The following is a 135942-nucleotide window of genomic DNA, read 5'->3' as shown; positions in this document are numbered from 1 at the left end:
CTTGAGTCGTATAGGATTTCACCCCTGTCGGTACAAAGAAGGGCTAATACACTGAACCCGAAGCTGGCAAGCAGAAGAGGGAATTCGATAGCATCAAGCAGGCCCAGTCATGTTATGAGAAGAAAACACGGCAGTCAGATAAATCTGAGTTTGGTTTCAGGCTCTGCCATCTCCGGTAATTGACTTAATCTCCATGAGCCTCGGTTTCCTAGATCATAAAAGGATAAGCAGGGCTGTGTTAAAATGAACTAATAAAGCTAATAATGGCACACATGTTCCTGGCACGAAGAGCTTCACGCACAATAATTAACTTAACCCTCATAGTAACCCAGTGGTGTAGGTCTGGTTGCCAGTGTTACCAAAGGAAAATGAGGCAAAGCGTCCAGTGATGTGCCCAAGACCACACAGCTAGTGTGGCCCACACCCAGGCAGCGATCGAAAACCACTCACTCTCCTTTGCAGAATGTATACAAACAAAGTGCCCAGCACAGCGTGGGATACAGTGAGTTAAGTGCCAGTTGACTTCCTACCTCTTCCTCTTCCTGAAGAGCCACCCAAACTACAAGGTTAAGACTGGGTTATAGGGGCACCTGGGTGGCTCAGTGGGTTGGATGTCCGACTTTGGCTCCGGTCATGATCTCACATTCGGTGAGTTCGAGCCCCGCATCGGGCTCTGTGCTGACAGCTCAGAGCCTGGAGCCTGCTTTGGATTCTGTGTCTCCCTCTCTCTTTGCCACCCCCCACCCCCGCACCGCTCATACTCTGTCTCTCTCTCAAAAATAAACATTTTTTTAAAAAACTGAAAAAAAGACTGAGTTGTACTGTGTCCCACCATTACCTTCCTAACACAGTCAAGACACTTAGAACAGGGAGCCGAGCAAGCCAGTGCCATGGAGCTCAGCGCTTTGAGTGACAACAGCTTCTCTGCTCAGGGCCGGGTGTGTGTGTCCCCATTCAGCTACATTCAGGCGCCAGTCCAGCCGTGGACCATTTCCTGTGTCAGTGGTGCTCAACTTTGTTCTAGCTGCCAAATCCTCATATGCTGGGGCTTTAAAAGACAAAAAGGGAAGCGGGCAGTGGAGAGTTGAGCCCGGGGAGAGGTCACTGAGACAGCTGTTCTGAAAAACCAAACAGCATCCGCGGGTTCCAAATGGTGCAAATGCTCTTTCAGTGCCTCCGCGCCGCTGTGAGAGTAACAACTTGTAAATTGCATTTCGGAAGTGACACTTGTTCCGCTGTAGTTTCTGTGTGGCTGTCCCTTCTCCAGAGGCCTTCTGCCCTTGATTCCAAGGTCTGCCAGCCTTGCCTTTGGCCCGTGTCCCTGAAAAACTCAAAATCAGTTTCTAGGGCAGTGAAGGTATAGGTGAATTTTTCTCTTTTTTTATTTTTATTTTTGTTTTTAATTTTTCTTCATCTTTATTTATTTTTGAGAGAGAGAGAGAGAGACATTGTGCGAGCAGGGGAGGAACAGAGAGAGGGGGAGACACAGAATCCAAAGCAGGCTCCAGGCTCCGAGCCGTCAGCACAGTGCCCGACGCGGGGCTTGAACTCACGAACCGTGAGATCGTGACCTGAGCCGAAGTCGGATGCTCCACCGACTGAGCAAACCAGGTGCCCCTTTGTTTTTTTATTTTAGTGAGAGACAGAGAGAGACAGAGAGAGAGCACACATGAGGGGAGAGGGGCAGAGGAAGAGAATCTTAAGCAGGCTCCACACTCAATGCAGAGCCCAATGCAGGGCTCAATCCCACAACCCTGGGGTCATGACCCGAACTGCCATCAAGAATTAGATGCTCAACCAACTGAGCCACCCAGGCACCTAGAATTTTTCTCTTAAAAAAAAAAAATCCCTTAATTGCTATTACAGTGTTTCTGAAATGATAGCAAACGACTTAAAAGCAAAATAAATAACAGTGGGCAGGGGCGCCTGGGTGGCTCAGTTGGTTAAGCGTCTGACTTTGGCTCAGGTCATGATCTCACGGTTCGTGAGTCTGAGCCCCAGGTTGGGCTCTGTGCTGGCAGCTCGGAGCCTGGGGCCTGCTTTAGATTCTGTGTCTCCCTCTCTCTCTGCCCCTCCCCACTGCTCACCCTCTGTCTCTCTCTCTCTCTCAAAAATAAATAAAACATAAAAAAAAAAAAAATAACAGTAGTGCATTTACTAAGCAGAAGTAGGATAAAGAGAGCCCATACATGAAAGGAAGAAATGTTTTGGTGGCCCATTTCTTCCTGTTTCTTATGCTTACATAAGCGTAAGGGTGTGTGTGTCCCCATTCAGTTTCCCTTGGCTAAGGATGGATCCACATAGTCCAGATTTCCAAGAACTTTCCAGACTATCACCACCCATTTGTAGGGCACAAGAGTGCTGAGTATTTATGCTTCCTGTGGAACCCCAGGTTGTGATTTCAAACATAACCCAGATCCACCAAGCATTCAAATGCTAAAACCCTTCCTACTTTTCTCACCAGCAAATGCTTATCTAAACCGAGAAGGGGTGTTTATCTTGAGCGTTAATTGAAAATATTAACCACAAAACCAGAAATCCTGGGTCTAATCCTCAAGAGCTTTCCAAGTGAAAACTTCTTCATCAAAAACATGTCTTCATCCAAAAGAGTATATTTCAACCCACAACGTTCGACAGGAGAGATGGAGAATTGTCTCAGGTATAGACAGAGATTTATGTTAAGGATTTGGCACAGGTAATTGTGGGGGACTGGCAAATCCAATGTGTCCAGGGTATGCCAGCAGGATAGAAACCCAGGGAAAGGTTGATGTTTCAGCCTTGAGCGGGAAGGCAGCCTGGAGGCTGAACTCCTTCCTCAGGGACCTCAATCTTTTCATGTAATGCCTTCAACTGAAGGTATTATAGAAGGTAATCTGATTTCCTCAAAGTCTGCTGATTTAAAGGTTAATCACATCTAAAAATGACCTCCTCCACAGAATCCAGACTTGCATGTGACCAAAAGCTGGGTACTGGGGACTAACCAAGTTAACATGCAAAATTAATCATCATAAGCATGAATCAAATCAAGAGCAGATATCTGTATGAATCTTTTCTAAATATTCCTCCTCTGGACATCGATCTCCTATGCCTATGCTATTTTTTTTTTAACCAATGCTAACTTTATATCAATAGGTCATGGACATGAGGCTTTAAAAAAATAGCAGTGATGGGGCGCCTGCGTGGCTCAGTCGGTTGAGCGCCCGACTTCGGCTCAGGTCATGACCTCACAGCTCGTGAGTTCGAGCCCCGCATCGGGCTCTGTGCTGACAGCTCAGAGCCTGCAGCCTGCTCAGATTCTGTGTCTCCCTCTCTCTGCCCCTAACCCACTTGCATTCTGTCTCTGTCTCTCTCAAAAATAAACATTAAAAAAAAAAATTTTTTTAAATAGCAGTGATGGGGCACTTCATGGCTCAGTCAGTTGAACGTCCAATTCCTGGTTTTGGCTCAGGTCATGATCTCATGGCTCAAGAGATCGAGCCCACTATGGCCTCTGTGCAGACAGTGCAGCCCCTGCTTGGGATTCTCTCTCTCCCTCTTTCCCTGCCTCTCTCTCACTTTCTCTCTCAAAATAAATAAAGAAGCTTAAAAACAAAAACAATACTGCAGTAGGCCTGTCACCCACAAAGACCTTTTGACTGTGTTAAGAAAAATCAGGAAACTTCTTTGACTCTGTCCAACTAACAAAGTCAACAAATCTTGTTAATGTATCCCTACTGGTATTTTACTGACCATGTATCTATGCCTCTTCCAGGAAATCTTTTTTTTCTTAAGCTTACTTATTTATTTTGAGAGAGAGAGAGAGAGGGAGGGAGAGACAGAATCTCAAGCAGGCTCCTTGCTGTCAGCACAGACCCCGATGCAGGGCTTGAACCTACAAACTGTGAGATCAAGACCTGAGCCAAAATCAAGAGTTGGACATTCAACTAACTGAGCCACCTAGGCTCCCTGTGGAAATCCTAATTTTTCTAATTAAAAAAAAAAAAATTGTTTTTGGTCATGGCCCCTTTTGAGAAGCTTATGAAGGCAATGGACTTTCCGCCCAGAAAATATGCCTAAACAGGCACGCAGATGACCTTTACCATCTGATTTCACAGATTCTGAAGCCCAGACATGCATGATTGCCAAGTTCAGAATTCTTTAAAAATGTTCCCTGGGCATCCACAGAGCAGGCACTGGGCGGCAGGGATGCTGAGAAGAATGAGCCACGACCCCACCCTCCAAAACTCAGTCTCAGGGGATCAGTAAGAACATGACGCTCTACATAGAAAGGCTGAACTGTGGGAAAGAGGGGGTAAGGAGTACCAAAGGAACCCCTAATTTAGGCTTGCGAGGTCCGAAAAGGCTGCCTCCCAAAGAGGTGCTGGGACACGTGGAATTCTGCCTGAGTCCTGCCTGGTGTTTCTGGCAGAGGGAAATGACGGGCAAGAGAGAGTGTGGATTGTTAGAGAAAATACTTTTCCGGATTGCTGATGGACAAGATGGGAGGTAGCAGAGTGAGGCTAGGGATTAAAAAACAGGTGGTGTCCTGATGCAGAAGGGCGTAAACCAGGGGTCGGCACGTTCTTTCCTGGTTAGGGTGCGATAATAACTGTTTTAGGCTTTTCCGGTCCTCTGGTCACCACGGTAACTTCTCACCGAGGCCTTTGTAGCACAAAGACAGCCATAGATAGATAACATGCAAATGAATGGTGTGAATGTGTTCCAATGAAACTTGAGACACGCTGAAATTGATTTAATTTTTAAATCCGCGGTCTTCATTTATTTGTTTTTCGCAGTTTTAGGTCCACACAAAAATTGAGCAGAAAATCCAGAGAATTCCCAGACACCGCCTCACCCCCACCCACCGGACGGTTTCCCCTATTCACATTTTGCATTAATGTGGGACGTGGGCTACAACCGATGAGTCACTGTTGATGCCCTGTTGTTACTGCAGGCCACGGTTTACATCAAGGTTCACTCTTGGTGTTGTATATTCTATGGGTTTTGACAAATGTATAATGCGAGGTACCTGCTATTACAGTATCCTATAGAATATTTTCATATAGAATAGTCTCACTGTCCTAAAAGCCCACGTATTCTATTTATCCCTCCCTTCCTTCCCTGAGCTGCTGGCAAGCCCTGATTTTTTACCATCTCCAAAGCTTTGCCTTTTCCACAATGTCATACGGTTGGAACCCTACAGCAGGTGTCCTTTTCAGACGGGCTTCTTTCACTTGATGTTATGCATTTAAGGTTCCTCAAGATCTTTTCACGACTTCCTAACTCACTTATTTTCAGCACCGAATAATATCCCATTGTCCGAATGGACCACAGTTTACTTATCCGTTCACCTATCGAGGGACCTCTTGGTTGCTTCTAAGTTTTGGCAATGAGGACTAAAGCCGCCATAAACATTCACGGGCAGCTTTTTAGGCGGACATGTTTCAACTCATCTGGGGAGACACCAAGGAGCACGACTGCTGAATCAGATGGGAAGAGTACGTTTAGTTTTGTAAGAACCCATCGAACTGTCTTCCAAAATGGATGGACCATTGTGCACTCCCACCAGTGATGAACGAGAGTTCCTCGTTGCTCTACACCCTCACGAACATTTGGTGTTGTCAGTGTTTGGATGGTATGCATTCTATTGGGTGTGTAGTGGTGCCTCATTGCTGGTTTTTGGTTTTGGTTTTGTTTTTTTTAATTTTTTTTTAACGTTTATTTATTTTTGGGACTGAGAGAGACAGAGCATGAACAGGGGAGGGGCAGAGAGAGAGGGAGACACAGAATCAGAAGCAGGCTCCAGGCTCTGAGCCATCAGCCCAGAGTCTGACGCGGGGCTCGAACTCACGAACCGTGAGATCGTGACCTGAGCTGAAGTCGGATGCTCAACCGACTGAGCCACCCAGGCACCCCTTTGTTTTTGTTTTTAAGTTTATTTATGTTGAAAGAGAGGGGAGTGAGAGAGGGAGTGCAAACATGGGGGAGGGACGGAGAGAAAGACAGAGGATCCCAAGCAGGCTCTGCACTGTCAGTGCAGAGCCCAATGGGGGGGCTCAAACTCACAAACCGAGAGGTCATGATCTGAGCCACAATCAGGAGTCAGACGCTTCACTGACTGAGCCACCCCAGCGCCCCTCATTGCTGTTTTAATCTATAATTCTCTTACAGCATATGATGCTGAAAATCTTTTTATATGTTTATTTGCTATCTGTATATCTTTTTTGGTGAGGTACATCTGTTAAGATCTTTTACCCATTTTTAAATTCAATTGTTTGCTTCCTCATTGTTGAGTTTTAGGAGGGTTTTCTTGTCTATTTTGGATATGATGCACATCATTTTCACATGTCGCATTCTTCTGATTTTTCCCCAACAATTTAAAAGTGTAAAAATTATTGTCAGCTTGTGAGCTGTGACCACATATGACCATGAAAGCACGTGGTGAGACTGATTCAACCCACAGGCCGTCATTTGCCCACCTCTGCTTTAGAAGTTTGGACTTTCTTCTCAGAGCCACAGGGGATTCATTGAATGTCACACGCAGTAAAGAGGTATGGCCAAGTATACACTTTATCACTCGGCCTATAATGAAGCAAGGGCAGGAGTAGGGGGTGGGAGGGAGCCTGCAGCAAGGACACCTATTAGGAGTCTGTTGCAATGATCCAGGTGACGGATGGTGATGGCTTAAATTTAAAAAGTCTTGACGCAGGTGAGGAGCGCTGGGCAGATGCCAGAGATGTTAAGGAAATAAGAGGGTTTGAAGTGGAGGGTATTGAAGAGAGGGGGCCCGGGAATGATGCCTAGGTTTCTGACTCAGACAATGAAATGTTACTGCTGCCATTCACTGATTCAGAGAACACTGGAGAAGCGGTGAGGTTGGGTGGGAATATCTCAAGCGTGAGGGGCCTCGGGACATCCGTGAGAGGCTAGCCAGTTGCCTGCTGGTTGGAAATCCAGGAGAGACCCCAAGGGCTTTCAAATCACCAGCTGATTCATTACAAAGCCACGGGAGTGGACGTTGGGAGAAGAAAAGGGAAGAAGGAAGGTGGCAGAAGGAAGACCAAGACTGCCAAGATAAAGGGGAGAAGGGGATCTGGAAGGAACGTTTAGAAAGCGGGCAGGAAACCAGAGGAGAGAGAATGGGGTCACGGAAGCCGAGGGAAGCAGGTGCTTCCAGAAGGAGACAGACGCCACAAAGGGATGGCGTGAGGAGGGAAAAGTCGGGGCAATTCACATCACAGGTGGGGTACCGGAAACCAAAAAGCCACCTCCCACCCACTGTCAGGGAAGAAATATGCTTCGAGCTGTTTCTCCATGTGAATTCATTTGCGTTGACCAGCCAGCAAGAAAACGGAGGCTAAATAATCACAAAGCTGTCAGGTTGCTTAGTGTTCATTTGACACTGGAATCAAAAGGCACAGGGAAACTGTACAGAATGTCAAGGCTGCGTTGTCTTCATTAACTGCTTTTCCACTCACGTCCTGTGGAGCGAACCCTCAATTGTGTCCTTACCCGCGCACTTCTGCAGTGTGATTTTCAGTGTTATCCCCACCTGGCACATTCCCCAAACCCGGCTGTCATGCCTTTCCAGAAGTCCTGTGTTACCCAGTATCCACTCAATAAATTCCTTTCCTACTAGGTCATCCAGGGTTTGTTTCTTTGCCCAGTGGCCATGGTATGAACATATAAGAACACTGACTGATAAGAGTTTCTGGAAAACAGCCGTATAAAAAAATCTCTAGACTTCTGTTGGGATAATTACAAAGCAACCTTCTAGTTCATGCGCAGTCTGTGTGTCATCCAAGAAGGGAAGACCGTGAGGGAGTGACCGGGGTCACCCGGCCAAAAGTTACAGACCGGCTGGAGAGCCCAGGGCTGGCTGGCCACACTGTGACCAACCCTGATGCAGCCACGCCTGATGCTCGGGTCAGTGGCTATCACTTATAACTCATCATTGTACAGTGCAGTGGTCATCTCCACTGTAGAGGACCAACACCAAAAGTTCTCCTCTGTAAGCTGGAGAAAAGCACAGAAGAATTTCTAGCACCTGCACTGAGAAAACCTACGTGCCTTTTCCGCTTTGAAATGCACATCCTCTACGAACTACTCTTAACGATGGGTATTGGTGAGCCTTAATAAGCAGCTCCTATGGCTGGTCCTTCTGGACTGAAACTTGGCTTGCTGTCCAAGCCCCGCCTGCTTCTAGACTTGGGATTCCAGGATAGAATTCAGTGCCCCATTTCTGAGTGTTTTCTCATCAATTCTTGTCGAATGGGTCTCATCTACTTTATACCATACTTCTCCTTTTCCTCTCTCCTGCCTCCATGACATCCCGGCCCTCTGAACTGAGTCTGGCATTCTGGATTTGCAGCTGGCCTCCTGGTCATGAGCCCAGGTTCTCAGAGACCCTTCTCTTCCCATCCCCTGATGGAGTCGAACCTCCTGACTCAGTATTCCTTTGCTCTCCCCCATTTTCCTACCACCCCTCAAGGTAGACACTTGCTGTTTAGCCTCGATCTGGAGTACAAGGTGTTAGCATTCTGCGCAAAGGACAAATTCCTGAGGCACTCGTTGTTGAAGACTGATCCTGAGGAAGGCCGGTAGGTGTTCAGGGCCACCAGCTAAAGTGGCGCCACCAAGTGGCCACAGTGTGAACAAGGGTTAGGATTCATGCCAACTTTGAAATTCTGTGGCTGGTAATTTACGTCATCCTATTTCCAACTTGCACACACTTTGGTCTATACTGTGTCTTGATTTGACCGGGGGGAGTCATCCATGCATTCCAAAACAGCTTCCTGTGTACCTACTCTGCCAGGAACTGTGATTGTCCCTCCAAGGGGGGGAGCCAAACACAGTTTTAGGCGGGGAGAGACAGAAAAATACAAGTGGGGAAAGGGGGCATCCTGGTGGTTCAGTCAGTGGACTCTTGATTTCAGCTCAGTTCATGATCTTGAGGTTTCTTGAGATCGAGCCCCACATCTGGCTCCATGCTGACAGTGCATGGAGATTCCTCCGATTCCGTCTCTCTCTCTCTCTCTCTGCCTTTCCCCTACTCATGCTTGCTCTCCTTCAAAAGAAATAAATAAATAAACTTTAAAAAAAATTAAAAAAAAAATACAAGTGGGGAGGGTGGGTGGAGAATAGGCAGGGAGGCCTTCCCGAAGGAAGTGGCATCTAAGCTAACACAAGAAGAATGAGGAAGAGTTGGCTAAGATGGGGAAAGGGACGCTTTTCAGACAGGGAAAACATGGACAAAACATCCAGAGGTACAAGGGAACATTCTGGATGGCATTTAGAAAACCACAAGTAGTGCGAGTCACAGGAACCAGAAACTGTGCGAGGGGAACTGGCAAGAGGCATCTGAAGAGCTCATGGCAACGAGGCCAGCGCACACACACACACACACACACACACACACACACACACACACAGTGTTTACTTGTGCCTAGAATGGTTGGCATGTTTTACACCTGCCAACTCAGCCCATCATCAGCACAAGGCAGTGCTGGTGCCATTGTCATTTCCCATCTACAGACGAGCAATCTGAGGCCCGGAGAAGCTAAGGAGCTTGCCCACATCATACGGGCAGGAAGAGGCAGAGCTGAGGTGTGAACCAGAACCCTGAGCCCCGCCAGTGCCCTTGAGATTTCGCCTGAGAGCCACTGAGGATCCGGAAAGAGGAGCCGGATCAGGCGTGCTTTATGGAGAGCACAGGATGCGTGTTCTCTGATGCCAACGGCAAGGCTGAAAGCAAGGATGTCTGGGAGTTAACACTCGAAGAAGATGCCAATGCACATCGGCCAGTCCAGGAAGCAAGGGGACAACAGCATGGGACGGGATTAAGGTCAATTGCCAGGTTTCCAAGAACGGAGGGAGGTGCTGACAGGACACCAGCCAAGGCTGTAGGAGGAAAGGGCATGGGGATTGCACTTGGCTGTGACTGCCCAGGGCCTGACACCAACTTGTCTTTTCAGACTGTCCTCTCATCTTTTCAGACTTACCTGCCTGCACTTACCCTAGATGCCCACCTGACTAGAACCTTTCTTTTTTCTTTTTCTTTTTAATTTATTTATGTTTCAGAGACAGAGAGAGACAGAAGCAGGCCCCGTGCTGTCAGCACAGAACCTGATGCGGGGCTTGAACTCACAAACCATGAGATCATGACCCGAGCCCCAGTCAGATGCCTAACAGACTGGGCCGCCCAGGCAGCCCTAGAACCTCCTTTCTTATGTAAACCCAGACACGTTCTCAAAAGGACTAAAGGAGCATTATAATAAATATATGCTTGTATAATAAAATTAGGTTAAAACATATATAAGAATAAAGAGCAAAATCAGAAGTAAAAACAAAAACAAGCAGAAATCAAGATGGGGGGGGGCAGGAAAACGAAACACAAATATTCAAGCTGTAAGGTTTTGCTACTGTGGCTTTAGTTGAGTTCAAGTTTGATGCTAAGCTTCCCAACAAGGCGAAAAGAGAGACAAGGTCATTCACACGGTTGGTATTCAAACTGGAAGTCTCTCTGGTTCCTTACCGGCCCCTCCCCTCTCCCCCCCCCCCCCCCCCCCCCCGCCACACCTGTGTTTAGGTCATCAGCCCCTCTGGCTTCCAGGCACAGAGCTAACAGTCAAAATCCCACCCAAAGGTCAAAGCCCAACTTCGATAGTTTGTCGCCCACAGAGATGTCTCTTTCCTCCCTGGTTAGAGGTTCTTCCCTCATTCGTTTCCCTGCCTCGTTTTCACGAATTCCGTAGCACCCATCACCTTCTACCATACGCTAGAATTCAGCACGTACACGACTTCTCTCATCGAGGCGGTATTGCCTCTCGGTTGGAGGGACAAGTCTGGAGTCCGCCTCCCTGGGTTCCACCTTTGCCACTCACCAGCTGTGTGACCTTCGGCAAGTCACTTAATCTCCCTGTGCCCCAGTTTTCTCATCTGTAAAATGGGAATGAGAAGGGCACTGTCCTCGTTCTCTTAGCACGGTTCTCGGCACATGGTGAAACCATTAGCATTTTCGTAATGGTCTCTCCTAGGGCTGAGTCGTCCGGTGCAATAGCCACTAGCCACAGGGGCTCTTTAAACCAGTATCAGTTATAATTAGAGGGTAAAAAAATCAGTCCTCATTTCAAGTGCCACATGTGGCTGGTGGCCCCCATTTGGGACAGCACAGATAGAGAACATTTCCCTTATCACCAAAGTTCTCCTGGACGGTGCCGGTCTACAGCAGGGATTGCCATGTTTTTTCTGAAGAGGGCCAGATAGTAATTATTTTAGGCTTTGCAGACATACGGCCTCTGTCGCAACTACTCAACCTCATCGACATAGCACGAAAGCAGCTATAAACCGTGCATAAATGCATAAATGCATGGGCATGGCTGTGTTCCATAAAACTTTATAGGCACTTAAAATTGAATCTCAGTGATTTTCACAGTTCACAAGATACTGTTTTTTCAATCACTTAAATATGTAAAAAAAAAAAAAAGTCATTCTTAGCTTATAAACTCTACAAAAACAACAGGTGGACCATAGTTTGCCAACCCCTGCTCTTAAGTATCAGATCCTTCTAGACAAAACCCCCATCTTATTCACAGCGCCGTATCCTGAAATACCCATTATCGAGAGCCCGTTCTGTGCAGGCTCCTGGTATACATTGGGAGAGTCACGCATAGGTCACAGTGTATTGTTAAGAGGGCACAGACTAGAGTCAGCGGAACAATGGCCCCCAAAGATGTCCCTCATGCCACTCCCCATCACCTACGATTTGTTATATTACATGGTAAAGGGTAATTAACATTGAAGATGGAATTAGGTTGCTAATCAGACGACCTTCGGAGAGGGAGATTATCCTAGATTATCTGGGTGGCCCCAATGTTATCACGAGGGGCCTTAAACCTGGAAAAGGGAAGCAGTAGAGCCAGTGTCCAAGGAATGTGATATGAGAAAAGACCTAACCAGCCACTGCTGACCGGGAAAGGGGACGGCGGCCATGAGTCAAGGAATGGGTAGCCTCTAGACAACAAAAAATGAGGGAAAGCAAATTCTTCCCTGGAGACTCCAGAAAGGAACCCAGTCCTACCAACACCTTGATTTCAACCTAGTGAGACCCACTTGAGACTTCTGATCTCCAGAGCTCCCGTTAATGAATTTTTGTTGCTTTAAGACGCTAAGTTTGTGGGGCGCCTGGGTGGCTCAGTCGGCTAAGCATCCAACTTCAGCTCAGGTCACGATCTCGCGGTTTGTGAGTTCGAGCCCCGCTTCGGGCTCGGTGCTGACAGCTCAGAGCCTGGAGCCTGTTTCGGATTCTGTATCTCCCTCTCTCTCTGACCCACCCCGTTCATGCTCTGTCTCTCTCTGTCTCAAAAATAAATAAACGTTAAAAAATAAAAATAAAAAAGACACTAAGTTGTGGCAACTTGTTACAGGTGCAACAGGAAACTAACATACACACTAACAGAACAGAGAGCGAACAAATGTGCTGGGTAGATGAACACAAGAGAACCAGGTACAATGTACAACATTAGCACCAGCAGCCCCAGTAAACGGAATAAATGGGAAACGAGGCCCAGCGGGTAACTGGCATCGTATGGTCTCTGTCCTTCTGAAATAGGCTTATTTCACTTAGCTTGTAAAAGTCCACTTAGGTGAGCTATCTAAAACGGTTAAACTCCTAGAAGCAGAGAATAGAGTGGTGGCTGCCCCAGGGCTGGAGGAGGGGGACATGAGGAGATATTGCTTGATGAGTGTAAAGTTTCTATCCTGCAAAAGGGATAAGTTCTAGAGATCTGGTGTACAAACAACATCGTGCCTGGAGTCAACATGGTACTGTGCCCTTTAAGATGTATTCAGAGGGTAGATAGAGAGTTAAGCATGCTTACCACCCACGCACATCCACGAGGACGCTTTGGCAGGTGATGGATATGTTGACTGCCTCGACTGTGGTGGTAACATCACAGGTATATGTGGATGTCCGAATCCATCAGATTGTATATATAAAGCATGTGTAGTTTTGTGGGGATTTTTGGTAGCAACTGTACTTTAATAAAACTCTTTTTTAAAAAAGGGAAAAGGAGCTCAGGCAGGGACAAAGGCGCAGAGGGTGAAGACCATGGTGGGTTGAGGAACCTACAAGAAATCTGAGATATGGGGCACCTGGGGGGGGCTCAGTCAGTTAAGCATCTGATTTCAGCTCAGGTCGAGATCTCGCGGTTCCTGGGTTCAAGCCCCGCGTCGGGCTCTGTGCTGACTGCTCAGAGCCTGGAATCTGCTTTGGATTCTGTGTCTCCCTCTCTCTCTGCCCCTTCCCCCCTCGAGAACAAATAAACATTAAAAGAAAAAAGAAATCTGAGATCACAGGAGAGCACAGTAGGAGGGGAAGGGTAAGAAGTGAAAGGAAAGGTAGGCGGGGCCAGATCAGGGAGGACCTTAGTCCTGCTAAGAAGCCTTTCCTTGTCTGCTACAATCCCAGGTATTACCACCTAACAAATTAACCCAACATTTAAAGCAACCATCACTGTATTTTATCTCGTGACTTTGTGGATCAGGAATTTTCAGCAGACCTCAGTTGGGTGATTCTTCCGCTCCACGCGGTATCGACTGGGATGGTTCGGCCAGAGAATGGGCTGGTCTCAAGGGTTCATATGGTTTCCCCCACATGTCTGCTGCCATGGTGGGAAGGACTAAATGAATGGACCCCGCTGGGGCTGTTGGCTGGGGTACTTACGTCATGGAGGTCTCGAGATGCTGGGTTTCATCCGTGATGGCCCAGAGCTCCCAGAGGGTGAACTGAGACCACCACACAAAAGCTGACCAGCTTCTTGTGACCTAACCCTGAAGGCCCAAACATTATTCCTGCCACATTGTCTTGGTCAAACAAATGACTTCAACCCATCCAGATAGATACAAAGGGAAGGGCATTGAACCTGACTTCTCAGTGAAGGAGCACCAAAGTTCTTTGGCCACCTTGAATCCACCACACTAGAAACAGGGGAGCCAGTAAAGGGCTTTTGGTGGGAGGGAACTATGTGGATTTTTTTTTCCAAGAGAGAGAACAGAGCGAGCACAGGTGGAAGAGAAGCAGAAAGAAAAATCTCAAGCAGAGCCCGACGTGGGACTCGATCCCACAAACTGAGAGATCATCACCTGAGCTGAAACCATGAGTCAGACGCTTAACCTGAGCCACCCAGGTGTCCCAATAGTAAGAATGCTTTAAAAATCCACATAGTTTGGGGCACCTGAGTGGCTTAGTCAGTTAAGCATCTGCCTCTTGATTTTGCCTCAGACCATGATCTCTTGGTTTGTGGAATCGAGCCCCGCATCAGGTGCTCTCTTCTCTCTCTCTCTCTCTCTCTCTCTCTCTCTCTCTCTTTCTCTGCCCCTCCCCGGCTCACAGGCACATGCACTCTCACTCTCTCTCAAAATAAATAAACATTTAAAAAATATTTTTAAAAAATTCTCATATGGAAAAATGCAAAACAAATTTAAAATCATCCACAACCCTACCACCAAGAAAATATCGCACAACGTTATGAAGAATTCCCCGTCGATATTTTTGATGTTCGGTCTCTTCAAACTCGCCATATATTTTTGTACTTTTCCACTGAACGACATTAAATAGGAAATGGACATCATGAATTTGCAGGTTGAAACACCACTTTGGCATCAGTGCAGAAAGTAGCCTGGCCGGGAGACCCGTGGGACAGCTAATGATATAATGGAGGCAGTGACCCCCCTCAAGGCTACTGCAAGGGTTTCTCCCCACTTAGTTTTTCTGATATGGACAATTGTGACTTTAAAAAATATTACGTAAAGTGCTTCTTCACAACTACTAGTTCAAGACCGAAACAGGCTGGAGAAGCAGCCTTGTGAACATTTCTCTCTCGCTCCCACCACACATCTCCACCAGATGGCCTGAAATTTGGTCGCCTGCTGTCTTCACACAGGGTTTTAAAAGACTCGGGTTTTAAAACGTGACCTCTTTGTAGAAGACTGTGGCAGAAGGAAATAGATGTTGGGGAAGCACATGCTGGCTCTCTAAGATTCTGCCGAGGAGGGACACCTGCCAGTCCTTCTTGCAATTCGGTCAAAGCCGATCACAGGCCAACGAGGTTACACATGGGGCCAAGAAGGGTTGCCAGGACCCACAGCCCCTGGGAGCTGGCTGCTGTCAGCCTCTGATCTGAGCCCTTCTGCCATCCTGCTCGTGCATTTCCACAGCCACACTGACGTCCTCGACTGGTGCTCCAGTAAGCCCAGTTCACCTCTGCCTCAGGGTGGTTCTTCCCTCCACTGAACAGAGTGACTTCCCAGACAGCCTAGGGGTTTGCTGTCCCACCTCCTTCAGACGTGTGCTCAAATGCCTCCTGACCCCTCATATTCTCGCTTAGTCCGTATTTATCACTATATGACATATTATATATATCTTACTAGTTTGTTTATTCTGTCTCCCTCTCTCTCTCTCTCCTCTAATACACACACACACACACACACACACACACACACACACACAGAAACGTAAGCTTCAGGGACGCCTGGCTGGTGCATTCAGTAGAGCATGCAACTCTTGATCTTGGGGTTGTGAGTTCGAGCCCCACGTGTGGTGTGGAATTTACTTAAAAAAACAAAAAATTAAAACAAACAAACAAAAAAGGAATGTAAGCTTCATGAGCCCAGGTTTTCATTCTGATCACTGTAATGCCTCCAATACCCAGAACAGTATCTCACATATGAAAGGTGCTAAAAAATATATATTTGAATGCTTCAATGATGAATGGATGAATATTAGATTACTAGCACAAGAGAAAGTCAGAAAATGTTGACTTAAATTATAACTACATGCCTCTTACTGCATAGCATAGTGTTGGTCTAAATAAATATCGATGAACTAATTTGGTGACCTTCATGGGAAAACTCCAGAACATAGAATTGTACCTGGAGGTACAGTTTATCTCCCTGCAGTGGCATTACCGACAGTTTTTAGTTAGTTATGTTTTTGTGACTTTTATTAATAAAGCCATGTTGTGAGGTCTCACCACGTGCCTGGCACGTACTGTGTGCATGATCGTCTTATGAAAGCCACACATCAGCTCTGGAGGGTAACCAGTATTAGCATACCCGTTAACCCTTAGGTAGCTAAGGTGTATTAGATGAGTGACTTCTGCAAGGTCACAGGCAGTCAGCAGCAGAGGCAGATTTCAAACTCCAGTTGGATTCTGGAGAAAAAGTACAGCCACATTATGTTCTTACTTTCTACGGTGAGCTTAATATATTCTTCTACTAGGAAGAGAGAGGGGAAGAGCTTATTTAAAAGGAAAAGGGGAGGAGGAGGAGGGGGAGGAGAAGGAGGAGGAGGGGGAGAAAAAAGGAAGAGGAAGAAGAAGAAGAATTTCCTAATCGAGAGCTCGTGTCTCCTGGCACTATAGCAGACTTCAGCCTGATGATTTTCATAGAACAGTCCCCCGGAAAGCCATTAGCTTTCAAGACTTCATAATCAGGCAGACATTTAAAAAGTCTCATGGGGTTTCTCTGCCTAGCCCAGACATCAGTCTGACTAATGCGAAATTGATTGCAAAGTGGGCTGTTTCCTGAAAGAATCTTTTCTTTCATTTTGATCAATCCAGGGTTCACTGAATCACTAAATATGTTATGGACCGAAGGGCTCGATTGTTGAGCTCAAAGTGTATATCTTTAGAATCAGTGACACGAACACAATGTTTTAAGCGATGAAAACGTAGCGCTTTTAGGCTTTGCAAGAATAATCGGAACGTTTCCTCCTTTATTCACGCAGTGTCCAAAAGCTGTGGATGCAAAATGAAGTCATTGCCTCTGTGGTACAGGCATCACCGCCATTTTTACAAACGGAGAGAGAGAAAGAGAGAGAAGTAGGGAGGTTTAGAAGGTCCCGCCTCCAGAATAAAAGCTCAAAGTGTCAAAATAACAAGCGGTCGCTTTAAGGGAAATATTTCTAGAGGGCTTAACTCAGGGGAAGTAACAGGTGTCTTCTTTTAACTTTGCCTTCTCTCTTTTACAAAGCAAACCTCCCGCTGTACGAATCCAACATAATCCAAGCAGACGGAGTCACTCTGAGGTCTAAGGATAATATCCTGTTCCGTCAGGGCTGGTTCGGGAGGTCACTTGGCATGGGTTACTCTCTGTGGCAGTGGGATCAGTTATGGTCTCTGACTCTCCGACTGTGTGGAGCTTGACCTGTCTTCCTAGACATTTAAAAACTGCACACACTTCAGGTGTCTGATGTGATGTTTTAATATAAGTATACCTTATGTAATGATTGCCACAATCAAGCTAGTTTATATATCCATCACCCCACAGTGTGTGCGCATGTGTGTGTGTATTTTTAATAACTTCATTTTAATGTTAAAAACATTTTTTAATGTTTTATTTATTTTTGAGAGAGAGAGAGAGAGAGAGAAAGAATGTGAGTGGGGGAGAGGCAGAGAGAGAGGGAGACACAGAATCCGAAGCAGGCTCCAGGCTCCAAGCTGTCAGCACAGAGCCCGACGCGGGGCTCGAACCCACGAACCGTGAGATCGTGACCTGAGCCGGAGTTGGACACTTAACCAACCGAGCCACCCTGACTCCCCAAATGTTCTCTTTTTCTGCATTTAACATGCTGTCTGTACAACCAGTCTACTGGTTTGTCATTTCAATGATCCTATTTTTCATTTTTGGAAGTTAGTTGATTCTTTTAAAAATATATCAGTCTTTTAAAATTCTAGGGTCTTGGTTATTTACCCTTAGTTTTGATTTTCTCTTTAATGTCTTCCCTTATGTAAACGTATGTAAATGAAAGTCCTTTTCATACTGCTATGTCATCCAAAGTTCTTGCGTGCTAATATTCTATTGTGAGCTCATCTTCTGCGTAGAGCTATCTGTGGGAATCCTCTGTGGCCTGAGTTATAGAGTGTCCCTGCAGGGAGCTTCTCATTTCTTCTGCTGGGTACCCCAGAGATATCATTATCCTGGGACTTTTTAAAATGTCAATGTATTGGGGCACCTGGTTGGCTCAGTCAGTAGAGCATGCAACTCTTGATCTTGGGATTGTGAGTTTGAGCCCCACGTTGGGTGTAGAGATTACTTAAAAATAAACTTGTTAAAAAAATGTTAATGCATCAGTTCAAGGTTCCCAGACAACTCAGCTAATGTACATTTGAGGTCCAAACCCACTTGCAGTACAGGCTAGAAATCTCAGGGTCTCAGAGGAGATTTTCAATTTTATCCAGGACTCAAAGACAAGCTTCTCTGTTTCCCTAAGTTATTGGATGGTTCTCCATGAGATGACATAAAGATCATAATTGAATAATAATAGGAAATGTAGTCGTACAGTAGGTCTTGGTTCTTTTTATTTTTTTAAGTTTATTTATTTTTGAGAGAGAGAGAGAGAGAGAGAGAGCAGGGGAGGGGCAGAGAGAGAGGAAGAGAGAAGCCCAAGGAGGCTCCACGGCTGTCAGCACAAGAGCCTGACTCGGGGCTTAAACCCATGAACCGTGAGATCACAACCTGAGCCAAAGTCAAGAGCCGGATGCTAAGCAGCTAAGCCACCCAGGCACCCCAAGTCTCGGTCCTGATGAGAACAAAATTTACATGATCATTATGAAGCAACGTCAGAAAACACCAAAGTAAAGATGCAGCAGACAAAGGAAGAGAATTAAATGAGCAGGAAGTGGTGAATAGAAGGGTATCTAATATCCCCTGATGGTCTGTGAGATTTTATGCATGACAGGAAAAGAAATAAAGGCTTATGGTATGACCACTGGTGTCACATACAAAGCTGACTAGGGAGGATTTTAATATTCCTATATTATGGAGGAAGAGGGGATTTAAGATTCCACTCTCACCCCAAGACAAGTAAAAGCAATGTCTAAAATTTGCCAATGAATAAACAACACAGGGCATGTTACTTAGATATACTGAAGAATCCGGAATTCAGGAGCACCCAAAAGAAAAGAGACTGGAAGTAAATACACATGGTGTGTGAGCTTAAGATGAGGAGATGTGAGGTATGGGTCTGTTCCTTCTCATTATAAGTTATTTTGTAGCCTTTGATTGTTTCATCTGGATTAAAATTTTAAAAATAAGCTTAGGGGCGCTGGGGTGGCTCAGTCAGTTAAGCGTCGGACTTCGGCTCAGGTCATGATCTCACGGTCTGTGGGTTCGAGCCCCACGTTGTGCTGCAAGCTCAGAGCCTGAAGCCTGCTTCGGATTCTGGGTCTCCCTCTCTTTCTCTGCCCCTCCCCCACTTGCACTCTGTCTCTTTCTCAAAAATAAACAAACATTAAAAACATTTTAAATACATACAAAATAAGCTTTACAAAAAACACACTATAATGTCTAAAAGCATAGTTAAGAGATATAACTTCCAAATCAAAATAGGTTAAAAGGGGGTGAAGTAGGCAGTCATGAATATTAATCAATGAGAGAAACAGACGGGTAGGCAAACAAGGCAGATAAAAAGTACAAAATCAAATGACAAAAATAATCCAAAATTGGCCCAAACCATTATCAAGAAGATCCAAGATTTAAACAATGTCACTGAAAAGTTTGATTTAATCGATATTGGAGAGAGAGCTCTGCGCCCAACAATTATTACACTGACATTATTTTTAAACACTATAGAACATTTGCCAGAATTGACCAAGAGACACACACACACGCGCGCACACACACACACACACACACGCACACACACACACACATGCACTAGGCGGCAAAGGTAGGGCGTCAACAAAATCAAGCGACCCAAAAATTCCACATCACATCACCATGTTCTCTGCAAAACTTGAAATCAACTTGAAGGATAGTAACAACAGCTTGACATGTTTAGAAATTTTGAAATATTCCTTAAATATAAATAAAAATACAAATATAAATATAAATATACATCACCATAGTGGAAATTAGAAAATATTTAGTCTGGGGCACCTGGGTGGTCCATCACTTAAATACCTGACTTCAGCTCAGGTCATGATCTCACGGTTCATGGGTTCAAGTCCCATGTCAGGCTTTTCGCAGACAGCCTGCTTTAGATTCTCTGTTCTCCCTCTCTCTCTGCCTCTCTCTCTCTCTCTCCCTCTCTCAAAAATAAATGAACATTAGAAAAAAAAGAAATACATCTAATTTAGATGTAGGAATTTTTTGAGACCTTTTTTTAAATGTTTTGTTTACTTCTTTAAGCACAGAGGAAAACTCGGGTGTTTTGATTTTGAAGGTTGGTGTCCTTTGGTTCTTATTTGATAAGCTGGCTGAGAGGCTGGATGGGGGGCTGCAGGAGGTTGAACATTCTGCTGAACCACCTGACATCCTGCTCGGCTGAACATTCATCATGCGACCGGAGACAGCCCTGCCCGCCCGCTGGCCGTCAGCCTTCTCACTATGCGTGACATCAGGCAGCCAGGGATCAAGCAGGCCCCTGGGACCCCGCTGTCCAAGTCACCCAGCCCTCACCTCCTCCTGTACATGCACGGATGTCCAACGCAGGAAGTAACCTCTTCAATCCTGAGGAAGCACACCTCATCATTTTAAAAACAGCACCAAATGACAGCGGACTCTACCTTTCCAAAAACATAGCTGAGGAAAAAAAAGCAGCGTTCATCTGACCCAATGCTCTAAATCTAGAAATTTTCCAGGCTTTACATTTTTTCAGCTGAATTGAAGAATGCTAAACCATACCTAACTATGTATACTGTAAAATGAATATAACAGGGTGCCTGGGTGGCTCAGTCGGTTGAGCGTCCGACTTCAGCTCGGGTCATGATCTCACCGTCTGTGAGTTCGAGCCCCGTGTCGGGCTCTGTGCTGAAAGCTCAGAGCCCAATTTGGATCCTCTGTCTGCCTGTCTCTCTCTCTCTCTCTCTGCCCCTTCTGCGTGCACACTCTCTCTCTCTCAAAAATAAACATTAAAAAATTATAAAAAAAATAAAAATAAAAAGACAAATAGTGGCAAACCATACAAATAAAGAGTAAGCTCCCCCCTACCACATTCCTCCAATTTCAAAGGCTTTGGGAGTGGGAAATCAACACTTCCAGTTCTCTCCATCTTTCCAGAAACCGACAATGCATTTCCAAGAAAGATCAGTTGACTGGTATATTGGCAGATCAGTAGCTAAATCAAGGGTTCTAGCTCTCGGTACTAATTAATTCTGTGTAAGTCTGAATTTAAATTTATTTTTTTAAGTTTATTTTTTTTTAGTAATCTCTACCCCAACATGGGGCTTGAACTCACAACCTGGAGATCAGGAGTCACCTGCTCTTACAACTGAGCCAGCCAGGCGCCCCTGAATTTAAGTTCAAATGTAAGTCTGCACCTGACATTTTGAATGTTTCCCCTGACATCTCCTGTAACTCATGGAGGTCGTACAAGAACATGAAACTTGCATCCGCAGAATAATCCTCAAAATGAAAAATCATTTACAACCTGGCATTTGCCCTGAGTGACTGACATCGCTTTCAATTTCACAATTAAAAATGAAATTGCTAACAGTATAAATTTCGGTGACCTAATAAATGAATTTGTATAAAAACGAGCCAGAAATACTGAATGATCACTCAAGACATCACATAAACAGCTTATCATTTATTGCGTTACGTAAAATTTTGGCATCGAAATGTTATTTTTTTTGCCATTTGTAAGTTTATGTTGACACGCAAGTACCTTTCTTACCCCTGTTATATTTTATAAGTAATAATATTTTTAGGACAAAGCCTTATATTTTAGTGATTTTATCAGCGTCCTTTCCCACTTTTTCGAACAAGGGACCTTGAGTCTCCATTTTGCACCGGGTCCTGCAAATCATGTAGCTGGCCCCGGTTGGAAGGTTTGTTGCCCTGTAAAGGCTCAGGCCCACCCTAGAGTTGCCTGAGCAGGGACAGCAGGAAAGTCCCTGGGAGTTTGGCTTGTGGCCCCTAGAATGTGGGAGGGAAAGATGTGAACACAGAGCCTACTGCCTGCCTCCCACAGGCAGGATTAGGGGAGAGAGGGTAGCAGTGGGGAAGTCCCTACCCCAGCTGTGGGTTACCCGAGTAACAGAAGCCGGAGGGATTATCAAGGCTGGAGCCACCCTGAAGGGCCCCACCTGCCACCTGCCAGTGTGACAGAAGAACGAGGCTGTGGATGGGCTGAGAAGAGCCACAGAGGTCTGCCAAAGAGCGCATCACCCAAGTCAGGAGCCAGGCAACGTAGAGGGTCCCACGAGAGCCCCTCATGAGGTCCCACACATGGGACCCATGAGAGAGACAGGCTTTTGGAGACATCTGAGGAGCTGCTCTGGAGCGCCTGGGGGGCTCAGTCGGTGAAGCGTCCGACTTCGGCTCAGGTCATGATCTCGCAGTTTGTGAGTTCAAGCCCCGCATTGGGCTCTGTGCTGACAGCTCAGAGCCTGGGGCCTGCTTCAGAATCTGTGTCTCCTTCTCTCTCTCTCTCTCTGCCCCTCCCCTGCTCACGCTCTGTCTCTCTCTCAAGAAAACAATGAATAAACATTAAAAAAAAAATTTTTTTAAGGTGCCCTAATGGGAAAGTGTTAGGCAAGAAAGAAGTCCTGGGATGTCACCGATGAAGACTTCACCCTTCTCTCACTAATCCCCTCTCCTGGCCCCCAACTCGGGAGAAAACAGGGGTGAGGTGGGGAGGAGAAGGCAGGGAAGAGGAAAAGAGAAGCTTGACGGTTTTGAACTGGCTATGAGAGGGACATCTACTCTCCGGAAGGACTCGAAAAGTCAGGGGATCTACCCATGCCACATCTGAAGGGGGTTTGATTACAGAAAAGTAAACTATCTCCTGTTCATCCCTCCATCAGGTTCACGGAAGAAACCAGCTACACGTGCACAAGACTGCACGCATTTTAAAAACAGAAATAGACCAGCGCTTCCCTTATGTTTTCACGTAACAACGTATCATACACTTGGAAAGGGCTGCCTCACTCTGTTTAATGACTTCATAGTATTCCGTCTATAATGTACCACAATTGATGTAACCCGTCCTCTGTTGAGGCATATTTCATTGCTCTCCAATCTTTTGCTGTAAATGTACTCCTTTCAAATCACAAAAAGGTGCATTAACTTCTCCAGCTGTACATCACTGAAAGAAAAAAACCGCAGGGGCACCCGGGTGCCTCAGTCAGTTAAGCGTCCAACTTCGGCTCAGGTCACGATCTCACTGTTCATGGGTTCGAGCCCCACGTCAGGCTCTGTGCTGTCAGCTTGGAACCTGGAACCTGTTTCAGATTCTGTTTCTGTGTCTCTCTGCCCCTCCCCCACTTGTACGCTCACTCTCTCTCTCTCTCTCTCTCTCAAAAATAAATAAACCTTAAAAAAATTTTTTTTAAAAACTGCATTGTTTGATTCCTTGATTCTTTTGTACAAACCTGCAAGGTGAATTTTCACCGTGAACTCCTCACTGTTGCTGGGTTTTTGCCGCCCTACTGTGTTCACCTACATTTGATGGTAAAAGAGGCTTGAATATGTCCATCTCTTCTCTGTCACTCATTAGCTTGGTGACCTTGGACAGATTGTTTAAGTTTTCTGAGCTTCCATTTCTTTATCTTTGAAATGAGGTTAATAATTCCTACCTGCAAATGTTATTATAAAAAATAGAGATAATCTTTGGAAGATAGGGAGCACAGAGTCTGTGCTCAGTAAAGGTATATGTTTTTATTATTGTTGTTCTTGTTTGCGTGTGGATGTGTCTTGAGTGTAACAAAGTATTAACTTTTGGTTTGCTTTTCCGTCACTCATCGCCCACTGTGCATCTTGGCCGCCACGGCGATGATACAGTTTTGGGAAATATAAACGTTTTATTTTTTTTAATTTTTTTTAATGTTTATTGTTTTGAGAGAGAGAGAGAGAGAGTGTGTGTGTGTGAGCAGAGGAGGGGCAGAGAGAGAGGGAGACACAGAATCCGAAGCAGGTCCAGGCTCCAAGCTGTCAGCACAGATCCTGACACGGGGCTCGAACTCACCAACCATAAGATCATGACCTGAGCTGAAGTTGGGCACTCAACCGACTGAGCCACCCAGATGTCCCGGAATATAAACATTTTAATAGTAAGCTAAGCAAAGGGAGAAAACAGGGCGAATACAGTGTTTAAAGGTGATGTGGTTCAAAGGTAAAGAAAAGTATTCCTCTCTGTTAATGTCAGTCATTCATTCTCAAAGGGTGCTTCGAAGACCTCTGGGGCCACCCAAGAGTCTCTTGGGGCATCCGCAAAGTCAAAACTATTTTTAAAAGAACACTAAGATACTGTTTGCCTTTTTCACTCCTATTCTCTTACAAGTCCACGTGATGTGTGATATCATCACCGATTGAATGAGGACGCAGATGTGAGAATCCAGCTGTCTTCTACTAAGCCAGACATTAAAAAGATTTTTTTTAATGTAAAACAATACTTGGGGCGCCTGGGTGGCTCAGTCGGTTAAGTGTCCGACTTCAGCTCAGTCATGATCTCAAGGTTTGTGAGTTCGAGTCCCGCGTCGGGCTCTGTGCTGACAGCCCAGAGGCTGCAGACTGCTTCAGATTCTGGGTGTCCCTCTCTTTCTGCCCCTCCCCAACGCATGCTCTGTCTCTCTCTCTCAGAAATAAAATAAACATTAAAAAATTTTTTTCTTAAGTAAAACAATGCCTCTCATGTCCCTGTTATTTTGTTTATTTGAGAAACAAAAAAAAATATGGTATGAATGTTAACATATAATGGGTTTATTATTTTTAATGAATTAGTAGATAAATATTTTGAACTCTTCTCAGTTTTCATTTCTATCACACTAAATAATGACAGATATGACTCACATGAACACTAGCTCTTTGGGTCTTCAACAACTTTTAAGGGTGTAAAGGGGGTCCCAAATCTCAAAAGCCACTAACATAGTTAATTGGTATTTGGTCACAATGCTAGCTCCATTTGGACAATATCATTGTTCAAGAGAGACAAGAAAATGACACTTAGAAGGAGTTAATGGAAAGCTACTTTTCATATGATGTTTTAACGACTGATTCTGTAAGTCAGTCAGTTGGCAAATATTCCATGAGCACCTATTATGTGGACAAGCATTGCTCTGGATGCTGGGAGAAGACACATAAGGCCCTGCTCTCACGGCGCCTGAGTGGCTCAGTCGGTTGAGTGTCTGACTCTTGCTTTTGGCTCAGGTCAGGATCCCGGGGTCATGGGATGGAGACCTGAGAGTTGGTCTCCACACTGAGTGTGGAGCCTGCTTTAGATTCTCCCTCTCTCCCTTGCTCATGTGCACTCTCTCTCTCTCTCTCTCTCTCTAAAAATAAAGAAATAATTTAAAAAAGACTTTTCTTTAAAAAAAAAAGAAAGACCCTGCTCTCATGGAGTTTACTTTCCAGATAGAGGAGACAGACAGTGAATAGGTAAGCAAATAAACAAGGTAATTTTAGGTTGTGATAACCGTTTTAAAGAAAATACACAGGCTAACGTAATTAGATTCTCTGAGAACAGAAGGACTTGGCCTATGTAGGCATGGGAAACTGCATTCCTGGGTCAAGGGGACCTAAGAATCTATACTATGTTCATGGATTGGGAGAAAAGAAGAGTCAACGCACACAGTGGTGCAAAATAAGTGATTCCTGTCCTTGGTATGGGATAAATCTGTTTTTAAAGACCGACTCTCCCACCATTCTCTAGAGTTGCCGAAGCAGGATTCTTTCAAGAGCTCGGGAGAAAGAGATCCTATCAGGAATGCCAGCAGAAGGTAGTGTTGATGTGCTCTGGCATGAAAGACAGAGGCAGACAGAGCATTCCAGAGAGTGAGGTCAGACAAGGGTCATCTGTAGATAGAGGCTGACTTAAACCTCCACATATGGGAACAGATGCCTACGGAGAAAGAGGAGAAGGAGGGCCTAGGAAATCGCCACTTTAAATATTTTCAGACATGTCTCGTCCACTTGGTATCTTTCCTAAAGGCTCTGAAACAGTCTCGGGAGCCAAACTTCTATAAAAAAAAATATATATATATATATATATAAGCCCACCGAAGGCTGTTTCTGATCTCAGAGAAATGATGAAAAGTCGAAGCCATACCCGGTTGAGACACGCAGCAGCGAAAACGCTCCGTCTCGTTTTTGGAAAACACGCCAGCTTCCTATTCCTCGTGCATATTTGCAATCCATACGCAAAATCGCAGATCACGTACATAATAGGTAGCAAAATAAGCTGGTGGGTTCAGCGTTAGCCGGTGAGCACTTGCCAGTTCACGTTTCCATTTATAACAGAGGCTCTCACTCATCAGCAATGTGGGACGTGGAGCTGCTGAAGGCGGCTCAGCACAAGCACCAGCCTCCTTTCTGGTAGTGTTCCTAAAATTAAAGGAATACCAGGACATTCAGTCCAGTTCTTCACCAACTGACACGTTTTTCGTTACATCTTACCTCCTCTCATGGCCTCAACTATTACCTCGCCACCAATGATCCTGGATCTCTCCCTCTCTCTCTCTCTCTCTCTCTCTCTCTCTCTCGATCCCTTATAACGTACCCTATGCCCAGATATCAGCTGCCCCTGAAACACCCACACGATCTTCCCAGTTTAAAGAAGCAAAGGGCTCCGGTTCCCAAAAGACCTTGTCCTTTGCGTCTTTAGTTACGTGATTAGCACTGTTCTCACCCTAACAAGAAACCTGCAGAATGGAGATGCCCCAGCTGAACGGAAGCTGGGGTGTAATCATGTCCTGGGGTATCTGAAGACCATGTCCCAACATCAAGGGGTCTTAGCTAGGAGAATAAACGATAAGAATGGAAAAAACAGGGGCGCCTTGGGTGGCTCAGTCGGTTAAGCGTCCGACTTCGGCTCAGGTCATGATTTCACGGTTTGTGGGTTCGAGCCCCGTGTCGGGCTCTGTGCTGACAGCTCGGAGCCTGGAGCCTGCTTCGGATTCAGTGTCTCCCCCTCTCTCTCTCTCTCTGCCCCTCCCCTGCTCACGCTCTGTCTCTCTCTGTCTCAAAAATAAATAAAAACATTAAAAAAAATTTTTTTAAAAGAAAGAATGGAAAGAACAAGCCAGAAAGGGCAGCCCAGGGTCTGCCTCAGATTGTTCCCCTGACTTGGCCCCACCCTGGACTCACATTTCAGCTGTATGTGTTGAAGCTGAACAAGTTTCCATATGATACAAAGCTTTGTTGCCCACCTGCCAGAGCGTGACCCGGAATGGGTGTGGGAGCCTTGAAAATACAGCACGGCCTTGGTTCATTGCGAGCACTGGGGGACCCAACACTACTCGGATGTCCCAAGAGCTTGCAACTTTGCAGACATGGCATAAAATCTCAGTGTTTTTCACACCCACGGGGATGGCTATGGTGATCGTGAAAAATAAAAACAGCAAGTAACAAATGGTGAATCGGAGCCCTCGTTCATTGCTATGGGAATGTGAAATGGCTCAGCCTCCGTGGAAAACAGTCTTGCCAGTTCTTCAAAAGTTAAATATATAGAAAAAAATATACAGGGCACCTGGGTGGCTCAGTCGGTTCAGTGTCTGACTTCAGCTCAGGTCGTGGTCTCATGGTTCGTGGGTTCGAGCCCTGCATCGGGCTCTGTGTTGATGGTGCAGAGCCTGCTTGGGATTCTCTCTCTCTCTCCCCCTCTCTCTGCCCTCTCCTGCATGCGCGCGCTCTCTCTCTCAATAACAAGTAAACTTAAAAATATATATATAATCCGGAATTCCATTCCAAGATATATTGAACACAGGTACAACGGAAAGACGATCGAAAACAGGTCCTCAAATAATCGCGCACACGCACGTGTTCATAGTAGCACTGTTCACAACAGCCAAGAGGTGGACACAACTCAAATGTCCACCCGCTGACAAATGGACAAATTAGTTGTGGTAATACATATAACGGAATATTATTCAGCCGTAAAAAGAAATGAAATACTGATACAGGCTACACCCTGGATGAGCCTTGGAAGCGTTATGCTAAGTAAAAGAAGCCAGACACCAAAGGTCACATACCGTAGAACCTCATTTCTATGAAGCATCCAGCATATTTTCAAAAAATATTTGGCAATATAGTCTCTCACCACTTTCATGGACTAGACATTGTGTTCCACTTGGTACGCAAGACGTTTTAGCGGGGCACGGTATCTCTGCCTTAGACTCAAAGAATATGATGGTAGGAAGTCGTTATTTTGTCCGGCTCTTCTTAAACTTTGATCTACAAAATCCGAGGGGCAGATAGATAAAGCTGTAGGTCAAGATCGCCAGGTTCACCCAGTCGATGTTCATTTTCTTCACTTGGTGCAGCAAGGGAAAACGTACACCGAATGAACCACGGTGGCTGTAGGAAGGGGTTTTTTTGGTGGGGTTTTGGGTTTGTGCTAAGTGACTCTAAGGTGGGAAGGGTAGGGGATACAGGAATCGCGCCCGGATTGCCAGTGGCCGTGAAGTGGCATGGTTTCGTAACGGAGGAATGGAGCGAATCTGCGGAAGGTACTGATAAGAAAGAATTAGTCACTCAACGGTAGCTCCTTTGCAGTTGTGGTGTGGCCTTGGGAAAATCACTGCTTTCTGTTGGCTTTGGGCTCGCGTCATTTATGACTGTCGGGAACATCACAGTCTGCTTATCAGCGCTGACTTTTGTCTCTCGGGTCCCGCAAGAAGGTAGTGGGTGTTGCGGGAAGAAAGAGATCTGTGTAAGCCTGGAAAGTCCTCGTTAAACAACGTTAAATAAATAATAAACTGGGGTTTGTGGAGTTTTTAAATGTGCTAAAGGGAACTGTGAATCTCCCAGGGCACCTTTTTGTTTAATGTTTTGTTTATTTTTGAGAGAAAGAGAGTGAACAGGGAAGGTGCAGAGAGAGGGGCGGGGACAGAGGATCTGAAACGGGCTCCGCGCTGTCAGCACAGAACCCGACACAGGGCTCGAACTCACAAACTGTGAGATCATGATCTGAGCTGAACTCGGACGCTCAAGCGATTGAGCCGCCCAGGCGCCCCTCCCAAGACACCTTTAATTTGTTTTCAGCACAGCTGCCTAAGTGATTCTGTTCAAATATAAGTCCAAATATCCAGTGGCTTCTCGTCCCTCCCCCACATGCCCAAGCATGACCATTCCGACCTCTTTTCCTATGTATCTGCCCCTCTTCTCTCTCCTCCATCCACCCTTGCCTCTTCCATGTTCCTCCTGCCAGGAATGCTTTTCCCCCTCATGTTCCCTTCTCTCCTTCAGGTCTTTGTTCAAATGGAACCTTCCAGCGACACCTTCCCTTCCTACTCTTTATCAAGCCCTCCTCTCCCCAACACCTCCCACATCCCTTCCAACTACTTTATTTTTCTCCTTGGCACTCATGGCCATCTGAGATACTCTCCATTCCGTTTTTTCTTGTCTCTGGTCTCTGTGCCCATACAAGCAGGGATTTTTATTTAATTTTCCCCATGGCGCATCCCCAGGACCCGCAACCATGGCAGGCGCATAACAGGCACTGAATAAAAATGTGTCAAATGAATGCATGGGCAACCCCCTTCTAAACTTCTTCTGCAAGAGAGTGGTGAGTGAGGTGTCTGTATCTTCCATGTATAGACAGGAAAGAAGTTCTGGAAGAACACAGGAGAGCCTGGAACTCCTCTTCCACGGTTTTGTGATTAGCTCTCCGTGTCTCGTGAAGCCAGTCTTTCCTACAAGGTTGCCCTACCGGGCTGGAACTAAATACAGCAGGTCGCTAGATGGCACTGTTCACCAAGAATCGTGGGATTCTTAGCCGATGGCCTTTGAAATCCCCTTTTCCCTAGAAGTGAAGAATTCCAAAGGAATGGTTACCATTCTTCACACTCTCTCTCTAGCCAGGAGGAAACCCAGAGTCCCACGGCACCACTTACGAACTAGCCACCCTCGCCCATGAGCGCAGGTTAACTAACCCTTTACCTCGGAGCAAAAGAGGTTCTTAGATACTTCTAGTAGTACCCATGGCAAGCATAAGCAAAGCTTTGCCCCCTTGAAAAGGTGCCCTGCCTCTTACACTTGGCCCGTGGCCCTCTTGGCATAAGCCTGTCTCTTTCCCTCCACCCTTGCCTCTCTGTCTCCTTAGAGAATGGAGTTCAGGTTACACTGCCAGTTCTGTTCCCAGCTTTGAGCAGTCTGAGAGGAAGCATGGAACACGGGGTGACCTGGAAATACAGTAGAAGGGACCGAGGGCAAACTATATCTCCATCGCAAACAGCCCTAGGACCTTGAGCAACTTATCCAACATCTCTCAACCTTGGTTTACGCAGTTGTGCCATGGGGATAAAAATCCCTGGGACAGGACAGGTAATAAACATTAAATGAGAAGAGGTATGAGGTTTCAAGCCAAGCTTTCTATAAAGCTTTGCTTTCCATTTCCAGATATCACCTATATTTATACTCTAAAACTTAAGTCGGGGCAGTTGGTTGACCTGATGAACACTTCTCTGCAATCCTGGCTGGTCTTAAGATGTCCCAGTGAACAAAAACTCCATGATGAACCTCCTCTCTGCATCGTCTTGACTAATAGATGGTTAGCTCAAGTTATGTCTGCAAATGCACACACAGAAAGCTACTGTCTTCGTGAACGTCAGCCGATCAGCAAGTATTTATGGAGAACTTGTAATTTTGCCTCAGTGTTTTAAGAAGATTATTCTGGAAGCAGAAATAAGAGAGCTGGGAAAGAGAATGCAGTCAAAGACACTGCAGTTCACTCTTTAATGAAGTACCCTTGTTTCTTGCTCTTGAGAGGAAATATGGAAGTCAAGGACTATTAGAACGGCTGTTGGCTTTTCAACTGATAAAACCAGAAATAATGGTTCCATTTGGGGAGCAAAGGCACATAATAGGAACTGTTCACTCATGGCAGCCGTGCTTTACCACACAGATTGTGCCTATGATTAGTAACAAAAAAGCCCAACTGTGCCTGCTGTTTAGCCATACCTCTGGCCGGACACTTCCTGTTTGCCAATCTGACGGGATCACCTGCTTTCCCAGAAATTACCCTACATTTCAACCCCTTACCTTCTACCCCAGATCGGTAGGGCTGACTCCCTGAGCCTGCGACACATCACCCTTCCCTCTCTCTACCCCCCCAAGTCTTACCTATTCTACACTGTCCCCAGAATCTCTCTCCTTTATTCTTTTCTCAAAGTACTACCATACACTTGTCTATTCCGGTTCTACTCTTTCTCAGCTCACGTTCTGAGTGCTGAGACACATCAGAAAAGGAAAAGGAGCTATTCCTTGTGGTTTGATCTTATAAAAACAGAATGGATTTGATGAAAAGAAGAAGTGGACAGGAGTGGTATTTGCTCACCTCGTACTCACTCTAATTATAGCCAGTTGGGTGTTATGGGCAACCATACTGGGTGACATGAGGGTTGCATCAGACAGGATGTCCCATTTCCAACTTCCCCTGTTCATGCCCTATGCATTCCCTAATCAGCATTTTAAAATTACAACCTGATTGCTGAACAAATAGGAAGTCTCCCCATTAGCTGAATTGTGGCCTGCAATTTTGTATATTACCAAGAACACTTGATTCCCAAGCTCAGCTTTATTCTTCCGGATTTTGCTGACTTACTGTTTCCCCAGAAGTAATGGACATTTTGTTTGAGAAAAGATAGACATTTCGGAAATTTCAATTGGAAGAAAGGCAAAAAGCTGAAATCTTGTTTTTCCTGCGGTGAAGTGTCATATTCCCCTCTTCCTCCAGATAGCCTCGGCTCCTGTTATGTAGTGTTGAAATTTCTGTTCCAAGAATGTGGAAGGATTAGGATGCCATAAACCCAGGGTTTAAATCAGGAGTGTCCTCAGGGCGCCGGGGTGGCTCAGTCGGTTAAGCGTCCGACTCTTTTTCTGCTCTGGTCATGATCTCACGGTCTGTGAGATCGAGCCCCGAGCCCAGCTCTGTGCTGACAGTGTGCCCAGCCTGCTTAGGATTCTCGCTCCCTCTCTCTCTGTCCCTCCCTCTCTCTCTGCCCCTCTCTGGCTCACGTGCACACATGCATGCTCTCTCTCCCCCACAAAATAAATAAACTTAAAAAAAATAAATAAATCAGGAGTTTCCTCTCCCACGGAACCTAGAACTAGGACTCAGAAAAAGAAAAATCAGCCTGATATTAAAGGAATCCAACACCTTCAAATCTATTTGCAGCCTTTTCTTTAGATGTTTATGCCAGTAAATTTCTGGGAATTATGCCTCACACAGAGGTCACACACTGGACCTCCACAAACCACATCCAGCCAGCTCCTATATTTAATTTGGCCTTCACAGTGTTTTTTTTAAAATAAGAATCGGTCATCAACCTTTTAAATTTTTACATAAAATATAGGTTTATATAAAATAAATAGTTATGTTAAATTTATTTATATAAAAATACAGATTTCTGTATCGTCTTGGGAAAAAATAAAACCAGATGAGGCAGCCCTGGAATGTTATTTCCACATGGGTAGTGGTGGATGGTGGACCATTAACTCAGTAGGAAACATACAAGGGGGATCATTCACGAAGGGTGGGGCTGGAAAGATGATCAGTTTTTTCCCCGGACGTACATCTCTAGGCTTGAACTGGAATTCCAATGAGCATTCAGTTCACCTCGCTCCCTAAATACCTGCCCAAATATCTGGTTTCTGAAAGCAGCACCATGAGCTTCCACTTTCCCAACGGCGATCCTAACTATGGAATCAGCGTGGACGTTTCCCTCTTCTTCTCTGCTATACCACACCTCCCCCATCAGCTACGATCTGTGGTTTATTCTCCCCAAACTTTACTGGGCAATAAGATAGCTACCAGCCGCATGAGCGCTTAAAAGGTGGCTAGGTTAAATTGAGATATGCTCTAAGTGAAAAAGATACATTGGATTTTAAATACCTACACTAAAAAAATAGGACTTTAAACTAGCTGATTAAAATTAATTAATTAAAACAATAAATAAACTAGCTCATTAATAGTTTCACATGGGCGACCCATTAAAATGAGATTTTTGACATCTTGTGTTAAAGATATTATTAAAATTAATTTACTTATCTCTTTTTATCTTTTTAAATGTGGCTTCTAGAAAATGTTAAATTACATATGGGGTTCACATCTGTGGTTGACATTACCTTTCTTTCTTTCTTTCTTTCTTTCTTTCTTTGGTTTGTTACCTTTCTAGGGGACAGCATTGCCTCAAAATAGCTCTTCATGTGACATGTTAGTGGTGCTAATTATAGCCACAATGGCAATCATATTACAATACATGAATGTCAAATCAACATGCTATACACCTTCATTTTACACAATGTTATATGTCAAATATATTTCAACAGAAAAAAAATTTCACTTGGGTTTGTCTTCAACTTTCTAGCTTTGCTGCCATGCAATAGTTCGCATCTCATATCCCTTTACTCCTAGAATTTCACATTGGCCGAGGCTTTTTCCCCTTCTAATCTGTTCTGCACACCCTGGCCAAGTTTATCTGCCTAAAACACGGCTTTTATCATGAAACGCTCCTACTCAAACACTAACACCAGCTCCCAACTCTAGCCTATAAAGTCCGAACTGTTGAGAATAACAACTTCCACTTTACAAACCGAATTTATTCTGTCCTTTATTGAATTTTCCAAACAACAGAGCACCTAGCCTACCAGATTCCTGGTTTTCTAAATGCCTGAGCTGGGGGTGGTGAGAAGCACTTCTGATCTTAGAGGTTACAAAGATGATGCACTTAAAGCATCCAAACAGAAGCTCTTTTCGCTTATGATAGTTTCTACAACACCTCACAATCGACTGAAGAGCATCCGCCGATCTATCAGCTAAACTATTTTACCATCAGTTGAGAGAAAGAATAATAGCGTGAACTGAACAAACTGTTACATTTGCCTTTTGGAAACCCCAAACTGGATATGCAACTAGAAAAGCTTAAATGAAATAATGTGCTTCACTCATCCATTATAGGTCCAAGCTCCCAAAGTGTGTGTGTGTGTGTGCACGCACGCACATACACACACACGTATACATAGCTTTGTCACAAAATACATTTTAATAATGCCAATTTGAAATACTGCGGTATAACAATTAAAATGCCATCTCAACTTGAAAAGCACGAATTAAAAATTCATCAAGAATTATATAAATCCAAAGCCAGCAGAGCTACTGATTTATAAAGTGTGTTGGGTATTCTACACGGCAACGTGAATTTAGCTTGGGAAGAGAGACTTGTCAGGATTTATCTCAAATATGTGAGTTTTGAATTGTGCCATCTTCAAGACCTCATCCCTTTCATCAAACACGCCACCTTATAGACATTTTCTTCCTTTTTTTTTTTTTTCCAATTATAGATCAGATAGGTTTTGCCAAATTCCCTAGGAGAATTTCTTGGTGCACGAAGCTTGAGTTGAGACAAATCCACATTCTACCATTTATTCTGTTACTTCAGACAGATTACTTAATTGTTCAGTTGCTCCTTATTAAAATTGGGCAGAAAGTATATATTCTTGTTTTATAGGAATTCTAAGAGATAACATACACGGTTAGCACAGCGCTGGGCATGTAGAAAGAGTTCTCAACAGCAGGGCACCCGGGAAGGTAACATGCGATCTGTCTGGCTTTTCTCAAAGCAGTTTGAAGACTCTGTAAAAGGGTGGGGCTTTGGCGTCTCACGCTACTAACCTCTGTAAGTTTAATAGACGGAGAGCTACACGCGACAGGGGTTTGGGTGGGGTGGGACGGAGCGCGTCCGCCCGCCCCCTCAGCCGCAGCTCCACGGCAGATGCCAGAAGGTGGCCACCAGGTCGGGCCTCAGTTGCACTGGTTCTTCCGGACTTCCGCTTCGCAGCCTCTGGCAATGAAAACACTACCACGTGGCCTGCAGCCTTGCGTCACCCTCCTTCGCCCAATGGAGAGCCGCGTCGCTGAGCTGGGGGCGGGTCGCTACCAGGGCGGTCCAGCCCACAGCTGTCGTCAATTGGCCAAGGGGGCGCGGCGGCGTGGAGTCATAGCCAATGGCGGCCGAGGGTGGGGACCCCACCCCCTCAGCTGCCGGGTTTGGCTCGGACGCGCCGGAGGATCTGGGCCGGCGTGGGGGCGGAGCGAAGCGGGGACGGGGCGGAGCGAAGAAGGGCCGGGCGGGGCCAGGAGCGGAGGGGGGGCCGCGACCCGGCCCGCGGAGCCGGCGCCAGCGGGCTGCTGAGGTGGCTGTCGCCGGCTCGGAGCTGCGGCTTCCCCGGGTCGAGCCCCCGATGGAGGCCGAGGCCGCGGATGGCCCCCCGGGCGGGGTCGAGGCGGCGCTCAGCTGCTTCTCTTTCAACCAGGACTGCACGTAAGCCGCGGCGCCTGCTCTGCGGGGAGCTGGGGGGCAGAAGTCGCGAGCAGGGGTCTTGTCCTGTCGGCCACTTGTAGCGGGAGTGGCGCGGGCCTGCGCCTCCAGAGGGCCGCGGCAGCGCGGCAGGGGCGGCTCCCGGCCCGCACGGTCTGGGTGGGCTCCCTCTCCCCCTGCGGGGGTTCGAGCGCCCCCACCCCCGCTGTGGGCTGAGGGCCAGGAGCGGCCGGCCGAGCACGAAGGGAGGGAGTTCGCGGGCGCAGTGGGGCTGAAGAAGGCTACGGATCCAGTGGGGGCAGAGGCTAGTGCCCCGAGTGGGGGTCTCGGAAGGAGGGGCAGAGGCCAAAACAAAGGAGATGGGCGAGGAGGGGGAAGTTGCAAGTTGACCCTAGGCGAGGTTGTTGGGGCCCAGGAAGATGAGAGTACAGGAAAAACTTTCCCATTTGTCCTTGAGCATCTCAACGTGGCATCTGGGCAGGGCCTGGGACAAAGAGGCAGCCTATCCGTGCGGCCAGGCCAGCCCTCGTCCCAGCCCAGCTCGGGGCATCTCGCCTTTCCACCCCCTCTCACTGTGTTCACACAGCCCCCTGGGCGAGGCAGAATCCTCTTCTCCGAGTCCCCGAGCCCTTTCCCGGGCCCCGGCTGCCTTCTCTGAGAAGCGCGAGCTCCACCCTGTTGCTTTTTGAGTGCACTTGTAATGTTTCACTTCGATGTGCACTTTTGGACTTTGGCCAGAGAGTTAGAGGCTGAACCGTATTTCAGACCTCTCAAAGATTCAGCCCTTTACAAGTGAACGCCTGCTTCCTTACCTCTTTGCGTGGAATTGTTAGATGCCAGTCCTGGGGACCATATGGAATAATCTCTTGGGAATGTGCACCCCGAGCATCAAGCAGGGATGACTACTTTTCCAGGTTCCTACTTCCTGCTGTACCAGTTTCTGTCGTGTTCCTTGTTTGGAATGGGCTTCAGGCTTGTGCTTTGGCCGCCTGTGACTGGGCTGTGCTAATATTGAACATTCACTGGTGTAATTAAGGCCATCCTGTACCATAAGTAACTCTGGCTTCCATTCCCTTTGTGTTTCTGTTTAAAAACACCCTATGCCAAACAATATGCCTTTGTTCGGAAAAAAAAAAAAAAAAGTATGTGTAATAGGGTAATTGGGTAGCTGGACGGCTTGGTTAGATGGGTGACTTTTAAGCCTTTTTTGACCACAGTCCACAATAAGAAATGCATGTTACAACACCCCCCGATACCCACATACATAGACTGTCTCCCAAAGGTGATTCATTAAATAGTGTTTACTCTTTCTATATAGTGTGATACCTTCTTTTAAAGCTGTTTGTGACTCATGAGCTGTTTTTAAGATCTCCTCATGGGTTGAGACCCGCAGTTTACAGAAATGATGGTGTAGATAAAATTCTGACATTTTGTAAGAAGCATTTTGCAAGAGAGGATGGCTGTTGAAATGCCAGAGTGTTTTCCTTCCCAACCGAACACAGGACAAGGAAAGGAGTCAGTTTGCTAGTTCACAGTAAATGTTCGAAGTTCTGCTTTAAAAACATCGTGTATCAGATTTTTTTTTTTTTTAAGTGGGGTTAGTTTTTACTCTGGGTGAGTCCCAGCTTTCTATGGCACTTGGGTAAGAATATTATTTTCAAAGCTGTTGGGTGCTTGGAAAGTTAATTTCCTTCGTCTCTATGGTCAGTTCTGTTTTCTTGGATGAAGGCTTTGCTGGACAGCTCTGTCTCACCTATAAATAAAAGTTTTTGTCAGAGTCAGTTGCTTTGAGCCACAGAGGATATGACATTGGATTTTAAAATAAGTCAAGCCCCTTACGTATGCATTTAGGAGTATCAGTGTGTCTTTCTTTGTAAGTGCAGGCTGAGTTTGCAATCCAGTAGTGCAACTAACCTTTACGAGTCTTCTTTGATCATACTTCATGCTTGGCACTGTGCTAGGCACTGTGGGTACATTTTTTCATTTGACTGGCGGCACATATTTGTCCCAAGCTCTATTCCTGTGAGAGGTGATGAGAATTTATTTTTTTTTTTTCCTGCAGGAAGCCCTTATGGATAAAATAGGATTTTAGTCTGGATTCCTTGATTCAGCCTCCTTTGTGGCCATTGCTCAACATTTAAAACATAATAGTAACCACACTGCTATTTTTTCATGTATAAAATTCTTCTGGGAGCAGGCCTTATGTTTGAATTTTTTTTAATTTTTATTTTTTAAAGACTTTATTTTTAAGCAATCTCTACACCCAACGTGGGGCTAGCAGTCACGATCCCGAGATCAAGGGTCACACGCTCTACCGACTGAGCCAGCCAGGCATCCCTGAAAATTATTTTAAATTACCAAATCTTTTGGTTAATATCACAAGACTCTCATTACATTTTTCCCTTACTTACAAGCTTTAGAAACCTCAGTTGCCGCTAAACTTGTCTATAGTTATGTGAAAAAGTCCATGTGAAGAACGTTTAAAGACAGTAATCACTACAGGGCATATCAAAAAAGTTTTTTGAATCATAGAATAAAAAGGAGGTTTTTAAAGTGCAGGTGCAATTGACACATGCAGCATTATATTTGTTTCAAGTGTACAACCTATTGTGATTCAACATTTGTATACATTGGGAAATGATCTCCACGAGAAGCCTACTAACCCATCTGTCAACCTACACAGTTAATGCAATATTACTTACTGTATTTCCTGTGCTCCACGTTCGTCCCCATGATGTATTTATTTTATAACTGGAAGTTTGTATTTCCTGATCTCCTTCACCAATTTCATATCCCCACCCCCCCCCCAAAAAAAAAAAAAACCCTGTCATCTGGCAACCACCAGTCTATTCTCTGTAACTATGAGTCTGGGTTTTGTTTTGTTTTGTCTTTCTTAGACTCCACGTATAAGTGAAATCATGTGATTTTTGTCTTTCTCTGTCTGACTCATTTCACTTAGCACAGTGCTCTCATCCACGTTGTCGCGAATGGCAAGATTTTGTTCTTTTTTATGGCTGAGAAGCAGAGTGTGTGTGCGTGTGCACACGCCCGTGTGCACGTGTGCACGCATGCCGTGTCTTCTTTATCCGTTCATCCACTGCTGGGCACTTGGGTCGTTTCCATATCTTGGCTGTTGTAAATAACGCGGCAATGAACATACGGGCGCATACATCTTTTCGAGTTAGTGTTTTCAGTTTTTCTTCTGAAAGATACCCACAAGTGGAATTGCTGGATCATAGGGTAGTTCTCTTTTTAATTTTTTGAGGAATCTTCACGCTGCTTTCTGGCGTGGCTGCCCCAGTTTGCATTCATACCCATAGTGCACGAAGATCACCTTTCCAACACATCCTCGCCGACACTTGCTACTTCTTGTCTTTTTGATAACAGCCATTCTTACAGGTGTAAGGTGGTATCTCATTGTGAATAGGATTTGCATCTCCCTGATGATTGGTGATACCGAATGTCTTTTGATGAATCTGTTGGTTATCTGCACGGCTGCTTTAGAAAACTGTCAATTCAGATTCTTTTCCATTTTTAACCAGGTTGTTTTTTTTTTGTTATTGAGTTACGTGAATTATATATTTTCTTTATACCTACAAAGTTAATGCAGTATTATCTACTGTATTATATATTTATATATTTTTATAAATAAAAATATATTTATAAAAATATATTAAAAATATTTTATATGCACTTCATATATATTTACATATTTATTTTATATATTTATATATTTGTTTTATATTTTACTTACATAAAATATATTTATATGTATTTATATTATGTATATTTATATATATTTAGTTTATATATATTTATTGTATATATATTTTACATATTTATTACATATACTTATATATATTTGTTTTACATATACTCAAAGATAATATGTATTTTCTTATTTTATATTATACCATATACAGTATATATTTTGGATACTAACCCCTTAAGGGATATATAATTTGCAAATATTTTCTCGCATTCAGTGGGTTTTTTCATTTTGTTGATGGTTTCCTTTGCTGTGCAGAAGCTTTTTAGTTTGATGTACTTCTACCTGTTTGTTTTTGCTTTTGTTTCCCTTGCCTCTGGAGTCAGAGCCAAAAAACATTGCTAAGACTCCTGTCAAGGAGCTTGCTGCCTATGTTTTCTTCTAGGAGCTTTATGGCTTCGGGTTTTCCGTTCAAGTCTTTAATCCATTTTGAGTTCATACTTGTATGCGGTATAAGACAGTAGCCCAGTTTCACTCTCTTGCTGCACGTGGCCGTGTTGTGAACTTGTAAGATGCCGGGGGCGTGCCTCTCGCCTCTCCAGGTGCCGTTGGTCATCATTGACGCTGCTCCGGAACCTGTCCTGCCCCTCAGGTCAGCCCCCCAGCAGGTGGAGGACTGCGGGACCCAAGCAACTACCTCACTGATTGAGAGTTGACCGCAGCCTCCTCTCCCTGTGTCCCGGGGAACAACAAACGTTTGGGTAGAAAAAAAACAATTCCAGGGAAAACCACATGACCTCCTCTTTTTTATTTTTAGGCTGATGAAACAAGAGCCTTGGCCATCAGGCTCGCCCCAGTCAACTGCTTATATTAGTATATGCTTCCCTGTGCAGAATGGATCTCACCTTTTCAAAGACCTGCTTCAAATGAGGAAGCTGGGCTAATTTTTAGTCCACTTAGGACTATTTTAAGGTCTCTTTCGGCTCTGACATCCCATTTTCCCAGGGTGGAGGTGCTCCAGGTCGGAGCGCTTTTTCTAAGTGTGCCCTGTGTGAGATTTTGCTCATCGCTGAGGTGTTGAGGGCAAAGCGGGAGGGATCTGGAAGGGGGTCCCAGCTGCGAACAAAATGGACTCGTTTGCTTTCATCCTGTGGCCAAAGAAACTGGCCAAGGAAATGGTCTTTCTGTATCTATTGGTCGAAAGTGAAAAATTAAGAAAACAAGATTTATTTAGCCCATACCGTTCCAGATGTGTTTAGTTTTTGTTTTGTTGGTTGGTTGTGATACTAGCTTTGTGGAACGTGGTATACAACAGAGTTTTCAACCCTGGCTGCACATTAGAGTACTTGAACTAAAAAAAGAAAAAGAGAGAGAGACAAAGAGAAGGAAGGGAGGGAGGGAGGAAGGAGGGAAGGAAGGAAGGAAGGAAGGAAGGAAGGAAGGAAGGAAGGAAGGAAGGAAGGAAGGAAAAGAGAGAAGAAAAGGAAAAAAGAAAAGAATCCAATTAAATAAAAAGCTCAGTGTTGGAGGAGCCGCGATAGACAATCATCAGTATTTTTTAAAAACTTCCCAAGTGAATTTAATGTACATCTAAGGATGAGAGCTACTGGTAAAAAGCACCTGCGGTGCGGTGTTTTCATGGAAAATGATGAAAGGAAGCATCCACTAAATTGTACCTACTAATGACTGTGCCTACTATGACCGTGTGTGTATTTTTTAAGCAAAAATAAATAAAAAATTGACCTCTTGGCAAAGTACCTCTCAGACAACCAGAAGACCCCTGATCGTGTTGGGAGTAGTGCAGGATGAGTATTCTTACGTATTCCGTCTTTCCTGTTTCCTCGCTGGGAAAGCACCGTCCCTGGGAGGTTTGACTTTCCTTCGATGAGTTTCAGCTCTCTGAACCTCATTCCCACGTGGTATTATCTTCCACAGATCCCTAGCAATTGGAACCAAAGCCGGTTATAAGCTGTTTTCTTTGAGTTCTGTGGAGCAACTGGACCAAGTCCATGGAAGCAGTAAGTGTGTGTGTGAAATCCCGGGACACCGAATCCTTCCTCTAGACTTTAATCTGCGGTGCTCCTGAGCCGTCTGCATTTTTCTCCCGTAACTGTCAAACTGAAGGAGTCAGTCATTTTCAGACTTAAATATAAATCATTGCCTCCACTTGGCTTAAAAAGTAAAACCACAAGTAAGCACTTAGATTTGGCAATAGCTTAGGTAACCTTTTCTTTTTATATTAAGAAATCCTTTGTTTGAAACCTCGTCGTTAAACTTTTTCATAGACTTTTATGCACAGTCATCAGTTTTGATCATTGTGCTATCAGAAGGTCACTTATGGGTTTGTCTTTTTTCTTTTTTTTGCTGTCATACTGGCACTGTAGAATGTTGGTAACATTCATTCGGTCATGGAAGTGTTTTCTTTGTTTTAACCAAGCAGCGCTATCCCCTTTGCATAGATCATATTGAAGATGTTGGAGTACTCTTAGTGATTATTACAACAAAAATTAGTTCCCTTAATATCTCAGGGTAAGTAATAATTTGTGTCATCATAATGGAGAAGAATATGCGGTCTTTGGATTTCCTGGAAAGAAGGTGGTTTGGTAAATGAACACGTTGGGTCGCTAATGTATTTGTAAGATGTTATTTTTATTATGCCATTTTCATGAATACTTTGCTCTGTATCTGTCCTATGTTATTCCCTGTGGGTCCTGCCTAAGCACAAGGAAGGCACGCATCCGAGAAAGAATGTTCTCAGGAAACCACTGAGGTCTCTACCTGTGGGAGCTCAGGAGGCTTACTGACTGACCTTCTTCCTGAGCACAGACCCCCTTCCCTGGTCATCACACAGATTGTCTTCAACAGGAAAGGGATTCCAGACAGGACCAGGGAGGGGAGCAAGACAGGGAGGGGCACAGATGTAATTCTGTGACTGCCCCCACCCCACCATGGCTGTCCCCATGGCACCTGCTGGCCACAAAGACCAGAATTCCGGAAGCAGGGATTCCCCAGAGTAGTCAACCCTTGGAAACCTCTCGTGGAGAAAGGGTGGGCCGAGACTGTCCACACCTCCCAATATAGTTTCCAGAGCACACACTGGTGCCCTAGAGACGATTCTGCCCCACGGAAGGCACCCGGGGAAATCTCTGGAAGACCTGACTCTGCCTTCTGGTCACTAACGTTTTCTTCGGGTCTTGGAAAGGGCTGCAGAACCGCTCCCTTGGGAAACAGGCACAGCTTCACTGTAGGGGAAAAAACCAGTCACTGCGAATGTGTGCTAATCTACGTGCGAGACGTAGAGGCCGCTGGCTGACTGGTGTGAGCTGGGCTCGGTGCCCGGAGGCCGAAATCTGTGTCACCTCAGCCTCCTTTCCCTCCCAGACGAAATCCCGGATGTCTACATCGTGGAGCGCCTCTTCTCCAGCAGCCTGGTCGTGGTGGTCAGTCACACAAAGCCACGGCAGATGAACGTCTATCACTTCAAGAAAGGCACGGAGATCTGTAATTACAACTATTCCAGCAACATCTTGTCCATAAGGCTGAACCGGCAGGTGAGTGGGGGGAACCGCCCGGGGCTGCGAGGCTTCTGCTAATTGGCACCAAAGGAGAAGATGAGTGTCTTTAAAGATGAGTCTTTCTAAAAACAAACATCAGATGCCCAAAGGGATTTTAATACTCAGGCCTCGTATTATGGGGACATCTCGAGCCCACTCCAGGCACCTGTTTCAGGGATGTGTCCTCCCTGGTCCTTCTGCCCCGTGTTCTTTCTCCAACGTTGGCCACTGGCAGAGCGAACCCTCTTCCGCTGGATGCGGGCTGGGCGGAAGTCCGGCTCTGACGCTGTCCCGTGAGCTAGTGCAGGGGCACTGAACCCGGAAGAACATCTCTCCCTGGTTTGGTTGGGCCCTGGACGGCCCTGGACGGTGGCATCTGTTGCAGACCGGCAGTAATGCCTCTCAGAATGAAACCCCTGAGGATGAGTGTGGCCCCCCCCGGGCTAGCTCTGAAGGCAGTTGGAAAACTGACCCTTCTCTTTGTCTCTCCTTGGGTTTTCCCAGCTCACCCTTACAGATCATCCTTGTAGTTTTTTCTTTGTCAAAGGAAGGGTTATTCTTATCTCAGATATACCATATATTCTCTTTAAAAATCGGAGTTCTTGTTAAATAAGTATTTGGGGGTATTAGCAGAGTTTCTCTTAAGTTATTAGATTTTATGGGCGCCTGAGTGGCTCAGTCGGTTATGTGTCTGATTCTTGGTTCCGGCTCGGGTCATGATCTCACAGTTCGTGGGGCTGACAATACAGAGCCTGTTTGGGATTTGTCTCTCTCTCCCTCTCTCTCCTCTGCCCCTCCCCTGTTGACGATCTCTCTCTCTCTCTCTCTCTCTCTCTCTCTCAAAATAAATAAACTTTATTTAAAAAATTATTAGATTTTTAAATCCTACAAGGGACAGGACTGTATCCATTTTGTTCACTTCTATAGACCTGGTAGAAAAGACAGTGCCTGGTAGAAAAAAATTGCTCAACAAATACCTGTTTCCCGAGTACCTATTAATTAAATAAATAAACAGATAGATTCTTTATGTGACCGTGCAGATCTCTCTACTCAATTCAATATCCCCAGGATGGTGGAGGCCATTGCATTCATCAAGAACACGGTTTTCTTCCTTTTACCTAAAGTATTAAAAGCTAACAGATGAAAACAAAGTGCTTTCTTCTGTTTATGAGAAGGAAGAGATTATTTCTTTGAGCGCGGGCTCTTGGCCAGGGAGGGAAAGGCAGTTGGAGAGTTTTCGACTTGAAGGCTTTTAGCCCAGCGCTTGGCCCAGGGGCTCTCCCTGGAATTGGTAGCACATGAATACAGTAATAGCCAGTATATGAAAATTAAATCTCCTTTTTTGGCCCCTGATTGTCTTTTTAAGGTTGCTTAAGCAAAAGTCCTATAGAGATCACAACCCTCCCATAGTACGTACGGTTTTATTTCTATGATTTCTCCCTTACTTGCGCCCTGACGTTGTCATTAGCAAATGAGACAAAGGATTACTCAAGTGTCCGAGTCTGCTAGCCTTTCGATGCCACCCTGTCCTCAGTAGAATGCCATGGCTAGTGAGGGCCTCCTCCCTCAGCTTCTTTGGAATGCCAGTGAACCTAGCATCACTCCACCACCAATGGCCAAGTTCCCTGGAACCTGCTTACACCTCTCTCTTCTTTAGCATTTCTTTTCCTAAGAAGATGGTTTGAAACAGGTCTGGCGGAACATGTTTGGGCTTTGCTTTTCTTAAAACGAACAGGCTTGGGCCTTAGCAACTTTTGGGTGGGCACCTGCTGCAGCACCCCACCCCACCCCCACCCCGTGCCCCGCGGGGCCATGGTTTTGTGGTGCCCAGGCTCTGCCGCCCCCTGCCGGAAACGAACAGGGCGAGAGTCGCACATCCTGCCCGCCGTGGCCCTCCTTCCATCGGGTCTTCGGGGTGGTGCAGTTCCTTTTTTAAAAACAACAGGAAACCATCCTTTTTTGTGGAGGGAGTTACGGGGAGAGAAAAATCCCTATTTTCTTCTAAATATATAGAGAGGAAGAATATTTAGTAATTGTGGTATTTTCCATTGTCGGTTGGTGTTATTCCCCTTGTCCTTAATTGAGGAAATGTGTCTTGTGGAATAAAGACGACACCCCCGATATATTTCCATCTGTAAACTGTGACAGTGCTCGGACCATCTGTTCCGAGAGGCCCTGGTTGTCCAGATGAAGATTCCCTGGATTGGAGCCTCTGAGGCTGCATCTAAATCTGTGGTGCTCAAGGGCAGACACTATAAATATATGTTTTTTAATATTTATTTATGTTGGGGAGAGCGCAAGCTGGGGAGGGGCAGAGAGAGGGGGACAGAGGATCTGAAGTGGGCTGAGCGCTGACAGCAGTGACCCCGATGGGGGCTCGAACTCACCAACTGTGAGATCGTGACCTGAGCTGGTCAGACGCTCAACTGACTAAGCCACCCAGGCGCCCCTAGAAATATTTTTGTAATCACTAAAAGGAACTGTTACTTCTAAAACCTGAAAGAGTCGATGAGCGCGAAAGTGACCAGGAAGGAGCAGGACTGAAGTCCCACCCAGGGTCCTCCTGGGACTGAACACTGGTTGCTAAAGAAAGCAGTTTCTAGGGCCACGTTCACCCCGGAAGCATGCTGGCACATGAACTTGGGATATGGTGCCTCCTTTTTCCGCCTCGCTGTTATCTCTCTGTTTCCCTCCCATTTAATTCTTATCTGTGGCTGGCAGGGGTCACCTGAAGTTGGCCAAGTGGACCACAGAGCATCTGGTGCCGTGAGAGTTGGTGGGAAAGATGTGGACGGGTGGGATGAACTGGATGTAGAGGCTGTTCTACATGAGGCATATGTCGTGGACCCGCTATCCTGGGCCCTGGGTGTGGGGATACAGGAGGATATCGGAAACCTAAGAACATATGCATAGAGTACTGTAGTCCAAGCCAGAGTAAGTGCTGGCAAACGGCGAAGTGATAGGGTGAATCAGGGAATGTATATTTCACAGAGAAACGCTAATGTCTGCCAACAATTTTGAGGCCCTATTAGAATTATTTTTTTACCCCTAGGCACCCAGACCTCTGTGCGGCCACAGAGCCTTAATGAAAATCGAGGAAGGTGTTTACATTTTATTTTTCTGCCCGGTAAAGGTGACGGGCCCCATTTTTCTGAGCTGTGAGAAGTCCTATTGGGAAAACAGGACAGGCTTTTCCCTGGAGGAGAGCCTGTCAGGGTTTATTGGGGGGGTTTTGTAGTATTTTTAGGGGCCTTTGTCTCCAAGTGTTGTCTTTTAGGATAAAAGGATCTGGCCTGAGAACAGTGGTTCTCAGACTTAGGTGTGCATCAGAATCACCCGGGGTACTTGCTTGAAACCTCCCAAACCAGAATTTCCAGGGATAGGCCAGGCCTTGCCCCTCAGGTGCTCGGATGCCTCCTCAGAGCCTGAGAACCACTAGCTTAGAGGAAGGCGAGTCAGATGTGTGTAGGGGTCGTGGGCAGCTGCTCAGAGTGAGGAAAGAGCTACCCCACCAAAACTTCCTTCCCAACAGCCCCTCACCGGCACCCAACGTCTGTACTGGTGCTGAGCTACGGGTTCCGTCCCTTTATGCACCCAACGTCCACCCCGTGGCCTGTTTCCACTCGGTCGAGAGCATGGCCATCGGGAGGAAACCCTACGCCTGGAAAGCCTCATTTGAAAAGAGAAGGGTCTCCCTGCACTGGAAAGGGGGGCCCAGCGGAAGGAGCCGGGCACGGGGCGGGGGGGCACCTGGGACAGGAGGTACACACAAGGGCGGAAGGGCTTTCCAATTCCCTTTAGGAGGGCTGGAGAGAGTACGCAGAAGTGGGTCTGGAGGAGACTTGAATCGAATGAAGGTAGAGCTGGCGATTCTTCGGAGGGGATGATACCTACGATCGGCAATACAGAGGGAGCAAAGAAACCCACGTCTGTACAAGAGGGAGGCTTCGTTATGAGCGCCGAAAGGGAGCCTGTTTGGTGGGAACGGGGACCAAAAAGATTACCCCCAAATTGTCCTAAATGGCAAAGGGAGTCTGATCAGGAAGTGTCCGGGAATCCCTGTGCTAAAGAGAGGGACAAGTACCCCTCCCCCAAAAGAACCTCAATCTCTAAATGAGAAATTTTAAGATCTTGTATTTTATGCTTCTGTTCAGGTGCACGCGCACGTGCGTGTGTGTGTGTGTGCGTGCGCGCACGTGTGTAGACGGGAACATAATCTTCACATGGATCCTCAAGATCCTGCCTCCCTTACTGGGGCTCCCGGGTGGCTTGGTCGGTTAAGCGCCCGACTCTTTGATTCAGGCTCAGGTCACGATCTCACGGTCCATGAGTTCGAGCCCCGCCATCTGTACCGGTCAGCACAGAGCCTGCTCAGGATTCTCTGTCTCCATCTCTCTCTGCCCCTCCTCTGCTCTCTCTCTCCCGTGCACGCCAAACAATAAGTAAATAAACATTAGAAACAAATTCTGCCTCCTTTAGGAGGCTTGGAATCAAGTCAGGGCTCGCACGAAAGATGAGCGATTTCGGCTTGGTCGGCTTCTTTCCGAGGAACCGGCCCTGTGGACTGATGGGTCTGTGTGCTTACAGAGGCTGCTGGTGTGCCTGGAGGAGGCCATCTACATCCACAACATCAAAGACATGAAGCTCTTGAAGACCATCCTGGATATTCCTGCCAACCCAGCAGGTGAGTCCCAGAATCGGGGAGGGCCCCCCCCACAAATCCCATGTCCAGCGGCTCCTTTCACGGGCTGGATTCCCTCCTCAGTTGAAAACCCGAAGCAGCATTTGTGGGGTCTGAGTCCTGGTGGTGTTCACCTCGGCGCTTTGCGTTCGTGGGGCCAGGTTCCAACCATATCAGGCCCCACGTCCTCCAGCACAGTGGCGTGGCCACCACGGCAGCCTGCGAGAAACCCCTTCCGTCTGGGACCCACTCTCAGTGAACGTGTCAAGGCATTTAAAGCAGACGGGTAGGAGGCTTCATGCATCTGATGCTAAAAGGTGTTTACCCCTAATTATTTTCTGTGGTTGTTCAGGGCAGAGCAGGTGTAATGCTCAGAAGCAGGTCTTGACTTGGCGTGTCTGCACGAGTAGGAGAGAGGCTGTGAGGAATGCGTTTTATGAGGTTACGGTGAAATCTCTCTACTCGGGCGATGCGCTAAGATACTGGTTTTGAACTAAACTCTTCAGATATAATACCGTTTGGTAAGTTCCTCGTGTTAAGAATGGGAACTGATTGGTCTTGGTAGATTGAAAGAGCAGATGACTTCCCCAAGCTAGAAGTCAACAAGAGGGGCACCCGGGTGGCTCCGTCTGTCAAGTGTGCAACTTGGGCTCAGGTAATAATCTCGCGGTTTGTGAGTTCGAGCCCCGCGTTGGGCTCTGTGCTGTCAGTGCAGAGCCTGCTTGGGATCCTCTGTCTCCCTCTCTCCCTGCCCCTCCCCTACTCATGCTCGCGCTCTCTCTCTCTCAAACATAAATAAACATTAAAAAAAAAAAAAAAGCAAACGAGAAGGAAGTCCTTCGTTGTGCAGGAGGGTGGAGAGTCGTCACACTAGAATAATTTGTGCGCCCCGTGATTCAGGTTAACATTTGTAAATTATATTCTAGTTTCTCAGTAAGTGACCGCTTCAGTTTACAGCAGTTTCCTAATTCTTTGACTTTCTCTGAATTTCAAGATCAGTATGGCCCAACCCAAGTCACTAGGCTCTTTGGGCCTCAGTTTGTTTGTTTGTTTTTATCTGTAACATGGGATATAGTACTGCCCATCTCGCAGGATCAGCTGAGAATTACAAGAGGTTGTGTTTGTGAAAGCCACCCGCCCACAGGCTGCCAGGCGGTAAAATCTCCTATGCCTCCTCTCCGCCCCCCCTTCTCAATCATACAGATGGCCCTTTGCTGCCAACTTCAGTGCTTTAAAATCTCAGCTGTGAAAAAAGAGATTTTAAAAGATCAAAGCAGGGCGCCTGGGCGGCTCAGCTGGTTGAGCATCGACTCTTGACTGGCTCAGGTCATGATTTCAGGGTTCATGAGATCGAGCCCCACATCGGGCTCTGTGCTGTCAGCACAGAGCCCCCTTGGGAATTCTGTCTCCCTTTCTCTCTGCCCCTCCCCCACTTGCTCTCTATCTCTCAAAATACATAAAAATGAACCTTAAAAAAAATAAGTGATCAGGGGCGCCTGGGTGGCTCAGTCGGTTGAGCGTCCGACTTAGGCTCAGGTCGTGATCTCGCAGCACATGAGTTCGAGCCCTGCGTGGGGCTTTGTGATGACAGCTCAGATGGAGCCTGGAGCCTGGTTTGGATTCTATCTCCCTCTCCCCCACTGCCCTCTCCCCCGCCCCGCCCCGCCCCGCTCACACTCTGTTCTGTCTCTCAAAACTGAATAAGCATTAAAAATTTTTTTTTAATTTTTTATTTATTTACTTTTTTTTTACATTTATTGATTTTTGAGAGACAGAGTGAGACAACGTGAGAGTGGGGGAGGGGCAGAGAGCGAGGGAGACACAGGATCGGAAGCAGGCTCCAGGCTTCTGAGCTGTCAGCACAGAGCCCGACGTGGGCCTCGAACCCACACACCGTGAGATCATGACCTGAGCTGAAGCTGGACGCTCAACCGACTGAGCCCCCCAGGTGCCCCAGAAAAAAAAATTTTTTTTAAATAAATAAGTGATCAAAGCCATTTTGGCCGCTCTAAATTTCTGTGAGATGATGACTTTAAGTGAAGGAGCTATGGGCCATCAGTGTTTTGTTCTAGGAACGTGAGGCTGAGCTGCTCTGGAAAACGTACGTGTTGCAGAGGCACCGTGCACCTGCTGCCACAGTAGGTGCCGCCAGGCACAGATGCACACACCCAGCAGGGACCCCAGATCTAGCCCACCGGTCCCTGGAGACCGTGTGCTGGGTGACACAGCCCAAGACAGGGGCTCCGGCACCTTGCGGGGCGAGGACCCAGCACGGGACCCTGCAGTGCGGACAGTTCAAAGGAGGATGTGCTCTTCCCATAGGGCAGGGGAGGTGCTGCGGAATCTGAGCAGAACGCATGGCAGGGGTTGGGGGGGGTGGACCTGAACTTGACCTTGACAGATTGGGGGCAGAGACCACCCAGGCGGCCTGGGTTCTCCATTTCTCTGGAAAGGCCGGGGGTTCGCACAGCCAGCACCCTTGCCAGTGGAGGGGCCTGTGTGTTAGCAGCGGTCAGTTTCACGTGTTTCTGCGGGGACACGCTCGGCCTGCCTGCAGGACTGGCCCCACTCCTCCCAGGAAAAGCACTTTCTCCCGATCTACTCTTAATGTTTAGCAAATGTAGCTGTTTTCCTTAGCTCAGAAAAGCCCTTGGTTGCCTCACTTTTTGCAGTTTAAACGGGGAGGAAAGAAGGTTGGAAAGGGTGGGCCTTTTGTGTTTTCTGTTAGAGAGAACGGGTGTTATTTGTAAAGGAATAATTTTATCTCGAGAAAAGTTAGAAACAGTGGGAGGTGTTTTTTCTGTCCCAGATAAACGTTATGAATGGATTCAAGGGCAGAGTTAGCATTTCCTTCTGAAAGACCACGCACGGGGTGGGTCGAAAGACCAAAATATGCCTTATGACACTTTTGATGTTCTTTGGAGAGATAGCCCAAGACTTTTTTTCAAATGCTGAAATTTATAATTAGCATCTCAACTTCCACCGAGCCCCCTTTGTGCTCCAGTAAAACGGGGATGATAACATTTACTCCGCAGAGTCATTCTGGGGAAGATTAACTGAGGGCAGGGAGCGAGCGAGCGAGAGCAAAGGCACGGAGGGCTCTCCGGGTCAGGCGGGCTCACTCACTACTCCAGCCCCTGCCCGGAGGGCAGCCTGACACGGTCAAAGTTGCACTCGCAGTGACGTGCCCGGTTTCTTGCTCAAGAACAGTCAGCAGACTCTGAGCTGTCCAACCCAGGAATATAAAGGATTCAGTGACCAGGAGTCTCCTTGCTTCTCATTCCCTCATTTATTTATTCTCTAAATGAAAATATAAGACAGGAACTCCGGCTCTTGGTTTGATAACTCCTTATTGGGTACACAAAGGAGACAGAGTCCCCCGTCCAATTGGCCAGAGCGCACGGATTCTGAGTGTATTGAAAACTAGTGAGCGCCAAATAAATGACATACACAGAACTCTACCCTTGCTTCTACTCAGTATCCAGTGCAGCTGTAAATTTCCTTCCTTTTGTCTGTGTTCGTGTTGTGGCCATTCCTGTTGTGTCAAAGATTGCAGGCTGTTTCCTTTAAAGAGTTTGGCCAGTCGGGGCTCAGAGTTAATTTCCTGCTAGCACAGCAGTCTGTGCGCTGAGCAGTGAGGGTGGAGATCTCCATCCAGATTCTGCCAACTGCAGATCTTAACGACCTTCCACGAGTACTGAGGGAGCAGTCTATACCACACAGCAGTGCGTATAACAGAACAAAGTAGCAGTTTATACCCCAGCGAGTGCTCTTTCTGAGAAGGGTCACACGGATGGGGTAGATGGCTCTCCGTTTGCAGTCACCCAGAACATTTGCAAACACAGAGATTTCTGTCTATTTTTGAGAACTGGAAAACATATGCTAAGACAGTCATCAACCCAGAGGGAACCACACTGTATAAATCACTGTTAACTTGCACTATAAATACCCAGGTGAGGATGATTTAGAATCCTAGGACTTCCAATTCCAGCCGAGGACCCTGTTGGTCCTTGCACTGATAACAGGCACTTCTTTTCCAGCCGCAGAAGAATCACAGCCCAACAATTTCAGGGAAGTTACAGCTGCCAGTGATTTATGAGAATGTGTATCCATTCTAAAATAAATACAAAAGCCACACCAACACCTAATTCCTATATAGAAAAAAGACTAGGAGAAAATATGCTCAAATATGGAGAATGGTGCAAAGCCTCTGAGTTTTAGAATAATGAGTGATTTTTTTTTTCTCGCTTTCTATTTTCTGGACTTTGCAAATATTTTTACACTATGACTTTTCTGTTATAAAATGTTATCAGAGACAAACCTTATTTCCTTCCTCAAGAGGGCTTTATGTGACATCTGTGATGGAAACAGAAGACGGGTAGGAAGGTAATATCTAAGCCTGAAGCAAACTCTTAATGCTCTCCCTGGGGGGCTTCAGAAGAAATAAAAATGCATTCTTATAGCTGATTGGATTTGGCTGAGAACTGGACCATAGGAAACTGAAGGAACTCACAGTAAGCATTTCTGGGGACCTTCGTTAAGTCCGCAAAGGTTGGTGTGCAGGGTCCCTTGGCTAAATTGAAGTGCACTGGCAGAGATGTGAGACCAGAGGCGAAGCTCTCAGATGAGTGGTTATGTGTCAGAGTATGCCCGTCCGTGGCATCATCCTTTCCCTGTTAGAATCTAGGGTCACTTCACTCTCTATTAGTACAGAAAGTTCGATGTCGGCTGAAGAAGTTGAAGCCTTTCCTCCTTTCTGGGATGTTTGCATTTTAATAACAACAACAACAACAAAAAACTCTGAAGTTCACCTCACACTGTCAGAATGGCTTTTATCAAAAAGACAGAGATACAAAGTGCTGGCAGGGTGTGGAGAAAAGAGAACCCTCGTGCACCGTTGGGGGGAATGCAAACTGGTGCAGCCACCACGGAAAGTAGTACAGAGGCTCCTCAAAAAATTGAAAATAGAACTACCTTATGACCCAGAAATTCCACTTCTGGATATTTATGCAAGAAAGAAAAGAAAAGAAAAGAAAAGAAAAGAAAAGAAAAGAAAAGAAAAGAAAGAAAACATTAACCCAAAAAAGATCACCTATACACCCGTGTTCATTGCAGCATTATTTACAATAGCCAAGACATGGAAACAACCATGTCCATTGGGTAAATGGATAGAGAAAATGTGTGTGTGTGTGTGTGTGTGTGTGTGTGTGACAGAGAGAGAGAATATTTGCACATATATATGTATATATACATACCTATATATATGCATATGCATATATATATATGCGCAATGGAATGTTATTCAGGCATTTAAAAAAAGGAACTGTTGCCATTTGGGACAAAATGGATGGGCCGTGAGGGCATTATGGGGAGTGAGAGCTGGAGGAGGGTGAAATGGACAGAGGGGTGAAAAGGTACGAAGTCGCAGCTGTCAAGTAAGTAAGTCACGGGATGTCACGTACAGCATGGTGGCCGCATCGCTGAAAGTTGGTAAAAGATCTTCAAAGCTGTCATCGCGAGAAAAACACTTTCATAACTGTGTGCAGTAGCAGCTGTTAACAAGACTGAGCACGGTGATCCTTTCACGATGCAGGACAAATAACAGACCATTATGTGGTGCATGTAAAACTAACATAACCTCATCTATGTCAATTACACGTCAATTAAATTAACAAAAAACAAGACACCAAAACACGAAATGGCAACTGAAAGTATCTGTCCAAGCTCTCTGCCCAAATACCTCCCGTTCTCCCCGCCACAAAGATGGGCCTTGATATCTTCAGGGAGAGGGTGTCAGTAAATGCAGACTTTGCGTCTTAGAATGTCAAAGCTGGGAAGATCGCTGTACCCCCCTCAGGTCGCGAAACATGAGCAGGTGGCCTCCAAAGCCCTCCGATGACTCAGCCGGGGCCACACAGTAGATGGCAGGCCTGAGTCTTGACTGCCCGTCCTCAGCCTAGCCCTGCCAAACGGATATTCTCAAAACACTGGGCTTTTTTTTTTTTTCTTAGCAGCGAGGTTGAGCCCTAATTCACAGGCCGTGTGATCCACCCACTTTAAATGGTGCACCATTCGATAGCTTTTAGTATAACCACTACCACAATTTGAGAACATTTTTCCTCACCCCAGAAAGAAACCCCATACCTTTTAAGCCATCACCCCCTGGATCCCCAGCCCAGATAACCCTAATCTACTTCATGTCTGTCTAGATTTATCTATTCTGGCTGTTACACGTAAGTGGAATCGTAATACAATATGTGGTCTTTTGTGACCCGCTTCTTTCACTTACATATTAGAGCATGTATTCAGGGGCGCCTGGGTGGCTCAGTCGGTTAGGCATCCAGCTTCGGCTCAGGTCATGATCTCACGGTCCGTGAGTTCAAGCCCCGCGTCGGGCTCTGTGCTGATGGCTCAGAGCCTGGAGCCCGTTTCAGATTCTGTGTCTCCCTCTCTCTCTGCCCCTCCCCTGTTCATGCTCTGTCTCTCTCTGTCTCAAAAATAAATAAACGTTAAAAAAAATTAAAAAAAAAATAGAGCATGTATTCATTCTATTGTCTAATAGTATTCCATCATAAGGGTACTATTTACCGCTATTCATTAGCTGATAGACATTTACATTGTTTCCTTTTTTTTTTTTTTTTTTTTTGAGGGGATTGAGAGAGAGAGAGAGCAGGAGCAGGGGAGGGGCTGAGGAAGAGGGAGACAATCTTAAGCAGGCTCTGTGCTCAGCACAGAGCCCCACACGGGGCTCGATCTCACAACTGTGAGATCATGACCTGAGCCCAAATCGAGTCAGATGCTTAACTGACTGAGCCACCCAGGCGCCCCCGTTTCCACTCTTTGACTCTTACGATATTGCTACGAACCTTTGTATACAGGTTTTTATGTGGCTGTACGTTTTCGTTTCTCCTGGGTACATACCTAGGAGTAGAATTGGGGGCTTATAGGATACCTCTATGTTTAACCTTTTTAAGGACTGCCAGACTGTTTTCCAAAGCCATGCCTATCTTACCTTCCCAGCAGCAGTGTAGGCGGGTTCCAATTATCTGCCTTTTTGATTATAGCCATCCTAGTGGGTGTGAGGTGATATCTCATCATGGTTTTGATTAACACTGCCTTTATATATATATATATATGTATACATATATATGTGTGTATATATATATATGTATATATATAAAATTTATTGTCAAGTTAGCTAACATACTGTGTCTACAGTGTGCTCTTGGTTTTGGGGGTAGATTCCCATGATTCTTCGCTTACATACAACACCCAGTGCTCATCCCAACAAGTGCCCTCCTCAGTGCCCATCACCCATGTCCCCCTCCCCCCTCCACCCCTCAACACTGCTTTTTTTTTTTTTTAAACATCGTGCTCAGAAACGTCCAGCACGTACCCACCACACTTGTAAGATCTTAACTCTTTGGTGGGGTCCTCAAGCCCTTCCCCTGTTGCCACATCCAGTCTCTCAACCATCCCTTCTGCTGAGCAGCCCTGTGGGAACCCACCGCGCAGGCCGCCCCAACCTCCCAATGCGCTTCCCTCCCTTTCCACGAGTTTCACAAGATCACAGTGCCTTCTGCCTGCCAGCTGCTGTCGGAATTGCGCTTGCGTGGCAAAGAGCCCGGAGGAGATGGGGCATTGTCGCCCGGGCAGAACTGGGGAGACATGAGAGTCCCTTCCTAAGGGTGGGGCTGAGAGTGATCGTGTACAGGCAGGGAGGGGTTGCAGGGTGCCGGGGCACACAGGTAAGGGCTCTGGGCCCCGTCACTTTCCTCCCACGGTTCTGTATGTCGAGGGCCAAGGGCACAGCCCTGGCTATGTCCTCAACAAAGCCAGAGAGCAGGAGGGAGGACCTGGGTTTCGCTTCTCAACGATGGATTTTTTTTTCCTCTGCTTTTCCCCCCAGCAGATTAGGTTGGGTACATTTTAGCCTAAAGTTTTTATTATGTAATTAACCCATTTCATATGCCGACTTGTCACAAAGATGTTGCAGTTTGTATTTAAAAAGATGTCTCTCTTGCCTAATCGCGAAGAGCTTATGCTGCTAATGCTTTTGGTTCTAACAATTCTTTGAATTCACTTCTGTCAACATACACTTCTACTATTAATCCAGACCATTGTTGTGAAAATCCTTTACTTAAACGCTTTTCGGATTTACCCCCCCCTCTCCCCCCCCCCCCCCCCCCCCCCCCCCCCCCCCCGCCTTGAGTCTCCTCATAAACAAAAATAACTTAGGTCGGCTCAATGGTGTCATTGGCTGTTTACCCTTCCAGAATATTGTCCGGGCATCTTCAATCCAAAATGTCCTCTTTCAGGGCACTTGGGTGACTCGGTCAGCTGGTTGGGTGTCTGGTTCTTGATTTCAGCTCAGGTCATGGTCTTGTGGTTCGTGGGGTCGAGCCCCAAGTTAGGCTCCCCATGGACAAGGCTGAGCCTGCTTGGAATTCTCTCTCTCCCTCTCTTTGCCCCTCCCCCACTCGCACTCTTGCCCTCTCTCTCTTTCAAAATAAACATTTAAAAGAAAGGCCCTCCTCCCTCAGATGAGCTTCCACCTCTGGGGGCCCCCATCTCTCTTCTCAAGGCAGGACGTTTGGCTTAGATAGGGGACAGTTTGTAAATGGGTCCTTCCCCCCACCCTCCGCCTCCTGTTCTCCATCTTGACATGACTGGCCAGCTGCAGGTTAATCGCCTGCAGGAAGGCTACGACATGCTGCCTTTTCATAGCAGGAAGATTTATTTCCGTGAAGAGTAACTTCTCTTACAGCCTTGGAGGGTAACGCAAGAGAAGTGGATGTGGTTTCAGAGCCCGGGGGGTGAAATGGCAAGAAGAGCATTTTCAGTGTTCTGAGTTCGTATTGCTTCTCTGGGGAGAAGACACGGCTGGTCATGAGGTCATGAGGTCTTCCCCTGCGAACTTCAAGGGCGTAAATTAGAAGGTTTAGAAGAACCACCTCAAAAGTCAACATCGGCTAGGCTATTCCTCCCCTCGCCAGTAGGTGGCACTGGAGTCGCGCGGTTTTCAGATGCCCTTTCCAGGCAGGGTTTCATCTGCGGTTCATTCTTTGCAGGTCTCTGTGCCCTCTCTATCAACCATTCCAATTCTTACGTGGCCTATCCTGGAAGCCTGACCACAGGCGAGATTGTGCTTTACGACGGACACTCCCTGGTGAGCTGGCAGGGGCGAGGTGTGGAGGGAGAAGCCATCCTTGGGGGGGGGGGGCGGGGGTCTGTCCTGGCCACGGAGGTGGGGTGTGGAGGACAAGGCAGTAATATTGCCCTCGCTGCCATCAGTCAATGTGACCGTGAGGCAGCACGCCTGGCCCGGCGAGACGTCCACGGTGTGGCAGAAACTGCTCGCCAGCTGGCGGCCCACTGTCAGACTGAAAGTGTCACGCTGTGCCATGTCACAGCCGGTGACAGTGTGCAGATGTTTCACATGCCCTGTCCCCTGCTCTCCGAGGCTTCACGGAGACGATGGCTGCGGGAAGTCACCCACAGCTGCGTGCGAGGACGGCCACGGCCGCATCGCCCGCGTGGGGCATGCGGCTGGCTGTCCGTCATCCCGAGGGCGGGACAAGGGGTAGCGACGGAAGGGCTCTGGAGGCAGAATCTAGATACACTCGGAAAGGATGAACGGCTTCTCTGGAAATGGCCGGTGGGAAGGGAGAGACAGGGCGCCCAGCAAATGAGGGAGGGTGTTTGGGAAGAAAAGAGAGAGGAGAGGGATCTTCCCCAGCATCGATATCCATTTTCCCTTGTTACCAACAGAAAACTGTCTGCACGATTGCTGCCCACGAGGGGACGCTGGCCGCCATCACCTTCAATGCCTCGGGCTCCAAACTAGCGAGCGCATCTGAAAAAGTGAGTTCACTCCCTGCACCTCGTGTTCAGGGGGCTCTCAGGTCAGGGCTCCACTGGATGGCTCCCTCAGGACCAAAGATCTGAAGAGATGAGACTGGGGACAAGGACTGACTGGTCTCTGGACCCACTCGGAGTCCATATCCGAGGGGAGTCTCTGACCCACGCACGCTGTGTAGACTGATACGTTTATTAATTCAACAGACCAAAGACCTATGCTAGGCAGGATACGAGATATGTGGCACAGAAACTGGTGGTCTTATTGAGAAACGTGTGTGCGCGTTATCCCTAGATGCAGACAGATTCTGCATTTCATAAGCAGTGTCAACAAAATGTTGTGCTTTCAGAAGAAATTGATCTCTTCTGACTGGAATGGTCAGGGAAGGTGATCAAGGTGAATTTCAAATGCCACGAAGCACAAGTGGTTTTTGACAGGGACAGGCAATATTCTAGGAAGCCTGAGCATTTCGAGCAAACACACACAGAGCCTTGGGGTGCAGGGTGGGGAGGGAAAAGGGACCCAAACGTGCCAAGAATTGCTTCTCTGGCAACGTACAAACAAAACCCCCCTATGCTCAACACTTTGTGCCTCCCCCTTAGAGACAGGTGTTCCACACCAATAAAACAAGCTCCCCTCTGAAGGGACGTCTCTGTCCGAGGCCATCAATGGTACGAAATGTCTACCTGCTTGCTTTCTCAGGGCACCGTCATCCGGGTGTTCTCTGTACCCGACGGGCGAAAGCTCTACGAGTTTCGGAGAGGAATGAAAAGGTCTGTGTTCACCGTGAAGCCCGTGTTACGGGACCCACCGGAGTCCCGCCCGCAGCGCAGGGCTGGCGGCCCGCCGGGGCAAGTGCGGAGGGTGGCTCTGTGCCCCCCTCTCCCCCGGAGGAGATATAACTGTACTTCCTCGGGTAACTGCCTTCGATGCCGTGCTGGGTGCTTCGTGCACCCGACAGCATGGCTGCTGGGTTTGCTCGTTTGTTTGTTTGTTTGTTTGTTTATTCTGAGATGTGGGAGGGGCAGAGAAAGAGGGAGAGAGAGAATCCCAAGCAGGCTCCACGCTCTCAGCACAGGGCCCGACACAGGGCTCCACCCTGTGATCCCTGAGATCATGACCTGAGCCGAAATCAAGAGTCAGACGCTTAATCGACAGAGCCACCCAGGCGCCCCCTCGGCTGCCGCTTTCACACAGGATTTCGGCCGTCAGAGCCCTTTTCCCAGGTGTGCGAGGGCAGCTTGCAAAGGAGAAATGAGAGGGCGAGCAAATCACCATCCAGAAGCAGCTTGTAAAGTGAATGGGCCGGGATCCTATCGGCTGCAGCGTTTGCAGCCCGATCGGTGCCCGAACAGCCGGAAAACTAACGAGATGCCAGAAAGGGGCGGTGCCTTGTTTCTTCCCGAGACGGGGACCCTTTACCAGTCCTCCCAACGCTAATTTCTAAGTGTGCCTGATGCAATGTCAAGGAGACGTTAGAACACCCAGACTCTCCAGGACACATTCAGTTCTCTTACCAAGCTGGTTTTTGAGCTATAAAGCGATCACCCTCATGCTCCTGGCTCAGTAGTCTGTCTATACGTCGCTGTGTTCCTAGGTACGTGACAATCAGCTCCCTAGTTTTTAGTATGGACTCGCAGTTCCTCTGCGCCTCGAGCAACACCGAGACCGTGCACATCTTCAAGCTGGAGCACCTCACCAACAGGTGAGTAACTGCCAGACGCACAACACTCGTCGGGCTGGAGAGGCCAGGCCCTGGCTCGCCTGTGCCACCGCTGTCCGCACGAGCGACTCCTTATGAGTGCCACGCGCTCGGCTTTACTTGGCCTCACGGGAGTGGTGAGTGTCTGCCGGGAGAACCTCGGTGGTGGAACTCACGAGGTCACGCCCCGCCTCTGCCCCTTCACGCGCTCCGAGACCCTGGCAGGTGATTTCCGCTTTCTGTGCTTTCGTACAAAGTACTCAGCGGTGCGTCTCGGGCTTGTTGTGAGCGTTCGGCGGGTTCCTCGACCTGAAGCGTGTGGTGTAGCGCCTGGCACACAACGGGCACCAATAAGTATTCGGCAGCAGCTATCCAAACAGTAACAGACGAACCACTGCCATCGCGCCCACTTTCAGTGCCCGTGACTGTCCCCAGCCGGGTGGTAACAGAGTGAGAAATAAACCCCCGTGCTTCTGAGCTCCAGCCCGCGCTCCCCACCAAGCTCCGGGCCTGTAGACAAGGGGCCTCTCGGCAGGTGCTCCCAGGAGCACGCGGCCAGCCCGGTCCCTGAGGCGCTGCCCGGTGCGCCGAGCACGGAGGCGGGTGTGTGCCCCCACCCATTGTCACCTCCCGGCGACCGGTGCCCGCCCCCTCCGTCTGGCGGCCGCGCTGGGATGGCGTTGGAGGACCGCAGGGGGTGCACCGGGTCCCCTCGAGTTCTCCCTACCGCCGCGGCTCACCGGGGACCAGGGTGGCTACAGGGCTGTAATCACACAGCGCCTGGGGCCTCCTGCCCGGAGGTTTGCTTCCCACTCAGTCTGGCCGGGGCGGCCCTGCCGCTGAGATCGCGGCGTCCTTCCGTGGGCCCGAGCCAGGCTGGAGCTTAGTTTTCCGAGTCCACACGGCGATCTCATCTCGTGCCCTCGCCTGGCCCCCTTCTTAGGAGTCCGGAGACCAGACGAACCATCACCTGCAACTTTTTTAATGTAGGGAAGCAGTCGCGTTGGGAAGCTCTTAACAGCTTCGCAGTGGTCCTTCCGAAGGACAAACGAGCACTCGATGCCCTTTCACAATTGCCAGAATAGCATGTCCCGAGCCGTTCCAGGTGGGCAGAACATTATGCTAAGGGCACAGTGCCTTCCCGCTGCGGTGAGCGCCGCTCACAGCACGGGGCTGTGCCGAGCGTTGGCCCGGTGCCCACCTCCCTCCTCCTGTGCCTTGTCCCCGCAGCCGACCCGAGGAGCCCTCCACCTGGACTGGCTACATGGGAAAGATGTTCATGGCCGCTTCCAACTACCTCCCCGCCCAGGTGTCCGACATGATGAACCAGGACAGGGCCTTTGCCACCGGGCGCTTGCACTTCTCTGGGCAGAGGAACATCTGCACCCTCTCCACGTACGTATGGCGCCACCCGCTGTCGCAGGCACCACCTTCTACGGCTCGGTTTGCCCAAAGCGCACAGGTCCCCGAACACGCGCCGGGAGAAAAAGAAGGAAGGAGGCCCCGAAGAAGGGCCGTGGCTGTCAGCCGCCGCCCTCTCTGGTTGTCACGCGTGTTCTGGGGGGGGGGCGGCCGCGAGCCGGCGTGGGAACTTGAACCTTGTGGTTCTGCCGACGCTGTCTCGAAAACAGTTCCCGTTCTTCTAAGTAACTCTGTAAAAAGACTCCGGCTCCGTAGGTTCCGACGCCTGTGGGGTCGACAGATGTTTCATCCAAGGAGCTTGAAGGAGTTTGTTAAGGAAGGCGAACGTTTTTTAAAACTTCTAAAACGAGCCAGCCGATTTTGTCCTTTGTCCTTTCCGTCACGGTTAAAGGCAGAAACACGCATAAGCCAGAGGCCATGTCCCACTCAGGTCCGCTGATTTCCTCGGTGGCACCTTTTCAGAGTAATAGCAGACGCACACGTCGTTTGTCTCGTCCACACAGCTGTCTTCCAAGATGAGAAATAATCCTCGAGGTGGATCACTAGGTCATAATGCCAAGAAATAGCCAGAAACCTAGGATCTGGGGCCAGTGGGCCGGGTAAAGGGTTCCTGAAGGCAGGAGAAGGAGCCTGGGGTCATGGGGTGGGGGAGGCTGTGTCATTTGAAGCCAACCCGGTTACCTGCCTCTGTTGAGGTCACAGCACGTATTTTACTTGGCTCTTAGGATCCAGAAACTGCCAAGACTCCTGGTCGCGTCTTCCGATGGACACCTTTACATCTACAATTTGGACCCTCAGGACGGAGGAGAATGTGTCTTAATCAAGACCCACAGGTGAAGAGACTAGTTTTCAGAAAGCCTCTTTAAGAGCTGGTTGTGTAAAGCCGTCACGTGGCCAAGAACGACAAGCTTCGGTGCCCTGCTTGTCTGTCGTCCTGGCTGGTGTTCTCGGTGGCCCGCTTCTAGTGGGCACCCGCTCCTCGCTGGGCTCCACGTCAGGCACCCTCGCCACGCTGTAGGCTTCTGGAAGAGTTGCTGAGATGCGTAATGTGCACTTGAAGAAGCAGAATGACTTCATACGGCCCTTTCCTCCTCACACGTTCCCTCGTACATACTGGGAGCTCCAAAATGTGGGCCAAAGGGAATTGAAAAGTTCTCCTGACATCTGTGGCCTCTTGACAAGGCGACCTCTTCCTGCTGTGACAGGACCCCACGAGCTGCCACCGCCCCCTCCCCTTGGCCCGCGGAGCCCCCCTTTGTGAGCGAGTCTTAGCGTCCTGGCCAGAGTGTACCAGAAAGAGCAAAGGGCCAATCTTCATTCAGTCAGTACAAGAGAAAGGGGTCGTTGTGAAGTTGCATGATTGACCCCAGCAGTTCGAGGTCGCTGTTTAGGTCATGTGACCCAGCAGTGTACTCATCAGTCCTTTTTCTTTCTTTTAAAGTTTATTTATTTTGAGAGAGAGAGGGCGAGTACACGAGCCGGGGAGGAGCAGAGAGAAAGGGACAGAGAAGCCCAAGCGGGCTCCACGCTGTCAGCACAGAGCCCGATGTGGGGCTCAGACCCACGAACCGTGAGATCATGCGAAACCAAGAGTCAGACGCCTACCCGACTGAGCCCCCCAGGCGCCCCCAATAGGTCCATACTTTAAACTCAAGTGGGCAAGCCTGAGCTTCCTAGTACTTTTCCTTCTGGAAGTTTCCTGCACATGTGATGAGCTCTTTTTTCTTTTCTCCCCCTCCCCTTAATTGCTGCCATTAGCTTGCTTAGCTCAGGAACAACAGAAGAAAACAAAGAAAATGACCTCAGACCTCCATTACCTCAGTCTTATGCAGCGACCGTGGCCAGACCAAGCACGTCTTCTGCCTCTACCGTGCCAGGTGAGTGGCCGTGGGGGCCTGGCTGGGGGGCCCGTTTCTGACGGCAGCTCTTCTGTCTTCATGGTCACCTGTGAACAGAGCACTCTTCCCGAACCACTTCTTTCCCCCCAGGTGCGGCCCTGAGAATAGCCTTTAAACCCAGGTCCCTAAACCTGGCAGGCACGGCCCAAAATGGCTGTCTCCCTCACACGTAGAGTCGAGGCTTCGCCTCTTTGAGAATTGCAAACAGGTGGAAAGTTGGAGGGGCCCGGGGTGGAAGGGTGGGCGAGGTCAGCCCATCCGGGGGCTTCGAGACCCTAAGTGGTGGGGATTCTGACTCACCGGAAGCAGTCTCTCCATTCGAAAGGCAAAGGGGGCCTCCATGGTTTCCCTGGAGGCCCTGTCCCGGGGTCAGAGCGTCACAACAGGCCGGGGGGCTTCCCTCATGTCTCATTCTTGCTTTCCAGGTTATTCTGAGGACGGCGGGGCCCTCCGAGGAGAGGTTATTCCTGAACACGAGTTTGCGACGGGACCAGTATGCCTTGACGACGAGAATGAATTTCCCCCTGTGAGCAGTAGGAATCCCTAAAAGAGCGGCCCAGTCTGTGTGCTGGGAGGGAAACCTTCCCCTCGCGCACGAGGCGAGGTCACTTTCCCGGTGGTCTAGTCCTGTAACAGCTAACCTCCTCGCTCCCGTTCAGAAAGCCACAGACGGCGTGCCGTGCCGTGTGCTTCAGACCCTGTAGACTGGCCACCAGGTGTCGGGCTGAACACGGCAGCATTAGAATAACACCGGATACTAATCCGGGGGGGGGGGGGTCTCGGCGGCCTCACTACGTCCGGAGGCCTGGAACCCTTAACTTGGCTTCGTTAGCACTATCTCTGCTGCTCTCGAGGCAGGAATTCACGCCTGCATCAACTCCTGTTTTCCTGAGGCTCCTAAGGATGTGTCTGTGGAATCCTGCCACCTTTTTGCTAACGACGATACTCTAACGGGGCTGGGCCGCTGCTCTCTGCAAGCCAGCCGGACCCTCACCCTCCTCCGGCTCGGGTGAGGCGGACCCCAGGCTCCCAGCAGCCGTGCGGAGGGTGGGAGCCCCCGGGGGAGAGCTCCCCTGCATTTCTCTGCACCCTGCTTCAGCTGTTCCGGTAGCGAGAGCCCTCAGGGCTGCCTGGGTGCAGAGCTTGGCTTTTTCTAGCGTCCCTGTCCGGAGCGAGAGGATTCTCTCCCTGGGTGGCCGCCAGGGTCTTAGCTTCTGAGGCCTCAAGCTTCCATTGAGAGCAACGCAACGCACGGAGCGCGCTTGTGAGCTGCGGTTAGCGAATGGCACAGAGGGCGAACCTGAACTCCTTTAGAGATGGGAGCGGTGCGCGGGCCAGGACTTAAGAGAGTCAACTGAGTGACCCCCGCTGGGGCCAGAGAGCAGCAGCCACTTGGGCTTTGCCTCAGAGCCCGTTAGGTCTTAGTGTAGAATGTTTGCTCCTGATCCTTTCATGTCCGTGGAAGTTCCATCTGCAAAAGGATGGGGTGCAAGTCTAGCTTCTTTCTTATATAAACCTTCGGACAATCTGATAAGCCCAGTCAGCTTAAAAAAAAAAAAAAAAAAAGACTGTTTTGGGTCCCTCTTTGCATCATTAGAGGGCTGGCTTTGTGCTTTCCCATAAAGGCTTTACAGATTGCAGCTTGAAATCTACGTTCCGGGCTTTGAATCGGCAGATTGCCAAACACAATGCCAACAAGTAGTTTATATGTTAAGCGTGGAGAGCGGTGGTTCTTAAAAATACCAATTCTAAGGATAAAAACAACTGTTGGCTTCCTGCCTCCTGATAAACCAGTGGTTTTGCCTTTGGGTTCTCATGCCCGAACTAGCCATAAAGGGAGTTCTTCTGCCCCCCCCCCCCCCCCCCCCCCCGCCTCCCCAAAGGCTGGTGGTCATTTCCCTGCCGCTGTATCTTCTAGGAACCAGAATAGATCAGATGCCGTAGGAATAGATGTGTCCCACTGTGTCCAGGTTTGGAGCATTCCCTCATTAGGTTCCATTTCAGTGGTTTTGGTGAAAGTCTGTGACTGCTCGAAAAGATTATTAGATTATTAATTAGTAATCAAAGTGAACCCTACAAGCTCTTGTACTTACAGAATTGGGGTACTGCAGATCTTGGCATGGAGGAGATGGGCCCCTGCCAAAGAAAGCCTGCATGAAATAATAGGTACACTGTGCAGATCATTTGCCTCGAGCTTTAAAAAAAAAGAGAGAGAGATGCTTAAAAACGAGTGCTTAGAACCTATCAAGAGGCCTGTTCACCTAAACACTGCCAGGAAGCTGGCTATGAGCCGGCTGTCCCGTCTCCCTCTTAAGGATCAGATGAGTGAAACCTGGTTTAAATTGCATCCGGGATTTTTATTTATACTCGAGGAAGGCTTCCTGCCAGCGAGACCACTGATCACTGAATGAGGCCCCTGTTAGACCCTAGAGGTGGTGGTAGGGGTCAAAGAAGCCCATCAGACCCCAGGCCTGCCCTCCAGCCTAGAGGCAGACGGGGAGGAGAGGGCCGTGCTTCCGAGAGCTCCTGACATCGTAGCAGACGGCCTTCTCCACCTCACCGCACCGCACGGGGACCAGGGGCGTGAGTGCTACTGGGATGTCCTCTTGACACGGACCACCTCACGCCCTCATTGGCAACGATGTCCCACTGGAGAGGAGATCCTGGGCAACTCCCCTGCCTTTATTCTGTATCTTGTCCAGAATTCGCATCTCTACCCACGTCCCTTAAAAACTTCCAGGATTGTGAAAGGATCTTGGAGTCTCCGTTTGGTTAAAATCACTTCTCTTTCAGTTAACTAAGAACATGGGCTTGCCCAGATAATCTCGTGCGGCCCTCCCTGGGCCTTTGCCTTCGGAACACAGGTCATCTCGAGTGGGTCTTTTTTGTTTGCTAAGTATACTCGCACTTCCCTGGATATGATCGCTCTTATCTCCTTGGGACTTACTTCGCTCCATAAACAATGAAAGGAAAGAAAATTGATCGTTTCTGGTACCTTAGAAAGACGCTGTATTCAGGAAGATAAGCAGCTTTTGTCTCAGCAATACACCAACCTTTACAAGTCTGCATATTTTCCGACACTAGTCTGCTCTTGTAAGAGTAGGCAAATTGGGACCAAGGGTATTTACTGACTTTAGTAGTGACTTAACAGTCTGTGTTTACAAGATGAGCCTTTTAAAAAAACATGCAATACCCATATAAACATACACACACGTATTTTAGACGTAGTCAGTTTTTTTTGAAACCGTGCCATACTCGTCTATACCGAAGTAAGATGGGTGGATTTTCTGTGGCCGTGAGTGAGGGTCAGTCCGTGGATCCGCAGCGCCCAGCCTCCCCCTGCTGACCCCGCGTGGGCACAGATCTGTTGATAACCCAGCCTGCCTACCAGTCTCTTCCCGGAAAGAGTTAAGGCCGTTCTGTTTTGATTTTGGTAGATAATCTTGTGCCGTGGAAGTCAGAAGGGCAAAACGAAGCAGTCATGATGAGAAGCGCACCTCAGAAAGCAGGACACCCCCTGTCAGGTGGTTGTGGAGAAAACAAGGAAGGTGGAAGAATGGAGTACAGTTGTGTGCGCAGAAAGGGGGGCAGGAATCCCAGGTGCCGCCTGCTTAAGCCACGGGACGCGGTCCACTGCTCACCAAACTCTCCTCCGCCCCGGTTGCCAGCAGGCATGGGAGAGACTATGAAATCTGTTACAGCCATCGCGTCGATGCTCACTAACCACGTTGGTCTATAGCCGGAACTTTATATGAACGAGGGCATCCTTTTTAAATGTATGCCATGTAAAAATGTACGTAGAGGAAAACCTCTTTGAATTGTATTTCTTGTATATGACATATAGAGAGACTGCTTTTAGCCGGGCAAAGTATTTTTGCAGTGATTGGAATGAATCATTTATTACCTTGGAGTCCCATTTAGGACACTTACAATAAAATCATGGCAATGTGTTTTTGAGGTTTTAGACGTTCATTTCTTCCTGGTTTTAGGAGGCAGAAGGAATGCTTACAATCTTTAAAATACCATCATTTGATCTTTAAGGGGGAGCGAGAGGAGACAGGGAGTGCCACGGATTTATCCGTGGGCTCGCCTGCTCTGAGACCCGGAAACGTCTAGCTTTGTCTAGTCTGCACCTGTGCTACTCGGGGCATTTCCCCCAGGAGCTGCCCGGAAATGGAGCGTCTCGGGCAACTACTGAGCCAGAATCTGCACTCTCGAGGGATCCCAGGTGACACGTATGCGTATTAAAGATGGAAAAGTGCTGCCCTAGATCCCAGCTGGCATGAATCTATGCTAAAACGACCAGCAAAACTGGGTGCATAGAAAGGAAAGGAAACTAAAGTGCATCCAGTGCCTGTTCCGCGTCACGTGATGTGGCAGTCATTTGCATATAGTGCCTCCTTGGTCCTCAGAATGAGCTCGAAAGCTGTGGGTTCAGTGACGGGGCCTGAACCCGGCCTGACTCCAAAGCCTGTGTGCCTTTCCCTACGGCTCGGCACAGCCGTCCCCACCCCCCTCCCAAGGCGGCATGCAGGGAGGACAGTGGGGGGGAAGTGGGTCAGGTGGTGTGACAGCGGCAGGCCTTTCGGTGGGGATCACAGCAGGGGGTCACCGAAGGATCCCGCGTGTAATCCGCCCTGGACGTCTTGTCACCAGCAATGTCCACAAGCACGTCCGCCAGGACCTGTCTGACCTCGGGCAAGACGCGCTCGTACTCAGCACCACCTTCTTCTAGAGGCTCGGCTTCCGCAACATCCTCTTCCAGGTTAAAAATGAGGGGAGGCTCGTGAAGCCGCGGGGGCCCGACCTTCCCGTCACAGGCTTTGGCTCCGCCTAGAGAGAGGGTGACAGCAAACACCCCCATCAAACCCAGCTTTGGCCCCGTGCTGGAAAGAGGAGAAGGTGATGGATTATAAATCAAGGCAAACAGAGCAGGACTCGTATGTTCGAATGACTGTTCTCCCCGTCAAAGAAAGCGCCTTGGGGTTCCGGCTGCTCATCCCAGGGATGCTCCTGCCTTCCAGAATGATCTGGAACTTCTCCCGGACTTGCCTTCAGGGCCCGCACAGCAGCCAATCGAGTATCTCCCGTCTCCACCCTTGGCGAGTAAATTCGATTTTTTCTTTTTTTTTTTTTTTTCCTCAAAAATTCATTTCTGGAATACCAGAGATACTCAGTTTGGTGGACTGGGCGGGAAGGCAAGGTGAGTAATTTCACTTCGGGTTGTAGTTGAGGTTCTTGTTGAAATCAGAATCTGGCTGTCGAGGCAGCCTCAGGAGAGCAGGAACAAAAATGGAGAGCGGCATCCTTAGCTGTCACGACTCAGGTTCTTTTCCTTATCCATACAAAAAGTAGTTCAGGCATCTGATAGAAATCAATGTAATGCAACTGAGTCAACAAAAGGAGTCAAGGCAAAGGACGGCCATCAGAAATACAGGAAACCCCGGGGTGCCGGGGTTGGTCAGTCGGTTAAGCGTCTGACTTCGCTCAGGTCATGATCTCGCAGTTCATGAGTTCGAGCCCGGTGTCGGGCTCTGTGCTGACAGCTCAGAGCCTGGAACCTGCTTCACATTCTGTGTCACCCCGTCTCTTGGCCCCTCCCCTGCTCATACTCTCTCTCTCTCATACACAAAAATAGTTAAAAATATCTTTTTTAAGAAATATAGGAATTCCTGAACACCTACTTTGCCCCCGAGCTTCTTAGCAGCCAAACCAGAAGGTGGAAGCTTATCAACTGCTCCTTCTCACTGAGGTGTGAGAGAAATTTCTCCAGTGGTTCCTCTTACAGGGAGAGAAGAATGGGCAAGTCGCACAGCCCTTCATTAATGGTTTTCCTTTCGTGGTTGACATTTGGGTTGGCCAGCGGAAAGTTGAGAGTCACTGTCTTTGCCTAGAATTTGGCTTTTCTTCATTGCCAGTCAAAGGCACGGGACATGAGGTTTGCAGTCAGTCGAGCAAGGGTTTGGATGGACTCCTTAAAAAATTAAAGATTTCCACTTCACAGAATAATGAAATAGCTTGCATAGGACCCCACGTGGGTAACAATTACAAATTCTAGGCAACAAATTTAGGGGAAAAAAACCCCAACAATTGAAGGCACCAGAAAATCACGGAGGCAGGCAGAAACAAAATAATTTGATCATTGAAAGGCAGAGGTCACCATGGGTTGGGTCTGTGTTCAAGAGTTTCATTCCCCTGGGGACACCGCCCAGTCTGTGCAGCTGGGGCCCAAGAACACTATCCTCTCTTTGGCTTGGGGCATCAGGGGAATATCAAGGTATTAGAGCTCAGGACTCCCACCATGGAAGAAAATCGATGGGTGAAATCTGGGAAGGAGGGAGCCAGAAGGGGGGGACGCCTCAAAATCTGTGAAGAAACCTCCTCCAAATCTTTCTCTAATCTAATGTAGTAGGTAGAGGTCAATACAGCTCATTTATCCAAAAGCAGCTTTAAGTAACCAGGATGCAGACTTTCCAAAGAGGAAGAGAAGGGAGGGATCAGAACATGTCACACTCTCCACCCCCGGCCCCCAGCTGTTGACATGTCTGTCGTCCTCATCCTCGTGCTAACTCTGCCGGGACTCTGGTGACTCCTCAGAAGAGGCCTCCCCTGGGCATCCTAATTCTTGTCTGATTGTGATGGTTTTAAACGGTCCGATTACTTCATAGTAACATTTAGGATTCCAGCACTGTGGTCCCAAGGGCTTTTTTGGCAGGGTCTTGACTTCTGAAATTAACTCAGCCTGGAGAAGCCATACCTCTGAGATAATGTAATGTAAGGACTGTAATCTAGAAATTTTCCATCCGAAAGCATAACAAATATCTGACTGCTTTGCATTTTAGGTTTTGGAGAATCAAAAGAGTCTTGTGGCATTTTTAATATCCCTCAAGTTCTGAACTCGAACTTGTGTTTTTATGGCACATTTTCTTCAGGATCACGTATTTATACTCGGGGAAAATAATTTCTGTTCTTTATTATATAATGCTTTGGAACACTCTCACATTAAATAACTGAATCAAATTGAAATCCACACCAGGTCCCGGGTCTGGTTTTGTTTTGTTTATGTTTTCGTTTGTTCGTTTTTCATTCACTCGGAGAAAAATTTTAGGGTTCCTGCGGGACATGAGAAACTGTGCTCAGCACTTAAAGACAACAAAAATAAAAGATCTTACAAAGCTCTGGGTTCAGAGAGCTCAAAACTAGTAAGGGAGGGGCGCCTGGGTGGCTCAGTCAGTTAAGTGGCCGACTTCGGCTCAGGTTATGATCTCACGGTTCTTGAGTTCGAGCCCCGAGTCGGGCTCTGCGCTGACAGCTCGGAGCCCGGAGCCTGCTTCGGATTCTGTGTCTCCCTCTCTCTCTGCCCCTGCCCCACTCGTGCTCTGTCTCTCTCTCTCAAAACTGAATAAACGTTCAAAAAAAATTAAAAAGAAAAAAACTAGTAGGGAAAATAAAACATGTACCCCAATGGCTGGCATATAGGGCAGAACGTGATCATTACCAAAGTTTCTCCAGATTGTACCCAGCTGAGAAGATGAGAGGGAGTTTTATGACCGAGGTACTAGGATTTGATGTGAGGCCCTAAACGCTGAAAGAGATCTTGATAGAAGGCCAAGGAAGAAGGTGGTTGCTCTTGGAGAACCGACACCAGAAAAGTCGAGCGACCCGGTATGGAAGGAGCCTGAATTCTGTTCGCAGCCAGAAGCCCCTGGGAAGATTTTGAGAACCATCCTGACCCAACATCACATTCCTAAAATATACATTTAAGACAGTCACCGAGCGAATCAAGAAGCAGAGAGATTTCTGTCGGTTTGCTAACTAGACCTCTAGAGTCTATTCTCTGAAACAGTCTATTGTCTAGTAAATTACACCTTAAAATATCTCCAAGCTTCCACTTAACATTCCGCCAAACTGGCATTTAAAGCCTAACAGTGGAGTGAGAGTCCTTCTTGTGAGTGTGCGGACTAGCTCTGAGCTTGCTAGAAATTCGGGCGCAGAGTACAAAGACCTCGTTTTCGTATTTGTGGGTGCAGAGGGCCTGTCCTGGGGTGGTGGGGGGGAGGGGGCGGAGGGGGGTGCTGAGGGCTCCCTGAGGGAGGGCGGCCCACACTCATTCCTGGAGGCCTGAGGGTGGATCCAGGTGGGTGCCCCTGACTCACCGGTGACATAGAAGGCCTTGTGTTGTTCCAGGCGGACGGTCTGAAGGGCTCCATACTCTCCAGCCGCCCCACTGTTGGGGTGAAACAGCACCTGAGAGAGAGCAGCAGAGAGAGCTTCCTAACCCGTCAGCCATGCCCCCCATGCTTCCTGGAAGGCATTCCTTTCTCTGTCACGGTGGCCGGTCCATCCCACCCACCACGGCCCCAAACACTGACAGACACAGGCCTGTAGTCCACGCCGGCCAATGCTGGGGGGGGGGGGGGGGGGGGAGGGCAGGAAATAACTCCTTGGCAAGTTAATTAATCAGAATGGGCTGCAACTCTGGTCAGACTCCTAGGCCCCCGGTACCAGCTGCAGAATTCGCAAGGTCCGGTGCAAAATGAAAGAGAGAAACCTCGTTCGAAATCGAACAATTTCAAGGCAGCACAGTACGTGTTCTCTAAACCAGGCGCAGGACCATCCTGAGGGCGGGGCCGCAGGTGGCTGTGTCCCACCCTTCAGGTTCAAGATGGGGCCTGGGAATCTGCACGGCTTACAGACAGTCCCAGGGATTCTGACGCGGGCGCTCCTTGGAAACACGGCTTCTTGGCATCCAGTTAATGTTCTAACTCTCCCTCAAGCAAGGCTGGCATGTCCTTGAGAGGACAGCTCGGCGTGATTTCTGCAGAACTGGGCACAGCCTAACCTCCGAACACAGATGTCCTCACTCCCTGACTCAATCCTGCCCTCCTCGGACTGAGGAAATCCCCCGTCATCGGGCCATCGATGAAAGAATCGCCCTACAGAATGGAAACACCAAATTCAGGCGTGCCAAGGGCAGGATTCGGTAGAAAATAAACAACCAGTGTCCTTGGTGGGTTGGTGGGTTGGTGCTGGATGCGTGAGACTGCCCTGGTATGAATCATGACCAATATATATCACTGCAAAGACGCTTATGTGATTCAAAGTTTCCATGGGGCTATTAAAAAAAAAGAGAGCGAGAAACATCTGTTGGAGCAGTAAACAGCTGTCCCCCCAAGTTTTTCCGGGCTCTCAGAGGATGCCACCGAGGGCGGGGTCCCTCCCGCACCTGCAACTTCCGTGCTGGGCTCTCGTGACAGTCCCTGCAAGGTCCCCAGCCAGCATGATGACAGCAGGCTCCTTCCAAACAGGAAAAGAAGTCGTAACTCAAAACTCACTCCTCTGCCCGCCCAGCAGGAAGCCAAGCCTCTCACTGCGGGAGGCCACTGGGTTTCCTTCTGGCGGAGGCGGAAAGTGGGGGGACTTGGAAAACCTACTGTCCGCCCATCAAGGAGGTCCTCAGACCTCCGGAAGATGGGAGTCGCGGTCCGCTGGTTCAAATCGTTGACAGTATTTGGGTCTCGGTGACAGACACTCCAGAAGGGTGGGCTGCTACGTCCAGGATATTTGTGCAGCGTTACCAGAGGCAACTTCCAAAATCCAAAAGGAAGAGGAAGCAAAACTTCCGGATGGCTCCCTCTCAGAAACAGGAGGGCGTGGGTTTTGTTGTGCAGACTGGCCACGGCGTTGTTTACACCCACATAGGAAGAGGGTTGGCAAACTGATACATGAATCACAGCCTAAGACAGGTCCTCTCCAGGGTGGGTCCCCACTTCAAAGATAACTTTTATCTTCTGCAGACATGTTGCACCTTCTTGGTTGCCTTTCTTACCTGTTTGCTTTGTTTCATTCTGTTTTGTTGTTTGAAGCAGGTGAGCGGCTCCCTTAGGCCCCAGAGGCTGGTGCTTATGTGGTAACGCTCCCCCCCCCCCCCGCCCCGACACACACACAAAAGGAAGGCTCCCCAATCCCATCAGGTGGGGCTGCAAAGCCAGCTCTAAAAGGGGGCAGCCACTCCGGATGGGGATGGCGTCTTTCACCACTAGGGGCCTCCCTAAGAGAAGCGATCGGACGGAGCTCCAGAGACAAGCCCCTGCTCAGGTCTCCCCGGTGTATGGCCTCCAGGGAGGTGCCACGCATTTTCTGACCCACAGCAGCCCCAGACCAGTCTGGACTGGCAGGTGAAGAGCCATTAAAGACGCCTTCCTCTTTGTGGGCAATTTTTGGCCTCGGCGGTTGGCAACCCGGGGCGGAGGTACGACTTGACCGGTGGAAACGTGACGAACTCCAGCTTCCACCAGGGAGTCAGGCAAGCACGAAGCAGGATCTCTGAGGCGCCCTCCCCCGCCTTGCGGTTGCCCTCGGTGCCCAGACCCGGGCCCATCAAGATGAGAAGCAGAAGGCTCAGCAGGATGCAAGAGCGGGCAGCCTGGCGGCCTCTGTTGCACATTTTCAACACCACCCCACGTCCCACCCGTCCTCGAAGCGGGTAGTGAAAAGACCGCACAGTAGGAAAACTGCAGACCCATTACTTGCCCTTAAACCTGTCCGCGCGGGGCCTGGGGGCGTGCGAGGTGGGGGGGGGGGTGCCAAGGAGCTACGCCTTAGCCTTAGGTGGCTTCAGCTCTTTACCCCAGTTGTTACTTCATTTGCAAAATAGGGAAGGACCGAATGGCTGAGCTGTATTTGCATATTGTTTTGAGATGAGCATCTGAGGAGTTACTCTGAGCTTCTTGAAACCGGAATGGTTTTCTAAACTAAGCCGTTAGAATCCTTGCATGCCCAGAACACACCTGAGTGTGAACACAACCAAATTGTGTTTAGTAAAAACTACACGCGGTGGCGCCTGGGTGGCTCCGTCAGTTAAGCCTCTGACTCCGGCTCAGGTCGTGATCTCACGGGCCGTGGGTTCGAGCCCTGCGTCGGGCTCTGTGCTGACAGCTCGGAGCCTGGAGCCTGCTTCCGATTCTGTGTCCCCCTCTCTCTCTGCCCCTCCCTGACTTGTGCTATCTCTCTCTTTCTCTCTCTCAATGATAAATAAACGTTAAGAAAACATTGTTTTAATAGAAAATAATAAAAATTTTTAAAAAATCACACGCGGAGACCTGTACGTGTGCTCACTCTACCTCCCGGCCTCCGACCTCCCCTCTGTTCAGCAAATTCTGGACGCTTTACTCTAGTCTTTTCAGCAGGTGAGCAGAAAAGACCTACAATTCAGGGCCAACAATTACCTGGGTTGCCCTCAAACTCCAAACAATCTTATCTACAGCATCTTCACGCCCTCTGCAGGGAATCCAGAGCTCTGGGAGGCTGGGTGTAGCCTGCAGGTGCCAGCGCCCCAGGGCCTTTGCTCTAGAAGATACTATCAGCAGCTTCCTGCAAGCAGTAAGTGGTGGCTGTTTCCTTCTGGGCCCTGCGGTGTGGTCAGGGAGCAAGCCAGCCCCCACTCCAGCCGCCTTACCACACATCATCTGTCCCCACGAAAACCCCAACCAGTGTTGGGGCCTGCCTCTACTCCCCCTGCCAGGACCAACCCTGTCGGACACTAGGCCAGTAACTGTTAGGCCCTGAGCATGACTCTGCAGAAGAAAGGGCTGCAACTAGAGAGAGGGACCGCTCTCCCCTCTGAGAGCGGAAGTGAGCGCGAAGGTTCTGGCTTCCACAGGCAGGAGCGGCCGCGTCAAGGAGCCCGGAGTCCTTGAAGCACTTCCTGGTGACCCCAATGATTCTATTAGTAGCCGTGGTGATAAACACTCAGGAGCACCTCTCCACTGACGTCTTCGATAACCCCCCGGGGTCACACACTGCGAACGTCCAGTCCGGAGGCGGAAACCATCTTCCTGCTCTTTGCAGCTCCCCAGCGGTGGGGCTCAGCCTGGAAGCCTGCGCAGCTCTAGAAGGCTGGGTGTCCCGGGAGAAGCAGTACTTGCTCAGAGGGCATTTCAGGCAGCGTCAGACAACCCCTAGAAACTGCAGGAACGCTCTCGGAAGCACGGATGGCCCCCTCGGGGCTCCGTGGCGGGGGCTGCGTCACAAACCACCGGGCCACATCCGAGCAGCGCGTTTGAGTCACCTCCATGTGAACCTCGGGTGAAGACACAAATAGACCCTTTGATGTGTGGGTCCCTAACTCAGAAGCCATGTGCTCACCGGGCCTCACAGAGGGGCTTGGGGTTCCCTCCTCCCACTTCCTCTTCCTTTTGGTGAAAGGAAAACACACGGAAATGACATGGAAAGGCCGTCGGGGCCGGCACTTCCTGGCTGTCACCGCCGACGAATGCCTCAGTGCACATGAAGAGGGGACCCTGGGGTGCTGGGGAGCAGAACCCCAAAGCTGGAGCAGGGGCTGTAGGGCCACAGGCCGGGCCTTCCAGGAGCCAGGGGGAACGTTCATTCATTTCTTCGTCAAATGCACATTTACTGCCGGCTGGGTGCTGGCCCAGTTAGGTGCACTGAGAATTCTGGGGGAGATCCCTGCCTTCGGGAAGTTCCATTCTAGTCGGGGAGTCCCACAATACCCGAGTCACTCTGGCTAGTCAGCCACCCCGTCCAACAAAAATGTGCCAGGGGCCTACGATGTGTCAGACAAATCATTGCGGAAAAAAATCGTATGTTACGGGCAAGAAGCACCTCTATACACACCCACCCTAAGCCAGACTGTCCAATGTAAGTCTGGATTGACAAGCTGGATTGATCACAGGGGAAGAGGGGGAGAGGGGTGGAAAGAGAGCTTTGTCTCAAAGGATTAATCCGTCGGGGGTTCTTAAGCTAGATCGGGAGGGGCCGCTGGCATGCACGTTCCCAGGATGGTTCTCTTCGCACAAAGGTGGCCCCGGATGAGAAGCAGCAGCCCAAGCCCCTGTAGAGCCGGTGGGGGGCGCACACCTCCTCCACTTACCCGGTGCCCAGTCTGCGACCAGCCAAAAAGCACGGAAGAGGCATCCAAGCCGTCAAAGTGCCGGTCTTGGGGTAGGCTGGCCCCCGCCAGGGCCACCACAGTGGGGAAGATGTCCAGCACACTGCAGGAAGAACAAGACGGCGTTGGCCCCAGCTACTCCCGGACTCTCTCCCTGGCCCATGCTGTGGTCAAGGCCCACCCAAACCAGCCCAGACTGAGCACCGACATCCTCCCATATGGTCCGCCTCCTCTGCCTGCCGGTCCTTTCTTCGGGTCCCACCTGGATTTCTGCTCCTCCAAAAGGCAGAATGGCACTGTGGTTTAGCACCCAGGCTCTGTGGCCAAGTGTTACCGGGTCTCAAAATCCCAGAGTTATACCTACCTGTCTTCTCAATGCCTCCATTTTCCATTCTCTAAAATGGGCATGATCATTATAGTGCCCACCTCACAGGGTATCACGTGGATGAAACACATAGATGAGACGTGTAGAAGAAGATGGTATTTGTGTCATCGTTATTCACAAGGGCTACCCTACGGATCTAAGAACCAAGAGGCTCTACCTGTCACCAGCTAGGCCACAGCCACTGGCTGAGAGGGAACCATGTGTAACAGGTATCTGCTAGAGAAATGTTCACGGCATTATTCCTGCTCTGGGTCTCTGTGTCACAAATATTCAGTCTTTGTTTAAAATGCCATGGTGGGGCACCTGGGTGGCTCAGCCGGTTGATCATCCGACTTTGGTTCAGGTCATGATCTCACGGCTTGTGAGTTCGAGCCCCGCGTCGGGCTCTGTGCTGACAGCTCAGAGCCTGGAGCCTGCATCGGATTCTGTGTCTCCCGCTCTCTCTGCCCCTCCCCCACTCATGCTCTGTCTCTCAAAAATAAATATTAGGAAAAAAAAAATTAGCATGCCATGGTGGGGCACCTGGGTGGCTCAGTCAGTTGAGCATCTGACTCTGGCTCAGGTCATGATCTCGTGGTTTGTGGGTTCGAGCCCCGCGTCGGGTTCTGTGCTGACAGCTCAGAGCCTGGAGCCTGCTTCGGATTCTGTGTCTCCCTCTCTCTGACCCTCCCCTGTTCATGCTCTGTCTCTCTCTGTCTCAAAAATAAACGTTAAAAAAAAAAATTAAAAAAAAAAAATAACTAAACGTTAAAAAAAAAAAATTAAGGGGCGCTTAGGTGGCTCAGTCGGTTGACGGTCCGACTTCGGTTCGGGTCATGATCTCACGGTTTATAGGTTCAAGCCCCTCAAGGCGCTCTGTGCTGACAGCTCACAGCCTGAGGCTGTTTCTCCCTCTCCCTGCCCCTTCCCTGCTCACACTCTGTCTCTTTCTCAAAAATAAATATAAAAAACAATTTTTTTTTTAATTAAAATGCCATGGTATGTGAAACGTTCCACCCCCTTTATTTCAGTGATTTCTTCCCCATTACAAAATAGTAATAAATGTTTACGGTGGGGGAAAAAAAATAGAACACCCAGAAATATAAAAGAGAGAACAACGCAGAAATCGTCCATCACCCAAAGGCAGCCACTGTTACCATTTTGGTGGGTTTTGTTAATGTGAGTTTTTAAATCACGTGGTGCAACTTGACTCTATTATGGGGCACATCGCCCACCAGCCTGCTGTGTTTCATCAGAAAAAAACTCTCCAGCATAAACAAATGGACCGTCCTTTCAACAAAGCTGTTTATCTGAGGGCCAGGCCAACTGAGTCAGCGGGATGTGATGCAGTCAGGCGGGCAGGCCAAGGTGAGGAGTACTCCCCCAGATAGAGGCCCTGGTTCGCCTGAGGCTGGGCACAGCACCAAACTTCAGGCACGCTCTGAGGGAGGCCTCAGGGGCCACCTGCCCCACTGCCACCACCCTGAGGTCCGGGAACAAGCCTCTCTGCCCGCCCAAGAGGGGCTGCAGAAGGGGCTCACCATGAGGCTCCGCCTAGAATCCCGGACAGAATCTCTCCCCAGACGATGGCACGGACTGTTTCTGGTTTGCCTTCTGTGTTCACGATCCACACAGCTAGTGGCTTATCTCTCGAGATACGTGTCCCAGGGGCTGGGCATCCCACACAGGCAAAGCCAAGGAGTGCACAGTAAGCATGGCCAGAGTACGGCACAGTCCAGAAACCTGTCCGGAGTCCAAGGATCCTGCTACAGACCGGGCAGTGCGGAGCAACGCAGTCCGAAAAGGGGGCGGCGGCTGGGGCCGTTTGTTTGAGCTTTCTCGAAGCTGCACCCCTAAAGGACACCGGCACCGCAGATGGGTCACCAGCGAGCAGGAAACACAGGATCTGTGTCAGGCTGGAATGGACGGCATGCTTTCTCTTTCCATCTTCGGTTTTCTCCCCTGTATCATGAGGCTTCACATTCTAATGAAATAAAGCACTAAAGTCTCATGTTCAGGGAACCCTAACGTCTCAGAATTCATTCGTCAGGATCCTCAGAGGGACTTCATCCGACCAGAGCACAGAGAAAATCTTTGGCCCACGAGAAAATCTCCAACATCTCCGATGACTGGCCAATCCAGAATTACTGCCAAGCTCAGGCCGTTCCAAAGTCTTTCCTTCTGTAATGGAGGAAGCCGAGCCCCCGAGGTCAGGCCCAGAGGAGGGCACACACAGTCCCCATACCATCCCGGGGCTGGGCCCGCAGACTCAGCTTGAGCTTAGAGACAACACTGGTCCTAGGGAGGCCACCAAAGGGACCCCAGCTGCTCCAAACCTCAAACCCCACCTAAGAAACTGGTCCTGACAGTCTTTGAAACCTTCAAGAAAGAGACCAAAAAAAAAAAAAAAAAAAATCTACATTTCCAAGTTTCTGTGGCTGGTGATACTTGGGATGGGGGCTTTGGGCAGGACCACGTTCTGACTTTTGTGGGATATATGGGAACTTGGGCCTTCGTGGGCCCCTGCTTCCGTACGAAATACTAAAAATTATATTTCACATCTGTATTGACAGAAAGATGCATATATAAATAATATATATTAAACCATTGTCTTCAACTGAAAAGTTCTTTTTTTCCCTCCTTCCGATTTTAGAAGAAATTAAAAATCTCACGTGTCCCGGGGCGCCTGGGTGGCTCAGCTGGTTGAGCTGGTTGAGCCTGGGTGGCTCAGCTGGTCTTACTCTGGCTCAGGTCATGATCTCATGGTACGTGAGTTCAAGCCCCGCGTGGGGCTCTGTGCTGACAGCATGGAGCCCGCTTTGGAACATCTGTCTCCCTCTTTCTCTGCCCCTCCTCAGCTTGTGCTCTCTTTCTCTCTCTCTCAAAATAAATAAATATTAAAAAAAAAAAAAATCTCCTGGGCCCGGCCCTCCACCTCCCTGGCCTAAGAGACAGTCGGCCTTGGCTTCTGGAGGGAGGAAAACCCCACTTCACTGGGGTTATGAGAAGTGACACAAAAGGCTGCCATCAGAGTGGGCCAGGGGACACCTTTGCCGGTTGCCCATGTGAAAATAGTTTCTTCTTTTCTTAACACGGCTTCAGCCAGCCCACGGCACCGAAGGTTGTTCAGAGGAAGTGTGCGTATTTGTGTCCCCATGCAAGGTGTCACCCCAGGGACCCGGGCGTGGAGAGCAGGCCGTGGGGAGGAGGGTGCAGGAGAGCCCGGCTGGAGCAGAAGGGCTGCTGGGAGCTTGCTTGGGCCCAACAGCCCAGGCTCGGGACGCCTGTGGATGGGAACCCAGGCGCTGTGCTGGGCTGTCCTGGGGGGAGAGCATCCCGGGGCAGAGGGAAGGGCTGGGAAGGGAGGTGTTTCCTGGAAGCTGGGGACATTATAGCTGGGAAAAGGCGGTGTGATCTGAGGGCGGGAAGCGGGAAGTGGCAAGGAGGTTGCCAAGGAAAGGATTGGGGGTGCGTGGGCCCGGACACAGAGGGAGGGGAGAACAGAACTTCCTCCGGATCAAGAGCAAAGGCGGGGGAGGGGCAGTGCCTTTTTAGCGCTTAGTTGTAAGTTTCTTCCTGTTGTAATTCCCTCTTGTGACCCCAGGGAAAACTCAGTACCCACCCCTTCCTGGCCTAAGCCCCTCTGCGAAGCGTTGAGGGGCTGCAGCTTCCCCCAGACCCCCGACTCCGGTCCTTCTCAGAGGCCAGTATAAGAACCCAAGAGCACTGTTTTCAGGGGACACAGGGGTCCCGGAGCATCAGAAGAGCCCGACACAAAGCACGCATATCCTTTCCATAGCAGAGCATAGCTGGGAGCGGGAGGGGAGAGGGGTCCACACAAGACCCCTCCCTCTCTCCCCCTACACTGCCCACCGCTGGATGCAGGAAAGAGTGGGAGACTTGGAAAGGAGATGCGTGGCTAGATCTTGCTCTCGCGGTGACACCGAACCACAGGGCACTGATGTGAACATGGCCTTCTTGTAACTTCCACTTCCGAGACGTGTGCCTCAAGACGGTACAGAGGCAGGTGAATCAGCCCTCCACACAACCGGCTGCGTTTCAGGCATCTGAAGAGAGCCGCCCGGCCCCCCCACCCCCCCGGGGACCCTCCGGTCTCCAGGCTAAACGGAACCTTTAGCTGTTTTCCCAAATGAGATGTGGCCATCTCGTGTTGCCTCAGTGATCGCAGGAGAGGTTCTCTGCTCTGAATAGAGACGGTGGCCTCCCAGCTCAGAGATGCAGAGCATAACCTTCACGTCTTTGTATACGGCTATGAGACATCACATCAAAGCTGTGGCTCTCAGGGGTGCTGGGCTGGCTCAGTCGGTAAAGCATCCGACTTCGGCTCAGGTCACGATCTCGCGGTCTGTGAGTTCGAGCCCCGCGTCGGGCTCTACTCTGACAGCCTCAGAGCCTGGAGCCTGCTTCGGATTCGGTGTCTCCCCCTCTCTCTGCCCCTCCCCCACTTGCACTCTGTCTCGCAAAAATAAATAAATGTTAAAAAAAAAAATTAAAAAACAAAAAAAAGCCACGGCCGTGAAGCAGCATGAGTGTGTCTTCCCAGGGCACATCTGGTCCCACCTGGAAACATTTCGGTTGCCACAGGTCAGGGTGAAGGTGCCACTGGCATTCAGTGGGTAGAGGCCAGGGATGCCATTCAATATCCTACAATGTACAGGACGGGCCCCCACAACAGAGAATGATCCTGCCCAGAACGTCAACAGTGCCAATGTGGAGCTAACCTGCATTAGAGGCTGAGGTTCAAACCACCAGGCCCTTGCGACACGTGTCGCCAAAGCCCCGGCCTCCTAAGTTAGCTCCTAACCATCAGGAACTTTCTGTCTGATTTGCTCGCTACTCCATCCCCAGTCCCTAGGGCAATGCTTGACCCACAGCTGGACACAACAATAAATATTTGTGGAATAAATGAATTTCCCTCACTCTGTAATTGTGTCACTGGGCTTCGGGGTCAGGACATGTACGAGACCATTCCTTGACCTCGCTACGTTACGCGGGTGCACGCTGGAACATTAACAGTGATTATCTCTAAAAGGGAACCAAATGGAAAATGGAATTCGTGTGGACCCCTCCTCCCTCGCCACTGCCCCCCCCCCCCAACGCATTTGTCACTTTTCTGCATTCATGTGAGTACTTGTATCAACCTGTCCACTCTCTTCCCATAATTCCTCGGGGCCACCAGAATTGAGGTGTAACGTATTCTGGCCTTAGCTCTATGGCTCAGGGGACTTACCTCTGATCTGAAAGGAGATCTATGTCCCTCTGAGGAATAAAGTACTAGAATAGGGGATAAGTACTCTGGGGGAGGAGGGAGTGCCTGGTGGGGTTTCCAAGGACATGAAGTACCATCGGTTTCTTGAAAATGGATCTGAAGGCTGTTCTCCTCAGAGCCGACCCTGAAGGAGTCATGGAAAACAACAGTAGACGCCTGGTGGCCTGGCCTGACAGTAAGGACGCTCCACCCAAGTTTGCTTTAGGTGGATTTATGTGAGCAAACAGCCAGAGGGTGAATTCTATGGAGATGAACTTTCCTGCTTCGACTGAGACTACTTTAACGCCAAAAAATATCCTCCGAAGGGGCCGATGTAACGGATCAGCGCTGTCCTGGTAGAATTCCAGGAGCTCTCGAGCAAACGCGGTCTTGTACCAAGACTCACTTTCTTGGGTCACCAAATGGTTCCCTCAGTCCGTTGTCTCCTCTGGGGCCTTAGGCCACGAACGCCACGGTGCCGTGGTATCATGGCGCTGTGGTTGACCACAGGTGCAAACGCCCTTCTCGCGTGAGGAGCGTGTGCTCGGCGTGCAGGGACGGAACTTGAGAGTTTGCCGAGTTATTTGTGCGTGCGCAGCCAGCCCAGCCTGTGAACACTTGGCCTGACTGCACCAAGTCAGCCCCATAAAAAGCAGTCCATCTGGCCCTCTTCCCGGCCGGCCTGACATCACAGACTCCAGCGCTTGCTGTTGTCACACCTGCCCGCACCCCCTGATGGCACAGGGCTGACGTGGGGTCGTGGGGGCCCGCAGGCTGCCAGGGACGGTGCCTACCCACCCGCCCTGGCCGTCAGAGCTGTTAACCCCTCCTTTCCCCTGGCCTTCACGGCTGTCCCGGCTCCCCACCGGGTCTGGGGATGCGGGAAGGAGCCCAGGGAGCTTGTCTTCCTCTGAGAGGCCGTGTTCTTGAGGCCACGGCCCACTGGGCTACAGAACTGGTTCGTAAATTAGTCTCTGACCAGACCAACAGCTCTGAGCCCCTGAGCAGCGCCCGGCCACGCCCCCCTGCCAGTGACTACAGAACCACAGAGAGGAAGTCCCCATCTGGATGAGCGACACGTTCCCATCACGGGTCTTGGTTACCCAGCTGCGTGGATCGCTCTCGGAAGGGCCACCACAGCCTCGTGCTGTGCCCAGGAAGGGGCCTCGTGGATCTGCCTTAACAGGGAGCTAAGAGCGAGGGTGGGATCTTCGAATAGAGGGAGCAAGCTCACTGCAGAAGCTTCCTTGCCACGGGTAGGAATGTCCTCACCTAAAGGTGCATTCTTTCCTCGCCAGCCCAGTGGGGCCGCCTCCTTCTCCCTCCCCTGCAGGGTAGGCGGACACCTAGGTGCCTTTCTTGGGCCCGTGTGATTGCTGGCGATATGCTGGCTTCCCGCGGTCACCCTGAGGACACCTGCCCTACCCCCAAGGATGGAACAATTGTGGCTTACGCGGTCTATTCCCTCCCGTCTGCCGGGCCCAAGCCAAAAAAGGGACACACTACCGCTAACCTCTCTGCTAGTAGAGCACTGATGCCAGGAGCCACCGCCATGACTCTGCATCAAAGGCCACAGAGCCCGCCCAGTCCCCTCTTGTCACCAAGATCATCCCCAGAGGATGGCTTGCAAAGAGCCACTGTGCGCCCTAACTCAGCACGTGGGATTGCCTACGGGGAGATCCGTGTGGCTACGATCAGACCTGTAGGAGGCATCTGGGAACGCCCGGCCAAGGCAGGTGGCCGATGAGGCCTCTCTTCTCCAGGTTTCTAGCCGCTGGAGCCTCGGTCCGTGGTTTTCTAGCCCCGAATCCCAACATTTCAAGGTAGTTGGGGTCTCATACCTTAACAAGGCAGTGCTGGTGACGTTGATGGGAACGGTGCCAGGCCAGTAGGCCAGAGCCGGGACCCGGTGCCCACCTTCCCACGTGGTCTGCTTGGCTGCACTTCCCCCTGTGAGACAAGGCAGGTAGTTGGTTTTCCAACTGTTCAAAAAGCACTGAGAGTTTCTGATCACTCCAGCAAAGGAATCGCTTCTTTTTTTGTTTTGTAATTTACTGTTTCAAGTTTATTTTGAGGGAGACAGCGAGCAGGGGAGGGGCAGAGAGGGAGGGAGAGAGAGAATCCCAAGCAGGCTCCACGCCGACGGCACAGAGCCTGATGCAGGGCTTGACCCCGCGAACTGCGAGATCGTGACCTGAGCCGAAACCAAGGCTCGGATGCTCAGCCTACTGCGCCACCCAGGCTCCCAGGAATGACTTCGTTTATAACCAGCTATTTTTATTCCTCTAGCCAACACCTTGCATTCCCTGATTTTATTTCACCGGATTCAACATAAGTAAATGGTTGCTTCTGTCATTCTCTGGGGAACCACGTTGCTTCATTTTCTTCATGACCCTTTTATTTTAATGTTTATTTATTTTTGAGAGAGAGAGAGCGTCCGCACGTGTGCATGAGCGGGGAAGAGACAGAGGGAGGGGGACAGAGGATCCAAAGCAGGCTCCCCGCTGACAGCAGAGAGCCCGATGTGGGGCTCAAACCCACGAACCGTGAGATCATGACCTGAGCAAAGGCGGAAGCTTAACCGACTGAGCCACCCAGGCGCCCCCTTCACGACGACTTGTAATACTTCAGGCTGTCTGGTTTGTTCATGGACTTTCTGAGGGTGTATCTCCACTCCATGAGACCTTATCAGCCTTATGCACTGAAGACATAGCAGGTGTTTAACAAACAGGTCGAATAAAAATGGCTTTGTCTTCTTGCTGACCATAATGTGACCGTTTAGGATTTCAAAACACAATTATTTGGGGCACCCGGGTGACTCTTGGTCTCGGCTCAGGTCGCGATTTCACAGTTCATGGGATTGAGCCCCACATGAATCACATGAGTGTGGAGTCTGCTTGGGATTCTCTCTCTCTCCCTCTGCCCCTCTACCCTGCTCATTCTCTCTCAAAATAAATAAACATTTAAAAATATATACAATTATTTGAAAAGAGAGAAAGGCAGAAACTCCCCCAGCTGTGTGATCTGCTCAACGCCCAACAACTGATCTGGCAAAGGATTTTATTGTTGTCTTTTGGTTTGCTTTGCTGTGTTTTTCCTTGAGTGAATGAGTCGTTCCCTTGTTGTGGAGACAGCATTAGTAATAGCTCTGACCTCTTGCCTCTTGGGGGGGGGGATGGGTGGGGTAAGGACCATCTACGTGCAATCTATGAATTTCCACTTTGGTGATTCAAGGAATGATTTTTGTTACCACTGAGTCAAAAGTGACCACCAGTATCATGATGACCGGCGGGCTGGAGGAGATGAGGTCATGCTTTATGGAAACATCCTGAATGCATGGAGCACTGAATTATCCATGACCATCCCCACCACTCCCACACACACCCCACCCTCATCCCAGCTGAGCCAAGGATTCCACAAAGTTAGCGTGTAGAAAGCCCTTCCAAGGCAAACGCGGTATGCGGCTCACACGTACTGTGGTCATGCAACCTCCCCATGCTCGGCTGGCGTGAATATGAGAGCAGTGATGATGGGCGGGAGGGGGCTGCGAGACCCAAGTCTCTGCACTCGCGCAGCAGCGAACAGAACCTTTGATGTCCCTGGCCCAGCACCCCACACCGGAAATGCTCTGCATTCTTGGGATTTTCTCATAACCAGCTTTGGAGTCCCCCAAGTGTTGAAGTAAGAAACCAAACACAAAACAACTCACGTCTACGGGCTGTTTATGCTTAGGGGTGTGGGGCTCTCGAGACCAAGTGGGGTTCGGCAGGCTGAAGGGGAAGCTCTTCGGCCCGCCCCAAGATGTCTCGAACGCATTCTCCGCATCGGGCGCCACCTCTCCCGTAAATACGGACAGAGCCCGCTCTCAATTTTTCACACACACGGAACAGAGAATCCAGAACTGCGACAAGCCTGAAACGCACTCCCACGTGGCTCTGGAATGCATAACTCATGCTGCAGTTCAAGGCCAAAGAGCAGGGAGGAAGCATCCCCGACCGACCGCACGTGCTAAGGACTCTGCAGATAATTCCACCCCCGGGAGGGGCATTTGCACGGAAGTTTGGGGGATCGGTGGGTGGAACTGTGGAGCCTGCTTATGTGCATATCCACGCCGCACAAAATTCCAACAGACTTGCTTAGCCTTTGAGGCCAGATGCTAAGGAAGAGTGAAGTGTCCAGTTCTAAGAAATAAGCCCAGAGTCCTGCGGGTCAACCAGAAAGCAGGAGCTGAGCACCTGTCCTGCAGCGGCCGCGGGCACCAGGGTTTGGTCTCCGCCTCCAGCACGTTTCCAGAAGAATACACCAGCTCCTAATTAATACATTTGCTAATTGGTCTTCACCACCAGGGGTTCTGCTTGTTGGCCACAGCCTCTTCTGTCGCTCTTTTTCAGGCTACTGGTTTTCCTGATTCGTTTTTCAGAGAAACAAATATTTCAATACGTTTGCCTTATTTCAGCAGGGGGTTCAAAGCCGGAGAAGCAGGAGAAATCCAGCCAGTCATAACAAGTGTGCCTGTCAACCGAGTGGACGGTCCCCACGTAAAGATTCAGGGGGTAAGAGAAAGAGGTTGGCTTAGAGAAGGCCCTCTGTGTGGCCACTTGAGAAGCGATCCCCCCTTCTGCGTCATCAAGAGCGGCCAGCCACTGCTGGCTGTCCCATGGCTGCTGGCTCTACGGGAAAGACACAATTACATATTCCAGCCAGGCCCGCAGACCTCTTACTCTAGCGGAATTTATCTTAAAGGAGTCCAGAGTGTGGGTAAGCAATTATAAAACATACATCCCCGCCTTGTGGAATCGTTATATTGTACACATGAAACTAATAGGACACCGTACGCTCATTATACTTCAGTTAAAACTTTTTTTTTTTTTCTTAATGGGGCGCCTGGATGGCTCAGTCGGGTAAGCATCCAACTTCGGCTCAGGTCATGATCTCACGGTTCGTGGGTTCGAGCCCCGCGTCGGGCTCTGGGCTGATGGCTCAGAGCCTGGAGCCTGCTTCCGATTCTGTGTCTCCCTCTCTCTCTGCCCCTCCCCCACTCACACTCTCTCCTTCTCTCTCAAAAATAAATAAACATTAAAACATTTCTTTTCCTTAAATCCCCCTCAGCGTAGAATTGTCTTGACCCAAATGCCAGTATCTCGTTGGCACCGCTAAGGGAACAAAGTTCAAAAGATCCCACTAGCATCCCCCATGGGTGCCCAGAGTTGTGGAGTCTGATTATGAGAAACATCTAATACCATTAGAGCTAAGGCTGAGCCCCAGGACAGCTGCCCCTGGTCCCCTAGTTCTCATCAGTGATACGTGCTCCCACTAATGGAAACCCATTTGAGTTAAACACAATAATTACAGTAATAATAATATCTCCTATTTACTGAGCACCCCCCCCCCCAAGCACCACATTAAAGTACTCCCAAGCATAAGGCTAACTGCTTCCCTGCATTATCTCATTTAATCCTAATGACAACCTTGCAAGCCAGGCACTATTATCCCCGTTTTTCAAATGAAGAAAACCAAAGCTCAGAGAGGGTAAGTAATTTGCCAAAGGTCACACAGCCAGCAAATGCCAGATCCAGGATTTGAACCCAGGTCTAACTACACAGCCAGCCCCTGGCCCATTAAACCTTCTAGGACAGTGGCCCCCTCTCATCCCTGAATGCATATTAGGATCACTAGGGGAGCTTTTAAAATATACCCAGGCCAAGGTTCCTTTCCCAGAAATTATGACTTAATTTGCCCGGGATGGGGCCTGGACATCAGTATCTTCTAAAGCTCTCCTGGTGACTTAATGGGGAGAGCACCCATCTAGGACAAGGGCAAGGAGGGCAAGGGGCAAAATCAGGAAGTGGACACAACGCGCTTCAAAATTAAACGCGGCTTCTACGCTTTTTAAGCCTCAGTTTTATATTGCCCACACCTTTTTACCTTTATGCCAGAGGATCCTAAGTGCGCACCTGTTACTTACAGTAAGCAAGAACAATAGGTAGGTCCATAAATTGAACTTCTATGCGCTATTTTTTGTTTCGAAAGCTATTTGCCGGTTTAGATAAACCTTCAAACTTTGATCAGCAGCACCGGCACCTTAAAAGTGTTGGTTACATTTGGCTTTCCGTCGAGAAATGCATGTCTTATGGTCATAAGAACACACTTTAGTGCACTTGTGGTTAGTTATGACTCTAATTAAGGCAGAACCTCTTACTTAAAGCAATAAATATTTAGCCTCAGCAACCAAAATATAAACAGAACCATGATTCATGAATTTGCTTGCTCGTTCTTCCCCAGCTGCGGAAGTGAAGCGGCATATTCCATGATGCACGGAGACCGGGCAGGCCGCGCTGAGGAACAGAGGTCTTTCCCAGAAAGGACCCGCGGCCGTGCTTCCCTGAGTCCAAAGGGCAGCCTCGCAAATGACGAGTTTCGCAAGCTTGTCAGCACAACCGAACCACCAGAAGAACCCCCAGAGATTCCTAATAAGTCTAGGGTGGGCCTCTGACTCTAGGTGATTCTGATGCCAACGGTCTGAGGACCAGAGTTTGAGAAGTATTAGCAAGGTAAGTAGGAGGATGTCTTTGGAGTCAGGCAGGTGTTGTCCTACATCCGGTGCGTTCCCTTCTCCACGTGTGGCCTTGGGCAGAATTCTTTTTTTTTTAATTCTTTTTTTAACGTTTATTTATTTGTGAAGGAGAGAGAGAGAGAGAGGGACAGAGCGTGAGCGGGGGAGGGGCAGAAGAGAGGGAGAGAATCGGAAGCAGGCTCCAGGCTCCCAGCTGTCAGCACAGAGCCCGACGCGGGGCTCGAACCTACAAGCTGTGAGATCACGACCCGACCCGAAGTCGGCTGCTTAACTGACTGAGCCACCCAGGCACCCCTTCCTTTTTTTTAATGTTTATTTTTGAGAGAGAGGTGTGCACGTGCGAGTGAGCAGGGGAGGGGCAGAGAGAGAGGGAGAGAGAATCCCAAGCAGGTTCCACGCTGTCCGTGCAGAGCCCGATGCAGGGCTCGAACCCATGAATCATGACATTGTGACCTGAGCAGAAATCAAGAGCCGGACACTCAATCGACTGAGCCACCCAGGCGCCCCTTGGGCAGAATTCTTAGCCTCCCTCAGACTCCGTCTCCTCAGCCATAAAGGGGAAAAATGATTGTAATTATCTGATGCAGTTGTGGGAAAAGTTACGTAAGATAACGTATATAAAGTTCTGAGCAAGGTCCTTTGGCATAGCGCCTGCCGGAAGTGCCCAACCAAAGCCATCCGAAAAGGCTCAAAAAACCAAAAACAAACAACCCGAAACTACCCACGGACAGAAAACAGCAGAAGTTGCAGGCTGGCGACTCACACACTGGGTTCAGCCCTCTGACAGTGAGGTTTGGCACGAACGGTATTTTCTGAACTAATTTTGAATGTCATTAGACAGGGTCCTCTCTCCAGTTTGTGGACTCCCTAACACTGCCCGTGACTTAACAAAAACAATCGTTTCTTCTCTTAGATTACCTGCCTGGCATCTGTATTTGTGACCCGGGTAGAAGACCATGCCTGTCCTGAGGAGTGTGCATTCTATAACCTTCTAAAGAAGCAGGCTTCGTTTCTAAATATAAATACTCGTCCTTGCCAAGGATACCCGTAGCATACTAGTTTTCTAGAAACACAGGGCAGACGGGCCTCTGTTTGGACCGAGGACTCTGGCTGGCCTGGGGTGGCCTTGAGCGTAGTGATGGGGACATTCCAAGCCGGGTGGCCAATGTCCCAGAAGGAGACACAATTTGACTTCCACTGCGCCCCCACCAGCTGGCCCTGCCCGCCCCCCCCCCCAGGGCCCACAGCCAACATCCCTTGTCCCTCTCTCCCTCACCCAGCCCCACCTCTGACCTTTCTCCACCCCACCCCCTGCCCCAAACTGCACAGAAGGCCCAGGACGCAGAGCCTGCTTCCCAGTGGGAAAGCTTACGCAACAACCTGATAGCATTAAATTACAAACAACCAAGGTCTCTTAGAAGGCTGAGGATGCCAAATTCAACAGAATGTTTCCTCATCACCAAGGGGGAGGAAGGAACAGTTCTGCTCTTCAAATAAAACAAGAAAAGATTTTCCAGACAGAGAGGAGCAGTCAGTTAGGGGACAAACAAGGTGTGAGTTCTGTCCCGGGTAGGAAAGAGGTCTGCAGTGGGGAAGGGAGGGTCAGGGGCTCTGAACCAGGACAGCACTGGGGGCCGGGCCGGCGGGGGAGGGGGGTCCGCATCAGCCAGGGGGCACGCCCCGCAGGCCCTCTTTGTTTGGGAGAAAGTAGGGGCGCTCTGCTTTGCCCCCAGCTTCCCCCAAGCCCCGGTTCAGTTTCTCCTCGCCCCTGCAGGGCGCAGGCCAAGCCCAGAGGAGCATCCTCACTCCTGCACGGGGCGAAGAGATGGCTCCAGGAGACGCTGCCTCATCCCATCAGCTGAGCAAGGCGGCTCAGCCAGGAAAGGAAAGGGAAGACAAGGAGGGGGGCCTGGGGCCCCGGGAACAGGGGAAGGCAGCGCGTGGCCTGACGTAGCGGGCTGGCTGCGGGGAGAAAGAAGCCGGGCTCTGGGTACTGTTTGTCCTACTCCGTTGCGAAAACATTGACCGCCTTCTCTCCTTCATCTGCTCTCAAGGCTGGCCCCTTACAGTGGGGTGTGCAGGCATCCCACTGAAGAGGAACCCGGATGAGGAGGAGCAGGTGGCCCAGAGGGACCCCCAGCCTCCCTGCCGCCACCCGAGCCCCCTGGCCTCGCCCCTTGCACGCAGGGCTCTGCCTGACTTCCCAGAGTGCCCAGCAGCGTGCTGGGCAGAGAGGAGGAGGAAGGTTCTGGAATAGCTGACAGGAAGTCGGTTTGGAGAATGAGGAAGAGGAAATGTTTACCCCTATGCAAAGTCCACCTTCAGGCTTTCCTGAGAAAAGAGGAGGATGGCATCCGGCCCTCACCCCACCACCAAGTCAAGGGCTGTGCCCCACGGGTACCACAGTAAGCTGCACTTGTATGCCTCGCCCCCCCAAAAAAGAGTGTCCTCTCAAAGACTGAAATCCAGCTTCCGAGCAAAGTTTCCCAAGACTGAGTCTCAGAACACTTGGAAAGTTATCCATATGTTACTTAAATTGCCCAAAGTGTTTGGTAGGAAAACCTTGTTCAGGGCCATTTTCCCATCCCCTTCCTGTTCTCTTTGCGGGGGACCCCCCGCCCCAGGTCTGTTTCAGCTGGGAACAAAGAACTGAAGAATCATGGGGGTTAGGAGGAGACATTCATGAGGCTGGGTGCCTCGTGGGCAGTACCCCAGCTGACCCTGCCAGCCATCTAGCGAGCTGGGTCTACAGTACCCCCCTTACAGGGGAGGAAACTGGGTTGTCCAGGGGAGCGGCCCGGTGGGCACCGATTCGTAAGTTGCGTGGAGATTCGAGCCCCGTCAGGGCTCCCAAAGCCATTAGCTCTCTCCACCTCTCCACTCTGCCTCCTGCGGATTTAGAAAGATTCACACTGTTACAGAGGCTGAAGACATTTTCCTTGACAACCATGGGGTCCAAAGAAGCAGCCTAGGATTTTCCAGACGGCTGAGCAGTTAGCCGGGTATAACACAGCGTGAGTAACAACCATCATGCGGGTTGAGTAATGAGCTGGTGGAGGTCAAGTGACATGGCCCCCTTGACCAATGGCCAGCCTCGGAAAGCCCTCCGCCCTGCTCCGCCTCAGTTTCCTCCTTTGGCCAACGGGGTGGTTGGAATGAAGATTGCTGAGATGTGCTCCTATCCTGGCATTCTTTGAATGCCGGAATATTCCTGGGGATTCTGTCACTTGCTTTTCTCACTTATCACCTGGGGCTCAGCAGAAATGAGTGTAGTCTTGTCCCCCTTCTCTGCCCTCAGCCCCACTGACATAAGAGGGGGTCTTTTAAAATTGAACGAGGTACTGGAAAGAGTAGGAGATGGCAGGGGGGCGGGGGGGGGCAAGCGTTACAAGGGTATGGGGTTTTCTCTGGGGCTTTCTCTGGGGGGAGGAAAGTGTCTGGGGTCCCCGCAGAGGTGATGACGGCATATCGCTGCGAATTTGCTCACTGCCACTGAATTGTACACATCAGAAACACATCAAAATGGTTAATTTTATGTTACAGACTCTCACTTCAATTTATTTAAGTTTATACATTTATTTTGAAAGAGAGAGAGAGAGAGCTGAAGGGACAGAAAGAGGGGAAGAGAGAGGGCATCCCAAGCAGGCCCCACACTGTCAGCACACAGCCAGACACGGGCCTCGATCCCATGAGCCCAGAGGTCATGGCCTGAGCTGAAAGCTAGGGTGGGATGCCCCACTGACTGAGCCACCCAGGCGCCCCTCACTTCAGTTGAAAAAGTTGAGTAATGTCGCCTTCACTCGTGAAAACTTCCCACAATTCCGCATTTCTTTAGAATGAAGGCCAAAATGGTTCTCAAACAAAAGACCCTTGACCGCTGGCCCAGGCTCTCCCTTCAGCCTTGCTGCCCCCGACTTCATCTGCTTCCACAAGCCCCAGACACACACACACAGGCTCCTACTCTGTGGTCCTCCCGCCCCTGCCCGGGCTGCTCCCAGCTCCCTACCCTGCAAATCCCTAGCTGTGGCCTACTCATTCTTCAAAACCGAAACCACTCGGGGAAGCCTTCGTGGAAGGAGGGAAGGAGGGAGGGAAGCCACCCTCCTGTGTGGGTGCGACGTCCTTGCACTCCCCTTGATCATGGAGTTCTCACCCAGAATTATAATCTCCTGCGTAAGTGCAGGCTCCCGGCACTGTCTCCCGGAACTGCCTGCGGTGACGGAGAAGGTCTCTTTTCACACTGCCCGATATGGTGGCCACCAGCCACATGTGGCTTCTGAGCCCTTGAAGTGTGGCTCGTGTGTCTGGTGTGCGAGACAGGGGAGCCCCCAATAGGTGGGGCTCAAATTTTAACCTGCATCAAAGAAAAATCGCCCGCAGGACACGGTAAAGCACGGACTGCCGGGAAAACGCGGATCGCCAGGCTCTACCCCCAGAGTTTCTGGGTCAGTAGTCTGAGGGGTGGTGAGGTCCTAGAATTTGCGCTGTTAAGTTCCACTGATCTAACCTGGAAGTTCTAGACTCCTACAGTCTCCACGTGGACATTCTAGCTCGGTGGTTCTCAGAGTGTGATCTCTGGACCAGCCTCATCAGCATCGCCCAGGAGCCTGTTATCAACGCAACCTCTCCGCGGCCATCCCAGACTTACTGCGTCGGACCTGCGGGACCCCCAGGGGACTCTGCACATTAAAATCTTAGAAACACTGTTCTAGACTGTCACTCCTTAAAGCCAGGGGCTTTGTTGAATCTTTGCGTCTCCAGCACTGAGCACACTTCCTGGCACGTAATAGGTGCTCAACAAATGCCCGTAGGAGCAAGGACGGAAAGGAAAAGTGGAACTTGCCCAGCTGGTAACTGTGTTTCTCACAGGGCAAAGTACTTCCCTCAAAGAGCAGGGCCCCCTTCCCCACAGCTAACCCTAATTCACTCTTTCAAAACGGTCTCGTAAAGGGGAGAGAGACAAGAGAAGGCAGGTCTTCAGATAAGAGCTCGGAGGCCATCTTCTCAGGGAACAGAGAGCTATCTATGCAGGGGCCACTTAGTGACACAGCTTATCCACCCCACCCGAGGTCTCCATCCTTCTGGACTTGGACCCTGGAGAGTTCGGATTCCAGGCTCTTCCACGCTTTCCAGGTGAGCCTTGAAGCTGGTCACCTGGTCTGAGGGTCTCCCAGGTACGGAGAGGAGGAGACACAATCAGCTGACGCAGCAACCACTCCCAGCTCCCACCGCTTCTCTCTAGGGCTATTGTTACCAAGTACCAAGCACATTTACATCCTCCTCCAGTCCTGGTACCTTTCTCTGCCCGTGTCTCCAGACAGCTTTCCTAAACCAGACCAGCCAAAGACATCACTACGCAGGCAGAGAAACAACATCCTGAGAGATGAAGCAGACCAGCCACTGACAGGTAACGGGGAGATGGCACCCAGGTCTCCTCGTACCATAGCTCCAATCCTCAGGGCACGAGACCCGGCTGCCGTCCCGGCAGCTACTCACTGGTGAAGTTCTCGAGGGATCTGATCGGACAGATACCAGGTTAAAGGTGACAAACAAAAATGAAGGATCAGCACTCCCTTCTCGCCACTGGCCACGAGATGCACGAATGTTCTAGTTTCTAGGTAACTACAAATATTCTGCCGGACTAATAAGAAAAGCAGTTTGTGTCCTCTGACCTGGAGACACCGGAGGCCGTAGCTCAGGAGCTGGACAGCAGGGAACTCTCGCCCAGGGGGCAATCTCCCCAAGCCCACCCCCGACCCCCTCGGATGCAAGCACTTTTCTTAAAACTTATTTTAATCTTTTAGGACACACACACACACACACTTAAACCCTCTTTCCCCTACCTAGAGATAATTACTCCTAATCTTTTGTTACTTTTGGTACCTCGAGGTTTTTCTGAGAACTGGGGAGCCTGGGTGGCTCAGTTGGTTAAGCGTCTGACTCTTGACTTCAGCTGAGGTCATAATCTCCCAGTTTGTGAGTTCAAGCCCCGCATTGGGCTCTGCGCTGACAGTACAGGGCCTGCTTGGGATTCTCTCTCTTCCTCTCTCTCTGCCCCTCCCCTGCTCACACACACACTCTCTCTCTCTCTCTCTCTCAAAATAAATAAATAAACATTTTTTAAAAAGATTTTTGAGAATTGCTATGCTTATTTTGAGATAATAAAATCATACGTGGCATACTCCTTCGTAACCTGTTTCACTCCCTGAAAAGTATTTAAGGTAAATGTTTCCAGGTCAATAATATGCATCATTTCAGTGGTTCCTTAGTATTTCTTTAAATGTGCCTATCTTCCTTAAGCACCCCTCTCTTGCTGGACACTCAGGTAAAGCCCAACTCTTTTTAAAAAAAAAAAAAACCTATGTGGGGCACCCGGGTGGCTCAGTCGGTTGAGCGTCCAACTTTAGCTCAGGTCATGATCTCACGGTCTGTGAGCTCGAGCCCCACGTGGGGCTCTCTGCTGTCAGCACAGAGTCTTCTTTGGACCCTCTGTCCCCTTCTCTTTCTGCCCCTCCCCCACTCTCGCACGCACTCTCTGTCTCTCTCAATAATAAATAAACTTAAAAAAAAAAACAACCTATGCAACGAGCACCCCCTCACATACATCATTGTGCATTGGCTAATTATTCCTTTAAGAGGAGGAACTGATGGGTCGACAGGCATATTTTCCAAGCCTGGGGTCCTCACTACCGAATTGTCCCCGGCACTGCAGCTGTCTTAGGAAGTGAGGTCCCCGGGGAGGAGGGGGAGACCTTCCCAGAGCACATGGGCACCCAGCTGGGGGCTGAGGGAGGCAGCCGGTTTTGCGTTATGCGTTATGCATTATGCGGTGGGGAGACCACCAACTTCGACTTGGGTGGCTGGCTCCACCCTCACAGCCCAAGCTGTGACCTTGGGCAAGTTATTTGGCCTCCCTGAGCCCCTCTCCCTCTTCATCTGTAAATAGAGGTGTTACTCCCTACCTTTCAACAATGTAAGGTTTAGCGAACGCATTTGTGCCCTGAATGTTTCCTGAATGAATGAAATGAATTCATGGGTGGAGGGAGGGAGGGATGACGGAAAGAAAAGAAAGGAAGGAGAAGGCCAAAGTTTGCAAGGGCAATGGGATGAAAGTCAAGATGAAGTATGCTTGCTGGAAGGTCCGTGGACTGAGGGCAGGTCTCCTGAGGGAGTCCAGGGGTGAGGGGTGGGGGTGGGGAGGAGAGAAAGGGGTGGTGGAGCCTGAACAAAAAAGCTCTTATTTCCCAGTTTATTTCTTCCCTGGGAGCTGGTGGCTGGCGAGCGACCTGTCTGCGGCCAGCACATTCTAACGATGGCCAGAAGGCCTGCACGTGAGCTGAGACAGAACCACACAGCTCGGCCTCGGCCCGGCACCCACGGTGGGACGCACCAAGCCCAGCAGAGCCCCTACCTTGATGAGTCTGCCACGATCCAGTGAAGGGACCCACGCTCCCAGCCAGCTCACACTTCTGAGCCCATGGGCCGTTGTCTCCTGGAAACCAAAAGAAGCAACACGTAGAGATCAACGGGCTTCTGGACTCTCTTGCCAATTCTCCCTCCCTCGTCCCATACCCCTGTGCAGCATAGGGGACTGGGCAGGAGAAGGACCCGTAAAAACAATTATGATCCCTGCCCTCAAAGAACCATCCAGTTATGTGAGGCCTTCAGAGAGGTGGGCTTTCCCTGCCCCAAGCTAAGCCCCAGGGTGAGGTTCTTGGCTCAGATGCTTTTGCCTTTTCATAAAGTTTTACGATGGTCCTCAGACCCACAGCTATGTCACTGGGTGCCTCTGATGCACCCAGCACCTCACAACACGGTTTGCAGTAGATGCCATTGGAGGCTCACTTAGAAAACACGCTTAGAGATGTTAAAGTGCCTTTTCCAGATTCAAACCGGGTCTCTGCCTGACCTGAGAGCAGTGTTTTCAACTGCTGCCCCCATCAACCTGGGACCCGATGCGCCTGAGCTGCAGGAGGACTGCACGCACCAGCAACGCCAAAGTCACTCATTAAAAGTTGAGAGCGCCACCCAGAGGGCCCTCAATCAATACGGAAGAGGCCGGCAGGGCACCTGCTCTCCGCACAAACTTTTCCAGGGGCTCAGCTTTGGAGGCCCCAGTGGACAGGTGCTCAGCACTCGGGCCAACAAACACTAGCAGGAGGCCGAGTTCAAAGCAAGCCTCCTGCCCTGTGAGAGAGGATCACTTAGCCCAGACTGCTCTTGAGGGGGGTGCGGGTAGGGTTATCGAGTAGATCTCAGCGAGCTGGCTGTGTCGTTACTACTTCACCTGTAAACCAGAGGAATGTGTTTTCCCTTGCCGTGCGGTCGACTTTGTCCTTGATCTGGCCCACCAGGCGGTCCATCTCCCGGAGAGCTGCACCATATGGCCTCCGGCCCCGTCGGTCTGCAGAGAGCCGTGTCCCGGATAAGGGTACATGCATATGAGCCAGGGCCACGTACAGCAAGAAGGGCCTTCCGCTGGCACTGAAACGGGAAAGCCAAGAGGGAGTTCTCCAGAAGGCTCTGCTGGCCTGTTGAGGGTCTCCATGGCTCTCCCTCGCCTCAGAGAAAAGCCCCAGAACTCCTTCCGCCCCAGGTGCTCAGGAAGTACCCATCGCTCCACAATGTTCCAAGGGAATGTGGAGATAATCCGGTTAGCCGATCAACGACTGGGAGTCATTGTAATAATCGTTATTGCCCTTTAACACTTATTGAGAGCCTGTGAAATGTGACTCGTGCTGACTAAATTCGCCCTCATACTAACCCTCAGGTTCCCTTTCCCAGATGAAGCATCAGAGGCTTAGGGGGACAGGGCTTGTCCAAGGTTCCCTAAGTCCTAAGTGGTAGAGTCTGGATTCAAACTCGCACCTGGCTGACAGCAAAGCGTTTGGTCTCAACTGTTGCACGTTAAAACCCAGTGCAAACATATTTTAAAATTGTATCTGCTCTTTTGCAGGATCCCGGCCGTCACATCCATTCCCAGCCTTGGCCCTTCCCTAAGAGATGAATGGATGACTCAGGTTGACCACAGGCCATTCCAAGGACGCACATGACCGCCGTGGAACATCTAGATCAAGGATCCGTTACAGGCCCAGGCGCTGGCTGCCCCTATTCTCACCCTGAAGATTCCCCCTCCTGGGCGTGGAGGGACCTGGGTGGCCTCTGCTTCCTGTCTGTCTCCCACCCCCATTCCCAGGCTAGGATCAGGATCCAGGCGGCTGCACAACCGCAGCCTCACCCCTGCCTGAAGCAGCAGGGACCTTCCCGGAGCCCCCTCCCACAGACCTTGCCTACGGGGGAGGGCGTCTCCCAGGGGACACAGTAAGGGCGAGGAGAGAGCTCAGTCAAGTTCATACAGAGCCGTGATAGAAGCATGGCTCTTTTTACCCCAGCTCCCTCCCCCAGGGATTTTTTTTTTTTTTAACGTTTATTTTTGAGACAGAAAGAGACAGAGCATGAACGGGGGAGGGTCGGAGAGAGAGGGAGACACAGAATCTGAAACAGGCTCCAGGCTCCGAGCTGTCAGCACAGAGCCCGACGCGGGGCTCGAACTCACGGACTATGAGATCATGACCTGAGCCAAAGTCGGACACTTAACTGAGCCACCCAGGCGCCCTCCCTCCCCCAGAGATTTGATTTTCAAGTTGCTCCTTGCTTTTTTTTTTACTGATCCTGACTTACAACGCCCCTCATCAAGTCCTCTCAATGCCCCCAGCTCTGCCTCAAACTGCACCCTGCAGAGCCCCCTGAATCCCGGACCCCTGGGGGGGAGGGGAGCAGACCCCTGGCAGGGGACAGGGGACGCCCCGCTTTGCCTGTACTCTGCTCTCTGTTGGGCATAAAACTCAGGACACATGTCCCATGACAGGGGCCTCTCCTTCTTCACTTCAACCAACAGTTTCTCTGCAACATTCCTAGGGTGGCACTGTCCAACGCGGCAGTCACGGGAGTCACATGTGGCTGTTTAGGATTCAGTTAATGAAAGTTAAATAAAATTAAGCATTCGCTGGGCGGGGGATGGGCTAGATGGGTGACGGGTCCTAAGGAGGGCAACTTGCTGCGATGAGTACTGGATGTTGTAAGTGAAGAATCACTGAGTTCTACTCCTGAAACCGATATTGCACTGGGTGTTAACTCACTAGAATTTAAATGAAAAAGAACAAAAAATTGTAAGAATTCCATGTCTCACCTGCTACAACAGAAATGAGCCTTGAAGACAGTGCGAAGTGAAATAAACCAATCGCCAAAGGGCAAAATACTGTATGATTCCATCTATAGAAGCTAGCTAGAGTAGTGAACTTCATAGAGACAGAGAGTAGAATGGTGGGTCCCAGGGACTTGGAGGGATGGGGGAAACAGGGAGTTGGTGTTTAGTGAGCACAGAGTTTCAGTTTGGGATCCTGAAGAAAATTCTGGACATGCGCCGTGGTGACAGGTGCACGACAGTGTAAATGTACATAAAGCCACCGAACTGTATACTTAGAAAGGTAAATTCTATGATAAGCATATTTCCCACTACATACATATATATATATATATATATATATATATATATATATATATATATATAATATGTTTAATTGTGTTTCCGTTGCCCTAGCCAAGTATCTCAAATGCTTAGTAGCCAAAAGTGGCTGGTTGGCTACCATCTTGAAATGCACAGATAGAGAACGTTTTTTATCCTTGGGGAGGGTTCCATTGGATAGTGCTGACTGATGTCTGTTGACTGCTCTCCCACAGACAATAAGGTACAGTTGCATAGGTTTGTCCTGCACCAGGACGTCCTGCTGAGAAAATGAATCGATACCTAATTCCAGCCCACAATCCACCGGCCAAGCTGTGTGCCCTGGCAGAGATCTGCACCCACCCAGAGGGGGCGCCTTTTTCTAACAGCTACCATAATGCAGTGGCATGCTGGACGGAGCTGGCTCCAATTTCAGGAATTTTGAAGCCAGTTGTTAAACATGGCCATCGTTAAAAATTAAATGATACAAACTTACGATCAAATAAATTATATGAAAAACGAAGGCAATACATTCTTATGACTTATCACATCCAGATCATTCTACTACATTCCACGTCGAGATGATCTGTTGTATCCGTGTGACAGAAATACCATCTGGCAGTGTCCTCCTGCACATCTCTTACCAACTCCACATTCAGTGACGTCTTCTGGTGGCCTGAAATTAGTCACGGTGAGAGTATTCATACTACAGAAATGGGCAAATGTTCCAAATCAGGGCTTTCCCCCCCCCCCCCCCCCCCAGAGTGCTGGCTGTTACACGTTTACCAGCTCACCGCACGTATGGGCTGGTGTGGAGGGCAGGGTCCCGCTGCCCACACTATCCCATTCCCGTCATCATGTCCCAGACTCCTGCCCATGATCCAAGTCCCGTCAGCGTCCCGGGCCAGTGGCTGAGAGACATGTGCAATTCAGAGACAAGGCAGCCTAGACAGATGGGAGGCACAGGCTCTGAGACCTACACCCAAATCCCTGGAATTTTTATTTCATGGCTGTGGGACCCTGGGCAGTTAACTTAACCTCTGTTGTCTGTATAATAGGGACGATTATACCTCCCTGATAAAGCTGTGATTATTAACTGCCTGTAGTAAGCATTTAATAAACGGTAGTCTTTTTATTGATAATTCCGAATAACACATGATGCATGGTGTCCAGGGATATACCTCCTTCCCTGCACCCTGACGCCGTGCTGGAATTCAGAAAGTTAGCATTTGGAGGAAACGAAACCACACAAAACTGGCTCCCTGGGGGTGTCTATCCCCCAAGCCACCCCTTCCACAGGCTCTGTGCTGCCTTAAAAATAAAAAGTGGAGAAGGTCAGTTGCTTTCCAGTAAAGAAATAGGTTGATTATAAAACAGTATGATTCCATTTTTGTTTAAAAATATGTATGTGTGTGTGTGTGTGTGTGTGTGTGTGTCTATGCCTCAGCACAGAATGAGGCTAGAAAAACTTGCTCAAATCTACCGAAAGGGGTTATGTCTGGGAGGTGGCATTTAGGGTGATTTTTCTGTTCCCTATCTGTTGGCCTCTGTTTTCAGAGATTTCTAAAGGGAACATATATTATTTGTGTGGCAGAATGAGTGGAGTGGTGAGCAGAGAAGAAAAAAAGAAAAAAAGTAAGATGCCAGACAGGACATTCCAGGAGAGAGAGGACAGGGCACGGCGTGGAGATGTGCTGAAGATTAAAACCCAGGACAGCCAGGGGCGCCTGGGTGGCTCAGTCGGTTAACCGTCCAGCTCGATTTCGGTTCAGGTTGTGATCTCAAGGTTGTGGGACTGAGCCCCACGTGGGGCTTTGTGCTGACCTTGGAGCCTCTCTCTGTCTCTGTCTCTCTCTCTCTCTGCCCCTCCCCTGCTCGCACTCACTCTCTCTCAAAATAAATAAATAAATAAATAAATAAATAAATAAATAAACTTGGAAAAAAAAAAAACAAAAAAACAACCCAGGACAGCCGAATCCAGAGAAAACCATCTGATCTGAAATAGAAAGTGGCAGGTGAGGGGCCCCCACGTCCCATGAAAGGTGCCCAGTGGGTGCCCGGCCGGAGGGCCAGAAGGAGCAGACACCTGCCTGGTTGGTTTCCAGCCTCGGACAAGAGGTCTCCCTTGGCTTGGACTTGCTCCCACACTTCTCCGCCTTTCTCTGACCTTCCGCGTCACAGACAGCATTCTCACACCCACGCTTGAACCCAGTTCCCTACTTCAGAAGAGCACAGGGGCTTGATTTTAAACAGCAAGCAAAGCTCTTTACTGGCAAAAAAGGAGAGAGCAGATGTCATGGGCTCCTGGGTCACGGAGTTGCCTGTCCCCTGCGCCTCCCGGGCCCTGGGACTCCACGCGGGACCTCAATAGGGAATACAGACTCCGTCCCAACCTGGGTCCCTTCCAGCCTTCCCCTCCTTCCCGCTTCGAGACTCTTTCTCTATATGCCAGCTTCTCGCACACTTCACCTTCTGCCCTCCCGCGCCTTGGTCATGCTATTCCTCTCCTGGCAGTAACCTCCCCGGTATTTTGCCTAAAAACAGTCAATTCTTAAGATCCAGCTCAAATGCCACCAACACGCCTCCTCTGCTCCCAGGTCCTGGATGGCTTCCCGCTCCCGGCCCCTCTCTTCCCCCCTCCTTCACCATACTCATCGGCACTGATGACACAACCTGTGTTAAAGCCAGCTTTCCACAATTCTGTCTCCCCACCAGCCTGGGAGCTACTCAAAAGCAAGGACAGATCTAATTCCTGTCTGTATCCCTAGCACAACACCGGGCACATCTTTAGGGCAAGATAAAGTCCCTCACTCATTATTCACTCATTCGATGAATATTTATGAAGCTCCAACTAGACGCCAGGCACTGAGATAGAGCAAGGAACATGATAGATATGATTTCCACCTCCTTGGAGCTTAACATCTGATTGGAAACAGGAGAGGAAAATGCAACTGAAAAATTAATCAGGTAATTATTTACAGATTAGCAGGAGCGACGGAGGAGGACTATACGCAGGGCGCTGTAAGACGGTGTAACTGGGGAGAACCAAGCCGCCTTTGGGGTGAGGCAGGAGATCCCCGGGATGGTGAGGCCTGCAGGACGGGGTCTACAGGCGGGCGGTGCAGGTGGCCACTGGAGGCAGGCGGAACGGCACTGGGGAGACCCTGCAGGCGAGGAAGGCACCAGGCCCCACTGCCCAGCTATCCGCTAGTTCATCTTGCCCTCGCTCTGTATTCATCGGAGCATTCGCACACGAGAGAGGGGCTCGAAGGGGCGGGGGGACGGGCACGAGCTTGGAGCCCTGAGGCCGGTGACAGGTTGGGGTAGGTGGCTGCTGGGTGACGGGCAGGTGAGGGGCAGGCCAGCAGGGGGAGAGAGGTGTGGGGTGGGCTCGAGACAAGTACAGGAGGGGATCGAGACCTTGACAGGGGTCCTGGGCTCCAGTCCAGGCAGGTGGGGTTGGGGTGGCGGAGGTGCTTATTTGTCACCTGTGTGTCTCTGGGACTAGTTCTGAGTGATGAAGGCCCCGCCGCGTTGGCCACGTGCCCTGATTTCAAATATCCTAAGCTTTGGTTCACGCCGAGGCCCAGCACCGCCCCCCTTGCTGGGCCCTGTATTCTCAGTCCCAGAGGCTGGGAGGTGTGGGAGACTGGCAACTCCGTGACCCAGGAGCCCATGACATCTGCTCTCTCTTTTTTTTTTGGCTAATGAGGAGCTTTGCTTGCTCTCTAAAGCATCTAAATCAAGGGTTAGCTTTGGGCATGCTGCCAGGTCAAGGGAATAAATTCAACTGAAGATCTGGGAAGCCGGTTAAGCGTCTGCCTCTTGATTTCGGCTCAGGGCGTGATCTCGAGGTTCAGTAGTTTGAGCCCCACGTCGCGCTCTCTGCTGACAGTGTGGAGCCTGCTTGGGACCCCCTCTCTCCCTCTCTCTCTCTCTCTTTGCCCCTCCCCTGCTCTCGCTCACTCTCTCTCTCTCAAAATAAATAAATAAACAAATTTAAATTCAACTAAAGATCTAAGTAAAAACTTTCAAAGAAGTCTAGGTGGGCTTCCTGCCGAGAAGAAGCGGGAAATCCCACCCTAGGGACTCCTGGCGGTTTTGACAAACAGGTCCGGGTGGGGAGAGTGGGGCCCAGCCCCCGGGGGCAGGGGTCACACAGGAGGAGTACAGATCTAGGGACCTTTCTTGCTGATGCTCCAAAAGTCATGGATGAATTGGCAAGTCGGATCCTAAAGAAATCAGCACGCCTCAGGATTGTTTCCCGTAAAGTTAAAAGACAACGGGATTCATGTGACTTTTCACTTAATAACTGATTAATAAATCAGCAAAACTCTTCACCTCCTTCGTACGACAAGGAGACTGTTCGTGGAACTTTCTGTTCTGGAGCTGACTGGTGGAGGAACAGCCCGTGCCCCCTGGAGAGCATTCATCCCCAGCCGGCCGCTACCCCTCCTCGGACACCTGTGCTGTCCAAAGCACAGCAAAAGCAGGACTGAACTGTCCCCTCCAGCCGTGAAGCATCCACCTGTCACAGGGCACGGGGAGCTGAACCATCTCGCAGCCCCAGGGAGCACAGACGTGTTCAACCCTCCAGATGGGCGAAGGAGCTTTGCCCGTTTACATTAGCCATCTGAAAAAAAGCCAGTGTTTCTCAGGAAGGTCTGAATAACTTATAAGATGCAATCCCTGAAGCCCCAATAGGCTGCCCTCCAGATTTAGGCCGTAAGTAGGTTTTATTATCAAGAATAAATTGCTGCCTCTGCTCCGCCTGTAGCCCTGCTCTCCAGAAAAATCTGTGGTTGAGCAAGGGCTTGGGGGCATCCTTGCACGTTCAAGGACTGATGTGATCTGTTTTCCACAGGTGGAGTCTGTTTTTTATTCTGCACAGGCAAACAGGCACCCGGCATGTTATTTCTTGCCCTCTGAGGTTAAGGCTGTGGGGCATACGAGAGAAACTGCTGGAAGCTGTTCCACTGCCCTGGAGGAGTCTGCAGTCTTGGGAGAAAGTTGAGCCGCCCACACAGGGGCTCATGAGAGGCCAGAGAAAAGGCAGCTGTGAAGGGTCAGGGCAGGGCTGAAGTGATGGGGTGGGGGCGACCGTGTGGGCACGTGCCTGCCCCCCACCGTCTGTGTATCTGCACCGGGCCGGGGCGCACGCCGTGGCACGGTTTCTGCTCTTTGTTATTTTTAACGAGTCATTTCTAACACTGAAGGATCAGGGGATTTCACGCAAGGGCCAGGTGTCTTGTGTGTCGCCTGTGCTTTCAAGGGCTCACCGCTCCCTGAAGCCTTACACTCAGTCTGCTTCCCTCTGTCCGGTTAGCGAGCAGGGCCCCCTAGATGCTGGAATTTGCAACCCGTGTGCATTATATTGAATAACGGCCCCCGAACGTATCTAGGGTCTCATCGCTGGAAACTGTGAGTGGCGATGCCACTGAATTAAGGATCTTGAGATAGGGAGATTCTTATACATAATCACAATAATTATGGAAGACCTTAAATATAATCACAAGTGTCCTTAAAAGAGGGAGACAGAGGGAGATTTGACTACAGAAGACAAGAAGGCAAAGGGACAACAGAAGGGGAGAGTAGAATCACGTGGCCGTAAGCCAAGGGATGCCAGCAGCCACCAGAAGACAGAAGAGGCGGGGTGCCTGGGTGGCTCGGTGGGTTAAGCCTCCGACTCTTGATTTCGGCTCGGGTCACAGTCTCACGGTTTGTGAGATCAAGCCCCACACTGGGCTCCGCGCTGTAAGCGCTTGGGATTCTCTCTTTCCCGCTCTCTCTGCCCCTCCCCCATGTGCGCATGCTCTTTTTCTCTCTCTCAAAATAAATAAGTAAACTTAAAAAAAAAAGGCGGGGGGGGGGAGACAGAAGAGACAAGAAACATTTCTCCCCTGGAATCTCCAGAAGGAAACAGCCGTGTTGATACCTTTGATTTTAGCCCCATGAGACTCATTTTGGGTGTCCAGCCTCCAGGTCTACAGGAGAACAAACTGCTGTTGTTTTAGCCAATAAGGTGGTGGAACGTTTGTTACAGCAGCAACAAGAAGCTAATACACCCTGTCAATTAACGAATCAACAAATGCCTTGAGCGCCCAGAATACAGAGGCAGACCCTCCCGTCCAGAGCTTATAGGAGAGGACAGCAGAGCGTGATCTGAGCAGGGAGATGGGAGGGTTCCTAGGAACTCTGGGAACACCCCTGCGGAATTTCTACCCCAGGCCTGGAGACTCCAGGGGAGGCTCTTCTCCAGCTTCGTGTCCAGGGGACACGCATGTATCCATCTTTGTGGGGCAGGGGGATGCCACCATGGCTGGGAGGAATGCTGAGGCCAGGGGACAGCACGTGGGGACCAGGGGACTCCTTACCTCGCGTGTTGGATGAACTGGGTAGCTTTCTCCGCATATTTCTGCGCAAGACCGCTCAGGTTCACCGGCTGCTCCACGATGTTGAGGTTTTCGTACAGAGGAAGGGCCACGTCCGTGTAACAGTCCCTCTCGTGGGTCCTGTGCGGGAACCACAGACAGCATTCATTTCCGCGACTGAAACAGCCGTGGTGTAGAACAAAATGCTTTTATGCAGCAACACATGTAAAGACAAAACACTTAATAACCCGGCCCCAGATGATTTGTCCAGTCTGCCATTTCCTCCAAGGGTAAAACCAATAAAACACCTTCTCTTCTCCACCAACAACGTTTATGCTCCTCAGACAGGCCTGGCCACTCCGCAAAGCTCACAAAGGCTTCCGTGAGCTACAGAAATCGTTCCTCCCATCTTGTCGGGAGAGAAACTGAGGTCCAAACAAACCAAATTACTCAAGCAGAGTCCCATAGCCAATGAATAGCCCCCATCCCTGGCTCTCTCCACTGACCTCCCTAAATGATGCCTTCCATCTATGGGGTGCTAATGCTTGGTGCTTTCCTAGGTCGGCCATCGGGACTCTGTGTGACATGACATCTAACAAAAACACAGATGGCCAGGGACAACTTAAAAGTTTCAAACCATGTTAGGAGAATTGGGAGAAGCTTTAGCCATTGGAAAAAGTGGGGGTCAAACCAGTTTTATCTCCTGGAAAAAAAAAAAAAAACCCTTAGCCCTTGGTCTTATAGATGGAGATGAACCTCGCATGTGAATGTCCCAACACATGTGGCTGAATTAGGACCCTGGCCGTGACCGTGGCAAATCACCTAAGCTTTTTTTTATTTTTAAAGCAAGATTCTTTTTTTCTTTTAATGTTTATTTATTTTTGAGAGAGATAGAGAGACACAGGTGCAAGCAGGGGAGGGGCAGAGAGAGAGGGAGACGCAGAATCCGAAGCAGGCTCCCAGCTCTGAGCCGTCAGCACGGAGCTCGACATGGGGCTCGAACTCACGGACCGCGAGATCACGACCTGAGCCGAAGTCAGATGCTGAACTAACTGAGCCACCCAGGCGCCTGTCGATTCTTTTTTATTTTTTTTAAGTTGATTTATTTATTTATTTATTTATTTTTTGAGAAAGAGACAGAGAGGGAGCAGGGGAGGGGCAGAGAGAGAGGGAGAGACAGAAAATCCCAAGCAGGCTCCGCCCTGTCAGTGCAGAGCCAGACGAGGGGCTCAAACTCATGAACTGGGAGATCATGACCTGAGCCGAAATCAAGAGTCGGGAGCTTAGTTGACTAAGCCCCAGGCGCCCCCACCTAAGCTCTCAGACCCCAACTCCTCATCTGCAGCGCGCCCCTGCCCTCTGAAAGGGCCAAACAAGACAACAAATGGTTAGCACTTTGCACGTTGTGCGGCATACTAGCAACTCCATAAACACCGAGGCCCTCTGCCCTGGCCGCCACGGGACCAGGAGAGAAGCCGAGAAACATGGAGAGAGAAAGGGTACCGAGAGCCATCTCCGGGAGGAACTCTGTCCCCATGGTGCAGATAAGCATCGGAAAGAGACGAAAATCCCTCATCACACTTTGATGCAAACCCCGCCCCCCCTTACAAAAGCTTGGGGGACAAGGTGAGACTGGGGTCAATAGTCGTCAAGGGCCACAGTCTGTGAAAAAGAGGAAAAGGTTATGACTCTACTGGGCATCCTCATGCTAACGCCCATCGTTGGTGTCACGTGTTTTAGGTTTTTATGACCTTGTGGCAACTCCACCATCAGCTAAAATATCTCCCTTCCCCCCCTCCCACTAAGCCACCCCCCCCTTTTCTTTTCTATTCGATTTAACATGGATTTAAAGGGGCCCGGCTGACATGTCATACCAAGTGTGACCACAGATGTGCCCCCCGAGCCGCAGCTGGTAAGGAGGGCAGCGACGAGACGTATCGCACTTCACTTCTCCCCCTGCGACGTGCACACGAAGCCACTGGCGTCTTGTGAAAAGGGAGGCCTGGGATGGAGGGGTGGGCATCTGAAATTCTGCTTTTCTAACAAGCACCCGGATGACTGCCACGCTGCTGGGCCAGCGACCACCCTTCGTGCAGCAAGTAGGCTCTAGACTCAGAGGGACCCAGATGGGGAACCAGTGTCTCTGCCTCTTACGGCTCCAGGGTGACCTGGGCAAGCAGGCCCTTCCCTGTACCTTCACTGGTTTCCTTACTTGCAAGGTCAGGATAAATACCCACCGCACGCAGTGGTCCCACGGCTTCCAGAGCCCGAGACAATTTCTCAATAAACGGCCATTATTATGTTAACTATTGTGTTATTCATGAGCCAGCTAAGGCTTCCCTTCCCCGCCCCCTCCTGAGGGACTACACCCTTAGGACTTCACCTTGCTCTGGAGCCCACTCTCTGTTCCTTGGATCGGATTACCTTGACGGTCCGTCCCCGTCCCCCCGTGGACACGCTGGACAAGGAGGGTGGTTGTAGCCCGGGGTATCGGTGCAGCCCATGTCGTGGCTGTATGGGATTCCAAAGTAGTAATCAAAACCTGGAAGAGAAGCAATCGGTGAGCACCCCCACTTGGCTTCTGTGCTGTGAGCCTGCATTCTTACACCCAGGACAAAAATTTAATTTTCCATGATTTAATACTGCAGTGCTGTGGAGTATGTAATTAAAAGGGGATTTGATTAATATCCCTTTGTAGTATGCAAAGAAAACTCTTTGCTGGGTTCTGGCTGTAAGACTAGATTTGCAAAACATCTTGGGATTAGAGTTAACCCAGAGTGGGAGGAAGTGGAGAGAATTATTGAACACCTACCGTCCCAGTGCAGTTATGAACACACTCAGTAAGCATTTGATGAAAATCAAGTACATGCATGGTACTTCAAGGAATAAAAGAGACTGCCCTCAAGAGACTGAAGGGGAAGCAAGATATATAGATTAAACTGTAAGAGGTTGGGATGCGGGGAATGGAGAACGAGGACAGGGTACCAGGGAAGAGATACAAGAAGCAGGAGGCGATATGAGTAAACGTGGAGATAGGAAACAAGGCACCTCAGAATGCCCAAGTCGGCAGGCCTTTCCAGACTATCTGGTCCAGGGACACAAGTATATGGCAGGTGCTCTCGCTTCTCAGTCCCAATGGCAGACTCCACGAATCCAAGATGGCACCACTTCCTGCTGAGCAAGATCCACTCTCAGTATCCCTCATCACAGGAACTCCAGAAATACGCACTCAAGGTGTCGACACCCTGATCTGGTTCAACCTCCTCACTTGTCAAGGAGGAAGAAAGACCAAGTGGGAAAAGTAAGTTCTGCACTAATTTTTAGTCAGTGGAAAAGCCAGGTCCACACTTCCTTCACCTGCCGTTCTTAAAAAGCACATGTAGGAGATGCCATGGCAGCCCAACTGGAAAATGGGGCACAAGGGAAGAGAGGGGGAGGACGGAGCACCGGAGAGGCGGAGGGAGTTGGAGAGGGTGCTCTCCCAGCGGGAGCCCGAGGCTGAAGGCTGGTTGCAGGCTGGTTCTCTGAAAGCCATTCTCCAAACGCAAAGATCTTCAGACACACATGTTCCCCCATGTCTAGGAGAGAACATCGCATGGAAATAGAGGGAGACATTGGGGCGGAGGAGGGGAGAAGTCTACAAAATAGAGAACCGTGTTCAAGGAGAAAGCCATCCATTTGTTTCTCCAATAGCAGGGTAGCAGAGAAGCGCATGCCAAGTAGCGACAGGGGAGAAGCCACGGAAGTTGACGTAATGATCAACCGCCTTGAAGAGAAAGTCCGAGGAGGACTCTCATATGAAATGGAAGAGGCAGGTCAGGGGGAGAGCAGAGGCAAAAACCACAACTTTGGAAAGCCATCGAAAATTCGGTGAATTGGACATTCAGAGAGCTTATCCGTCAGCACACTGACTTCAGGATCGTTGGCTCAGGCAGCTCGATCTTGGCCTATTCTCCAAGGCCCCGAGCGTCGGAAATCTGAGGCGGTGAACGGCTGCAGGAAGAAGGCAAGAGAGAGCATCTCCCGTTTGGATTGATGATCTGCTTCTGTGAACCCTCGGGACAATTTGCACTTGCTACGACACTGGACATGTCTGGACCTCACGGGGCCAAATGTTCCCTGAGACGTGGCCACAGATGGGCTCACGATGGGAAGGCCAGAAAGGGCAAGCAGACACCAAAGAGGGGGGTGTCCAGGAAAGATGCCACGCGAGAAGGGCATGACACCAAGGGGAGCCCTGGGTCCCCCAAATGCACCTAAGTGACCCTGTGAATAAAGATGTCCTAACTCGGGAGAGGTGTACCCCAGGCGCAGGATGGCTTAAATGTTAATGGAATCCTTTTACACCAAGATCTTTACTTCCTGTTTCCCAGGTAACAAATTCCCCAAAGAATTCTTACCGCGGAAGTTGGGGTGGTAAGATCCATGGTGCCCGAGATGCCATTTGCCTGTAGGAAAGCAAGAGAGAGACTTTCAGACGAATCCCCATGGGGGCTCCCAGCGCCTTTGGGGAGCTGATCACATACTCAGTTCCCCATCAGTGCTGTCCTTTCCTGAGGACGAGCAAAGAGAGGCTGTCAATGCTGTGTGAAAGCCAAGCCTCGCTCTCTGGGACTGAGAGGGAGCCAGGATGAGTCAGGTTCTACCCAGGAAAGCACAGAGTGAAAAGGAAGACAAGCCTTTCCCAAGGGCCCAGAGAAGCCAGCAGGCTGAGCTTCTGCTCCTCTAAGAGCATTCAGTGCCCACAGCGACCCCATGTAGCCCACTGGACCTGCTCTACCCTCCTGCGCTGGGGCCCCTGCCGAAGCTCGGAGGACAGGTGCGCGCTCCAGATAGACTTGGAGATGCCTGGTTCCCTCCTGGTTTCATCATGCTCTCTGACCAACATCAGCAGCCCGCGGAGCCTGCACAGGGACCACCTCCCCACCCCCCACCCCGGCCTGCTGCTGCCCCAGTGAAGAGACCCTCACCTGGACAGCAAAGGAGGAAGTTAAAATTCACGGCTGCGCCTCGCTCTGTAAATGCGTTTCTTTGCGGAGAATGACTGGGTGATGTGTGGCAAAAACTCTGACCACGTTTGAGCTTTCTGACCTGCTAATTCCGCTTTGAGAAGCAGGGATCGCAGGGAAACCAGCCACGGGGCAAGGGGCAGAGAACGCGGTACACAGATCTTAACAGCGGCGGCACCGAATGATGCACAAGGGAAAGAAAGAAACAGGCAACCACAGGACTGTGGCTGAAGCAAGTTACTTTGCAAGGCCTCGATGAAATACTACCAAACTCTCTTTTAGAGACAAATGCATGTAGCAAAAGGTAATAACCAGGGAATCTAGGTAAAGGGTACAGGGGTGTCTATTATTCCCTTTTTGCAACTGCTCTGTAGGTTTGAAAAAAAAAAATGTAACATAAGATAGAGGGGAAGTGGGTTAAGCACTCATGTGGAAGTCTTGGATGAAGCATCACGTGGAAATGCAAAATTATATTAAAATGTTTAAGCTGTTTCTAAGATTATTAAAATTCTAATAAATAGATAAAATGTATTACACAGAACTATAAAATAAGGGGCACCTTATAAAATAAGGTGGCTCAGTCGGTTAAGCATCCGACTTCGGCCCAGGTCATGATCTCGCGGTCCGTGAGTTCGAGCCCCGCGTCGGGCTCTGTGCTGAGAGCTCGGAGCCTGGAGCCTGCTTCAGACTGTGTGTCTCCCTCTCTCTCTGCCCCTCCCCCGTTCATGCTCTGTCTCTCTCTGTCTCAAAAATAAATAAACGTTAAAAAAAAAAAATTTAAAAAAACGTTAAAAGAAGAAATATAAGATATGAGGAAGGGGTTAAAAGGAGGACCTAGTGATATCTGTACAAGACCCTAAACCAAGGTTAGAAGCAAAGCGTGGGTGGTGCCCACGGTGTTGAGATCGCTTCGGTGGGTTTTTTGTTTTTCCCACAAGCATGCTTACAGGGAACTCATAATCACAACACAATGTGGCCGAATATCCAGTCTCTAAGACGCCAAAGGTAGATCGGAGGGGGAAGGGAGAGTTCATGTGCCATCAGTGGCTCACTGGGAGTTCAAAGGCATGAAGAGGGAAGGGCAAGCCACAGCAAACTCAGCTCAGGTACAGCCCAGCCGAGTCCCAGGGGCCAAACCCTTCCAGGCTGTGACCACGACAGGGATGCGTGTGATGGGGCCAATAAGGATACTCAGCCCCTCGTGGGAGCTTCAGGGTAATTATACCTCCGGCGTACGGGCAGGAAGGGATGGAAAAGGAGAGATCTTATAGCTCCTCCCCCTGGGGCTCGCCCGCCTGGGACAATGAATGAATGCCACGCTCCAGTCTGACCTTCTGTAAAAGTATGTGGGGCTCCTCGAACCAGAGGAGAAGGTGAGGCGGACACCAGAAACCGGAGCCTCCTACAGGTTAACACGGGCGCTCCAGGCATCAAGAACACCCCCACAGGGACCCTCGCGGCCATCCTGTTTGTTGGAAACCCTCCCTTGCCACGTCGTGTAAGAAGGGAGGCAGGAATCCCAGGGGACCCAGCTCTTGGAAAGTCAGAACAACAAGCACAGGCAGCCTAAGGGTGCTGTTGGGACTGCTGCGTTGTCTTGGCCTCTGGAGGGAAGGCCAGAGGTGGAGCAAAGCATCGGAGCAAGGCTGGGCAGACACACCTGTCTAGATCCTCCTGCGACAGGGTGGGCGACACTGAACAGGTCTCTCCACCGTCTGAAAGTCAATCTTCTAACGTACAGCCTGGGGGAAATTATCATCTCACAAGGGATCTCCCTACCCTGATGCAAAGAAAAACTTAGCTCACTACCTGGCTACGTGTAGCACATGTTGAGTATACAGAAATTTAAGAAGAAAGGAAGCCACTGGATGGCGTGGCAGATGCCGCCGTTTGCCTACCTTACACCCATGCCCCCACTTGTCCTGCTAACAGAACTTCGGTTTTGTTCAGGGGATCGGAGACCCGTGCCCAAATCCAAGTCGATCATTGTAATCCTAACCCCAGTTTTCCCAGCCTTCCCTGCGGCAAGGTGTGGCCATAGAAATCCACTGAGAAGATTTAAGTGCTTTTCTGCCCGGAGGGAGGGAGAGTGTCTGAGAACAGATTTGCTCTCTCAGAAGAAGTGAATACAGGAGGCCACGGGAGGCTGGCACCTCCTCCCGTCTGTTTCTCCTTCCTTGAGGCCAAATTATGGTGAATGGTACTGAGCAGCTCTGTTGCAACCAAGAGGCAACAAGCGGCAGGACAAAAAGAGCAGAAAAAACAGAAATGGTTTCCTTGAGCCGCCCAGCCAATGAAAGCAATCACTCACCTCTAAGCTTGTTACCATGGGAGAAAAACAACTCCATTGATGGTTTTAGTTCCCTGTTAGGTCTCTTCAGTTACTTATAGCTGAGAGCCTTCCTAACATTGACAGCAGGAAATCAACAAAAAGCAGACATGAACAGAAGAGGGTAATGGCACGTTGGGGCTACCCAAACACAAAGCGGGCACCCCATAAGTGCTATGGGAGGTGGGGGTCCCGGCTGCGGAGCTCCAGGGTTACCTATCATCCCAGTGACATAGCCAGCTTGCCGCAGCACCTCAGCCAAGGTGGTCTCATTGAGCGGAAGACCCCCCACGGAAGTGACCGCAAAGTTGTGCGTGACTCCATTGCGAAGGCCGAGCCGTCCGGTGAGCAGGGAGGCCCTGGAGGGGGAGCAGGTGGAGGCAGCTGCATGGAAATCCACAAACCTGCACAGAAAGAAAGGGGATGGGGTCCCTCCATCCCCAGAAAGCCAAACCGAGAGAAACTCGATTCCCGCCCAGTTCCCAGGATCTCAGGGCTGGGAAGAGCTCCAAGACCACCCAGTGAAGGGACAGGTTAGGAAAATGAAGGTCAGAAGGGTCGTGCAACTAATTCAAGGTCACACAGCTAATTCAAATTGTCTTCATCCAGAATATTTAGTGGATCCTGTTGATCCTGTTTATCCCACATTTTGCATTCATCCAGTCACTAAAATTTGTATCTCTAAAATCAATACCCGTGGACATTCCCAGGTGCTCCAAAACTTTGTGTCTTGCAACACGCACATCCCTAGCTGAGGTTGAAGAAGGCGGCCTCCTTGGTTTGGCTCTCGTACTGCGAGCAAGTGCCTTCCTTTCCACCGTCCATTGAGTGCTACAGTTTTTGCATTTCTGTGCTTTCTGTTGGTGATTTTGCTGTGTAACATGGTCCCCAAGAGTAAGACTGAAGGGCTGCCTACCGCTTCCAAGTGCCAAAAGGCTGTGATGTGCCTCATGGAGAAAACACAAGTGTTAGACAAGCTTCATTCAGGAACGAGTTACCGTGCGGTCTGCCCTGAGCTCCGTGTTAACGAATCAAAAACCACAGTACACAAGACGTCTTTAAACAGAAACACACAAGGACAAAACAAGGTTCTGTAGTGATCTGTTGGCAAAAATGTAACCAGAGGCTCACGGGAGTCTAACTCTGCAGATCCCCTAGAAGCAATGGTTCGGTATTCCGCGATCCAGCGTTCACGGCGACTTTATAGAGTAACTATTGCCAATGACAAGAATCGGCTGTATCTACTACACATTACTGGATGCCCAGCCTTTTTTTTTAGACATTGTGGAGAAATATAAAAGAAGTCTAGCCATTTTCTTGCCCTCAAGGAACGTGATTAAACTTAATGTCGCAACTGGCCACGTGGGTCTCCCGACGGGATTATGTGAAGTTGATATCATCAAGGATTCTTATCAAGAGCATTGAACCTGAACCTCATCATGCCTCTGGACCTAATTTCCAGGTTACAGGAAATACAGCTGACAGAACAGATTAACTGACACCACAAGGAAATCATCTTAACAAACCATCTGACAACATTCTACGACATTCCACCACAACTGGTGTAGTTCTTCAAAAAGTCAATATCCGAGCAAAAAGTGGCATAGTGGGGGATATTCTACACTAAAGGACACTAAAGAGACAACCCAAATGTAATACGTGACCCTTGGCTGGATTCCAGTTCAAACATGCCAAGAGCACATTTGGGGGCTAATTAGGGAAACTCGATAGGAGCTGCCTGTAAGATGCCATGGGGGGAATCGTCGTCCATTTTCTGGATTACAGCCACGTAGAGGAATGTTTTTGTTCTTTTTTTTCTTCCGGTTATACTGGCATATGACATTGTATTCACTGAAGGCGTACAACATAACGATTTCACACGTGTATTTACTGGGAAACGATACCCACAATAAGTCTGGTGAACAGACCGCACTTCACACATAGCTACCCTTTGTGTGTGTGCGTGATGAGAATTTTTAAGATCTGCTCTCTTATCAACTTTCAGACGCACAAGACAGTGTTGTTAATTATAGTCACCGTGCTGTGAGTTCCGTGCCTTAGAGCTTACTTATCTCATGACTGGAAGTTTGCACCTTTGGACCCCTTCACCCATTTCCCCCACCCCTCCCCCTGGCAACTACCACTCTGTTCTCTGCATCTAGAACTTTTTTTTTTTTTTTTTTTTTTTAGATTCCACATATAAGTGAGATCATATAATATTTGTCTTTGTCTCACTCCTTTTACCTAGCATAATGTCTACAAGGTCCACCCACGTTGTCAAAATGGCAGATTTCCTTCTTTTACAGCTAAATAATCTTCCATTGTCTATTACATAATACAAAAATGGACATTTTTATTACATTTAGAAAATATTTTTACTACGTTCAGAAAGATTTTAGGGGCCCACTTGGTTAAGCTCAGTTGGTTAAGCATCAGACTCTTGATTTTGGCTCCCGTCATAATCTCACAGTTCATGAGATCAAACCCCACGTTGGGGCTCTGGGCTGACAGGGAGAGGGAGGAGCCTGCTTGGTATTCTTTCTCTCTCCCTATGTCTCTGCCCCTCCCTGACTCATGCATGCACGCGTGTACATTCTTTCTCAAAATAAATAAACTTAAAAAAAAAAGAAAGTTTTTATTACATTAAGAATGCTGGAATTCTTTTTTTTTTTTGAGAGAGAGACAGACAGAGCGTGAGTGGGGGAGGGGCAGAGAGAGAGCCAGACACAGAATCCGAAGCAGGCTCTGGGCTCTGAGCTGTCAGCACAGAGCCCAGTATGGGGCTGCAACTCACGAACTGTGAGATCATGACTTGAGCCAAAGTCAGATGCTTAACTGAGGCGCCCCAAGAATGTTTTTATTCTTGAGAGATGTATGCTATAGTGTTTATAATAAAAGAGCATAATATCTACACCCTTCGAATGACTCAAAAAAAAACCCACCTTCTTTATAGGGAGAGCGAGTACAAATAAAAATGGCAAAATGCTAATAACAATTGAGTATACTGTCCTTTTCATTTTCCTTTATATTGAAGATTTTTAATATTAAGACTTAATATTTAATATTTAATATTAAAAGTTTCAAAAGGATGACAATCTGGAGTCTAGAATGAGCAGAGCTATGACAGGATGGGTGGCCAGGCTGGCCGGGAGGGCAGGGAGGACAGGTGGCTTAAAGGTCAGGTAAGCACCTCAGAACTATGTGCATCCAGGCTGCTGGGAGCCCGGTGGGTGAGCTCAGCCATGCTGGGCAGAGCGAAGCCCAGGGTCCTGGGGTGGATAAGGGACTGGCCCACAGGCGCCAGGTCAGCAGAGCAAAGCCAGGCTCAGTGCCTCTCTCCTCCTCTCCACATATGACCCATCCTCACCTAGGGGCCGGGAGGAGGGGGGTGGGGGGCCTTTAAAAGTGCTCCTCTGACCACTGCTTAATACTCTAAAAATGATTGCCTGGTGTGCCCTGAAAGCCCGCTCCCTCGCAGTCCACCTTCCGGGCCTCTCCCTCCCTGCCTCCCTCGGGCGCCAGCACAGGGGGCTTCTGGGTCTTTTTTAGGATCTGCAGATTGCCAGCTCCTTCCCAAGGTCTGCCTGCACCTGGCACGCTCACCCAGACCTTTGCGTGGCCCATCCTCCCCGTTCAGTTTTCCCGCAAGGGGGCCTCCGCTGCCCTCTCATCAGGCACCCTGAGTGCATAGTTGGTAACACTGATCCCAACCCGAATTACCTGGTTTATTTTTATGTCCTTTCTTTCTGGGCCAACTTCCCTCCATGCAAGCTCCCTGGGAGGAAGGCTTTGCCTGTCGCTCACCGCTTATCTCGGGCTCCTAAAACTGGGCTCTACAAATACAGGGTGGAGGGCCTTTTGGGATGAGCACTGGGTGTTGTATGGAAACCAATTTGACAATAAATTTCATATATTGAAAAAAAAAAACACACAAATACAGGGTGGAGGGGAGGAGGGAGAACGGGGAGGGGGGAGGAGAGGGGAAGAGAAGGGTCTTTCCTTCCCAACAACTTCATTGAAAATGTAACCCAACCTCGGGGCGCCTGGGTGGCTCAGCCGGTTGGGCACCGACTTCGGCTCAGGTCATGATCTCACGGCCCGTGAGTTCGAGCCCCGCGTCGGGCTCTGTGCTGACAGCTTGACAGCTCAGGGCCTGGAGCCTGCTTCGGATTCTTTGTCTCCTTCTCTCTCTGCCTCTCTCCCACTTGGATCCTCTGTCCCCCTCTCTCTCTGCCCCTCCCTGCTTGCGTGCCCTGTCTCTTAAAAATAAATAAAACATTTAAAAATAAGTAAATAAAGGGACTCCACCTGCAGCCTCTCTCCCCCCTACGAGGACCAACTCTACTAAAGAGAAAGCCCTTACGAGTCTATAATGTTTTCACGTCCCTCGTCCCTCAGAGACGCCCTCCGGAGCAACCCCCCGGCCTGAGTACAGCCAGCAGGGCCCTGAACACCCTGCCCTTCGCCATGACCTTGGCATTTGCAGAGGTGCTGGCCCTAAAGAGCAGTGAGGTCTGCAACCCCGCCAGCAACACGGTGGTTTCCCCTTTTCTTGTTTCTTTCCTTTTTTCTCCATCTTTTAAAAAAATATTACACTCAAGCCTAGGGGCGTCTGGTGGTTCCCTAGGTTAAGCATCCGACTCTTAGTTTGGGCTCAGGTCAGGATCTCACAGTTCATGGGATCGAGCCCTGAGTCAGCCTCTCTGCTGTCGGCGTGGAGTCTGCTTTGGATCCTCTAGTCTCCCTCCTCTGTCCCTCCTCTGCCTGTTTTCTCTCTTTCTCAAAAATAAATAAACATCGGGGTGCCTGGCTGGCTCGGTAGGTTAAGCGTCCAACTTCAGCTCAGGTCATGACCTTGTGGTCTGTGAGTTCGAGCCCCACGTCGGGCTCTGTGCTGACAGCTCAGGGCCTGGAGCCTGCTTCCAATTCTGTGTCTCCCTCTCTCTCTGCCCCTCCCCTGCTCATGCTCTGTCTCTCTCTGTCTCAAAAATAAATAAAACATTAAAAAAAAAATTTTAAACGTACTAATTGTCACTGAATTGTTCGCTTTAAAATGGTTCATTTTAGGTCATGTGAATTTCACTTCAATTAAAAAAAAAAAAACAAAACCCAAATCTTACAGACTAAGAGGAAAACGCCTGAAGAGAATGTCTCAGGTAGGAGAAAAGGCCCCTTAAGCTGGCTGTCAGATCTGTAGTTCTTCGGATGAGAAAATACTCATTTAACGTTTTATTTATTTTTGAGAGAGAGAAAAAGAGAGAGAGAGAGAAAGTGGGGGAGGGGCAGAGAGAGAGGCAGACACAGAATCTGAAACAGGCTCCAGGCTCTGAGCTGTCAGCCCAGAGCCCGATGGGGGCTCAAACCCACGAACCGCGAGATCATGACCTGAGCCGAAGTCGGACGCTTAACCGAGTGGGCCACCCAGGCTCCCGGAGAAAATACTCATTCAAAACCAAGGTGGTGATCTATCATTTCTTTCCTTTTATTCCCAAGATACCGGCAAGCAGCAAGCCGGGGCAGCTCTGTTAGGTGCTAAGGAAGCAAAGGTACAGTCTCTGTCCTCGATGACCTTACAGTTTACTTTCTGAACAAAAGCCTTATGAGGTCATTTCTACTTCACTAGGGATGGCCATAAGCACATACTTAGTGCTAACTGTGGACATGGCCCTTTACGTGTGTTAACTTGTCTAACACAGCAGCCTGTAGGATGTGTATTGTAAGGACTCCCGTTACAGATGGGGAAACTGAGGCAGTGGGACACGGGAGAGACACAGCGTGTCCCCAGGCACTCTGCTCCACCCCTGCCCTCAGCCTTACACCACGAAGCCAGGTATCCAAGGGCGGTCTTCCAACTCACGCCCGTCCAACTCCAAACCCCATGCGTGTGCCGTTTAACCGCACTGTCCCCGCTAGGACCTCCAGAGCTTGCCTGCAAAGCCAAAGGGAAGGGGCCGGGAGACACCCCCTCCACAGTGGGCGGAGGAGACGGAGTGAGCTTCTTACGCAGAAAGAAAACGTGCCCGCCCCCCCCCCCCAGACCCAGGGTGAGGGAGGCGGCACAGGGTGTTGGCACAAGACGAGGCTTTGAGGCTTCATCATCCGAAGACTGGCATGGCTCACGCAGGCATGTGCGCACAGGCACACCCGTGTCAAAATGCAGCTGACAGAATTGCTAACGGGGCCTCAGAGGAGCTTCTGGAGAAAAGATGACAAAACCCCGATGTGATCGATCGATTCGGGTTTGGCCTGGGAGTTTCCAGTCCTGATAACCTTCCAGAGAAACACCAGGCACCTGAACGTCTGGTCTCACCCGAGTCCTGCCTGGAAACGGGAGGCCGCGTGCGACAGCCATGGTTCCGGGAACTGGTGCTTCTGGAAAGAACAGTTCTCCACCGGGTTTCCCCCGCTCCAGGCACCCTTGGCCCACACCAGCTGGTTCCCACAGCCTCCGCCCCACAGAGTTCACCCAGGAGATGGGGTAATTCCCTAACGCCGTGTTTCAAGGCAACAAGTGGCACAGAAGGGACATCACGAGGGAGCCGTGAGAGCCCGAAGAGGTGCAGGCCCGGCCCTGCAGCTGCTCTGGGGAGCAGGTTGCGGGCTGCCTTCATCCGACAGAACGAGGGCACGGAAGGTCTGTGCCCCAACACGCACAGCCAGCTCCACGGCGAGGCGGCTGTCTGTCTCGGGGAGCCCAGGAGGAAGCATGTGCAACTCCCCTGTGTGCGCATCTCCGGGACTCCTCCAAAGCATCCCCACCTGCCAGACATCCTGGGGCCACAAAGGTCCTGGGTGTTGGGGGGGCAGTCGGTAGCCCCTACTCTTAGAATCCCAAACCAGGTTGCACCTCGCAGATCACGCTTTTGCTCCCAAGACAAACGATCATCTCTACCCAGCCTATCCTGCCCTCCTCCCCGAGTTGGAAGGTGCAGGACGCTCCCCGCTCACCGTCCTCACCGCCCCTTGTGATAATCCGTACCCCTCGCGGCAAACGCTTCCAAAGCACTCACTACACCCCAGGCACTCGACGCACTTTGGGTCCAGAGCGTCTGCTGCCCCGGGACTCATTCTGGGTTGAATGTACGGGCTGGCCCAAGCCTGTGGGTGTCAGCTCTTTCCCACAACAGAACCAGCTGCACAGTTTGCAGGGCCCTGTGCAAAAGAAGACGAGGGAGCCCTTGTTGGAAATGGACCAGGCATTTCAAGACGGCAACGAGAGAGCTTTCAACCAAGCGAGGGGCCCTCCGAAAGCACGGAGCCCCCCGTGTGGCTGCACGGGTCACCCGCCCACACGGCTGGCCCCGCCCAGCAGCGTCGGTTGCGTCTCGAACCCCCGTCCCCTCTCGGGCCACTGGGCTTCCCAGAGCAAGAAGAGAAAGGCCCACTGGCCTCGGGCCCCAGACGTCGCTCCCATGTACCACGCGGTGGTTTGTCTGCCAGTCTCTGCAAGTTTATCCGGTTCTGCTCGAGATTCATGCCTGCACACCCACTCTCCCCTTCCAGTGTCCCCTATCTCAGTGAACAGCACCGCCTCCCACTCAGTCACTTGGTCCAAACGCCTCACCCCGATTCCTCTCTTCCCCTCCCCCTCCACAGCCAAAGTACTAGCACATTCTTGAAAAGACCCTTCTTCCAACCGTACCCAGAATCTACCCATTTCTCTCCACCTACCTGCTAACATCCTAGTCCAGGCTTCTATCATCCTGCACCCAGACCACTACCATGGTCTGTATTGTCTTCCCCAGGGCCACCGTGGTGTATAACCCCAGGGGGTGCCATTCACACTGCTGTCCGGAGTTGAGCAGTGCACAATCTGTCCAGCTGTATGTGGGAACCCTGTTCCCCGCTTCCATTCCCGCCCTCAATTCTCCCTCCCCCACTCTCCCCCAAGGGGCAGCTGAAGTAATCTCAAAACCTGTTTATCGACTAACATTAATTCCTGGCTGGAAACCCTCTCGCGGGCTCTCATCGCAGTCTAAGTAGATCCAAAGTCATTTTCGTGGTCTGCAGGCCCTCCGTCGGAGCTGCCCAGCCTGGAGCTGGAGCACACAGAAAGGGCCAAACGGGCCCCAGTTTTCCAAGATCGGGTTCCTCTCGGCCCCAGGGGCAGCCCGGTGGGGCCCCGGGGCAACTGGAGGCCCCAGGGCAGTCTTACCCCAGCTGTGTGCACCATTCCAGGGAAAGCACTCCCCCGAGAGCACACGGAGACAGTCCTTGGGCAAGGGTGCCAGGATTGTCACCTCTAAGTGCCCAGGAGCCTCGCTGGAGTTCCGCTAACCACAGCAGAGCTTGCTGGGGGAGCTCAGGGAGGAACCCATAGCCCTTTCCAGCAAGTAGCTCACACTTCAGAGTGTCAAGACATGTGGGTAAGGAGACAAAATAAGACGGGCCCCATCTGAGAAGTACAAAGAAAAGTGCTGTGGGAGGCAGAGGGAGAGTGATAGGAAGGGTTTGTTTGGACAAACGAAGCTGGGTTCAATCCCAGCCCCCCCCCCCCCCCCCCCCCCCCCACCGCTCTGGTGTGAGACTAGACAGGTAACGGCATCTAGGCCTCAGTATCTTCCTCTGCAAAACGGGCCTAACACACCTACTTCCCCAGCTCATTTGAGGGATTCAGTGGGACGATGTGCACAAACCACCTAGCAGAGCTCCAGGTGGAGAGTAGGCTTTTGCAAACTTGTGGTAGTCAAGGTAATTCATGTCCTCATTCGCTACATGGGGAGGCAGAGGGCGCCCCAGGCAGGTAGGATAGCACGGAAGCTGGGAACCAATGGGCGGGATTCCAGGCCGCTTGGCTGCTGTTGCCACCATGCAGGCATCAGGCTCACTGCCACAGGTTATGGCACACGTCACCTCGGCCTCGATGGGCACAGAACCAAGCTCAGAGTCCTTTCTCCCAGACCTCACGTCTGCCTCCCTCCCAGTAAACCCGGCTGGAAACTGAGGCATCACCTTCCAGTCTGTCTCCCACCTCCCCCTCTTTCAGCAGCTCCCATTCCAAACGATGCCACCCAAGATCAATATGGCTGTCGTCCCTCGTCCGAACCACTTCAGTGACCTTCCAAGACGCCAGGCTCGCTCTCTCCAGCCCATGCTAACATGCCAGTGGGTCATGCCGTCCCCGGACCCCAAGTCTTCAGTGACTTCCTTCTGTGTGGCCACCATAACCCCCCCATGCTCTGGCTCAACCCACTTCTTCAGGCTTCTGACTCATCGCTGCCCGATGTGGGTTGAATCGTGTCCCCCAAAAAGGCACGTTGAAGTTCTAACCCCCGAGCCCCAGAACGTGACCTCATTGGATGGTTACACTGAAGATGTAGTTAGTTAAGGTGAGATCATGCTGGATTAGGGTGAATCCTTAACCTCACGTAACTGGTATCCTTATAAGAGGGGGAGAGAGGGGGTGCCTGGGTGGCTCAGTCGGTTGAGCGTCCGACTTCGGCTCAGGTCATGATCTCGCGGTCCGTGAGTTCGAGCCCCGTGTCGGGCTCTGTGCTGACAGCTCGGAGCCTGGAGCCTGTTTCAGATTCTGTGTCTCCTTCTCTCTCTGACCCTCCCCCATTCATGCTCTGTCTCTCTCCCAAAAATAAATAAACTTAAAAAAAAATTAAAAATAAATAAATAAATAAAGCCATCCGGTTTGTCGCACTTGGTTATGGCCACGCGAGGACGTGAACACATCACCCCACGAAGCCCCGGGACGTCTGGCATCCCTCCCCGCCTCAAGTCCCACACGCACCTCTCCAACCCGGCACCTCGACTTCCTGCACCTCGGCCCAGAGAGCCTGCCCCGTCCTCTTGCCCGTCCACATGCCCACCTATCCTCCGCGAGCCAGCACTGGCACCATTTTGCCTCCCCCACCCCACCCCCGGGAGGATGAGCCTGGACTTTGACTTCCGGAGCCCGTGAAACTTCCTTGCAGCCTTTTCGTGTCTGAACGTAGACGTTCGTCTAACAGCGTCTGTGCCCCACACCCACCATTGGCACAAGACCCACCGTGGGCTAAGCAGAGTAACACCACCTCTCGTCCCTCATCCTCGAGGACCATGACCCAGGCAGGGCTAGTCAGAATCCAACCTGGAACTTTCTGAACCAGACAGTAAGGAATAGCTCTCTCGTTCCCTTTGAACCTCAAACCATGAGAACGGAGGCAAGAGCCACATCTCCCATCATATGGAGGAGCCTGGAAGAATCTACCCATTGGCTCAGAAGCCCAGCACGAGACAGAACCTCTGCAGAGGTTAAGTTGATGAGCGAAAGCTATGCCCCTTATGTGCGTGGGCCGACTGAGCAGTGTTGCTGCCTCTTATGACCAGAGAGTCCTGGCTATCACAGTGTGGGTGTAATAGGATAGGAGCCCAGAATATTCCAGTGAGCAACATGAAGCCCTGCCCTCCAGTTGCCCAAAGTTCGGGAAGGGAGGTGGATAATCCCAGCGTGCGAGAGAGCTCTGTGAACACTAGGCACAGGGTGTTCCGAAAGCACACAAGGAGGGCGTACGTGTGTGCCGGTGAAGCGAGTGCGTCTCAAAAGAAGCCACGTGTGTGCTGAGGCTTAAAGTATAAATAGGCGTTAACTTTGTTTACGTGTGTCTTATCATAATAAAAATAGCTGCCGTTTATCAAGCGACTGCCACCCTAGTCATATTACGTATATTAGTTCAAATCACTAGGATTCCCCGTTTTACAGATAAGGGAGGTGAGGCAGAGAGAGTTTAAGTCGCTTCCCAAGACCATACGGCTAGCATTGAGGGGGGATGCACCGTGCCCTGTCCAATCACCGTGCTGTACGGAAGACTGTAGACCCCTATATTTGGGAAATGACAGAGCTAGAACTTCCACTCGGGCCTGCCCACCCAAAATCCCATGCTCTTTGAAGTCCCTTTCCATCTGAGAGAAGGCTGGCTGGAGCTGGGCCAATCCAGAGGTTGGTAAGGTAAACGCAGAGGGAATTACCTTTAGCTAGGTGACTAGTCTTGGGCTACGGACGTCCCGAGACTCACCCCTGGTGGTGCCGGCCCCAGGAGCCTGACTCACACCCATGCAAACCACGTGAGCCTAAGAGAGACATCAGAACGCCTGTCTCCCAAATGACTGCCAGGGGTCAGCTCAGGAACCAAAGCGTCAGCGTGGTCAACAAGCTTTCTTCTTGGGCATGAATTACAGGGGAAATCAGAATGCAAAGCTTGTCTTGATGAGTGTGGAGTTAATTAATGCTAAGAGAATTCCAATGGACCATGGAAAAGATCCTTCAGACTGAGCTTTGTCAGTGGGTCTGGGAGGCAAGGGGGCTTTGTTGCCCACCATCGTCTTCTTCCCTGGCGCTATGGACTGAACGTTTGTGCTGAGGCTCCAACCTCTAATAGGGTGGTATTTGCAAGTCAGGGCTTTGGGAGGTAACTGGGTTTAGATGAGGTCTGGAGGGTAGAGCTTCTATGATAGGATCAGTGTCTTCATAAAGACGAGGAAGACCCCAGAGGGCTCCCTCCCCTCCATGTGAGACACAGTGAGAAGCTGGCCATCTGCCAGCCAGGAAGAGGGTCCTCGGCAGAACCCGACCACGCTGGCTACCTGATCTCGGAATTCACGGCCTCCAGGACTGTGAAAAATAATTCCTACTGTTTAAGCCACCCAGTCCATTATATTTGTTACACAGCCTCACTGACCAGTACACGTGGGCAGAGCCAGAAACACATCGTCTAAACGCTGTCCCTGCCCGCCTGTCCTTAACAGCTGTCCTGGGGATGGTGTCTCCTCGAGCACGCAACACCACCCTCGTGGGAACGGCTGTCGCGCGTTTCTACGGCAAACAGAACTTCGAGGCCACCCCTCCCCCAGACCGTAGGTTCCGTGAGGACAGGGTTAGAGCTGCAAGACCGGCCCCAAGCGGGGTGCCTTGGAGGCGTGGAGCCGCTCCAGCAACATCTGGTGAGTGAGTAGACAAAACTGGAAGAGGTCACCTGGCTGGAAAAAAATACATTCATCCAGTTTTCACAAAAATCCCTTAAGCTGCTGCTTGTTAGGGTTCAATTCCCTCCTCGCAGCTCAACTCTCAGAAACAATCTTATCTCCTCTCTTTCCAAGTCTTTAGAGCCCTGACCGTACCCTCACCTCCTGAAAGAGCCAACAACGTCCCTGGCGGCCCAGTGAACTGACCTGCACGTCACTTTCCCCTCTGCCAGCCTCTGTCTCCACGTGGCAGAGACCAATTAATAAGCGATAAAATGGTCTTGCTATTTGGAAAGCCTCTTTTGTTTTTCCCCAAATCTATCTGGGCAGGCTCAGGCCAGTTCACCAACAGGGGTCCTAATTAAAGTCTGAAAATACATTGTAAAGGAAAGCTGGAAATACAGAGCCAGACATTACAGCAGCCTGTTAACGGGAAAATCAACGCAAATTAAGACACAGCCAGACAGAAGCCAAAGCAACTTGCCATTGCATAAATTACGCGTATTAGAATCAGAAAACGTTAGGGCTGGAAACACGGCCACGAAAGCCCCGGAGAGACGGAACATGGCGAAGTTAAGCGTGTCCAGCCTTCATCTGTGAGGAATTTAAGAGAGACGATGAGGCCTTCTGCGCTAACTCTCTAAATGGCTTTGTACCTGGAATAAAGGCTATCTTTGCTCCATTCATAACTTAAAGTCTTGGAGGCAGAAATAGGTTTTAAAAATTATTTGTACGTAGAGGGATGGGGCGGGAGGTGGAACCCAGAAAAACACCAGCGCAGCTCGGCCTCCATGTGACCTTCTGTTAAATGGGAAGAGCGACCAGTCAGCGCTCAGAAAGCCATCAGGTGGGGTCACTGGGGTAATGGATATGCAGGCCCTTTGTAAACTATGAGCAAATGTGGCAGCAAAGAGTAAACTTGGTGTGTTTTGTTTACTTTTCCATCCCTCCATCCTTCCTTCCGTCCTACCTTCTATCCTTCCTTCCTTCCTTCCACCCATCCACTCATATTCTTGTTCTTTCCAAAAACAGGTTCCCAGCAGCCGAGCATGGTATGATCCTTGGCAATTTCCCCCTTTCCTTTTCACATTCTTCTTGTGCATATGCACGCACGCGTGCTCAAGGAAGGACACACACAAGGCACGAGACAAGATGCACACACAAGCCAGCATCTCGCGCCTCCTGGATCGGACACTTCTCCCCATACTCATGACCCTGGGCCGTGCCATTCTGGAGGTTCCCGCAATCTGCCCCCTGCCTCCCCAGCTGCCAGTGTGGGCCACTCCCCTGCAGGCTGGAGCAATCCAGCTCAAATGCAGGCTGAGGACTTCAGTCCTCAGGGCCCCCACTGCCTCCAGGACCAAGTCTGAACACTAGAACGCGCGTATGAGGCCTTTCGCTGGTGGGCACGTCCGTTGGTCCAGCCTCACGCTCCCAGCCACATTCAGCCACTGGAATGGCAGCCCCAGAAGAGCGAGGGCTTCTGGTTGTCTGGATCATGGATGCATTCCCAGCACCGAGGACAGGGCCTGAGGGAGCCTCTAGGAATATTTGTCCAGTGAAAGGGCACTTTTCAGTTCTGAGCCTTTGCTCACGTTTTCCCCTCTGCCTACAACACGCTTTCCTCTCCCTTCATCCGGCTAATTCCTGCTCGTCTTTAAGGTCTCAACAGTGAGATCCTTTCTCCAGTGCCTCGTGGCTTCCCTCTGGAGAAATGGCCTCTCTCTTCCTGCAGCCCCGCAGGACTATCTTTAACATGCTTCTGGCTCTGGGCTCTACTGTCCAAAAGGCAAGAAGCCCCAGCATGGACCTTTTTCATTCCTGATTGTCACCAAGGGATAAGTAAGGTGCTAATTCCATCCCAGAAGAGTCCAATTCGGTTCCATCCAATCCAGGTTATTAAAGCCCCGGGACAAGGGGTGGGAGGTGTGGGGTTCCTGCTCACAGTACATTTCCTTTCTGTATTCTAATACTTTTTTAAAATAATTTTTTAAGTTTATTTATTTATTTTGTGAGGTGGGGGGGGGGGGCAGGGTCGGGTAGAGAGACGGAGAGGGAGAGAGAAAATCCTAAGCAGGCTCTGCACTGTCAGCACAGAGCCCCATGCAGAGCTCGAACTCACGAACCTGGAGACCATGACCTGAGCCAAAACCTAGTGTTGGACACTTAACTGACTGAGCCACCCAGGTGCCCCTTCTCCCCTCACCCCCCGGTCACCTTCTGCATTCTAAAGGCTGCTTTTCTTGTCTTACCCCCGCTCCCCGGCTGGAAGACTCTTAGGGCGCAGCATTTGTCCTATGACCTGCTCTGACCAGAGAGTCCTTGTCAAACGAAGTAGGCGGGAGACTTAAAAGGTAACAACCGCTGGACAGGCAATTTTGAACTCGCAGTTGGCACCAGGGCCACACTGGTTAATATTTCAGTTGGTTTTCTCTAAGATTGAGTGCTACCTAGATGATGGTGCTCCTACGTGTCCCCATCTATTAAAGCCACGGGGCCCAACGCTGCAGGACCTTTCCTGTAGGCTTCACCGTGGCCCAGTTGGTAGGTGGGCATTGCCCGACTTTACGTCCACTGGACCTACTTACCCAAGGGCAAAGATATAAAATTGTCTGTCTCGTGTCGCTGAGCAAATTTCTCGAAGTTCGTGGTGAAGGTCATAGGACAAGAGGTTTTCTTCCTCAACCCAGGGTCTGAATGACTGTTTTGGGGGTGGAGATAAAGCTGGAAGGGATTACACAGTGGGGTTGGAATCTTTCTCTTATTAATAGAAGTCTCACTCAGAATGTTCTTTCTACCCTAGCTCTCATGAAGACCTCATTACCATCCCCTGCAGCTGTGAGTGCCAGCCTGGCTCTCGGCTTCCCTGGGATTGCTGCAAAACCCCAAAGGCAGCAAGATAGTTGGCGGGGAGGAGTGGGGGGGGGGGGGGGCGGGGAAAGACCCAAAACATAACAGCGTGGATGATGAATGTCTGCAAAAAGCCAGTGTGAGAACAGAAATGACACGAGGCCTTTGACTGAATTGACACATCAATTCATCCCTCACCCAGGCCCTTTCTAGAAACAGACCGAAGCCCCTGGGAGCCCCTGACCTTCCAGTGGTGAATATTGATCTTTGACTCCTAGCTAAACCACTGTCTTTACTCAGCAGCAGCAATGACTCGACTCAGGTGAGACAGGGGGCAGAGATGGACTGAAGCGGGGGGGGGGGGGGGGGGGGGGGGGGGGGGGGGGGTGGGGGGGAGATCAAGGCGCAAAAGTAACAGACCGCAGGTCGATTTGCATAAGTGTATGTATGAGCTCTGTCAACCCCGCTTCTGAGCCAGACCGGGACACCGGCCAAGTGAGCGGCCACTATCTGGGCTCTGCTGGCTGGGCCCACTTCCCCCAAGAGACGCACAGGTCACAACCGCGCAGGTGCTCATACCCGGGTCTGGACACCCGAAGGCAGGGCTGGAATCAAGTCACCAGCCAGGAGACGGAGGCGAGTTACCGCTCACTCTCAGGATTATCAAGAAATAGTTGCCGGCTCATCACAAGGTGAAGCCAGCGCTGGCCTTCCCCGGGCCTGCGGTGAGGCGAGAACCATGCTAGTGTTGCATGGTCAAGGTTATTCACTGGGTTCTCATACTGATTTAAACGCTTCAGCTTATTTTCAGAGTTAACTCTCTGCCAGAAAAGCTGGAGGAGAGGCCGATGAAATACGTTTTTTTTTATCTCCTTTTTAAATTTTTTTTTTTTTTCAACTTTTTAAATTTATTTTTGGGACAGAGAGAGACAGAGCATGAACGGGGGAGGGGCAGAGAGAGAGGGAGACACAGAATCGGAAACAGGCTCCAGGCTCCGAGCCATCAGCCCAGAGCCTGACGCGGGGCTCAAACTCACGGACCGCGAGATCGTGACCTGGCTGAAGTCGGACGCTTAACCGACTGCGCCACCCAGGCGCCCCTTTATCTCCTTTTTAAAGTGTGAGTGATTCCTTCCTCTAGCCCACAAGGCAATGCAAGTTGCCTCGGGCTCCCTTTGTCTAGCTGTTTGCAAGGTTTACATTTTAGCTGGTTACTAAGTCCCTGGCCTTTTCATTTGAATTCCAACATTTCCTTGAATTCCAACATTTTCCTTGGGTTATCTTATCCTCATTAGACTTTCAAACGTTCAACAGTACTGCTCGGCTCAGATTTGCACGGGACGGTGACGAAATGCCCAGCCCACCAGGTCAAGGGCAAAAGGTATTGTCTGCTGAACCTACTGACAGGTGCAGGGGGCCCAGCTGCCTCACAGGGCACACATGGGCCGTCACTCAACACTAGTCCGCAATGTCCTCTGATAAAGAGACGTTTGCTGCTTTCGTTGCAAACGACTTTCGTTTTTTGTTTTTTGGGTCTTTTTCTTTTTCTTTCCCCAAAATAAATTATTTATCATTGTTTTTAACATGGTGGGTCTGCAAACTAGCAAATCCACCGCCCACATGTTAGAAAGCAGCTAAAATAGTAAAACACGCATCACTTCTCTCCGGGCCTCAGTTTCCCCCTATGCGATACGCGGCGAGGATGCTCTTTGACCTGAGCTGCCATAAACGAGATGGTTCCTCTATAAACCTTACGACGGTGGGTTTCAGGCCACAGTCCCTCATCTTCCTCTACGTAAATGGAAGTTAGGAAATCTGCAAAGGAAGCAAAGTTGAGGCACTACCAGTTCTGCCTTTCTGCCCCCAGGGAACCCTGCCATTCTGTAGCAATGATGACATCATAGTTATGTTGTGAATGGTGCCCCATCTGTCCACAAATTTGGCAAATCGCATCTACCATAACCAAGTGGGAAGAAAAAAAAAAAACACAACAACCCACTACTGGCGTGTGCTGGAAGGGAAATGTTACGGAGACATTGAAGTGTTGCCTGGGGGACGTGGTCTAGGAATGAACAGAATCAAGCAGATCCCCAGAGGACAGCCAAGTGGGGGCAAGTGGCTTGACCTTGACTTCCTCACCTGTGAAAGAAGAGAAACATCAGGTGGTGGCCAGAATTAGATGGGGTGAAGCGCAGAGCCTGGCGCCTTGCATTGGCTGTTACTACAGCTGCTGTGTTTGAGTCAAATACAGACGTCGGCTCAGTGTATACGGTTCCACACCGAGATGAACAGGGACTTATTTGTCTCTGGAACCCACTCCTCCTTCCACGGTTTATCATTTAGACCGTTCACTAGGCAGGGTAGCCAATTCACATCGACAATTCAAATGCATATTATTTCTAATCCCAATACCAAAAATAACAATAGTTAACATATATCTATGTCTATTGCGTGCCAAGCTCTGTGCTAATTGCCTACCTGGATGACTTAATTTAATCCCTACACCATCCTATGAGGTGGGTGTGGCCACCCCATGAACAGAAGAGGAAAGCAAAGCTCTGAGGGTCCAGAGTCATGCAGACAGAAAGCAGTAGAGTTGGGATTTGAACCCAAGCCATCTGGCTCCAGAGGCTAACCCCTTCCCTTCCCTTCCCCTCCCCTCTCCTCTCCTTTCCTTTTTTTTTGAGAGAGAGAGAGAGCACAAGCAGGGGAGAGAGGCAGAGAGAGTCAGAGAATCCCAAGCAGTCTCCACACCCAGTGCAGAGCCCAACACGGGGTTCCATCCTGATCCTATAACAGCGAGATCATGACTGCAGCCAAAATCAAGAGTTGGACGCCCACTCAACTGAGCCACCCAGGCGCCCCCAGAGCCCGACTTCTTAAGCAGGATGTTCAATCTTCAAAGCAACAATCTTTTATCGAAAACCTGCTACATTACAGGCTATGTTAGGAGCAGAGATAAAAATATACGCAGTTGAGCCCCCTGCTCTGGGTGGAAAAGCATCCCCCCCCCCACACACACACAAATTTCATGTCAATCTAGAACTTGGGAATATGACCTTATGTGGAAAGAGGGCCTTTGCCGATGTCATCAAGTTGAGATGAGGTCATACTGGATTAGGATGGGCCTGAGAGCCAGTGGCTGGTGGCCTCATGAGAGGAGGGGGATATAGACAGGCACGTGGGGAGAGTGCCGCGGAACAGTGGAGGCAGGGAAAGGAGTGACGCAACCACAAACCGAGGTGGCCAAGGATCGCCTGCGGCCACCAGAAGCGAGAAGGGAGGCATGGAACCCATGCTCCCCCAGAGCTTCCAGAAGGAACCAGCCCTGCCGTCACCTTGATTCAGGACTTCTAGCCTTCTGAACTGTGAGAGAGTAGATGTGAGTGGCTTTAAGCCACACAGTTGATAGTGATTTGTTGTGGGAGTCCTAGGAAACAATACCCCAAGGAAAAAAGAGACTTTCTCTAGTCACCCATAGACGCTGTTTGGCAATAGGGCTTCTTGTCTGAAAGTCATGGTTCCCCACTGGCCGTGAGTAGGCAGGGGGAGAAGCCAGTGATGAATCAATCCGCGGCCTCACAGGAAGCCTGCTTTCCTGTCAACAAGGCACAGAGAGAAAAGCTGCCCACGTCGGGCCAGAGGGCCGTCCGCTCGGCCCCTGTCACAAGGCTCAAATGGGGAGGGTATTTTCATAAAGGGAGGAAAAAGATAGGAGAGCCCGCCGAGCTGTGTTTGCATCTGGTTTCTGCTCAGGAGGACAGCACGCCTGTAGTGACAGCTCATAAGGAGAATGCCGAGGCCTCAGAAATCTCGATGTAAATAAGGGGCCAGATATTTCCCCACAAACCCACTAAAAGCAGAAGCTCTTAAGGATTTGGCAATCTGGTTCCCTTTGAAATCTGGTAAATGCTATGGATTAAATCTCTCCAGGAAAAAAAAAAATTCCAACACGCAAAATTTGGGGTGACGTTTCAAGATATCTTGAACTTCTTTTTTTTGTTAATTTTATAAATGTTTACTTACTTTTTGAGAGAGAGATTGAACACAAGTGGGGGAGGGGCAGAGGGAGGGAGACACAGAATCGGAAGCAGGCTCCAGGCTCCGAGATGTCAGCACAGAGCCTGATGAGGGGCTCGAACCCACGAACCGCAAGATCATGACCTGAGCCGAAGTCAGATGCTTAACCAATTGAGCCACCCAGGTGCCCTGGTAGCTTGAACTTCTAAAGCCCATTCATTGATGAACAATTATTTCTAAACTGTCTACGATGTACCAGGCACTGTGCTCTGTGCTAGGAATACCAGAGAGGAAGAAGAGAAAAGGCATTTTTCTTCCCGAAGGCCAGAGCTAGAAGTGGGGGGCGGGGGGGAGGGCGTGTTTGAATTTCCTGTGGCCGCCACAAATTACCAGAAACCGGAGGCTGAAAATGACGGGAATGTGTTCTGTGACGGTTCAAGAGGCTGGAAGTCTGAAACCAAGATGGAGGCTCACAAAGAGAAGCTGTCCTGAGCCCCCGCCTGGCTTCTCGTGGTGGCCGGTGGCCCCGGGAGTTCTCGGCTTGCAGACCCAACGCTGTTCCCTGCCCGTGTCTTCCCATCACCTCTTCTGGGTGTCTCTCTGCGTCCTCTCCTCTTCTTGTAAGGACACAAGTCATTGGATTTGGGACCCACCCTCAGTGGAGGGTGGTGTCATTAAGGCCCACAATAAATTACATTTGCCAAGTCCCTGTTTCCAAATGAGGTCCTGTGCTGAGGTTCCAGGTAAACATGAATTGGGGGAGCATGTTATTCAACCCAACACAGGGGGTGAGACAGGTAGGCGATCACCACGAGAGCAGCAAGGGAGCTGGCGGAGGACCCATGCAGCATCCAAGAAAGCTTTCTCCAGGACCTCATGAGGCACTGGGGATCCAGATGGTGAGCCGAAACTAACTAAGCAGAGGAAGCGGAAAGTAAACCAGGAAGATGGAATCACACAGGTAAGGTCCAGACAGAAGGAGGCAACAGGTGCACAGAGGGGCCGCACAGAAAGCCAGTGTGGAAGACGGGCTGGTCTTAGAAGCTGCTGTCCAGAGTTTGGATTGTATCCCTAGGGCCACAAAATGCCTACCAAGGACTGGAAACAGAGGAGTGTTTCTAGAAATTTCCCTTTGGCTGAGGTGAGGTGGATGGACTGCAGTGGGTGAGACCAGGTGCAGGGACCCCAAGGGTCCGTGTCTCTGGGGAAGCTCCAGGCCCGAGGATACAAGTGGCTCAAATTCTGTGCAGATGCCCCACACATTGTTCTAACCAGTCAGCTGGAATGATTCCCACTGAACTGAACAGAGGGGTTTAACGTAGCATAAGCGGGATCTGAGCTGGACAGTCGGATGGTTGTCAGCCCAAGATGAACACGCAAAGTCAGAATGCCCTGGGCACCTGGTTGGCTCAGTCTGTCGAGATCCGACTTTGGGCTCAGGTCATGATCTCGAGGTCTGTGGGTTCAGACCCACATCAGGCCCTGTGCTGACAGCTCAGAGCCTGGAGCCTGCTTTGGCTTCTGTGTCTCCCTCTCTCTCTGCCCCTCCCCTGCTCACACTCTGTCTCTCTCTTGCTCTCTCTCTCTCTCAAAAATAAACATTAAAAATTTTTTAATAAAATAAAACTCTGAACACTCAAATACATGTTCTCTTTCCAAGCAGGCAAGGAGCGTATGAACATCCCAACCCACTAAGATGCACATGCCCGTCTCTTTTATGGCCCCTTGGAGTTAAGTTCCTCTAAGACGTGTACCAGTAAGTCCCATCTGCTCACAGATAAGTCCTCTTAACTTCATGTGCTCGACTCCTCGCTCTTCAAAGGTCACCTTCTCTCTGGAGCCCCCAGGCTAGGTTCCACTCCCTCCCTGAAGACTCCAAAACTGCCTGAAGCAGGCTCAGGTTCTAGACCGCAATGCCTACTCTCCTTTTAACTTGTCTACCCCCCCCCCCCCCCCAGATACAGGCTCCAGAGGTATCTTGTTTACCTCTGTACTCCCAGCCCCCTGCCCCTCCCCCCCACACACCCTGAGTGTTATCAGAGAGATGAATGGATGGATTTCTTCCAGATGCCGTACTGGCTTCAAACCAAATGAATCAATCAATTCGCTAAGTCCACACGGAGCCATCGGATTGCTCAAGTGCTTTATGCTGCCCCCTCCCGCGGCAAGAGCCAGCCATCCTCAAGACTCACCTCATTCCTTCTGCGGCCATCTCATCAAGGTTGGCAGTGTCCTTCGTTTCTGCCCAGTTTGCTCCCAGGTCACCCCACCCCATGTCATCTGCCAAAATGATCACAAAATTCGGCTTCTGGCCTCTTGTGTCCCCGCTGCAGCAAAAATCCACGAGAGGATAAAGACATCCCAGGAAAGTCACCCCCACGAAGAGAACCTTTAGAAAAAGCCAGCCCATGGTGGGCAGGGGAGGGCAATGACCGTCTGTGGGCCACAGCTAAGGATTTTTCCAAGAGCTTCCTTCTGCTCACTTAAAGTGCAGGGAGTCTCTGGAGAAGCAGTGGTGGAGTCTGCAAGGAGATACTGGTGGTGGGGGTCGTGTTGGTGGGGTGCCTAGAAGGACGCTGGGGCTGAGGAAATGAGGCCCCCACCGGGCATCCTAATCCAAGACAGTCAGGAAATTTGCAACCTCGAATTTGGTTTGCCCCCTGCAGCTCCGAGAGACGACCAGACCAGCCGACCAGCCGCGTGCGGCAATCAGATACCCGTGTCGGTGATGGCTCTTTGGCCACTTAAAAAACGACCCCTCTGTGCTCAGGGGCGTGAGGGCCACAGCACAAGCTTTGCATCTGTTCGGGACTCCAGCTGGTGAGAGCAGGATAAATTCTCACATCTGCAGAACACCTGGACGTTCTAGAAGCCGCAGTCAGCCTTGAATGGGTTTCTCAGTTCCAGATGGTGGAGGGCTTCATGTTTCTGTCAGGTTTCCTGAAAGAACAAAAATTGACAAGAAAACAGCGTTAAAACTGCCAGTGCAGCTGTGTTTTACTCAGTAGCTTAGGAAATAATCTCTTTTCCATGCCAACAGATGTTTTCCTTCTGATTCGAATATGTGACTGGTTCATCAGTTTCTCCACCTGAGAAATCATGATGATAATAATATTTGCAATGGACCTATAATCACAAGGTTGGTGTCACTCAACCCATTCATCGTATGGATGGGAACACTGAGGTCCACTGCCCCGGGACGGGCAAAGACTAGCACCCAACTCTGCCAAAGCCCAGTTTCTCCCCCACTCTCACCCCACCATGCTTCTCTGATTCCCAAGAAATTCCCAAACTAATTATGACCTTATCAAACCCACTGAAAATTCTAGAAGAGTGAAACCTTCGTTTCCAAGACATGATTCTAAGAGTCATGCTGTCAACGAATATATCTCTATAAAATTCTTTTTTTTAATTTTTTTTTTAATGTTTATTTATTTTTGAGAGAGAGAGAGAGCACTCGTGCATGGGTGGGGGAGGGGCAGAGACAGAGAGGGAGACACAGAATCCGAAACAGGCTCCAGGCTCTGTGCTGACAGCTCAGAGCCTGATGCGGGGCTCGAACTCAGGAACGGGGAGATCCTGACCTGAGCCAAAGTCAGACACTTAACCGACTGAGCCACCCAGGCACCCCTGAATTTTATAATTCTTGATGGAAATTAATTTGAGAAAAAAAGAAACATAAAGATATTAATGGTGTTATCTAGGTGGAGAATATATGGGTACTTAACAGTAGAACTTTCAATTTTGCTAGTGGAAATCTTTCACCATAAAATGTCAGGAAAACATTTGAAACAAATTTAATGGAAATTGTCCCTTTATATCTCGACAATGTAATTTTTAATAAGAAACTCTAAAGACATGCTCAATCAGGGTTTCTCACACTTAGATGTACACACAAATCAGCTATAGAACTTACCAAATACAGCTCCCAGGGGACGCCTATGTTCCGAGCCCTTAAATCACACCTTGAGTAACAAGATGCTCAGAAATAAAAACATCCTGGGTGCCTGGGTGGCTCAGTCAGTTAAGCATCTAACTCTTGATCTTGGCTCAGGTCATGATTTCATGGTTCATGAGTTCGAGCCCCACATCGGGCTCTGCCCTGCTTGGGATTCTGTCTGTCCTTCTCTCTGCCCCTCTTCTGTTTGTGCTTTCTCTCTCTCAAAATAAATAAGTAAAGTTAAAAAACTAAAACAAAACAAAACAAAAACCATCATGATTCTTGTCCAAGAAGAAAACTAACCTCACTGGAGATGCTTAACCTACTGGAGAGAATTCGGCTTCAGCAGACAAGCACAAAAGCAAAATATCAGGTTGAACTTTGAAAAAACAGGAACTGAAGGTTATATTTTCAACTGCCACTTGCAAATGGGAACCATAGAATAAAAACTGTATCACCCCTCTTTCACTTGAAAGCCCCAAATTTATGAGGCTACTAAGGAGGCACGGACTTGAAATTCTGGACCGAATGAAAGCATGTTGGACACCCAAGCCACTGGGAGTATTAGAGCTAGAGAACCAATTTGTAATACATAAAGATGCTACCGGGGCTGGGGTTATGGTGGATGTGATCCGCACTTATGTGTCCCTGCCCTTGCGGAAAGAATGTACAGAGCCAGCCAGCCACCCCAACTGCCAACCCAAGTGGATCGGGGAGGGGCGGGGTGGGAGATATGTAAGTTCTGGAAGACCCGGATAAACTCAAAAGGATGGGAAGATACATACTTAACCAAAATAAAAGGGAAAGTGTAAGTAAACAGTCATGGTCATCTGGAGGCCAATGAATCAATTGTTCAGAAATGCGAATTCTTCTGTTTTCCAAAAGGAGAGTTATTCTTTCAAACTCAATTAGATTCAACCAATATTTGTTGATCTTGAGGCCCCAAAGACTTCTCCCTTTCTAGAAGAAGAAAGAGCTCTTGCACAAGGAGGGTGCCCAACAAACACTTATTGACCTGCTGCTTGATTCCCAGCCTCATTCTACTGGCTTCTGACCATGAGCAACAATCATAGAAGGCTTTTCTTCTTAAAGCTACTTAGCTTGGAACTCTAGAGTGGCCTCATTCTTCGTCAGTAATCCATTTTGGAATGACCCAACACGAAGGACTTCAGGGGAAAAAAATTCACTTAAGAAAAAAGCTAAAATTAAGGTGGGAACATAAATAAACAGATTGTTTTTCTTAACAGTTCCATGATAAAACATTCCTTTGAGGATTTCCAAAGAGAATCATTCGTACTTAAAAATTTCACTGAATGGAAATAAGCTAATTTAGCCAGTACACCATTGCATTATCCTTCACACCCATACCTCCAGGGAGATATTTAATCTTTTCCCCATTTATTTATTTATTTAAACTATAGTGAAAAGGCAAACCAGAGATTCAAAGAATGGACCTGAGGCCATGGACTTTGATTAAGACCCAAGCCGACAGGGGCGCCTGGGTGGCTCAGTCGGTTAAGCATCCAACTTCGGCTCAGGTCATGATCTCACAGTTCGTGAGTTCTAGCCCACGACGGGCTCTGTGCTGACAGCTCAGAGCCTGGAGCCTGCTTCCGATTCTGTGTCTCCCTCTCTCTCTCTGCCCCTCCCCTGCTCATGCTCTGTCTCTGTCTCAAAAATAAATAAAAACATTACAAAAAAAAAAAAAAAAAAAAAAAGACCCAAGCTGACATTATGGAAAACAGGATGGCATTTCCTCAAAAAATTAAAAATAGAATGACCGTATGACCC

The 135942-nt window shown here is 49.8% G+C and overlaps 2 protein-coding genes and 2 long non-coding RNA genes across 11 annotated transcripts; 2 read left to right on the top strand and 2 right to left on the bottom strand.

Annotated features, from left to right (window-relative positions):
* Positions 1 to 25289: 25289 nt before the first annotated feature.
* LOC122233719 lies at positions 25290 to 34732 on the bottom strand. Its single transcript, XR_006211392.1, has 3 exons — positions 34589 to 34732; positions 26027 to 26301; positions 25290 to 25937 (listed from the first exon to the last, which is right to left on the bottom strand). It is a non-coding gene; the product is annotated as an uncharacterized LOC122233719 (long non-coding RNA).
* Positions 34733 to 35051: 319 nt separating this feature from the next.
* On the top strand, positions 35052 to 66025 carry WIPI1 (WD repeat domain, phosphoinositide interacting 1). Its single transcript, XM_042967170.1, has 13 exons — positions 35052 to 35237; positions 40879 to 40961; positions 42325 to 42494; positions 47085 to 47181; positions 56250 to 56347; positions 56950 to 57042; positions 57740 to 57810; positions 58635 to 58742; positions 59970 to 60134; positions 60887 to 60994; positions 61920 to 62038; positions 62485 to 62585; positions 65497 to 66025. The coding sequence occupies exons 1-13, from the start codon at positions 35158 to 35160 to the stop codon at positions 65542 to 65544; spliced, it is 1341 nt and encodes a 446-aa protein (XP_042823104.1). The 5' UTR covers positions 35052 to 35157; the 3' UTR covers positions 65545 to 66025.
* A 15-nt stretch (positions 66026 to 66040) lies between these two features.
* Positions 66041 to 132864, bottom strand: ARSG (arylsulfatase G). Of its 8 annotated transcripts, none has more exons than XM_007077543.3 (11): positions 132404 to 132864; positions 111609 to 111796; positions 108455 to 108502; positions 106479 to 106596; positions 104058 to 104195; positions 95467 to 95663; positions 94591 to 94671; positions 82447 to 82555; positions 74955 to 75075; positions 70216 to 70306; positions 66041 to 66892 (listed from the first exon to the last, which is right to left on the bottom strand). In XM_007077543.3, the coding sequence occupies exons 1-11, from the start codon at positions 132619 to 132621 to the stop codon at positions 66618 to 66620; spliced, it is 1584 nt and encodes a 527-aa protein (XP_007077605.1). In that variant the 5' UTR covers positions 132622 to 132864; the 3' UTR covers positions 66041 to 66617. The 8 variants fall into 8 exon arrangements, 7 of the variants coding, with proteins under 7 accessions (XP_007077605.1, XP_042823099.1, XP_042823098.1 ...); XM_042967164.1 differs by lacking the exon at positions 66041 to 66892 and adding an exon at positions 67406 to 67423; XR_006211335.1 differs by lacking the exon at positions 66041 to 66892 and adding an exon at positions 73288 to 74141 and having other exon boundaries at positions 70225 to 70306.
* On the top strand, positions 123078 to 132961 carry LOC122233669. Its single transcript, XR_006211336.1, has 8 exons — positions 123078 to 123320; positions 124374 to 125236; positions 125614 to 125695; positions 126145 to 126179; positions 126394 to 126513; positions 131875 to 131967; positions 132279 to 132432; positions 132878 to 132961. It is a non-coding gene; the product is annotated as an uncharacterized LOC122233669 (long non-coding RNA).
* Positions 132962 to 135942: the final 2981 nt, after the last annotated feature.

The sequence above is a fragment of the Panthera tigris genome, chromosome E1, assembly GCF_018350195.1.
Source record: "Panthera tigris isolate Pti1 chromosome E1, P.tigris_Pti1_mat1.1, whole genome shotgun sequence".
Lineage (NCBI taxonomy): Eukaryota > Metazoa > Chordata > Mammalia > Carnivora > Felidae > Panthera > Panthera tigris.
Note: the sequence above shows the minus strand (reverse complement) of the source record. Positions and strands in the feature narration are given on the sequence as shown.

What these genes read in the sequence shown, in the direction of transcription:
- WIPI1 (XM_042967170.1), top strand. Translation starts at nt 35,158, where the DNA reads ATGGAGGCCGAGGCCGCGGATGGCCCCCCGGGCGGGGTCGAGGCGGCG. An exon ending in TTTACGACGGACACTCCCTG is followed by an intron (nt 56,348 to 56,949) that starts GTGAGCTGGCAG and finishes TGTTACCAACAG; the next exon opens with AAAACTGTCTGCACGATTGC. An exon ending in GTCTTAATCAAGACCCACAG is followed by an intron (nt 60,995 to 61,919) that starts GTGAAGAGACTA and finishes TGCTGCCATTAG; the next exon opens with CTTGCTTAGCTCAGGAACAA.
- ARSG (XM_042967160.1), bottom strand. Translation starts at nt 132,621, where the DNA reads ATGGGCTGGCTTTTTCTAAAGGTTCTCTTCGTGGGGGTGACTTTCCTG. An exon ending in CTATGTCACTGGGATGATAG is followed by an intron (nt 108,503 to 111,608) that starts GTAACCCTGGAG and finishes GCTTTCCTACAG; the next exon opens with GCAAATGGCATCTCGGGCAC. An exon ending in CACATTCCTCTGGTTTACAG is followed by an intron (nt 94,672 to 95,466) that starts GTGAAGTAGTAA and finishes TTTGGTTTCCAG; the next exon opens with GAGACAACGGCCCATGGGCT.